Source organism: Ascidia mentula, chromosome 5, assembly GCF_947561715.1.
Source record: "Ascidia mentula chromosome 5, kaAscMent1.1, whole genome shotgun sequence".
Taxonomy (NCBI): domain Eukaryota; kingdom Metazoa; phylum Chordata; class Ascidiacea; order Phlebobranchia; family Ascidiidae; genus Ascidia; species Ascidia mentula.
In genome coordinates this window covers 11451137-11595315 of record NC_138570.1, presented here as the reverse complement: position 1 = coordinate 11595315, position 144179 = coordinate 11451137, and the positions used below count along the sequence as shown (strand labels likewise).

Here is a 144179-nt window from a genome sequence, read left to right as displayed (position 1 = left end):
GTTACATACGTTGTGCAACCGCAAAAGCAATACAGGAGTACCAGCGTTTTCCACTGTATTATAAAGCTTGTACTGAAAAAAAAAATTTTTAATCGAAAAGTCATATACTGCAAAATGGACAAGTGCTGGAATCGCATAGTTACATACGTTGTGCAACCGCAAAAGCAATACTGGAGTACCACCGTTTTCCACTGTATCATAAAGCTTGTGCTGAAAAAAAATATTTTTTGACGAAAAGTCTTACACTGCAAAATGAAGAAGTGCTGTAATCGCATAGTTACATACGTTGTGCAACCGCAAAAGCAATACTGGAGTATCAGCGTTTTCCACTGCGTAATAAACCTTGTACTGAAAAAAAATATTTTTTATCGAAAAGTCATATACTGCAAAATGGACAAGTGCTGAAATCGCACAGTTACATGCGTTGTGCAACCGCAAAAGCAATGCTGGAGTACCAGCGTTTTCCACTGTATCATAAAGCTTGTACTGAAAAAAAATATTTTTTGACGAAAAGTCTTACACTGCAAAATGAAGAAGTGCTGTAATCGCATAGTTACATACGTTGTGCAACCGCAAAAGCAATACTGGAGTATCAGCGTTTTCCACTGCGTAATAAAGCTTGTACTGAAAAAAAATATTTTTTATCGAAAAGTCATATACTGCAAAATGGACAAGTGCTGTAATCGCACAGTTACATGCGTTGTGCAACCGCAAAAGCAATGCTGGAGTACCAGCGTTTTCCACTGTATAATAAAGCTTGTACTGAAAAAAAATATTTTTTATCGAAAAGTCATCTACTGCAAAATGGACAAGTGCTGGAATCGCACAGTTACATACGTTGTGCAACCGCAAAAGCAATGCTGGAGTACCAGCGTTTTCCACTGTATAATAAAGCTTGTGCTGAAAAGAAATATTTTTTAACGAAAAGTCATATATTGCAAAATGGACAAGTGCTGAAATCGCTTAGTTACAAACGTTGTGCAACCGCAAAAGCAATACAGGATTACCAGCTTTTTCCACTGTATTATAAAGCTTGCACTGAAAAAAAATATTTTTTATCGAAAAGTCATCTACTGCAAAATGGACAAGTGCTGGAATCGCATAGTTACATACGTTGTGCAACCGCAAAAGCAAAACTGGAGTGCCAGCGTTTTCCACTGTATTATAAAGCTTGTACTGAAAAAAAATATTTTTTATCGAAAAGTCAAACACTGCAAAATGGACAAGTGCTGAAATCGTTTAGTAACATACGTTGTGCAACCGCAAAAGCAATACAGGAGTACCAGCGTTTTCCACTGTATTATAAAGCTTGTACTGAAAAAAAAAATTTTTAATCGAAAAGTCATATACTGCAAAATGGACAAGTGCTGGAATCGCATAGTTACATACGTTGTGCAACCGCAAAAGCAATACTGGAGTACCACCGTTTTCCACTGTATCATAAACCTTGTGCTGAAAAAAAATATTTTTTCACGAAAAGTCTTACACTGCAAAATGAAGAAGTGCTGTAATCGCATAGTTACATACCTTGTTCAACCGCAAAAGCAATACTGGAGTATCAGCGTTTTCCACTGCGTAATAAAGCTTGTACTGAAAAAAAATATTTTTTATCGAAAAGTCATATACTGCAAAATGGACAAGTGCTGAAATCGCACAGTTACATGCGTTGTGCAACCGCAAAAGCAATGCTGGAGTACCAGCGTTTTCCACTGTATAATAAAGCTTGTACTGAAAAAAAATATTTTTTATCGAAAAGTCATCTACTGCAAAATGGACAAGTGCTGGAATCGCACAGTTACATACGTTGTGCAACCGCAAAAGCAATGCTGGAGTACCAGCGTTTTCCACTGTATAATAAAGCTTGTGCTGAAAAGAAATATTTTTTAACGAAAAGTCATATATTTCAAAATGGACAAGTGCTGAAATCGCTTAGTTACAAACGTTGTGCAACCGCAAAAGCAATACAGGATTACCAGCTTTTTCCACTGTATTATAAAGCTTGCACTGAAAAAAAATATTTTTTATCGAAAAGTCATCTACTGCAAAATGGACAAGTGCTGGAATCGCATAGTTACATACGTTGTGCAACCGCAAAAGCAAAACTGGAGTGCCAGCGTTTTCCACTGTATTATAAAGCTTGCACTGAAAAAAAATATTTTTTATCGAAAAGTCAAACACTGCAAAATGGACAAGTGCTGAAATCGTTTAGTAACATACGTTGTGCAACCGCAAAAGCAATACAGGAGTACCAGCGTTTTCCACTGTATTATAAAGCTTGTACTGAAAAAAAAAATTTTTAATCGAAAAGTCATATACTGCAAAATGGACAAGTGCTGGAATCGCATAGTTACATACGTTGTGCAACCGCAAAAGCAATACTGGAGTACCACCGTTTTCCACTGTATCATAAACCTTGTGCTGAAAAAAAATATTTTTTCACGAAAAGTCTTACACTGCAAAATGGAGAAGTGCTGTAATCGCATAGTTACATACGTTGTGCAACCGCAAAAGCAATACTGGAGTACCAGCGTTTTCCACTGCGTAATAAAGCTTGTACTGAAAAAACAATATTTTTTATCTAAAAGTCATATACTGCAAAATGGACAAGTGCTGAAATCGCACAGTTACATGCGTTGTGCAACCGCAAAAGCAATGCTGGAGTACCAGCGTTTTCCACTGTATAATAAAGCTTGTACTGAAAAAAAATATTTTTTATCGAAAAGTCATCTACTGCAAAATGGACAAGTGCTGGAATCGCATAGTTTCATACGTTGTGCAACCGCAAAAGCAATACTGGAGTACCAGCGTTTTTCACTGTATAATAAAGCTTACATGAAAAAAAATATTTTTTATCGAAAAGTTATATACTGCAAAATGGACAAGTGCTGAAATTGCAGAGTTACATACGTTATGCAACCTCAAAAGCAATACTGGAGTACCAGCGTTTTCCTCTGTATTATAAAGCTTGTACTGAAAAAAAATATTTTTTATCGAAAAGTCATATACTGCAAAATGGACAAGTGCTGGTATCGCATAGTTACATACGTTGTGCAACCGCAAAAGCAATACTGGAGTACCAGCGTTTTCCACTGTATAATAAAGCTTGTACTGAAAAGAAATATTTTTTATCGAAAAGTCGTATACTGCAAAATGGACAAGTGCTGAAATTACATAGTTACATACGTTGTGCAACCGCAAAACCAATACTGGAGTACCAGCGTTTTCCACTGTATAATAAAGCTTGTACTGAAAAAAAATATTTTTTCACAAAAAGTCATATACTCCAAAATGGAAAAGTGCTGAAATCGCACAGCTACATACGTTGTGCAACCGCAAAAGCAATACTGGAGTACCAGCGTTTTCCACTGTATTATAAAGCTTGTACTGAAAAAAAATATTTTTTCACGAAAAGTCTTACACTGCAAAATGAAGAAGTGCTGGAATCGCATAGTTACATACGTTGTGCAACCGCAAAAGCAATACTGGAGTACCAGCGTTTTCCACCGCGTAACAAAGCTTGTACTGAAAAAAAATATTTTTTATCGAAAAGTCATATACTGCAAAATGGACAAGTGCTGAAATCGCACAGTTACATGCGTTGTGCAACCGCAAAAGCAATACTGGAGTATCAGCGTTTTCCATTGTATAATAAAGCTTGTACTGTAAAAAATTTTTTTTATCGAAAAGTCATATACTGCAAAATGGACAAGTGCTGAAATCGCACAGTTACATACGTTGTGCAACCGCAAAAGCAATGCTGGAGTACCAGCGTTTTCCACTGTATTATAAAGCTTGTACTGAAAAAAAAAATTTTTAATCGAAAAGTCATATACTGCAAAATGGACAAGTGCTGGAATCGCATAGTTACATACGTTGTGCAACCGCAAAAGCAATACTGGAGTACCACCGTTTTCCACTGTATCATAAACCTTGTGCTGAAAAAAAATATTTTTTCACGAAAAGTCTTACACTGCAAAATGAAGAAGTGCTGTAATCGCATAGTTACATACGTTGTGCAACCGCAAAAGCAATACTGGAGTACCAGCGTTTTCCACTGCGTAATAAAGCTTGTACTGAAAAAACAATATTTTTTATCTAAAAGTCATATACTGCAAAATGGACAAGTGCTGAAATCGCACAGTTACATGCGTTGTGCAACCGCAAAAGCAATGCTGGAGTACCAGTGTTTTCCACTGTATAATAAAGCTTGTACTGAAAAAAAATATTTTTTATCGAAAAGTCATCTACTGCAAAATGGACAAGTGCTGGAATCGCACAGTTACATACGTTGTGCAACCGGAAAAGCAATGCTGGAGTACCAGCGTTTTCCACTGTATAATAAAGCTTGTGCTGAAAAGAGATATTTTTTAACGAAAAGTCATATACTGCAAAATGGACAAGTGCTGAAATCGCTTAGTTACAAACGTTGTGCAACCGCAAAAGCAATACAGGATTACCAGCTTTTTCCACTGTATTATAAAGCTTGCACTGAAAAAAAATATTTTTTATCGAAAAGTCATCTACTGCAAAATGGACAAGTGCTGGAATCGCATAGTTTCATACGTTGTGCAACCGCAAAAGCAATACTGGAGTACCAGCGTTTTCCACTGTATAATAAAGCTTATACTGAAAAAAAATATTTTTTATCGAAAAGTTATATACTGCAAAATGGACAAGTGCTGAAATTGCAGAGTTACATACGTTATGCAACCTCAAAAGCAATACTGGAGTACCAGCGTTTTCCTCTGTATTATAAAGCTTGTACTGAAAAAAAATATTTTTTATCGAAAAGTCATATACTGCAAAATGGACAAGTGCTGGTATCGCATAGTTACATACGTTGTGCAACCGCAAAAGCAATACTGGAGTACCAGCGTTTTCCACTGTATAATAAAGCTTGTACTGAAAAGAAATATTTTTTATCGAAAAGTCGTATACTGCAAAATGGACAAGTGCTGAAATTACATAGTTACATACGTTGTGCAACCGCAAAACCAATACTGGAGTACCAGCGTTTTCCACTGTATAATAAAGCTTGTACTGAAAAAAAATATTTTTTCACAAAAAGTCATATACTCCAAAATGGAAAAGTGCTGAAATCGCACAGCTACATACGTTGTGCAACCGCAAAAGCAATACTGGAGTACCAGCGTTTTCCACTGTATTATAAAGCTTGTGCTGAAAAAAAATATTTTTTCACGAAAAGTCTTACACTGCAAAATGAAGAAGTGCTGGAATCGCATAGTTACATACGTTGTGCAACCGCAAAAGCAATACTGGAGTACCAGCGTTTTCCACCGCGTAACAAAGCTTGTACTGAAAAAAAATATTTTTTATCGAAAAGTCATATACTGCAAAATGGACAAGTGCTGAAATCGCACAGTTACATGCGTTGTGCAACCGCAAAAGCAATACTGGAGTATCAGCGTTTTCCATTGTATAACAAAGCTTGTACTGTAAAAAAAATTTTTTATCGAAAAGTCATATACTGCAAAATGGACAAGTGCTGAAATCGCACAGTTACATACGTTGTGCAACCGCAAAAGCAATGCTGGAGTACCAGCGTTTTCCACTGTATAATAAAGCTTGTACTGAAAAAAAATATTTTTTCACGAAAAGTCATATACTGCAAAATGGACAAGTGCTGAAATCGCACAGTTACATACGTTGTGCAACCGCAAAAGCAATGCTGGAGTACCAGCGTTTTCCACTGTATTATAAAGCTTGTACTGAAAAAAAATATTTTTTCACGAAAAGTCATATACTGCAAAATGGACAAGTGCTGAAATCGCTTAGTTACATACGTTGTGCAACCGCAAAAGCAATGCAGGAGTACCAGCGTTTTCCACTGTATGATAAAGCTTGTACTGAAAAAAAATATTTTTTATCGAAAAGTCATCTACTGCAAAATGGACAAGTGCTGGAATCGCATAGTTACATACGTTGTGCAACCGCAAAAGCAAAACTGGAGTGACAGCGTTTTCCACTGTATTATAAAGCTTGTACTGAAAAAAAATATTTTTTATCGAAAAGTCAAACACTGCAAAATGGACAAGTGCTGAAATCGCTTAGTTACATACGTTGTGCAACCGCAAAAGCAATACTGGAGTACCACCGTTTTCCACTGTATCATAAAGCTTGTGCTGAAAAAAAATATTTTTTGACGAAAAGTCTTACACTGCAAAATTAAGAAGTGCTGTAATCGCATAGTTACATACGTTGTGCAACCGCAAAAGCAATACTGGAGTATCAGCGTTTTCCACGGCGTAATAAAGCTTGTACTGAAAAAAAATATTTTTCATCGAAAAGTCATATACTGCAAAATGGACAAGTGCTGAAATCGCACAGTTACATGCGTTGTGCAACCGCAAAAGCAATGCTGGAGTACCAGCGTTTTCCACTGTATAATAAAGCTTGTACTGAAAAAAAATATTTTTTATCGAAAAGTCATCTACTGCAAAATGGACAAGTGCTGGAATCGCACAGTTACATACGTTGTGCAACCGCAAAAGCAATGCTGGAGTACCAGTGTTTTCCACTGTATTATAAAGCTTGTACTGAAAAGAAATATTTTTTATCGAAAAGTCATCCAATGCAAAATGTACAAGTGCTGGAATCGCATAGTTACATACGTTGTGCAACCACAAAAGCAATACTGGAGTACCAGCGTTTTCCACTGTATGATAAAGCTTGTACTGAAAAAAAATATTTTTTATCGAAGAGTCATATACTGCAAAATGGACAAGTGCTGAAATCGCTTAGTTACATACGTTGTGCAACCGCAAAAGCAATACAGGAGCACCAGCGTTTTCCACTGTATTATAAAGCTTGTACTGAAAAAAAATAATTTTTATCGAAAAGTCATATACTGCAAAATGGACAAGTGCTGAAATCGCTTAGTTACCTACGTTGTGCAACCGCAAAAGCAATACAGGAGTACCAGCGTTTTCCACTGTATTATAAAGCTTGTACTGAAAAAAATAATTTTAATTCGAAAATTCATATACTGCAAAATGGACAAGAGCTGGAATCGCATAGTTACATACGTTGTGCAACCGCAAAAGCAATACTGGAGTACCAGCGTTTTCCACTGCGTAATAAAGCTTGTACTGAAAAAAATATTTTTTATCGAAAAGTCATATACTGCAAAATGGACAAGTGCTGAAATCGAACAGTTACAAGCGTTGTGCAACCGCAAAAGCAATGCTGGAGTACCAGCGTTTTCCACTGTATAATAAAGCTTGTACTGAAAAAAAATATTTTTTATCGAAAAGTCATCTACTGCAAAATGGACAAGTGCTGGAATCGCACAGTTACATACGTTGTGCAACCGCAAAAGCAATGCTGGAGTACCAGCGTTTTCCACTGTATAATAAAGCTTGTACTGAAAAAAAATATTTTTTCACGAAAAGTCATATACTGCAAAATGGACAAGTGCTGAAATCGCTTAGTTACATACATTGTGCAACCGCAAAAGCAATGCAGGAGTACCAGCGTTTTCCACTGTATTATAAAGCTTGTACTGAAAAAAAATATTTTTTCACGAAAAGTCATATACTGCAAAATGGACAAGTGCTGAAATCGCTTAGTTACATACGTTGTGCAACCGCAAAAGCAATGCAGGAGTACCAGCGTTTTCCACTGTATAATAAAGCTTGTACTGAAAAAAAATATTTTTTCACGAAAAGTCATCTACTGCAAAATGTACAAGTGCTGGAATCGCATAGTTATATACGTTGTGCAACCGCAAAAGCAATACTGGAGTGCCAGCGTTTTCCACTGTATTATAAAGCTTGTACTGAAAAAAAATATTTTTTATCGAAAAGTCATACACTGCAAAATGGACAAGTGCTGAAATCGCTTAGTTACATACATTGTGCAACCGCAAAAGCAATACAGGAGTACCAGCGTTTTCCACTGTATTATAAAGCTTGTACTGAAAAAAAAAATTTTAAATCGAAAAGTCATATACTGCAAAATGGACAAGTGCTGAAATCGCACAGTTACATGCGTTGTGCAACCGCAAAGGCAATGCTGGAGTACCAGCGTTTTCCACTGTATTATAAAGCTTGTGCTGAAAAAAAATATTTTTTCACGAAAAGTCATATACTGCAAAATGGACAAGTGCTGAAATCGCAGTTACATACGTTGTGCAACCGCAAAAGCAATGCAGGAGTACCAGCGTTTTCCACTGTATTATAAAGCTTGTACTGAAAAAAAATATTTTTTATCGAAAAGTCATCTACTGCAAAATGTACAAGTGCTGGAATCGCATAGTTACATACGTTGTGCAACCGCAAAAGCAATACTGGAGTACCAGCGTTTTCCACTGTATTATAAAGCTTGTACTGACAAAAAATATTTTTTCACAAAAAGTCATATACTGCAAAATGGACAAGTGCTGAAATCGCTTAGTTACATACGTTGTGCAACCGCAAAAGCAATACAGGAGAACCAGCGTTTTCCACTGTATTATAAAGCTTGTACTGAAAAAAAATATTTTTTATCGAAAAGTCATCTACTGCAAAATGGACAAGTGCTGGAATCGCATAGTTACATACGTTGTGCAACCGCAAAAGCAATACTGGAGTGCCAGCGTTTTCCACTGTATTATAAAGCTTGTACTGAAAAAAAATATTTTTTATCGAAAAGTCATACACTGCAAAATGGACAAGTGCTGAAATCGCTTAGTTACATACGTTGTGCAACCGCAAAAGCAATACAGGAGTACCAGCGTTTTCCACTGTATTATAAAGCTTGTACTGACAAAAAATATTTTTTCACAAAAAGTCATATACTCCAAAATGGACAAGTGCTGGAATCGCATAGTTACATACGTTGTGCAACCGCAAAAGCAATACTGGAGTACCAGCGTTTTCCACTGTATTATAAAGCTTGCACTGAAAAAAAATATTTTTTATCGAAAAGTCATCTACTGCAAAATGTACAAGTGCTGGAATCGCATAGTTACATACGTTGTGCAACCGCAAAAGCAATACTGGAGTACCAGCGTTTTCCACTGTATTATAAAGCTTGTACTGACAAAAAATATTTTTTCACAAAAAGTCATATACTGCAAAATGGACAAGTGCTGAAATCGCTTAGTTACATACGTTGTGCAACCGCAAAAGCAATACAGGAGTACCAGCGTTTTCCACTGTATTATAAAGCTTGTACTGAAAAAAAATATTTTTTATCGAAAAGTCATCTACTGCAAAATGGACAAGTGCTGGAATCGCATAGTTACATACGTTGTGCAACCGCAAAAGCAATACTGGAGTGCCAGCGTTTTCCACTGTATTATAAAGCTTGTACTGAAAAAAAATATTTTTTATCGAAAAGTCATACACTGCAAAATGGACAAGTGCTGAAATCGCTTAGTTACATACGTTGTGCAACCGCAAAAGCAATACAGGAGTACCAGCGTTTTCCACTGTATTATAAAGCTTGTACTGAAAAAAAATATTTTTTATCGAAAAGTCATACACTGCAAAATGGACAAGTGCTGAAATCGCTTAGTTACATACGTTGTGCAACCGCAAACTCAGTACTGGAGTATCAGCGTTTTCCACTGTATAATAAAGCTTGTACTGAAAAAAAATATTTTTTATCGAAAAGTCATATACTGCAAAATGGACAAGTGCTGAAATCGCATAGTTACATACGTTGTGCAACCGCAAACTCAGTACTGGAGTATCAGCGTTTTCCACTGTATAATAAAGCTTGTACTGAAAAAAAATATTTTTTATCGAAAAGTCATATACTGCAAAATGGACAAGTACTGAAATCGCATAGTTACATGCGTTGTGCAACCGCAAACTTAGTACTGGAGTATCAGCGTTTTCCACTGTATAATAAAGCTTGTACTGAAAAAAAATATTTTTTATCGAAAAGTCATATACTGCAAAATGGACAAGTGCTGAAATCGCATAGTTACATGCGTTGTGCAACCGCAAACTCAGTACTGGAGTATCAGCGTTTTCCACTGTATAATAAAGCTTGTAAAGAAAAAAAAATTTTTTTATCGAAAAGTCATATACTGCAAAATGGACAAGTGCTGAAATCGCAGAGTTACATACGTTGTGCAACTGCAAACTCGGTACTGGAGTATCAGCGTTTTCCACTGTATAATAAAGCTTGTAATGAAAAAAAATATTTTTCATCGAAAAGACACATACTGCAAAATGGACAAGTGCTGAAATCGCATAGTTACATACGTTGTGCAACCGCAAACTCAGTACTGGAGTATCAGCGTTTTCCACTGTATAATAAAGCTTGTACTGAAAAAACATATTTTTTATCGAAAAGTCATATACTGCAAAATGGACAAGTGCTGAAATCGCATAGTTACATACGTTGTGCAACCGCAAACTCAGTACTGGAGTATCAGCGTTTTCCACTGTATAATAAAGCTTGTACTGAAAAAAAATATTTTTTATCGAAAAGTCATATACTGCAAAATGGACAAGTGCTGAAATCGCATAGTTACCTGCGTTGTGCAACCGCAAACTCAGTACTGGAGTATCAGCGTTTTCCACTGTATAATAAAGCTTGTACTGAAAAAAAATATTTTTTATCGAAAAGTCATATACTGCAAAATGGACAAGTGCTGAAATCGCATAGTTACATACGTTGTGCAACCGCAAACTTAGTACTGGAGTATCAGCGTTTTCCACTGTATAATAAAGCTTGTACTGAAAAAACATATTTTTTATCGAAAAGTCATATACTGCAAAATGGACAAGTGCTGAAATCGCATAGTTACATACGTTGTGCAACCGCAAACTCAGTACTGGAGTATCAGCGTTTTCCACTGTATAATAAAGCTTGTACTGAAAAAAAATATTTTTTATCGAAAAGTCATATACTGCAAAATGGACAAGTGCTGAAAGCGCATAGTTACATACGTTGTGCAACCGCAAACGCAATACTGGAGTATCAGCGTTTTCCACTGTATAATAAAGCTTGCAATGAAAAAAAATATTTTTTATCGAAAAGTCATATACTGCAAAATGGACAAGTGCTGAAATCGCATAGTTACATACGTTGTGCAACCGCAAACTCAGTACTGGAGTATCAGCGTTTTCCACTGTATAATAAAGCTTGTACTGAAAAAAAATATTTTTTATCGAAAAGTCATATACTGCAAAATGGACAAGTGCTGAAAGCGCAGAGTTACATACGTTGTGCAACCGCAAACTCAGTACTGGAGTATCAGCGTTTTCCACTGTATAATAAAGCTTGTAATGAAAAAAAATATTTTTCATCGAAAATTCATATACTGCAAAATGGACAAGTGCTGAAATCGCATAGTCACATACGTTGTGCAACCGCAAACTCAGTACTGGAGTATCAGCGTTTTCCACTGTATAATAAAGCTTGTACTGAAAAAACATATTTTTTATCGAAAAGTCATATACTGCAAAATGGACAAGTGCTGAAATCGCATAGTTACATACGTTGTGCAACCGCAAACTCAGTACTGGAGTATCAGCGTTTTCCACTGTATAATATACTGCAAAATGGACAAGTGCTGAAATCGTACAGTTACATGCGTTGTGCAACCGCAAAAGCAATACTGGAGTACCAGTGTTTTCCACTGTATAATAAAGCTTGAGCTGAAAAGAAATATTTTTTAACGAAAAGTCATATACTGCAAAATGGACAAGTGCTGAAATCGCTTAGTTACAAACGTTGTGCAACCGCAAAAGCAATACTGGAGTACCAGCGTTTTCCACTGTATAATAAAGCTTGTACTGAAAAAAAATATTTTTTCACGAAAAGTCATATACTGCAAAATGGACAAGTGCTGAAATCGCACAGTTACATACGTTGTGCAACCGCAAACTCAGTACTGGAGTATCAGCGTTTTCCACTGTATAATAAAGCTTGTACTGAAAAAAAATATTTTTTATCGAAAAGTCATATACTGCAAAATGGACAAGTGCTGAAATCGCATAGTTACATGCGTTGTGCAACCGCAAACTCAGTACTGGAGTATCAGCGTTTTCCACTGTATAATAAAGCTTGTACTGAAAAAAAATATTTTTTATCGAAAAGTCATATACTGCAAAATGGACAAGTGTTGAAAGCGCATAGTTACATACGTTGTGCAACCGCAAACGCAATACTGGAGTATCAGCGTTTTCCACTGTATAATAAAGCTTGCAATGAAAAAAAATATTTTTTATCGAAAAGTCATATACTGCAAAATGGACAAGTGCTGAAATCGCATAGTTACATACGTTGTGCAACCGTAAACTCAGTACTGGAGTATCAGCGTTTTCCACTGTATAATAAAGCTTGTACTGAAAAAACATATTTTTTATCGAAAAGTCATATACTGCAAAATGGACAAGTGCTGAAATCGCATAGTTACATGCGTTGTGCAACCGCAAACTCAGTACTGGAGTATCAGCGTTTTCCACTGTATAATAAAGCTTGTACTGAAAAAAAATATTTTTTATCGAAAAGTCATATACTGCAAAATGGACAAGTGCTGAAATCGCATAGTTACATGCGTTGTGCAACCGCAAACTCAGTACTGGAGTATCAGCGTTTTCCACTGTATAATAAAGCTTGTACTGAAAAAAAATATTTTTTATCGAAAAGTCATATACTGCAAAATGGACAAATGCTGAAAGCGCAGAGTTACATACGTTGTGCAACCGCAAACTCAGTACTGGAGTATCAGCGTTTTCCACTGTATAATAAAGCTTGTAATGAAAAAAAATATTTTTCATCGAAAAGTCATATACTGCAAAATGGACAAGTGCTGAAATCGCATAGTTACATACGTTGTGCAACCGCAAACTCAGTACTGGAGTATCAGCGTTTTCCACTGTATAATAAAGCTTGTACTGAAAAAACATATTTTTTATCGAAAAGTCATATACTGCAAAATGGACAAATGCTGAAATCGCATAGTTACATACGTTGTGCAACCGCAAACTCAGTACTGGAGTATCAGCGTTTTCCACTGTATAATAAAGCTTGTACTGAAAAAAAATATTTTTTATCGAAAAGTCATATACTGCAAAATGGACAAATGCTGAAAGCGCAGAGTTACATACGTTGTGCAACCGCAAACTCAGTACTGGAGTATCAGCGTTTTCCACTGTATAATAAAGCTTATAATGAAAAAAAATATTTTTCATCGAAAAGTCATATACTGCAAAATGGACAAGTGCTGAAATCGCATAGTTACATACGTTGTGCAACCGCAAACTCAGTACTGGAGTATCAGCGTTTTCCACTGTATAATAAAGCTTGCACTGAAAAAAAATATTTTTTTTCGAAAAGTCATATACTGCAAAATGGACAAGTGCTGAAATCGCATAGTTACATACGTTGTGCAACCGCAAACTCAGTACTGGAGTATCAGCGTTTTCCACTGTATAATAAAGCTTGTACTGAAAAAACATATTTTTTATCGAAAAGTCATATACTGCAAAATGGACAAATGCTGAAATCGCATAGTTACATACGTTGTGCAACCGCAAACTCAGTACTGGAGTATCAGCGTTTTCCACTGTATAATAAAGCTTGTACTGAAAAAAAATATTTTTTATCGAAAAGTCATATACTGCAAAATGGACAAATGCTGAAAGCGCAGAGTTACATACGTTGTGCAACCGCAAACTCAGTACTGGAGTATCAGCGTTTTCCACTGTATAATAAAGCTTATAATGAAAAAAAATATTTTTCATCGAAAAGTCATATACTGCAAAATGGACAAGTGCTGAAATCGCATAGTTACATACGTTGTGCAACCGCAAACTCAGTACTGGAGTATCAGCGTTTTCCACTGTATAATAAAGCTTGTACTGAAAAAAAATATTTTTTTTCGAAAAGTCATATACTGCAAAATGGACAAGTACTGAAATCGCATAGTTACATGCGTTGTGCAACCGCAAACTCAGTTCTGGAGTATCAGCGTTTTCCACTGTATAATAAAGCTTGTACTGAAAAAACATATTTTTCATCGAAAAGTCATATACTGCAAAATGGACAAGTGCTGAAATCGCATAGTTACATACGTTGTGCAACCGCAAACTCAGTACTGGAGTATCAGCGTTTTCCACTGTATAATAAAGCTTGTACTGAAAAAACATATTTTTTATCGAAAAGTCATATACTGCAAAATGGACAAGTGCTGAAATCGCATAGTTACATACGTTGTGCAACCGCAAACTCAGTACTGGAGTATCAGCGTTTTCCACTGTATAAGAAAGCTTGTACTGAAAAAAAATATTTTTTATCGAAAAGTCATATACTGCAAAATGGACAAGTGCTGAAATCGCATAGTTACCTGCGTTGTGCAACCGCAAACTCAGTACTGGAGTATCAGCGTTTTCCACTGTATAATAAAGCTTGTACTGAAAAAAAATATTTTTTATCGAAAAGTCATATACTGCAAAATGGACAAGTGCTGAAATCGCATACTTACATACGTTGTGCAACCGCAAACTTAGTACTGGAGTATCAGCGTTTTCCACTGTATAATAAAGCTTGTACTGAAAAAAAATATTTTTTATCGAAAAGTCATATACTGCAAAATGGACAAGTGCTGAAATCGCATAGTTACATGCGTTGTGCAACCGCAAACTCAGTACTGGAGTATCAGCGTTTTCCACTGTATAATAAAGCTTGTACTGAAAAAAAATATTTTTTATCGAAAAGTCATATACTGCAAAATGGACAAATGCTGAAATCGCATAGTTACATGCGTTGTGCAACCGCAAACTCAGTACTGGAGTATCAGCGTTTTCCACTGTATAATAAAGCTTGTACTGAAAAAAAATATTTTTTATCGAAAAGTCATATACTGCAAAATGGACAAGTGCTGAAATCGCATAGTTACCTGCGTTGTGCAACCGCAAACTCAGTACTGGAGTATCAGCGTTTTCCACTGTATAATAAAGCTTGTACTGAAAAAACATATTTTTTATCGAAAAGTCATATACTGCAAAATGGACAAGTGCTGAAATCGCATAGTTACATACGTTGTGCAACCGCAAACTCAGTACTGGAGTATCAGCGTTTTCCACTGTATAATAAAGCTTGTACTGAAAAAAAATATTTTTTATCGAAAAGTCATATACTGCAAAATGGACAAGTGCTGAAATCGCATAGTTACATGCGTTGTGCAACCGCAAACTCAGTACTGGAGTATCAGCGTTTTCCACTGTATAATAAAGCTTGCAATGAAAAAAAATATTTTTTATCGAAAAGTCATATACTGCAAAATGGACAAGTGCTGAAATCGCACAGTTACATGCGTTGTGCAACCGCAAACTCAGTACTGGAGTATCAGCGTTTTCCACTGTATAATAAAGCTTGTACTGAAAAAAAATATTTTTTATCGAAAAGTCATATACTGCAAAATGGACAAGTGCTGAAATCGCATAGTTACCTGCGTTGTGCAACCGCAAACTCAGTACTGGAGTATCAGCGTTTTCCACTGTATAATAAAGCTTGTACTGAAAAAAAATATTTTTTATCGAAAAGTCATATACTGCAAAATGGACAAGTGCTGAAATCGCATAGTTACATACGTTGTGCAACCGCAAACTCAGTACTGGAGTATCAGCGTTTTCCACTGTATAATAAAGCTTGTACTGAAAAAACATATTTTTTATCGAAAAGTCATATACTGCAAAATGGACAAGTGCTGAAATCGCATAGTTACATGCGTTGTGCAACCGCAAACTCAGTACTGGAGTATCAGCGTTTTCCACTGTATAATAAAGCTTGTACTGAAAAAAAATATTTTTTTTCGAAAAGTCATATACTGCAAAATGGACAAGTACTGAAATCGCATAGTTACATGCGTTGTGCAACCGCAAACTCAGTACTGGAGTATCAGCGTTTTCCACTGTATAATAAAGCTTGTACTGAAAAAAAATATTTTTTATCGAAAAGTCATATACTGCAAAATGGACAAATGCTGAAATCGCATAGTTACATGCGTTGTGCAACCGCAAACTCAGTACTGGAGTATCAGCGTTTTCCACTGTATAATAAAGCTTGTACTGAAAAAAAATATTTTTTATCGAAAAGTCATATACTGCAAAATGGACAAGTGCTGAAATCGCATAGTTACCTGCGTTGTGCAACCGCAAACTCAGTACTGGAGTATCAGCGTTTTCCACTGTATAATAAAGCTTGTACTGAAAAAACATATTTTTTATCGAAAAGTCATATACTGCAAAATGGACAAGTACTGAAATCGCATAGTTACATGCGTTGTGCAACCGCAAACTCAGTACTGGAGTATCAGCGTTTTCCACTGTATAATAAAGCTTGTACTGAAAAAACATATTTTTTATCGAAAAGTCATATACTGCAAAATGGACAAGTGCTGAAATCGCATAGTTACATTCGTTGTGCAACCGCAAACTCAGTACTGGAGTATCAGCGTTTTCCACTGTATAATAAAGCTTGTACTGAAAAAAAATATTTTTTTTCGAAAAGTCATATACTGCAAAATGGACAAGTACTGAAATCGCATAGTTACATGCGTTGTGCAACCGCAAACTCAGTACTGGAGTATCAGCGTTTTCCACTGTATAATAAAGCTTGTACTGAAAAAAAATATTTTTTATCGAAAAGTCATATACTGCAAAATGGACAAATGCTGAAATCGCATAGTTACATGCGTTGTGCAACCGCAAACTCAGTACTGGAGTATCAGCGTTTTCCACTGTATAATAAAGCTTGTACTGAAAAAAAATATTTTTTATCGAAAAGTCATATACTGCAAAATGGACAAGTGCTGAAATCGCATAGTTACCTGCGTTGTGCAACCGCAAACTCAGTACTGGAGTATCAGCGTTTTCCACTGTATAATAAAGCTTGTACTGAAAAAACATATTTTTTATCGAAAAGTCATATACTGCAAAATGGACAAGTGCTGAAATCGCATAGTTACATACGTTGTGCAACCGCAAACTCAGTACTGGAGTATCAGCGTTTTCCACTGTATAATAAAGCTTGTACTGAAAAAAAATATTTTTTATCGAAAAGTCATATACTGCAAAATGGACAAGTGCTGAAATCGCATAGTTACATGCGTTGTGCAACCGCAAACTCAGTACTGGAGTATCAGCGTTTTCCACTGTATAATAAAGCTTGCAATGAAAAAAAATATTTTTTTTCGAAAAGTCATATACTGCAAAATGGACAAGTACTGAAATCGCATAGTTACATGCGTTGTGCAACCGCAAACTCAGTACTGGAGTATCAGCGTTTTCCACTGTATAATAAAGCTTGTACTGAAAAAAAATATTTTTTTTCGAAAAGTCATATACTGCAAAATGGACAAGTACTGAAATCGCATAGTTACATGCGTTGTGCAACCGCAAACTCAGTTCTGGAGTATCAGCGTTTTCCACTGTATAATAAAGCTTGTACTGAAAAAACATATTTTTCATCGAAAAGTCATATACTGCAAAATGGACAAGTGCTGAAATCGCATAGTTACATACGTTGTGCAACCGCAAACTCAGTACTGGAGTATCAGCGTTTTCCACTGTATAATAAAGCTTGTACTGAAAAAACATATTTTTTATCGAAAAGTCATATACTGCAAAATGGACAAGTGCTGAAATCGCATAGTTACATACGTTGTGCAACCGCAAACTCAGTACTGGAGTATCAGCGTTTTCCACTGTATAAGAAAGCTTGTACTGAAAAAAAATATTTTTTATCGAAAAGTCATATACTGCAAAATGGACAAGTGCTGAAATCGCATAGTTACCTGCGTTGTGCAACCGCAAACTCAGTACTGGAGTATCAGCGTTTTCCACTGTATAATAAAGCTTGTACTGAAAAAAAATATTTTTTATCGAAAAGTCATATACTGCAAAATGGACAAGTGCTGAAATCGCATAGTTACATACGTTGTGCAACCGCAAACTTAGTACTGGAGTATCAGCGTTTTCCACTGTATAATAAAGCTTGTACTGAAAAAACATATTTTTTATCGAAAAGTCATATACTGCAAAATGGACAAGTGCTGAAATCGCATAGTTACATACGTTGTGCAACCGCAAACTCAGTACTGGAGTATCAGCGTTTTCCACTGTATAATAAAGCTTGTACTGAAAAAAAATATTTTTTATCGAAAAGTCATATACTGCAAAATGGACAAGTGCTGAAATCGCATAGTTACATGCGTTGTGCAACCGCAAACTCAGTACTGGAGTATCAGCGTTTTCCACTGTATAATAAAGCTTGTACTGAAAAAACATATTTTTTATCGAAAAGTCATATACTGCAAAATGGACAAGTGCTGAAATCGCATAGTTACATGCGTTGTGCAACCGCAAACTCAGTACTGGAGTATCAGCGTTTTCCACTGTATAATAAAGCTTGTACTGAAAAAAAATATTTTTTTTCGAAAAGTCATATACTGCAAAATGGACAAGTACTGAAATCGCATAGTTACATGCGTTGTGCAACCGCAAACTCAGTACTGGAGTATCAGCGTTTTCCACTGTATAATAAAGCTTGTACTGAAAAAAAATATTTTTTATCGAAAAGTCATATACTGCAAAATGGACAAGTGCTGAAATCGCATAGTTACATGCGTTGTGCAACCGCAAACTCAGTACTGGAGTATCAGCGTTTTCCACTGTATAATAAAGCTTGTACTGAAAAAAAATATTTTTTATCGAAAAGTCATATACTGCAAAATGGACAAATGCTGAAAGCGCAGAGTTACATACGTTGTGCAACCGCAAACTCAGTACTGGAGTATCAGCGTTTTCCACTGTATAATAAAGCTTGTAATGAAAAAAAATATTTTTCATCGAAAAGTCATATACTGCAAAATGGACAAGTGCTGAAATCGCATAGTTACATACGTTGTGCAACCGCAAACTCAGTACTGGAGTATCAGCGTTTTCCACTGTATAATAAAGCTTGTACTGAAAAAAAATATTTTTTATCGAAAAGTCATATACTGCAAAATGGACAAGTGCTGAAATCGCATAGTTACATGCGTTGTGCAACCGCAAACTCAGTACTGGAGTATCAGCGTTTTCCACTGTATAATAAAGCTTGCAATGAAAAAAAATATTTTTTATCGAAAAGTCATATACTGCAAAATGGACAAGTGCTGAAATCGCACAGTTACATGCGTTGTGCAACCGCAAACTCAGTACTGGAGTATCAGCGTTTTCCACTGTATAATAAAGCTTGTACTGAAAAAAAATATTTTTTATCGAAAAGTCATATACTGCAAAATGGACAAGTGCTGAAATCGCATAGTTACCTGCGTTGTGCAACCGCAAACTCAGTACTGGAGTATCAGCGTTTTCCACTGTATAATAAAGCTTGTACTGAAAAAAAATATTTTTTATCGAAAAGTCATATACTGCAAAATGGACAAGTGCTGAAATCGCATAGTTACATGCGTTGTGCAACCGCAAACTCAGTACTGGAGTATCAGCGTTTTCCACTGTATAATAAAGCTTGTACTGAAAAAACATATTTTTTATCGAAAAGTCATATACTGCAAAATGGACAAGTGCTGAAATCGCATAGTTACATGCGTTGTGCAACCGCAAACTCAGTACTGGAGTATCAGCGTTTTCCACTGTATAATAAAGCTTGTACTGAAAAAAAATATTTTTTTTCGAAAAGTCATATACTGCAAAATGGACAAGTACTGAAATCGCATAGTTACATGCGTTGTGCAACCGCAAACTCAGTACTGGAGTATCAGCGTTTTCCACTGTATAATAAAGCTTGTACTGAAAAAAAATATTTTTTATCGAAAAGTCATATACTGCAAAATGGACAAATGCTGAAATCGCATAGTTACATGCGTTGTGCAACCGCAAACTCAGTACTGGAGTATCAGCGTTTTCCACTGTATAATAAAGCTTGTACTGAAAAAAAATATTTTTTATCGAAAAGTCATATACTGCAAAATGGACAAGTGCTGAAATCGCATAGTTACCTGCGTTGTGCAACCGCAAACTCAGTACTGGAGTATCAGCGTTTTCCACTGTATAATAAAGCTTGTACTGAAAAAACATATTTTTTATCGAAAAGTCATATACTGCAAAATGGACAAGTGCTGAAATCGCATAGTTACATACGTTGTGCAACCGCAAACTCAGTACTGGAGTATCAGCGTTTTCCACTGTATAATAAAGCTTGTACTGAAAAAAAATATTTTTTATCGAAAAGTCATATACTGCAAAATGGACAAGTGCTGAAATCGCATAGTTACATACGTTGTGCAACCGCAAACTCAGTACTGGAGTATCAGCGTTTTCCACTGTATAATATACTGCAAAATGGACAAGTGCTGAAATCGTACAGTTACATGCGTTGTGCAACCGCAAAAGCAATACTGGAGTACCAGTGTTTTCCACTGTATAATAAAGCTTGAGCTGAAAAGAAATATTTTTTAACGAAAAGTCATATACTGCAAAATGGACAAGTGCTGAAATCGCTTAGTTACAAACGTTGTGCAACCGCAAAAGCAATACTGGAGTACCAGCGTTTTCCACTGTATAATAAAGCTTGTACTGAAAAAAAATATTTTTTCACAAAAAGTCATATACTGCAAAATGGACAAGTGCTGAAATTGCATATTTACATACGTTGTGCAACCGCAAAACCAATACTGGAGTACCAGCGTTTTCCACTGTATAATAAACCTTGTACTGAAAAAAAATATTTTTTCACAAAAAGTCATATACTGCAAAATGGACAAGTGCTGTAATCGCCCAGCTACATACGTTGTGCAACCGCAAAAGCAATACTGGAGTACCAGCGTTTTCCACTGTATAATAAAGCTTGTTCTGAAAAAACATATTTTTTATCGAAAAGTCATATACTGCAAAATGGACAAGTGCTGAAATCGCATAGTTACATACGTTGTGCAACCGCAAAAGCAATACTGGAGTATCAGCCTTTTCCATTGTGTAATAAAGCTTGTACTGAAAAAAATTATTTTTTATCGAAAAGTCATATACTGCAAAATGGACAAGTGCTGAAATCGCACAGCTACATACGTTGTGCAACCGCAAAAGCAATACTGGAGTATCAGCGTTTCCCATTGTATAATAAAGCTTGTACCGTAAAAAAATATTTTTTATCGAAAATTCATATACTGCAAAATGGACAAGTGCTGAAATCGCACAGCTACATACGTTGTGCAACCGCAATAGCAAAACTGGAGTATCAGCGTTTTCCATTGTATAATAAAGCTTGTACCGTAAAAAAATATTTTTTATCGAAAAGTCATATACTGCAAAATGGACAAGTGCTGAAATCGTACAGTTACATGCGTTGTGCAACCGCAAAAGCAATACTGGAGTACCAGTGTTTTCCACTGTATAATAAAGCTTGAGCTGAAAAGAAATATTTTTTAACGAAAAGTCATATACTGCAAAATGGACAAGTGCTGAAATCGCTTAGTTACAAACGTTGTGCAACTGCAAAAGCAATACTGGAGTACCAGCGTTTTCCACTGTATAATAAAGCTTGTACTGAAAAAAAATATTTTTTCACGAAAAGTCATATACTGCAAAATGGACAAGTGCTGAAATCGCACAGTTACATACGTTGTGCAACCGCAAAAGCAATACTGGAGTACCAGCGTTTTCCACTGTATAATAAAGCTTGTACTGAAAAAAAATATTTTTTCACGAAAAGTCATATACTGCAAAATGGACAAGTGCTGGAATCGCATAGTTACATACGTTGTGCAACCGCAAAAGCAATACTGGAGTACCAGCGTTTTCCACTGTATAATAAAGCTTGTACTGAAAAAAAATATTTTTTCACGAGAAGTCATATACTGCAAAATGGACAAGTGCTGAAATCGCACAGTTACATACGTTGTGCAACCGCAAAACCAATACTGGAGTACCAGCGTTTTCCACTGTATAATAAAGCTTGTACTGAAAAAAAATATTTTTTCACGAAAAGTCATATAATGCAAAATGGACAAGTGCTGGAATCGCATAGTTACATACGTTGTGCAACCGCAAAAGCAATACTGGAGTACCAGCGTTTTCCACTGTATAATAAAGCTTGTACTGAAAAAAAATATTTTTTCACGAAAAGTCATATACTGCAAAATGGACAAGTGCTGAAATCGCACAGTTACATACGTTGTGCAACCGCAAAAGCAATACTGGAGTACCAGCGTTTTCCACTGTATAATAAAGCTTGTACTGAAAAAAAATATTTTTTCACGAAAAGTCTTACACTGCAAAATGAAGAAGTGCTGGAATCGCATAGTTACATACGTTGTGCAACCGCAAAAGCAATACTGGAGTACCAGCGTTTTCCAATGCGTAACAAAGCTTGTACTGAAAAAAAATATTTTTTATCGAAAAGTCATCTACTTCAAAATGGACAAGTGCTGAAATCGCACAGTTACATGCGTTGTGCAACCGCAAAAGCAATACTGGAGTATCAGCGTTTTCCATTGTATAATAAAGCTTGTCCTGTAAAAACATTTTTTTTATCGAAAAGTCATATACTGCAAAATGGACAAGTACTGAAATCGCACAGTTACATACGTTGTGCAACCGCAAAAGCAATGCTGGAGTACCAGCGTTTTCCACTGTATAATAAAGCTTGTACTGAAAAAAAATATTTTTTCACGAAAGGTCATATACTGCAAAATGGACAAGTGCTGAAATCGCTTAGTTACATACGTTGTGCAACCGCAAAAGCAATGCAGGAGTACCAGCGTTTTCCACTGTATTATAAAGCGTGTACTGAAAAAAAATATTTTTTATCGAAAAGTCATCTACTGCAAAATGTACAAGTGCTGGAATCGCATAGTTACATACGTTGTGCAACCGCAAAAGCAATACTGGAGTACCAGCGTTTTCCACTGTATGATAAAGCTTGTACTGAAAAAAAATATTTTTTATCGAAAAGTCATATACTGCAAAATGGACAAGTGCTGAAATCGCTTAGTTACATACGTTGTGCAACCGCAAAAGCAATACAGGAGTACCAGCGTTTTCCACTGTATTATAAAGCTTGCACTGAAAAAAAATATTTTTTATCGAAAAGTCATATACTGCAAAATGGACAAGTGCTGGAATCGCATAGTTACATACGTTGTGCAACCGCAAAAGCAATACTGGAGTGCCAGCGTTTTCCACTGTATTATAAGGCTTGTACTGAAAAAAAATATTTTTTATCGAAAAGTCATACACTGCAAAATGGAAAAGTGCTGAAATCTCTTAGTTACATACGTTGTGCACCCGCAAAAGCAATACAGGAGTACCAGCGTTTTCCACTGTTTCATAAAGCTTGTACTGAAAAAAAAAATTTTATATCGAAAAGTCATATACTGCAAAATGGACAAGTGCTGGAATCGCATAGTTACATACGTTGTGCAACCGCAAAAGCAATACTGGAGTACCACCGTTTTCCACTGCATCATAAAGCTTGTGCTGAAAAAAAATATTTTTTGACGAAAAGTCTTACACTGCAAAATGAAGAAGTGCTGTAATCGCATAGTTACATACGTTGTGCAACCGCAAAAGCAATACTGGAGTACCAGCGTTTTCCACTGCGTAATAAAGCTTGTACTGAAAAAAAATATTTTTTATCGAAAAGTCATATACTGCAAAATGGACAAGTGCTGAAATCGCACAGTTACATGCATTGTGCAACCGCAAAAGCAATGCTGGAGTACCAGCGTTTTCCACTGTATAATAAAGCTTGTACTGAAAAAAAATATTTTTTATCGAAAAGTCATCTACTGCAAAATGGACAAATGCTGGAATCGCACAGTTACATACGTTGTGCAACCGCAAAAGCAATGCTGGAGTACCAGCGTTTTCCACTGTATAATAAAGCTTGTGCTGAAAAGAAATATTTTTTAACGAAAAGTCATATACTTCAAAATGGACAAGTGCTGAAATCGTACAGCTACATACGTTGTGCAACCGCAAAAGCAATACTGGAGTACCAGCGTTTTCCACTGTATAATAAAGCTTGTACTGAAAAAAAATATTTTTTATCGAAAAGTCATATACTGCAAAATGGACAAGTGCTGAAATCGCAAAGTTACATACGTTGTGCAACCGCAAAAGCAATACTGGAGTATCAGCCTTTTCCATTGTGTAATAAAGCTTGTACTGAGAAAAATTATTTTTTATCGAAAAGTCATATACTGCAAAATGGACAAGTGCTGAAATCGCACAGCTACATACGTTGTGCAACCGCAAAAGCAATACTGGAGTATCAGCGTTTTCCATTTTATAATAAAGCTTGTACCGTAAAAAAATATTTTTTATCGAAAAGTCATATACTGCAAAATGGACAAGTGCTGCAATCGCACAGTTACATGCGTTGTGCAACCGCAAAAGCAATACTGGAGTACCAGTGTTTTCCACTGTATAATAAAGCTTGTGCTGAAAAGAAATATTTTTTAACGAAAAGTCATATACTGCAAAATGGACAAGTGTTGAAATCGCTTAGTGACAAACGTTGTGCAACCGCAAAAGCAATACAGGATTACCAGCTTTTTCCTCTGTATTATAAAGCTTGTACTGAAAAAAAACTATTTTTTATCGAAAAGTCATCTACTGCAAAATGGACAAGTGCTGGAATCGCATAGTTACATACGTTGTGCAACCGCAAAAGCAATACTGGAGTACCAGCGTTTTCCAATGTATAATAAAGCTTATACTGAAAAAAAATATTTTTTATCGAAAAGTTATATACTGCAAAATGGACAAGTGCTGAAATCGCAGAGTTACATACGTTATGCAACCTGAAAAGCAATACTGGAGTACCAGCGTTTTCCTCTGGATTATAAAGCTTGTACTGAAAAAAAATATTTTTTATCGAAAAGTCATATACTGCAAAATGGACAAGTGCTGGAATCGCATAGTTACATACGTTGTGCAACCGCAAAAGCAATACTGGAGTACCAGCGTTTTCCACTGTATAATAAAGCTTGTACTGAAAAAAAATATTTTTTATCGAAAAGTCGTATACTGCAAAATGGACAAGTGCTGAAATGGCATAGTTACATACGTTGTGCAACCGCAAAAACCAATACTGGAGTACCAGCGTTTTCCACTGTATAATAAAGCTTGTACTGAAAAAAAATCTTTTTTCACAAAAAGTCATATACTCCAAAATGGACAAGTGCTGAAATCGCACAGCTACATACGTTGTGCAACCGCAAAAGCAATACTGGAGTACCAGCGTTTTCCACTGTATTATAAAGCTTATACTGAAAAAAAATATTTTTTATCGAAAAGTTATATACTGCAAAATGGACAAGTGCTGAAATCGCAGAGTTATATACGTTATGCAACCTCAAAAGCAATACTGGAGTACCAGCGTTTTCCTCTGTATTATAAAGCTTGTACGGAAAAAAAATATTTTTTATCGAAAAGTCATATACTGCAAAATGGACAAGTGCTGGAATCGCATAGTTACATACGTTGTGCAACCGCAAAAGCAATACTGGAGTACCAGCGTTTTCCACTGTATAATAAAGCTTGTACTGAAAAAAAATATTTTTTCACGAAAAGTCTTACACTGCAAAATGAAGAAGTGCTGGAATCGCATAGTTACATACGTTGTGCAACCGCAAAAGCAATACTGGAGTACCAGCGTTTTCCAATGCGTAACAAAGCTTGTACTGAAAAAAAATATTTTTTACCGAAAAGTCATCTACTTCAAAATGGACAAGTGCTGAAATCGCACAGTTACATGCGTTGTGCAACCGCAAAAGCAATACTGGAGTATCAGCGTTTTCCATTGTATAATAAAGCTTGTCCTGTAAAAACATTTTTTTTATCGAAAAGTCATATACTGCAAAATGGACAAGTACTGAAATCGCACAGTTACATACGTTGTGCAACCGCAAAAGCAATGCTGGAGTACCAGCGTTTTCCACTGTATAATAAAGCTTGTACTGAAAAAAAATATTTTTTATCGAAAAGTCATATACTGCAAAATGGACAAGTGCTGAAATCGCTTAGTTACATACGTTGTGCAACCGCAAAAGCAATACAGGAGTACCAGCGTTTTCCACTGTATTATAAAGCTTGCACTGAAAAAAAATATTTTTTATCGAAAAGTCATCTACTGCAAAATGGACAAGTGCTGGAATCGCATAGTTACATACGTTGTGCAACCGCAAAAGCAATACTGGAGTGCCAGCGTTTTCCACTGTATTATAAAGCTTGTACTGAAAAAAAATATTTTTTATCGAAAAGTCATACACTGCAAAATGGACAAGTGCTGAAATCGCTTAGTTACATACGTTGTGCAACCGCAAAAGCAATACAGGAGTACCAGCGTTTTCCACTGTATTATAAAGCTTGTACTGAAAAAAAAAATTTTAAATCGAAAAGTCATATACTGCAAAATGGACAAGTGCTGGAATCGCATAGTTACATACGTTGTGCAACCGCAAAAGCAATACTGGAGTAACAGCGTTTTCCACTGCGTAATAAAGCTTGTACCGAAAAAAAATATTTTTTATCGAAAAGTCATATACTGCAAAATGGACAAGTGCTGAAATCGCACAGTTACATGCATTGTGCAACCGCAAAAGCAATGCTGGAGTACCAGCGTTTTCCACTGTATAATAAAGCTTGTACTGAAAAAAAATATTTTTTATCGAAAAGTCATCTACTGCAAAATGGACAAATGCTGGAATCGCACAGTTACATACGTTGTGCAACCGCAAAAGCAATGCTGGAGTACCAGCGTTTTCCACTGTATAATAAAGCTTGTACTGAAAAAAAATATTTTTTATCGAAAAGTCATATACTGCAAAATGGACAAGTGCTGAAATCGCTTAGTTACATACGTTGTGCAACCGCAAAAGCAATACAGGAGTACCAGCGTTTTCCACTGTATTATAAAGCTTGCACTGAAAAAAAATATTTTTTATCGAAAAGTCATCTACTGCAAAATGGACAAGTGCTGGAATCGCATAGTTACATACGTTGTGCAACCGCAAAAGCAATACTGGAGTGCCAGCGTTTTCCACTGTATTATAAAGCTTGTACTGAAAAAAAATATTTTTTATCGAAAAGTCATACACTGCAAAATGGACAAGTGCTGAAATCGCTTAGTTACATACGTTGTGCAACCGCAAAAGCAATACAGGAGTACCAGCGTTTTCCACTGTATTATAAAGCTTGTACTGAAAAAAAAAATTTTAAATCGAAAAGTCATATACTGCAAAATGGACAAGTGCTGGAATCGCATAGTTACATACGTTGTGCAACCGCAAAAGCAATACTGGAGTACCACCGTTTTCCACTGCATCATAAAGCTTGTGCTGAAAAAAAATATTTTTTGACGAAAAGTCTTACACTGCAAAATGAAGAAGTGCTGTAATCGCATAGTTACATACGTTGTGCAACCGCAAAAGCAATACTGTAGTACCAGCGTTTTCCACTGCGTAATAAAGCTTGTACTGAAAAAAAATATTTTTTATCGAAAAGTCATCTAATGCAAAATGGACAAATGCTGGAATCGCACAGTTACATACGTTGTGCAACCGCAAAAGCAATGCTGGAGTACCAGCGTTTTCCACTGTATAATAAAGCTTGTGCTGAAAAGAAATATTTTTTATCGAAAAGTCATATACTGCAAAATGGACAAGTGCTGAAATCGTACAGCTACATACGTTGTGCAACCGCAAAAGCAATACTGGAGTACCAGCGTTTTCCACTGTATAATAAAGCTTGTACTGAAAAAAAATATTTTTTATCGAAAAGTCATATACTGCAAAATGGACAAGTGCAGAAATCGCAAAGTTACATACGTTGTGCAACCGCAAAAGCAATACTGGAGTATCAGCCTTTTCCATTGTGTAATAAAGCTTGTACTGAGAAAAATTATTTTTTATCGAAAAGTCATATACTGCAAAATGGACAAGTGCTGAAATCGCACAGCTACATACGTTGTGCAACCGCAAAAGCAATACTGGAGTATCAGCGTTTTCCATTGTATAATAAAGCTTGTACCGTAAAAAAATATTTTTTATCGAAAAGTCATATACTGCAAAATGGACAAGTGCTGCAATCGCACAGTTACATGCGTTGTGCAACCGCAAAAGCAATACTGGAGTACCAGTGTTTTCCACTGTATAATAAAGCTTGTGCTGAAAAGAAATATTTTTTAACGAAAAGTCATATACTGCAAAATGGACAAGTGTTGAAATCGCTTAGTGACAAACGTTGTGCAACCGCAAAAGCAATACAGGATTACCAGCTTTTTCCACTGTATTATAAAGCTTGTACTGAAAAAAAATATTTTTTATCGAAAAGTCATCTACTGCAAAATGGACAAGTGCTGGAATCGCATAGTTTCATACGTTGTGCAACCGCAAAAGCAATACTGGAGTACCAGCGTTTTCCACTGTATAATAAAGCTTATACTGAAAAAAAATATTTTTTATCGAAAAGTTATATACTGCAAAATGGACAAGTGCTGAAATCGCAGGGTTACATACGTTATGCAACTTCAAAAGCAAAACTGGAGTACCAGCGTTTTCCTCTGTATTATAAAGCTTGTACTGAAAAAAAATATTTTTTATCGAAAAGTCATATACTGCAAAATGGACAAGTGCTGGAATCGCATAGTTACATACGTTGTGCAACCGCAAAAGCAATACTGGAGTACCAGCGTTTTCCACTGTATAATAAAGCTTGTACTGAAAAAAAATATTTTTTATCGAAAAGTCGTATACTGCAAAATGGACAAGTGCTGAAATGGCATAGTTACATACGTTGTGCAACCGCAAAACCAATACTGGAGTACCAGCGTTTTCCACTGTATAATAAAGCTTGTACTGAAAAAAAATATTTTTTATCGAAAAGTCATATACTGCAAAATGGACAAGTGCTGAAATCGCACAGTTACATGCGTTGTGCAACCGCAAAAGCAATACTGGAGTATCAGCGTTTTCCATTGTATAATAAAGCTTGTACTGTAAAAAATTTTTTTTATCGAAAAGTCATATACTCCAAAATGGACAAGTGCTGAAATCGCACAGTTACATACGTTGTGCAACCGCAAAAGCAATGCTGGAGTACCAGCGTTTTCCACTGTATAATAAAGCTTGTACTGAAAAAAAATATTTTTTATCGAAAAGTCATATACTGCAAAATGGACAAGTGCTGAAATCGCTTAGTTACATACGTTGTGCAACCGCAAAAGCAATGCAGGAGTACCAGCGTTTTCCACTGTATTATAAAGCTTGTACTGAAAAAAAATATTTTTTATCGAAAAGTCATCTACTGCAAAATGTACAAGTGCTGGAATCGCATAGTTACATACGTTGTGCAACCGCAAAAGCAATACTGGAGTACCAGCGTTTTCCACTGTATGATAAAGCTTGTACTGAAAAAAAATATTTTTTATCGAAAAGTCATCTACTGCAAAATGGACAAGTGCTGGAATCGCATAGTTACATACGTTGTGCAACCGCAAAAGCAATACTGGAGTACCAGCGTTTTCCAATGCGTAACAAAGCTTGTACTGAAAAAAAATATTTTTTACCGAAAAGTCATCTACTTCAAAATGGACAAGTGCTGAAATCGCACAGTTACATGCGTTGTGCAACCGCAAAAGCAATACTGGAGTATCAGCGTTTTCCATTGTATAATAAAGCTTGTCCTGTAAAAACATTTTTTTTATCGAAAAGTCATATACTGCAAAATGGACAAGTACTGAAATCGCACAGTTACATACGTTGTGCAACCGCAAAAGCAATGCTGGAGTACCAGCGTTTTCCACTGTATAATAAAGCTTGTACTGAAAAAAAATATTTTTTATCGAAAAGTCATATACTGCAAAATGGACAAGTGCTGAAATCGCTTAGTTACATACGTTGTGCAACCGCAAAAGCAATACAGGAGTACCAGCGTTTTCCACTGTATTATAAAGCTTGCACTGAAAAAAAATATTTTTTATCGAAAAGTCATCTACTGCAAAATGGACAAGTGCTGGAATCGCATAGTTACATACGTTGTGCAACCGCAAAAGCAATACTGGAGTGCCAGCGTTTTCCACTGTATTATAAAGCTTGTACTGAAAAAAAATATTTTTTATCGAAAAGTCATACACTGCAAAATGGACAAGTGCTGAAATCGCTTAGTTACATACGTTGTGCAACCGCAAAAGCAATACAGGAGTACCAGCGTTTTCCACTGTATTATAAAGCTTGTACTGAAAAAAAAAATTTTAAATCGAAAAGTCATATACTGCAAAATGGACAAGTGCTGGAATCGCATAGTTACATACGTTGTGCAACCGCAAAAGCAATACTGGAGTACCACCGTTTTCCACTGCATCATAAAGCTTGTGCTGAAAAAAAATATTTTTTGACGAAAAGTCTTACACTGCAAAATGAAGAAGTGCTGTAATCGCATAGTTACATACGTTGTGCAACCGCAAAAGCAATACTGGAGTAACAGCGTTTTCCACTGCGTAATAAAGCTTGTACCGAAAAAAAATATTTTTTATCGAAAAGTCATATACTGCAAAATGGACAAGTGCTGAAATCGCACAGTTACATGCATTGTGCAACCGCAAAAGCAATGCTGGAGTACCAGCGTTTTCCACTGTATAATAAAGCTTGTACTGAAAAAAAATATTTTTTATCGAAAAGTCATCTACTGCAAAATGGACAAATGCTGGAATCGCACAGTTACATACGTTGTGCAACCGCAAAAGCAATGCTGGAGTACCAGCGTTTTCCACTGTATAATAAAGCTTGTACTGAAAAAAAATATTTTTTATCGAAAAGTCATATACTGCAAAATGGACAAGTGCTGAAATCGCTTAGTTACATACGTTGTGCAACCGCAAAAGCAATACAGGAGTACCAGCGTTTTCCACTGTATTATAAAGCTTGCACTGAAAAAAAATATTTTTTATCGAAAAGTCATCTACTGCAAAATGGACAAGTGCTGGAATCGCATAGTTACATACGTTGTGCAACCGCAAAAGCAATACTGGAGTGCCAGCGTTTTCCACTGTATTATAAAGCTTGTACTGAAAAAAAATATTTTTTATCGAAAAGTCATACACTGCAAAATGGACAAGTGCTGAAATCGCTTAGTTACATACGTTGTGCAACCGCAAAAGCAATACAGGAGTACCAGCGTTTTCCACTGTATTATAAAGCTTGTACTGAAAAAAAAAATTTTAAATCGAAAAGTCATATACTGCAAAATGGACAAGTGCTGGAATCGCATAGTTACATACGTTGTGCAACCGCAAAAGCAATACTGGAGTACCACCGTTTTCCACTGCATCATAAAGCTTGTGCTGAAAAAAAATATTTTTTGACGAAAAGTCTTACACTGCAAAATGAAGAAGTGCTGTAATCGCATAGTTACATACGTTGTGCAACCGCAAAAGCAATACTGTAGTACCAGCGTTTTCCACTGCGTAATAAAGCTTGTACTGAAAAAAAATATTTTTTATCGAAAAGTCATATACTGCAAAATGGACAAGTGCTGAAATCGCACAGTTACATGCATTGTGCAACCGCAAAAGCAATGCTGGAGTACCAGCGTTTTCCACTGTATAATAAAGCTTGTACTGAAAAAAAATATTTTTTATCGAAAAGTCATCTAATGCAAAATGGACAAATGCTGGAATCGCACAGTTACATACGTTGTGCAACCGCAAAAGCAATGCTGGAGTACCAGCGTTTTCCACTGTATAATAAAGCTTGTGCTGAAAAGAAATATTTTTTATCGAAAAGTCATATACTGCAAAATGGACAAGTGCTGAAATCGTACAGCTACATACGTTGTGCAACCGCAAAAGCAATACTGGAGTACCAGCGTTTTCCACTGTATAATAAAGCTTGTACTGAAAAAAAATATTTTTTATCGAAAAGTCATATACTGCAAAATGGACAAGTGCAGAAATCGCAAAGTTACATACGTTGTGCAACCGCAAAAGCAATACTGGAGTATCAGCCTTTTCCATTGTGTAATAAAGCTTGTACTGAGAAAAATTATTTTTTATCGAAAAGTCATATACTGCAAAATGGACAAGTGCTGAAATCGCACAGCTACATACGTTGTGCAACCGCAAAAGCAATACTGGAGTATCAGCGTTTTCCATTGTATAATAAAGCTTGTACCGTAAAAAAATATTTTTTATCGAAAAGTCATATACTGCAAAATGGACAAGTGCTGCAATCGCACAGTTACATGCGTTGTGCAACCGCAAAAGCAATACTGGAGTACCAGTGTTTTCCACTGTATAATAAAGCTTGTGCTGAAAAGAAATATTTTTTAACGAAAAGTCATATACTGCAAAATGGACAAGTGTTGAAATCGCTTAGTGACAAACGTTGTGCAACCGCAAAAGCAATACAGGATTACCAGCTTTTTCCACTGTATTATAAAGCTTGTACTGAAAAAAAATATTTTTTATCGAAAAGTCATCTACTGCAAAATGGACAAGTGCTGGAATCGCATAGTTACATACGTTGTGCAACCGCAAAAGCAATACTGGAGTACCAGCGTTTTCCACTGTATAATAAAGCTTATACTGAAAAAAAATATTTTTTATCGAAAAGTTATATACTGCAAAATGGACAAGTGCTGAAATCGCAGAGTTACATACGTTATGCAACTTCAAAAGCAAAACTGGAGTACCAGCGTTTTCCTCTGTATTATAAAGCTTGTACTGAAAAAAAATATTTTTTATCGAAAAGTCATATACTGCAAAATGGACAAGTGCTGGAATCGCATAGTTACATACGTTGTGCAACCGCAAAAGCAATACTGGAGTACCAGCGTTTTCCACTGTATAATAAAGCTTGTACTGAAAAAAAATATTTTTTATCGAAAAGTCGTATACTGCAAAATGGACAAGTGCTGAAATGGCATAGTTACATACGTTGTGCAACCGCAAAACCAATACTGGAGTACCAGCGTTTTCCACTGTATAATAAAGCTTGTACTGAAAAAAAATATTTTTTATCGAAAAGTCATATACTGCAAAATGGACAAGTGCTGAAATCGCACAGTTACATGCGTTGTGCAACCGCAAAAGCAATACTGGAGTATCAGCGTTTTCCATTGTATAATAAAGCTTGTACTGTAAAAAATTTTTTTTATCGAAAAGTCATATACTGCAAAATGGACAAGTGCTGAAATCGCACAGTTACATACGTTGTGCAACCGCAAAAGCAATGCTGGAGTACCAGCGTTTTCCACTGTATAATAAAGCTTGTACTGAAAAAAAATATTTTTTATCGAAAAGTCATATACTGCAAAATGGACAAGTGCTGAAATCGCTTAGTTACATACGTTGTGCAACCGCAAAAGCAATGCAGGAGTACCAGCGTTTTCCACTGTATTATAAAGCTTGTACTGAAAAAAAATATTTTTTATCGAAAAGTCATCTACTGCAAAATGTACAAGTGCTGGAATCGCATAGTTACATACGTTGTGCAACCGCAAAAGCAATACTGGAGTACCAGCGTTTTCCACTGTATGATAAAGCTTGTACTGAAAAAAAATATTTTTTATCGAAAAGTCATCTACTGCAAAATGGACAAGTGCTGGAATCGCATAGTTACATACGTTGTGCAACCGCAAAAGCAAAACTGGAGTGCCAGCGTTTTCCACTGTATTATAAAGCTTGTACTGAAAAAAAATATTTTTTATCGAAAAGTCAAACACTGCAAAATGGACAAGTGCTGAAATCGCTTAGTAACATACGTTGTGCAACCGCAAAAGCAATACAGGAGTACCAGCGTTTTCCACTGTATTATAAAGCTTGTACTGAAAAAAAAAATTTTTAATCGAAAAGTCATATACTGCAAAATGGACAAGTGCTGTAATCGCATAGTTACATACGTTGTGCAACCGCAAAAACAATACTGGAGTACCAGCGTTTTCCACTGCGTAATAAAGCTTGTACTGAAAAAACAATATTTTTTATCGAAAAGTCATATACTGCAAAATGGACAAGTGCTGAAATCGCACAGTTACATGCGTTGTGCAACCGCAAAAGCAATGCTGGAGTACCAGCGTTTTCCACTGTATAATAAAGCTTGTACTGAAAAAAAATATTTTTTATCGAAAAGTCATCTACTGCAAAATGGACAAGTGCTGGAATCGCACAGTTACATACGTTGTGCAACCGCAAAAGCAATGCTGGAGTACCAGCGTTTTCCACTGTATAATAAAGCTTGTGCTGAAAAGAAATATTTTTTAACGAAAAGTCATATACTGCAAAATGGACAAGTGCTGGAATCGCACAGCTACATACGTTGTGCAACCGCAAAAGCAATACTGGAGTGCCAGCGTTTTCCACTGTATTATAAAGCTTGTACTGAAAAAAAATATTTTTTATCGAAAAGTCAAACACTGCAAAATGGACAAGTGCTGAAATCGTTTAGTAACATACGTTGTGCAACCGCAAAAGCAATACAGGAGTACCAGCGTTTTCCACTGTATTATAAAGCTTGTACTGAAAAAAAAAATTTTTGATCGAAAAGTCATATACTGCAAAATGGACAAGTGCTGGAATCGCATAGTTACATACGTTGTGCAACCGCAAAAGCAATACTGGAATACCAGCGTTTTCCACTGTATAATAAAGCTTATACTGAAAAAAAATATTTTTTATCGAAAAGTTATATACTGCAAAATGGACAAGTGCTGAAATTGCAGAGTTACATACGTTATGCAACCTCAAAAGCAATACTGGAGTACCAGCGTTTTCCTCTGTATTATAAAGCTTGTACTGAAAAAAAATATTTTTTATCGAAAAGTCATATACTCCAAAATGGACAAGTGCTGGTATCGCATAGTTACATACGTTGTGCAACCGCAAAAGCAATACTGGAGTACCAGCGTTTTCCACTGTATAATAAAGCTTGTACTGAAAAAAAATATTTTTTATCGAAAAGTCGTATACTGCAAAATGGACAAGTGCTGAAATTGCATAGTTACATACGTTGTGCAACCGCAAAACCAATACTGGAGTACCAGCGTTTTCCACTGTATAATAAAGCTTGTACTGAAAAAAAAAAATTTTTTCACAAAAAGTCATATACTCCAAAATGGACAAGTGCTGAAATCGCACAGCTACATACGTTGTGCAACCGCAAAAGCAATACTGGAGTACCAGCGTTTTCCACTGTATTATAAAGCTTGTGCTGAAAAAAAATATTTTTTCACGAAAAGTCTTACACTGCAAAATGAAGAAGTGCTGGAATCGCATAGTTACATACGTTGTGCAACCGCAAAAGCAATACTGGAGTACCAGCGTTTTCCACCGCGTAACAAAGCTTGTACTGAAAAAAAATATTTTTTATCGAAAAGTCATATACTGCAAAATGGACAAGTGCTGAAATCGCACAGTTACATGCGTTGTGCAACCGCAAAAGCAATACTGGAGTATCAGCGTTTTCCATTGTATAATAAAGCTTGTACTGTAAAAAAATTTTTTTATCGAAAAGTCATATACTGCAAAATGGACAAGTGCTGAAATCGCACAGTTACATACGTTGTGCAACCGCAAAAGCAATGCTGGAGTACCAGCGTTTTCCACTGTATAATAAAGCTTGTACTGAAAAAAAAAATTTTTTCACGAAGAGTCATATACTGCAAAATGGACAAGTGCTGAAATCACTTAGTTACATACGTTGTGCAACCGCAAAGCAATGCAGGAGTACCAGCGTTTTCCACTGTATTATAAAGCTTGTACTGAAAAAAAATATTTTTTCACGAAAAGTCATATACTGCAAAATGGACAAGTGCTGAAATCGCTTAGTTACATACGTTGTGCAACCGCAAAAGCAATGCAGGAGTACCAGCGTTTTCCACTGTATGATAAAGCTTGTACTGAAAAAAAATATTTTTTATCGAAAAGTCATCTACTGCAAAATGGACAAGTGCTGGAATCGCATAGTTACATACGTTGTGCAACCGCAAAAGCAAAACTGGAGTGCCAGCGTTTTCCACTGTATTATAAAGCTTGTACTGAAAAAAAATATTTTTTATTGAAAAGTCAAACACTGCAAAATGGACAAGTGCTGAAATCGCTTAGTTACATACGTTGTGCAACCGCAAAAGCAATACAGGAGTACCAGCGTTTTCCACTGTATAATAAAGCTTGTACTGAAAAGAAATATTTTTTAACGAAAAGTCATATACTGCAAAATGGACAAGTGCTGGAATCGCACAGTTACATACGTTGTGCAACCGCAAAAGCAATACTGGAGTGCCAGCGTTTTCCACTGTATTATAAAGCTTGTACTGAAAAAAAATATTTTTTATCGAAAAGTCAAACACTGCAAAATGGACAAGTGCTGAAATCGTTTAGTAACATACGTTGTGCAACCGCAAAAGCAATACAGGAGTACCAGCGTTTTCCACTGTATTATAAAGCTTGTACTGAAAAAAAAAATTTTTAATCGAAAAGTCATATACTGCAAAATGGACAAGTGCTGGAATCGCATAGTTACATACGTTGTGCAACCGCAAAAGCAATACTGGAGTACCAGCGTTTTCCACTGTATAATAAAGCTTATACTGAAAAAAAATATTTTTTATCGAAAAGTTATATACTGCAAAATGGACAAGTGCTGAAATTGCAGAGTTACATACGTTATGCAACCTCAAAAGCAATACTGGAGTACCAGCGTTTTCCTCTGTATTATAAAGCTTGTACTGAAAAAAAATATTTTTTATCGAAAAGTCATATACTGCAAAATGGACAAGTGCTGAAATCGCTTAGTTACATACGTTGTGCAACCGCAAAAGCAATGCAGGAGTACCAGCGTTTTCCACTGTATGATAAAGCTTGTACTGAAAAAAAATATTTTTTATCGAAAAGTCGTATACTGCAAAATGGACAAGTGCTGAAATTGCATAGTTACATACGTTGTGCAACCGCAAAAGCAAAACTGGAGTGCCAGCGTTTTCCACTGTATAATAAAGCTTTTACTGAAAAAAAAAATTTTTTTCACAAAAAGTCATATACTCCAAAATGGACAAGTGCTGAAATCGCACAGCTACATACGTTGTGCAACCGCAAAAGCAATACTGGAGTACCAGCGTTTTCCACTGTATTATAAAGCTTGTGCTGAAAAAAAATATTTTTTCACGAAAAGTCTTACACTGTAAAATGAAGAAGTGCTGGAATCGCATAGTTACATACGTTGTGCAACCGCAAAAGCAATACTGGAGTACCAGCGTTTTCCACCGCGTAACAAAGCTTGTACTGAAAAAAAATATTTTTTATCGAAAAGTCATATACTGCAAAATGGACAAGTGCTGAAATCGCACAGTTACATGCGTTGTGCAACCGCAAAAGCAATACTGGAGTATCAGCGTTTTCCATTGTATAATAAAGCTTGTACTGTAAAAAAATTTTTTTATCGAAAAGTCATATACTGCAAAATGGACAAGTGCTGAAATCGCACAGTTACATACGTTGTGCAACCGCAAATGCAATGCTGGAGTACCAGCGTTTTCCACTGTATAATAAAGCTTGTACTGAAAAAAAATATTTTTTCACGAAAAGTCATATACTGCAAAATGGACAAGTGCTGAAATCGCTTAGTTACATACGTTGTGCAACCGCAAAAGCAATGCAGGAGTACCAGCGTTTTCCACTGTATTATAAAGCTTGTACTGAAAAAAAATATTTTTTCACGAAAAGTCATATACTGCAAAATGGACAAGTGCTGAAATCGCTTAGTTACATACGTTGTGCAACCGCAAAAGCAATGCAGGAGTACCAGCGTTTTCCACTGTATGATAAAGCTTGTACTGAAAAAATATATTTTTTATCGAAAAGTCATCTACTGCAAAATGGACAAGTGCTGGAATCGCATAGTTACATACGTTGTGCAACCGCAAAAGCAAAACTGGAGTGCCAGCGTTTTCCACTGTATTATAAAGCTTGTACTGAAAAAAAATATTTTTTATCGAAAAGTCAAACACTGCAAAATGGACAAGTGCTGAAATCGCTTAGTTACATACGTTGTGCAACCGCAAAAGCAATACAGGAGTACCAGCGTTTTCCACTGTATTATAAAGCTTGTACTGAAAAAAAAAATTTTTAATCGAAAAGTCATATACTGCAAAATGGACAAGTGCTGGAATCGCATAGTTACATACGTTGTGCAACCGCAAAAGCAATACTGGAGTACCACCGTTTTCCACTGTATCATAAAGCTTGTGCTGAAAAAAAATATTTTTTGACGAAAAGTCTTACACTGCAAAATGAAGAAGTGCTGTAATCGCATAGTTACATACGTTGTGCAACCGCAAAAGCAATACTGGAGTATCAGCGTTTTCCACTGCGTAATAAAGCTTGTACTGAAAAAAAATATTTTTTATCGAAAAGTCATATACTGCAAAATGGACAAGTGCTGAAATCGCACAGTTACATGCGTTGTGCAACCGCAAAAGCAATGCTGGAGTACCAGCGTTTTCCACTGTATCATAAAGCTTGTACTGAAAAAAAATATTTTTTGACGAAAAGTCTTACACTGCAAAATGAAGAAGTGCTGTAATCGCATAGTTACATACGTTGTGCAACCGCAAAAGCAATACTGGAGTATCAGCGTTTTCCACTGCGTAATAAAGCTTGTACTGAAAAAAAATATTTTTTATCGAAAAGTCATATACTGCAAAATGGACAAGTGCTGAAATCGCACAGTTACATGCGTTGTGCAACCGCAAAAGCAATGCTGGAGTACCAGCGTTTTCCACTGTATAATAAAGCTTGTACTGAAAAAAAATATTTTTTATCGAAAAGTCATCTACTGCAAAATGGACAAGTGCTGGAATCGCACAGTTACATACGTTGTGCAACCGCAAAAGCAATGCTGGAGTACCAGCGTTTTCCACTGTATAATAAAGCTTGTGCTGAAAAGAAATATTTTTTAACGAAAAGTCATATATTGCAAAATGGACAAGTGCTGAAATCGCTTAGTTACAAACGTTGTGCAACCGCAAAAGCAATACAGGATTACCAGCTTTTTCCACTGTATTATAAAGCTTGCACTGAAAAAAAATATTTTTTATCGAAAAGTCATCTACTGCAAAATGGACAAGTGCTGGAATCGCATAGTTACATACGTTGTGCAACCGCAAAAGCAAAACTGGAGTGCCAGCGTTTTCCACTGTATTATAAAGCTTGTACTGAAAAAAAATATTTTTTATCGAAAAGTCAAACACTGCAAAATGGACAAGTGCTGAAATCGTTTAGTAACATACGTTGTGCAACCGCAAAAGCAATACAGGAGTACCAGCGTTTTCCACTGTATTATAAAGCTTGTACTGAAAAAAAAAATTTTTAATCGAAAAGTCATATACTGCAAAATGGACAAGTGCTGGAATCGCATAGTTACATACGTTGTGCAACCGCAAAAGCAATACTGGAGTACCACCGTTTTCCACTGTATCATAAACCTTGTGCTGAAAAAAAATATTTTTTCACGAAAAGTCTTACACTGCAAAATGAAGAAGTGCTGTAATCGCATAGTTACATACCTTGTTCAACCGCAAAAGCAATACTGGAGTATCAGCGTTTTCCACTGCGTAATAAAGCTTGTACTGAAAAAAAATATTTTTTATCGAAAAGTCATATACTGCAAAATGGACAAGTGCTGAAATCGCACAGTTACATGCGTTGTGCAACCGCAAAAGCAATGCTGGAGTACCAGCGTTTTCCACTGTATAATAAAGCTTGTACTGAAAAAAAATATTTTTTATCGAAAAGTCATCTACTGCAAAATGGACAAGTGCTGGAATCGCACAGTTACATACGTTGTGCAACCGCAAAAGCAATGCTGGAGTACCAGCGTTTTCCACTGTATAATAAAGCTTGTGCTGAAAAGAAATATTTTTTAACGAAAAGTCATATATTGCAAAATGGACAAGTGCTGAAATCGCTTAGTTACAAACGTTGTGCAACCGCAAAAGCAATACAGGATTACCAGCTTTTTCCACTGTATTATAAAGCTTGCACTGAAAAAAAATATTTTTTATCGAAAAGTCATCTACTGCAAAATGGACAAGTGCTGGAATCGCATAGTTACATACGTTGTGCAACCGCAAAAGCAAAACTGGAGTGCCAGCGTTTTCCACTGTATTATAAAGCTTGCACTGAAAAAAAATATTTTTTATCGAAAAGTCAAACACTGCAAAATGGACAAGTGCTGAAATCGTTTAGTAACATACGTTGTGCAACCGCAAAAGCAATACAGGAGTACCAGCGTTTTCCACTGTATTATAAAGCTTGTACTGAAAAAAAAAATTTTTAATCGAAAAGTCATATACTGCAAAATGGACAAGTGCTGGAATCGCATAGTTACATACGTTGTGCAACCGCAAAAGCAATACTGGAGTACCACCGTTTTCCACTGTATCATAAACCTTGTGCTGAAAAAAAATATTTTTTCACGAAAAGTCTTACACTGCAAAATGGAGAAGTGCTGTAATCGCATAGTTACATACGTTGTGCAACCGCAAAAGCAATACTGGAGTACCAGCGTTTTCCACTGCGTAATAAAGCTTGTACTGAAAAAACAATGTTTTTTATCTAAAAGTCATATACTGCAAAATGGACAAGTGCTGAAATCGCACAGTTACATGCGTTGTGCAACCGCAAAAGCAATGCTGGAGTACCAGCGTTTTCCACTGTATAATAAAGCTTGTACTGAAAAAAAATATTTTTTATCGAAAAGTCATCTACTGCAAAATGGACAAGTGCTGGAATCGCACAGTTACATACGTTGTGCAACCGGAAAAGCAATGCTGGAGTACCAGCGTTTTCCACTGTATAATAAAGCTTGTGCTGAAAAGAAATATTTTTTAACGAAAAGTCATATACTGCAAAATGGACAAGTGCTGAAATCGCTTAGTTACAAACGTTGTGCAACCGCAAAAGCAATACAGGATTACCAGCTTTTTCCACTGTATTATAAAGCTTGCACTGAAAAAAAATATTTTTTATCGAAAAGTCATCTACTGCAAAATGGACAAGTGCTGGAATCGCATAGTTTCATACGTTGTGCAACCGCAAAAGCAATACTGGAGTACAAGCGTTTTCCACTGTATAATAAAGCTTATACTGAAAAAAAATATTTTTTATCGAAAAGTTATATACTGCAAAATGGACAAGTGCTGAAATTGCAGAGTTACATACGTTATGCAACCTCAAAAGCAATACTGGAGTACCAGCGTTTTCCTCTGTATTATAAAGCTTGTACTGAAAAAAAATATTTTTTATCGAAAAGTCATATACTGCAAAATGGACAAGTGCTGGTATCGCATAGTTACATACGTTGTGCAACCGCAAAAGCAATACTGGAGTACCAGCGTTTTCCACTGTATAATAAAGCTTGTACTGAAAAGAAATATTTTTTATCGAAAAGTCGTATACTGCAAAATGGACAAGTGCTGAAATTACATAGTTACATACGTTGTGCAACCGCAAAACCAATACTGGAGTACCAGCGTTTTCCACTGTATAATAAAGCTTGTACTGAAAAAAAATATTTTTTCACAAAAAGTCATATACTCCAAAATGGAAAAGTGCTGAAATCGCACAGCTACATACGTTGTGCAACCGCAAAAGCAATACTGGAGTACCAGCGTTTTCCACTGTATTATAAAGCTTGTGCTGAAAAAAAATATTTTTTCACGAAAAGTCTTACACTGCAAAATGAAGAAGTGCTGGAATCGCATAGTTACATACGTTGTGCAACCGCAAAAGCAATACTGGAGTACCAGCGTTTTCCACCGCGTAACAAAGCTTGTACTGAAAAAAAATATTTTTTATCGAAAAGTCATATACTGCAAAATGGACAAGTGCTGAAATCGCACAGTTACATGCGTTGTGCAACCGCAAAAGCAATACTGGAGTATCAGCGTTTTCCATTGTATAATAAAGCTTGTACTGCAAAAAATTTTTTTTATCGAAAAGTCATATACTGCAAAATGGACAAGTGCTGAAATCGCACAGTTACATACGTTGTGCAACCGCAAAAGCAATGCTGGAGTACCAGCGTTTTCCACTGTATAATAAAGCTTGTACTGAAAAAAAATATTTTTTCACGAAAAGTCATATACTGCAAAATGGACAAGTGCTGAAATCGCACAGTTACATACGTTGTGCAACCGCAAAAGCAATGCTGGAGTACCAGCGTTTTCCACTGTATTATAAAGCTTGTACTGAAAAAAAATATTTTTTCACGAAAAGTCATATACTGCAAAATGGACAAGTGCTGAAATCGCTTAGTTACATACGTTGTGCAACCGCAAAAGCAATGCAGGAGTACCAGCGTTTTCCACTGTATGATCAAGCTTGTACTGAAAAAAAATATTTTTTATCGAAAAGTCATCTACTGCAAAATGGACAAGTGCTGGAATCGCATAGTTACATACGTTGTGCAACCGCAAAAGCAAAACTGGAGTGACAGCGTTTTCCACTGTATTATAAAGCTTGTACTGAAAAAAAATATTTTTTATCGAAAAGTCAAACACTGCAAAATGGACAAGTGCTGAAATCGCTTAGTTACATACGTTGTGCAACCGCAAAAGCAATACAGGAGTACCAGCGTTTTCCACTGTATTATAAAGCTTGTACTGAAAAAAAAAATTTTTAATCGTGAAGTCATATACTGCAAAATGGACAAGTGCTGGAATCGCATAGTTACATACGTTGTGCAACCGCAAAAGCAATACTGGAGTACCACCGTTTTCCACTGTATCATAAACCTTGTGCTGAAAAAAAATATTTTTTCACGAAAAGTCTTACACTGCAAAATAAAGAAGTGCTGTAATCGCATAGTTACATACGTTGTGCAACCGCAAAAGCAATACTGGAGTACCAGCGTTTTCCACTGCGTAATAAAGCTTGTACTGAAAAAACAATATTTTTTATCTAAAAGTCATATACTGCAAAATGGACAAGTGCTGAAATCGCACAGTTACATGCGTTGTGCAACCGCAAAAGCAATGCTGGAGTACCAGCGTTTTCCACTGTATAATAAAGCTTGTACTGAAAAAAAATATTTTTTATCGAAAAGTCATCTACTGCAAAATGGACAAGTGCTGGAATCGCACAGTTACATACGTTGTGCAACCGGAAAAGCAATGCTGGAGTACCAGCGTTTTCCACTGTATAATAAAGCTTGTGCTGAAAAGAAATATTTTTTAACGAAAAGTCATATACTGCAAAATGGACAAGTGCTGAAATCGCTTAGTTACAAACGTTGTGCAACCGCAAAAGCAATACAGGATTACCAGCTTTTTCCACTGTATTATAAAGCTTGCACTGAAAAAAAATATTTTTTATCGAAAAGTCATCTACTGCAAAATGGACAAGTGCTGGAATCGCATAGTTTCATACGTTGTGCAACCGCAAAAGCAATACTGGAGTACCAGCGTTTTCCACTGTATAATAAAGCTTATACTGAAAAAAAATATTTTTTATCGAAAAGTTATATACTGCAAAATGGACAAGTGCTGAAATTGCAGAGTTACATACGTTATGCAACCTCAAAAGCAATACTGGAGTACCAGCGTTTTCCTCTGTATTATAAAGCTTGTACTGAAAAAAAATATTTTTTATCGAAAAGTCATATACTGCAAAATGGACAAGTGCTGGTATCGCATAGTTACATACGTTGTGCAACCGCAAAAGCAATACTGGAGTACCAGCGTTTTCCACTGTATAATAAAGCTTGTACTGAAAAGAAATATTTTTTATCGAAAAGTCGTATACTGCAAAATGGACAAGTGCTGAAATTACATAGTTACATACGTTGTGCAACCGCAAAACCAATACTGGAGTACCAGCGTTTTCCACTGTATAATAAAGCTTGTACTGAAAAAAAATATTTTTTCACAAAAAGTCATATACTCCAAAATGGAAAAGTGCTGAAATCGCACAGCTACATACGTTGTGCAACCGCAAAAGCAATACTGGAGTACCAGCGTTTTCCACTGTATTATAAAGCTTGTGCTGAAAAAAAATATTTTTTCACGAAAAGTCTTACACTGCAAAATGAAGAAGTGCTGGAATCGCATAGTTACATACGTTGTGCAACCGCAAAAGCAATACTGGAGTACCAGCGTTTTCCACCGCGTAACAAAGCTTGTACTGAAAAAAAATATTTTTTATCGAAAAGTCATATACTGCAAAATGGACAAGTGCTGAAATCGCACAGTTACATGCGTTGTGCAACCGCAAAAGCAATACTGGAGTATCAGCGTTTTCCATTGTATAATAAAGCTTGTACTGTAAAAAAAATTTTTTATCGAAAAGTCATATACTGCAAAATGGACAAGTGCTGAAATCGCACAGTTACATACGTTGTGCAACCGCAAAAGCAATGCTGGAGTACCAGCGTTTTCCACTGTATAATAAAGCTTGTACCGAAAAAAAATATTTTTTCACGAAAAGTCATATACTGCAAAATGGACAAGTGCTGAAATCGCACAGTTACATACGTTGTGCAACCGCAAAAGCAATGCTGGAGTACCAGCGTTTTCCACTGTATTATAAAGCTTGTACTGAAAAAAAATATTTTTTCACGAAAAGTCATATACTGCAAAATGGACAAGTGCTGAAATCGCTTAGTTACATACGTTGTGCAACCGCAAAAGCAATGCAGGAGTACCAGCGTTTTCCACTGTATGATAAAGCTTGTGCTGAAAAAAAATATTTTTTATCGAAAAGTCATCTACTGCAAAATGGACAAGTGCTGGAATCGCATAGTTACATACGTTGTGCAACCGCAAAAGCAAAACTGGAGTGACAGCGTTTTCCACTGTATTATAAAGCTTGTACTGAAAAAAAATATTTTTTATCGAAAAGTCAAACACTGCAAAATGGACAAGTGCTGAAATCGCTTAGTTACATACGTTGTGCAACCGCAAAAGCAATACTGGAGTACCACCGTTTTCCACTGTATCATAAAGCTTGTGCTGAAAAAAAATATTTTTTGACGAAAAGTCTTACACTGCAAAATTAAGAAGTGCTGTAATCGCATAGTTACATACGTTGTGCAACCGCAAAAGCAATACTGGAGTATCAGCGTTTTCCACGGCGTAATAAAGCTTGTACTGAAAAAAAATATTTTTCATCGAAAAGTCATATACTGCAAAATGGACAAGTGCTGAAATCGCACAGTTACATGCGTTGTGCAACCGCAAAAGCAATGCTGGAGTACCAGCGTTTTCCACTGTATAATAAAGCTTGTACTGAAAAAAAATATTTTTTATCGAAAAGTCATCTACTGCAAAATGGACAAGTGCTGGAATCGCACAGTTACATACGTTGTGCAACCGCAAAAGCAATGCTGGAGTACCAGCGTTTTCCACTGTATTATAAAGCTTGTACTGAAAAGAAATATTTTTTATCGAAAAGTCATCCAATGCAAAATGTACAAGTGCTGGAATCGCATAGTTACATACGTTGTGCAACCACAAAAGCAATACTGGAGTACCAGCGTTTTCCACTGTATGATAAAGCTTGTACTGAAAAAAAATATTTTTTATCGAAAAGTCATATACTGCAAAATGGACAAGTGCTGAAATCGCTTAGTTACATACGTTGTGCAACCGCAAAAGCAATACAGGAGCACCAGCGTTTTCCACTGTATTATAAAGCTTGTACTGAAAAAAAATAATTTTTATCGAAAAGTCATATACTGCAAAATGGACAAGTGCTGAAATCGCTTAGTTACCTACGTTGTGCAACCGCAAAAGCAATACAGGAGTACCAGCGTTTTCCACTGTATTATAAAGCTTGTACTGAAAAAAATAATTTTAATTCGAAAATTCGTATACTGCAAAATGGACAAGAGCTGGAATCGCATAGTTACATACGTTGTGCAACCGCAAAAGCAATACTGGAGTACCAGCGTTTTCCACTGCGTAATAAAGCTTGTACTGAAAAAAATATTTTTTATCGAAAAGTCATATACTGCAAAATGGACAAGTGCTGAAATCGAACAGTTACAAGCGTTGTGCAACCGCAAAAGCAATGCTGGAGTACCAGCGTTTTCCACTGTATAATAAAGCTTGTACTGAAAAAAAATATTTTTTATCGAAAAGTCATCTACTGCAAAATGGACAAGTGCTGGAATCGCACAGTTACATACGTTGTGCAACCGCAAAAGCAATGCTGGAGTACCAGCGTTTTCCACTGTATAATAAAGCTTGTACTGAAAAAAAATATTTTTTCACGAAAAGTCATATACTGCAAAATGGACAAGTGCTGAAATCGCTTAGTTACATACGTTGTGCAACCGCAAAAGCAATGCAGGAGTACCAGCGTTTTCCACTGTATTATAAAGCTTGTACTGAAAAAAAATATTTTTTCACGAAAAGTCATATACTGCAAAATGGACAAGTGCTGAAATCGCTTAGTTACATACGTTGTGCAACCGCAAAAGCAATGCAGGAGTACCAGCGTTTTCCACTGTATAATAAAGCTTGTACTGAAAAAAAATATTTTTTCACGAAAAGTCATCTACTGCAAAATGTACAAGTGCTGGAATCGCATAGTTACATACGTTGTGCAACCGCAAAAGCAATACTGGAGTGCCAGCGTTTTCCACTGTATTATAAAGCTTGTACTGAAAAAAAATATTTTTTATCGAAAAGTCATACACTGCAAAATGGACAAGTGCTGAAATCGCTTAGTTACATACATTGTGCAACCGCAAAAGCAATACAGGAGTACCAGCGTTTTCCACTGTATTATAAAGCTTGTACTGAAAAAAAAAATTTTAAATCGAAAAGTCATATACTGCAAAATGGACAAGTGCTGAAATCGCACAGTTACATGCGTTGTGCAACCGCAAAGGCAATGCTGGAGTACCAGCGTTTTCCACTGTATTATAAAGCTTGTACTGAAAAAAAATATTTTTTATCGAAAAGTCATATACTGCAAAATGGACAAGTGCTGAAATCGCTTAGTTACATACGTTGTGCAACCGCAAAAGCAATACAGGAGCACCAGCGTTTTCCACTGTATTATAAAGCTTGTACTGAAAAAAAATAATTTTTATCGAAAAGTCATATACTGCAAAATGGACAAGTGCTGAAATCGCTTAGTTACCTACGTTGTGCAACCGCAAAAGCAATACAGGAGTACCAGCGTTTTCCACTGTATTATAAAGCTTGTACTGAAAAAAATAATTTTAATTCGAAAATTCGTATACTGCAAAATGGACAAGAGCTGGAATCGCATAGTTACATACGTTGTGCAACCGCAAAAGCAATACTGGAGTACCAGCGTTTTCCACTGCGTAATAAAGCTTGTACTGAAAAAAATATTTTTTATCGAAAAGTCATATACTGCAAAATGGACAAGTGCTGAAATCGAACAGTTACAAGCGTTGTGCAACCGCAAAAGCAATGCTGGAGTACCAGCGTTTTCCACTGTATAATAAAGCTTGTACTGAAAAAAAATATTTTTTATCGAAAAGTCATCTACTGCAAAATGGACAAGTGCTGGAATCGCACAGTTACATACGTTGTGCAACCGCAAAAGCAATGCTGGAGTACCAGCGTTTTCCACTGTATAATAAAGCTTGTACTGAAAAAAAATATTTTTTCACGAAAAGTCATATACTGCAAAATGGACAAGTGCTGAAATCGCTTAGTTACATACGTTGTGCAACCGCAAAAGCAATGCAGGAGTACCAGCGTTTTCCACTGTATTATAAAGCTTGTACTGAAAAAAAATATTTTTTCACGAAAAGTCATATACTGCAAAATGGACAAGTGCTGAAATCGCTTAGTTACATACGTTGTGCAACCGCAAAAGCAATGCAGGAGTACCAGCGTTTTCCACTGTATAATAAAGCTTGTACTGAAAAAAAATATTTTTTCACGAAAAGTCATCTACTGCAAAATGTACAAGTGCTGGAATCGCATAGTTACATACGTTGTGCAACCGCAAAAGCAATACTGGAGTGCCAGCGTTTTCCACTGTATTATAAAGCTTGTACTGAAAAAAAATATTTTTTATCGAAAAGTCATACACTGCAAAATGGACAAGTGCTGAAATCGCTTAGTTACATACATTGTGCAACCGCAAAAGCAATACAGGAGTACCAGCGTTTTCCACTGTATTATAAAGCTTGTACTGAAAAAAAAAATTTTAAATCGAAAAGTCATATACTGCAAAATGGACAAGTGCTGAAATCGCACAGTTACATGCGTTGTGCAACCGCAAAGGCAATGCTGGAGTACCAGCGTTTTCCACTGTATTATAAAGCTTGTGCTGAAAAAAAATATTTTTTCACGAAAAGTCATATACTGCAAAATGGACAAGTGCTGAAATCGCAGTTACATACGTTGTGCAACCGCAAAAGCAATGCAGGAGTACCAGCGTTTTCCACTGTATTATAAAGCTTGTACTGAAAAAAAATATTTTTTATCGAAAAGTCATCTACTGCAAAATGTACAAGTGCTGGAATCGCATAGTTACATACGTTGTGCAACCGCAAAAGCAATACTGGAGTACCAGCGTTTTCCACTGTATTATAAAGCTTGTACTGACAAAAAATATTTTTTCACAAAAAGTCATATACTGCAAAATGGACAAGTGCTGAAATCGCTTAGTTACATACGTTGTGCAACCGCAAAAGCAATACAGGAGTACCAGCGTTTTCCACTGTATTATAAAGCTTGTACTGAAAAAAAATATTTTTTATCGAAAAGTCATCTACTGCAAAATGGACAAGTGCTGGAATCGCATAGTTACATACGTTGTGCAACCGCAAAAGCAATACTGGAGTGCCAGCGTTTTCCACTGTATTATAAAGCTTGTACTGAAAAAAAATATTTTTTATCGAAAAGTCATACACTGCAAAATGGACAAGTGCTGAAATCGCTTAGTTACATACGTTGTGCAACCGCAAAAGCAATACAGGAGTACCAGCGTTTTCCACTGTATTATAAAGCTTGTACTGACAAAAAATATTTTTTCACAAAAAGTCATATACTCCAAAATGGACAAGTGCTGGAATCGCATAGTTACATACGTTGTGCAACCGCAAAAGCAATACTGGAGTACCAGCGTTTTCCACTGTATTATAAAGCTTGTACTGAAAAAAAATATTTTTTATCGAAAAGTCATCTACTGCAAAATGTACAAGTGCTGGAATCGCATAGTTACATACGTTGTGCAACCGCAAAAGCAATACTGGAGTACCAGCGTTTTCCACTGTATTATAAAGCTTGTACTGACAAAAAATATTTTTTCACAAAAAGTCATATACTGCAAAATGGACAAGTGCTGAAATCGCTTAGTTACATACGTTGTGCAACCGCAAAAGCAATACAGGAGTACCAGCGTTTTCCACTGTATTATAAAGCTTGTACTGAAAAAAAATATTTTTTATCGAAAAGTCATCTACTGCAAAATGGACAAGTGCTGGAATCGCATAGTTACATACGTTGTGCAACCGCAAAAGCAATACTGGAGTGCCAGCGTTTTCCACTGTATTATAAAGCTTGTACTGAAAAAAAATATTTTTTATCGAAAAGTCATACACTGCAAAATGGACAAGTGCTGAAATCGCTTAGTTACATACGTTGTGCAACCGCAAAAGCAATACAGGAGTACCAGCGTTTTCCACTGTATTATAAAGCTTGTACTGAAAAAAAATATTTTTTATCGAAAAGTCATACACTGCAAAATGGACAAGTGCTGAAATCGCTTAGTTACATACGTTGTGCAACCGCAAAAGCAATACTGGAGTGCCAGCGTTTTCCACTGTATTATAAAGCTTGTACTGAAAAAAAATATTTTTTATCGAAAAGTCATCTACTGCAAAATGTACAAGTGCTGGAATCGCATAGTTACATACGTTGTGCAACCGCAAAAGCAATACTGGAGTACCAGCGTTTTCCACTGTATTATAAAGCTTGTACTGACAAAAAATATTTTTTCACAAAAAGTCATATACTGCAAAATGGACAAGTGCTGAAATCGCTTAGTTACATACGTTGTGCAACCGCAAAAGCAATACAGGAGTACCAGCGTTTTCCACTGTATTATAAAGCTTGTACTGAAAAAAAATATTTTTTATCGAAAAGTCATCTACTGCAAAATGGACAAGTGCTGGAATCGCATAGTTACATACGTTGTGCAACCGCAAAAGCAATACTGGAGTGCCAGCGTTTTCCACTGTATTATAAAGCTTGTACTGAAAAAAAATATTTTTTATCGAAAAGTCGTACACTGCAAAATGGACAAGTGCTGAAATCGCTTAGTTACATACGTTGTGCAACCGCAAAAGCAATACAGGAGTACCAGCGTTTTCCACTCTATTATAAAGCTTGTACTGAAAAAAAATATTTTTTCACAAAAAGTCATATACTCCAAAATGGACAAGTGCTGGAATCGCATAGTTACATACGTTGTGCAACCGCAAAAGCAATACTGGAGTACCAGCGTTTTCCACTGTATTATAAAGCTTGTACTGAAAAAAAATATTTTTTATCGAAAAGTCATCTACTGCAAAATGTACAAGTGCTGGAATCGCATAGTTACATACGTTGTGCAACCGCAAAAGCAATACTGGAGTACCAGCGTTTTCCACTGTATTATAAAGCTTGTACTGACAAAAAATATTTTTTCACAAAAAGTCATATACTGCAAAATGGACAAGTGCTGAAATCGCTTAGTTACATACGTTGTGCAACCGCAAAAGCAATACAGGAGTACCAGCGTTTTCCACTGTATTATAAAGCTTGTACTGAAAAAAAATATTTTTTATCGAAAAGTCATCTACTGCAAAATGGACAAGTGCTGGAATCGCATAGTTACATACGTTGTGCAACCGCAAAAGCAATACTGGAGTGCCAGCGTTTTCCACTGTATTATAAAGCTTGTACTGAAAAAAAATATTTTTTATCGAAAAGTCATACACTGCAAAATGGACAAGTGCTGAAATCGCTTAGTTACATACGTTGTGCAACCGCAAAAGCAATACAGGAGTACCAGCGTTTTCCACTGTATTATAAAGCTTGTACTGAAAAAAAATATTTTTTCACAAAAAGTCATATACTCCAAAATGGACAAGTGCTGGAATCGCATAGTTACATACGTTGTGCAACCGCAAAAGCAATACTGGAGTACCAGCGTTTTCCACTGTATCATAAAGCTTGTGCTGAAAAAAAATATTTTTTCACGAAAAGTCTTACACTGCAAAATGAAGAAGTGCTGGAATCGCATAGTTACATACGTTGTGCATGTAACGCCTACTTCAGTGCTCCTGGTGGGCACAGACGTCCACTCTGGTGCTTCTACGTAGATTCAAAAACGCGCCTGCCAGGTCCCAACTACAGGCTTCTTCCCACTAACACTCCAACAAAATTCCAACACTTTATTGTATTAACAAAGCCCTTGTTGGCTTCAATTAGCGGGATGTAGTACTTCACGGGATTAGGCGGACGGTTTTCTAAATGAAATATTAGGCCATAAGCACAATAGAAAAATACCGGTTTCAACGATAAAACATTCTTACCGAAACGTTTTGACCAGGACTTTAAAACAGTTATTTGTTGACGAGCATTCAAGTCAAACTGCAAGTAACAAACAAAGTACACTTTAAACCAGACATATTGTCAAAACAAAAGGTTTAACAATTCAAGACAATGGTTATTGACATAAACACACATGCAAATAAAACAACACTTACCGAAACAACTGGGTCACTAATTACTGTGAGACTTCATGTTCACAGCAATAAAGAACAGGTTACTTAACTTGTTAAGAATAATTAACTTAATTTTTCTGCAAAACAAACGACACAAGATTCGTAGACCCACGAAACTAACTACAGCCGTTGTCAGCAAACTTGCCGAACACGAGGCGCGAAATTTTCCACGTGAAGGCGCTGTTTATACAGAAATTTACCATTTAGGGAGACAGTAGATAAAAACAGTAATTTACGATGTAACATCCTCCCCCACAAATGTACGGCTCAGAAGAGTACATTTCCAATTCACAAACAAAAAATAACATCGTAAATCACACAAGTTACGGAGACGAAAAATTTGCCAATTTCAATTGGCTAGTTGCAGCAAAGTCTGTATGAATAAACATGCGTGGGTGTTAGCTCAACAGCATAGCGTTCATTTCTTCATGTCTTCCTTCAATTTAGAGCACCACGCTCAACACTAGTAGTCGCCGACTAGTTGTCGGAGCCTGTCGAATGCACTTGGGAACCGCTAGCCTCGAAAACAAGGCACAACTTTGCAATTGGCCTTTTGATTATGTTTGATTTCGTTTTGACGTCGACTTGTCTGACAATTCCATGTTTGTCCGGATAGGTATTTATTACTCGACCAAGGTCCCAGCCTCGACGGGGTATAGATTCGTTAACAACGAGAACAATATCGCCGACTTCGATATTTTTTCTTCTGTCTGGCCACTTTTGCCGCAAAGCGATGGTTGGCAAGTACTCATTGGTCCATCGTCTCCAAAATTCGTCAGCTAAGAACTGCACTTGGCGCCAGCGACGGCGGGTGTAGTTGTCCTTTTCGTCAAATTGCCCAGGTGCCATAATAGGGCTTGGCTTCTATAACAGAATGTGATTAGGTGTCAAAGGAACGTCGTTGCTTGGACTAAACGTGACGGGCGTCAACGGTCTGGAGTTGAGTATATTTTCAACTTCCACCATCAACGTACGTAGGGTATCTTCACTAATAATCGGGGACTTGTGTAGCATCGAGTTCAGGATTTTTCGTATGGAACGGATTAATCTCTCCCATATGCCGCCCATGTGACTTGCTGCTGGGGGATTAAACGCCCATTTTATTCCTTTCTGTTGAAGATAAGCTTCCAGCTTCTCCTTGTTCAGTTCCTCCAGGGCTTCGCGTAAAACACGCTCTGCTCCCACAAAATTCGTTCCATTGTCGCTATAAATTTCAACTGGCTTTCCTCTTCGGGCAATAAATCTTCTCAAGGCGTTTATGAACGAGTCGGTTGACAAATCTTCGGCAACTTCAATATGCACGGCACGCATCGTCATGCAGGTAAAAATGCAGCCATATCTCTTTACTTCGCTACGGCCGCGCTTCACTAAAAACGGACCGAAAAAATCGATTCCGGTGTACGAGAATGGTGGCTCGTTCGGCTTCAAGCGTGCTGGTGGTAGATCTGCCATCAGTTGCTGACTGCGAGGCACGTTGCGTTTGCGGCAAGGTATACAGTGAACGAGAGCACGACGGACAGCTGCACCACCCTTGACAATCCATTACTTCTGGCGGATCGCCGTCCATGTATGTGCAGTCCCTGAATGATCGCCTTGCTCGTGGTAATGCGTAATAATTAGCTTTGTCAAATGGTGATTACTTGGTAAGATGATGGGATGTCTGGATTCAAAAGGAATGGGTGCGTTTTCCAATCTTCCTCCAAGTCGAAGGACACCGCTTATCAGTTGCGGGTTTAACTTGTTTAAGCACTTCGTTTGGTTAGACTTCTTCAACCAGCGACGACCCTTTTGATCTGTGCCTAAATTCGACAGAGCTTCAAATGCAATTGGAAACGCTGACCTTTGGACATACTTCACCAATTCCAGCTCTGCCTGTAAAATCTCTTCAACAGTCAGTTTTCCCTTCTGAACAGTTTTCTTCGAATGCAGGTAGAGTTTGTACCGCAATATCCAGGCTACTGCCTTCTTCAACTTAAACAATGACGAAAACCTGTTTATTAAAGTGTCAACAGGATTGATTGTAGAACAGCAAGTTGCCATTGACTTTTTTACTTCAATTGGCTTAAATTCGTCTGGTACACATTCCTTAAGGGCAGGGTTACATGGCCAAGAACTTTCATGCTTCTGTAAAAATCTCGGACCCTTGAGCCATAAACTTGATCCAAGCAGCTTCTTCACTGAAATTCCTCGTGATGCTTCATCAGCCGGATTCTGCTTGGTTCCTACATGCCTCCATTGGGATGTGGTAGTTTGCTGATGTATTTTTGATAAACGATTTGCCACAAATGTGGAAAAACGCTTTCTCTCATTTGAAATGCTAAAAAGAACAGCACTTGAGTCAGTCCAAAATGTAGATTTACAATCAGGATAGTCCAAGTGTTCATGTAACCACTTGTCAGCTTTAACAGCAAGAACAGCTGCAACAAGTCTTCTTCTGGTAAGTCTTTGTTCGGTAATATAGCTTCTTGTTCGAAACCCAAACTTGTCCTCAAATACATTCCAATACACGCCCAGCACTCTTTCCTTGACACTTTCTTTCGGGCTGATATCTTTCATTGATTTTGCTATTTCAGTTTCAGGGATCCGGTCCAAAACTGCTTGGCTGTTTGAAATCCACTTTGTGAGACGAAAACCTCCCCTTTGTAGCAATTTACAAAGTTGGAAAACAGTCTTAATTGCTTCCTCTTCAGTAGGTGCAGATGCTAAACAATCATCTACATAAAAATTGTGCTTCACTATTTCAGACACATGTTTGTCAAACTCATGTCCAAATTCCTCAGTGGTGTGCTTCAAACAGAATGTAGCCATACATGGGGATGAGGTGGCTCCAAATATGTGGACTAACATTCGGTGAACTGTTGGCTTCTTTGTGAGATCACCTTCAGGCCACCATAAAAACCTCAGTAAATTGGAATCACTCTTCTTTACTCTAACTTGGTGGAACATAGCTTCCACATCACCAACAATTGCAATTTGATTCTTTCGGAAGCGGGTTAGCACACTGACCAGACTGTTAACAAGGTCAGGACCCTGCATGAGACTATCGTTTAAGGACACACCTTTTTGTGTTGCAGCGCAATCAAAGACGACTCTGACTTTGTCGGGTTTATGTGGGTGATAAACTGGATGGTGAGGAAGGTACCACGTGGGGTCACTTGTTTGTAGTTCTTCAGTTGGCACCTGTTCAGCATATCCTTTGTCTATGTACTCTTGAATTCTTTCCACATATCCTTTGCAAAGTAAGTCATCCTTTTGCAAGCGCCTTTGCAAATACAGCAATCTTTTTTGCGCTGAAACTAAATTGTCTCCAGGTAATTTTACGCTATTCCTCTTGGGTAAAGGTAGGACAAAATGTCCATCCACATGTTTAACTTCTTCCTTCATAAACTTTAAAACCTTTCTGTCTTCCTTAGATGTGGGGAATTGCAAATCTCCAGGTTCTTCACAAAAATCTTGGTACCATGACCTTTGTATTCTTTGATCCAGTTCCAATGTTCTGATTCGATTGGCTTGCACATACCCTTTATCTGGTGATGGACCAATCAACGACCACCCCAGTGGAGTTCTCGCAGCAAATGGCTCCTTTTTCCCTCCAGTTCGAATCTCCAAGGTGCGATGAGCATACGGTGTATCGGTACCAATTAACAGCATAATTTCCTCACTGTCAACCTTTGGCATCTCAAGACCTTTTAGATGAGGCAAGCTCTGTAGATCCTCGTCAGCTGGGTAGGAGTATGGACTTACTGGAATATGATCCACGGACATGGCTTCTTCAATGTTGATGACTTCATTGCCATCCATGGATAACACTTGTAAATCAACACCAATTCCTTCTAGCATCTTTGGCCTCCGCCCAAGTGTATCCATTTGAATGCGTTTAAACTTTCCCTTTAAACCAAGTTTTTCGATTAGCTTTGTGTGACAAAACGTAGCATCGGACCCAATGTCAAGAAAGGCATAGGACTCAAATTCTCTGCCATTGGCAACAAAATTTACAGGTAGGACACTCATATATGCACTCCTTCCATTCTTTGATGTGTTGCAACAAACCTTCCCTGTACAAGGCACATCACTTACAGATGAACTTTCATTTCTTGCATCAGGATTTCTTATAGCTGATGCACTTCTTGTGGGCAAATGCAATAATGCATGGTGCTTTCTTCCACAACCTTCTACAGAACAAGTAACAGCTTCTTTGCACTGCTTTGCAATGTGACCAGGATTTAGGCAATTGAAACATAAATACTTCTCACGAAACCAGTTGGCTCTTTCTGAAACAGATTTTTTCTTCAAACTAGGGCAGTCAACAAAGGAGTGACTTTGGCTGCAGAACAAGCACTTCGAAACTGATTTTGTAAACCTGGTCTGTGTGGGCGCTCTATTCGCCTTGGTTACAACTGTGTGAACAGAACTCTTCTTGGGTGGCTTGTCCTGGGGCTTCCTTTCTTCTATTTTGCGAGGTACCAGCAGTTTTGCAAAAACAGTGTTGGCAACCTCTGCTTCTTCTTCAATAAACTCCACTAAATGCTGGAAATTTGCTTCTTCGCCCTTTTCTCGGAGGATAGTAGCCGCACGACGTTTCCACAAATTCTGTGAGTTGTATGGTAACTTCAATACCAACTCAACCAACCTGTCAGTGGTGTTCAGATCACTAAAATTTCCCAAGCCTTTCAAAATCAAAAGACATTTGCGCAGTGAAGTAGCAAACTGCTGCAAACCATCAGAATCATATGGTTTGAGATTTGGACCACTTGTAAGTTGGCGAACAAAGGCTCTTGACACTATGTATGGTTTTCCGAAATTGTCATATAGAATGCTTTGAGCTTGAACATATCCCAATTCAGGTGGCATAACTGTACAATGCTCAATTAATGAGTAAGCTTTTCCTTTGCAATAATTCATTAGATAGTTCATCTTTACTCGATCAGAAGGTGCCTTCTTTTCAATAGTGGCTTCGAAACTTCTGATAAATGGCCAATAATCCATTGGTTCTCCATGAAATTTCAGGGAATCTGTTTTTGGTGTAGACATTGCATCACCAACTGCAGCCATTATTCCACGCACAACAGCACTTTCAGGTTGTACAGTTTCTGCTTTAGATGGGTTTGCTGTGTCAGCTTTGTCCAGCGGAGAGGTGTACTTGGACTTGCAGGGCTTCAACAATAGAACTTCATTTTCTTCAGCAAGACCATTATGAAAAGGTTTTGGAATATCGGTTTCACTTGATCTCATTTTCCCATCATCTGGAGACACATTAGAAGCTGCCTCCCAAATTTTAACTTCTGCTTCAGCTTCTTCAATTTCACACTGTGCTGCTAGTGTTTGCCTTTGAGCTTCAAGTTTTTGTTTTTCATGTTCAAGTTGTTGTTTTTCATGTTCAATTTGTTGTGTTTTCTCAACATGCCGTGATCTCACTTGAGCCTTTTCAAGACGAACCTTTGCTTCCAACCGCTTTACACTGGATGATGTACTTCCCTGTGTCTTTGTAGAGCTTCTTGAAAAATGGGTAGACTTGGAAGAGCTCGTCCTCGCACTTCGGGCCTGTTGCACAGCCGGAAAAGTACGAACAGCAAATGGAGATGTAACGAATGACGAAGAACTAACATCAATGTTCTCTCCAACCTGAATTTTGAAATTCGTTTGAAACTGACCAATTCTTGCTTCCATTTCCTTCTTACATTGAATGACTTCCTGTAACTGTAGTTGAAAGTCATCATGCCTTTCACCTGATGGTACCCACTCTAAAAGCTTAGAGTATGTGTTTATCAAGCGAGTTGAAACTTCTTCAATACGTTTTGAAACAGAATTAACCAATGAAATATCTTTGTACATGATTGCATTTTCAGCAGTCTTATACCAGTCATTCAGTAATTCTTTGTCATGCTTCAGTTGGATCATTGATGGTGCTGCATGTTTTTTCAGCACTACTTGGTGCCTAGATATTGGTGATGAAAAGGATTGACCTCCTTCACTTCCAGGCATAGCTTCACTTTAAATCAAAAACGTTTGTTTTGCAAACGTTTCGAAAACTTCGAATGTAACGCCTACTTCAGTGCTCCTGGTGGGCACAGACGTCCACTCTGGTGCTTCTACGTAGATTCAAAAACGCGCCTGCCAGGTCCCAACTACAGGCTTCTTCCCACTAACACTCCAACAAAATTCCAACACTTTATTGTATTAACAAAGCCCTTGTTGGCTTCAATTAGCGGGATGTAGTACTTCACGGGATTAGGCGGACGGTTTTCTAAATGAAATATTAGGCCATAAGCACAATAGAAAAATGCCGGTTTCAACGATAAAACATTCTTACCGAAACGTTTTGACCAGGACTTTAAAACAGTTATTTGTTGACGAGCATTCAAGTCAAACTGCAAGTAACAAACAAAGTACACTTTAAACCAGACATATTGTCAAAACAAAAGGTTTAACAATTCAAGACAATGGTTATTGACATAAACACACATGCAAATAAAACAACACTTACCGAAACAACTGGGTCACTAATTACTGTGAGACTTCATGTTCACAGCAATAAAGAACAGGTTACTTAACTTGTTAAGAATAATTAACTTAATTTTTCTGCAAAACAAACGACACAAGATTCGTAGACCCACGAAACTAACTACAGCCGTTGTCAGCAAACTTGCCGAACACGAGGCGCGAAATTTTCCACGTGAAGGCGCTGTTTATACAGAAATTTACCATTTGGGGAGACAGTAGATAAAAACAGTAATTTACGATGTAACAGTGCAACCGCAAAAGCAATACTGGAGTACCAGCGTTTTCCACTGCGTAATAAAGCTTGTACTGAAAAAAAATATTTTTTATCGGAAAGTCATATACTGCAAAATGGACAAGTGCTGAAATCGCACAGTTACATGCGTTGTGCAACCGCAAAAGCAATACTGGAGTATCAGCGTTTTGAATTGTATAATAAAGCTTGTACTGAAAAAAAATATTTTTTCACGAAAAGTCATATACTGCAAAATGGACAAGTGCTGAAATCGCTTAGTTACATACGTTGTGCAACCGCAAAAGCAATGCAGGAGTACCAGCGTTTTCCACTGTATTATAAAGCTTGTACTGAAAAAAAATATTTTTTATCGAAAAGTCATATACTGCAAAATGGACAAGTGCTGAAATCGCACAGTTACATGCGTTGTGCAACCGCAAAAGCAATACTGGAGTACCAGCGTTTTCCACTGTATAATAAAGCTTGTACTGAAAAAAAATATTTTTTCACGAAAAGTCATATACTGCAAAATGGACAAGTGCTGAAATCGCTTAGTTACATACGTTGTGCAACCGCAAAAGCAATGCAGGAGTACCAGCGTTTTCCACTGTATTATAAAGCTTGTACTGAAAAAAAATATTTTGTATCGAAAAGTCATATACTGCAAAATGTACAAGTGCTGGAATCGCATAGTTACATACGTTGTGCAACCGCAAAAGCAATACTGGAGTGCCAGCGTTTTCCACTGCGTAATAAAGCTTGTACTGAAAAAAAATATTTTTTATCGAAAAGTCATATACTGCAAAATGGACAAGTGCTGAAATCGCACAGTTACATGCGTTGTGCAACCGCAAAAGCAATACTGGAGTACCAGCGTTTTCCACTGTATAATAAAGCTTGTACTGAAAAAAAATATTTTTTCACGAAAAGTCATATACTGCAAAATGGACAAGTGCTGAAATCGCTTAGTTACATACGTTGTGCAACCGCAAAAGCAATGCAGGAGTACCAGCGTTTTCCACTGTATTATAAAGCTTGTACTGAAAAAAAATATTTTGTATCGAAAAGTCATATACTGCAAAATGTACAAGTGCTGGAATCGCATAGTTACATACGTTGTGCAACCGCAAAAGCAATACTGGAGTGCCAGCGTTTTCCACTGCGTAATAAAGCTTGTACTGAAAAAAAATATTTTTTATCGAAAAGTCATATACTGCAAAATGGACAAGTGCTGAAATCGCTTAGTTACATACGTTGTGCAACCGCAAAAGCAATACAGGAGTACCAGCGTTTTCCACTGTATTATGAAGCTTGTACTGAAAAAAAAAATTTTAAATCGAAAAGTCATATACTGCAAAATGGACAAGTGCTGGAATCGCATAGTTACATACGTTGTGCAACCGCAAAAGCAATACTGGAGTACCAGCGTTTTCCACTGTATTATAAAGCTTGTACTGAAAAAAAATATTTTTTATCGAAAAGTCATATAGTGCAAAATGGACAAGTGCTGAAGTCGCTTAGTTACATACGTTGTGCAACCGCAAAAGCAATACAGGAGTACCAGCGTTTTCCACTGTATTATAAAGCTTGTACTGAAAAAAAATATTTTTTATCGAAAAGTCATATACTGCAAAATGGACAAGTGCTGGAATCGCACAGTTACATACGTTGTGCAACCGCAAAAGCAACACTGGAGTACTGGTGTTTTCCACTGCATAATAAAACTTGTTCAGAAAAAAAATCATTATTTATCGAAAAGTCATATACTGCAAAATGGACAAGTGCTGAAATCGCACAGTTACATAAGTTGTGCAACCGAAAAAGCAATACTGGAGTACCGGTGTTTTCCAATGTATAATAAAACTTGTACTGAAAAAAGAAATTAATTATACAGACGAACAATTGAAATACCTTCCATCCGAGCGAACTCTTCCTGGCAGACAAACTCGGTGGAACCATTTTCTGCATGGGATGCAGAAAACCTGTGTGGATTTGGTTTGTTGCCTGAGCATGATTTGAACAAGTTAATACGGCATAATAAACAAACAAAGAATCATTTCCCGTCTTCCCGGCTTTCTGTATTTCGACAAAAACGACGAAAAGCGCTATAATGTCGCCTTGGCATAATTTGAACAAGTTATTACGGCATAATAAACAAATAAAGAAACATTTCCCGTCTTTCCCGGTTTTCTGTATTTCAACAGAAACGATAAAAAGCTCAATGAGGTCGCCTTGGCGTGATTTGTAGAAGCTAAAACGGCATATTAAACACACACAAAGAAACATTTCCCATTTTTTCTGCTTTTCTGTGTTTCGACATCTCAATACTCAGACAGGTTGGAAAATTTCACGCTTTTCCCGTTTTTCTTGAAATCTGTATTTTCCCTCTTTTAGAAATGCGAAAATTTTCCCTTTTTCCGCTTTTCCTGTTTTTCCTGCTTTTAGTGTTGATTTCCTGCTTTTCCCGGTTTTCCGTTTTTCTGCTTTTAGTGTTACCCAATTGTAATTTGTGGTGAATCGGCAAAACGGTTTTCACTATACTCAAACCGTCCAGCAAGGTGTTTCCTGTCCGTGATACGATATAACGCCACTGCTATACAATTTTACCACCGTGAGAGCGACTGGTACAACATATTTTGAGAGCCCGAGGAACCCGGCTCAGATCCCATTTTTTCCGGATTCGACGATCTCATTCACACAACACACGGTAGAGGAGTTTCTACGATTTCTTCCGCATCAACTGTCAACGCGCGGAGAGCATTTCATCATTGGAGAACGACTACTGCACCTTCAACGGACATCTGCAACGAAATTTTCGGAGAACTTTCTTCAAAAGGTACTGTCCTCACACTTTCAACGAAGACCGTCGACGCAACTTGTAATTAACGCGCCGAAATTGTAATGTTATATGTCTGTTTTTATGCTTCTGACTTGTAAATCCCTACGTTTAAAGGCCTAATATAGATAGGTTCGCTAGGTTTTGTTAAACCTATATTACCTAAGTCGACACTTCGCAACTGCAATACTAGAATACCAGGGTTTTCCACTGTATAATAAAACTTACACTGAAAAAAAATATTTTTTTTCGAAAAGTCATATACTGCAACATCGGGAAGTGTTGAAATCGCACAGTTACATACGTTCAACAACCACAGCCATAGTGGAGTATAAGTGTTAAATTCCCAATTTCGTATGATTTTAGTATATTTCGCTATAAAGCAACTATAAAGCAGAGTTGTCGTATGTAAAAAGACTAAAACTCATCTCTGTCTGTCATTGACACTCTGTGTTTGGACACGTACAGTATTAGAATAAGAACACGCCGGTAAAAGTTAAGATATCAAGAAAACTTTTTTTCCATAATGTCTTCATAAGCAAAGGGTGGAAATCGTTGCAACTATATGGTGAGTGATTTCCGGAATCGGTGATCAGGAATCAACACCCATATGTCTTTAACCCTTTAGAGCCCCAGGGGTCACCGGTGACCCCATGACTTTAAACACCGGAAGGAAACGTAAAAGTGCTTGATAAGCTACATCTAAATATGTAAAAAATACCATTCATTTAGTGAACAATTTGCAAATAAAATTGGTAATCCTTTAGCTAAGGCCTTGTATAGTATCTATAAAAAAGTTAGGTATTCGTAGCACGTATTTTTAAGAAACGGCACACCTTATAATTTCATGGGGTCGTGTATGGGACATAGGGCATTGGTGACAAGTACGATGAAATTTTGTGAATCATGTTTTTAAGCTTTTCAATGAATATTATTGCATAACAGCATCACATGATACTAGAAATAATACGTGCATCATCTATTGTCTCGATTTCGGGTCAGGTTTTTATTTTATGCACGGTAATATAGCTATTTGCGTAGGTTTTTTCCAATTTTATCAGTGTAAATAATCATTGACCAGCAAAAGTTGTCAAATACTGAAAAACAAAGTTTTCTGCCCAAATGAACCTGCGAAACACGAAAATCACACGTAGTGGGGGTCTAAAAATTAGTTGTTCGACCAAACGTAGTAAAATATTACATCGATTTCATTCAGAACGTTATTTGCACTACTAAAGAAATGCATTGCTTCTGTAGTTTCAAAAAAATCAAAAAGTTAATTTTTTTTATTGAGAATCCTCCAGAGCCCAATGGGTCACAGGTGACCCCACCAGAAAATGGGGGGTGGCGGTCAAACATCTCAAATTTTTTTCATGAAATGTGTTATTGGACCAATCAACGCAACAAAACGCTGTACATTAATTTTTTTCTGTTGCTCAGTATACCCTTGGGCTCTAAAGGGTTAATTTGTCGTAACCATCAACGTCAGCTAAAGGCACGAATATTTTGGACCAGGACCGAGCACAAAGTAATTCCTGCGCTTAAAGCGTTTCGATCTTCTTGTGGCAGTCCCTTAGGAAACTTTGCCACGCAAATACTTCTGGACACATTGGCGTGGTAACATGACCTTATCTAAGCGTAATAAACGCCACAACCCTCTGTATCCTATTAGACAACCTGAACTATTTATCTTCCTTTTGACAAGATCCTCAATTGCGTTAAGGTTCGGCAGTGTACGCCCCTTCTCTGAGTCCCAGATCAGCAAGTCGAGTTTTAAGTTTTCCTAAATTCCATAATAGACAAAACGTTTTTTCTGCGCTTGAAGCGAGGGAATATTGAAACTCCGATCGGTGAATATTGAGAGTCCGATCGGCGAATATTGAAACTCCGATCGGTGAATATTGAAACTCCAATCGGTGAATATTGAGAGTCCGATCGATAAATATTGAAACTCTGATCGGGGAACATTGTAAGTCGGATCGTTGAATAGTGAGAGTCCGATCGGGGATGATTGAGAGTCCAATCGGCGAATGTTGAAGTCCGAAGCTACCTTTCGTAGACACAGTGCAAGGTATAGCAAACCTAGTCAAAGAATGTTTTACAGCAATAAACAAAAAACTGTTCCAAAGCACCAGGTTTTCATTAGTTTTAGGCATGACCAGATACGATACTGTCGGTGTACGCCCCGCTGCGTGACCGTGGGGTACGACTGCGTCTCGGCCTCCCACCCCAAGGGATCCGACTTAGTCTCGATGGCAACTCGGCCTCGTAGGCAGCTTGCCTTCTCTATCTCAAGGTTACTGTTGGAGAACTCCTTTACACAAGTCTGTCGTCTTCTAAATAGTCTAACTCCCGATAAAACACGTACATCCACCAAGCTTCAAACCAATCAAAAGTTGTTCATAAATCTTTTTATTGTCGATAATCCAGTAATATAATACAGCACAGGACAGAAGTTTCTTCAAAACATGGACAGTACTGAAGCAGAACCAACAGCTAGACCTTACACAGCAACAGTTAAAACACATTGATTTGGCAGGCGCTAGCCGCTCTGCTTATATAGTCTGCGGTTGGCCACACGTATTGATACCTTATTTGGAGCGCAACTTAAAAGTTGGGCGATTTGGTCGATTACGTCAGTTATTTATATAGCTTGATTGTTTACCGAATAACTAAAAGTAGTTATGTTTATTTTAGCTTTATTTATCATTTGCGAAAGAAGTACTTGTGTTTAAATTAACCTTATTTATTATTTGCTAAAGAAATGCCTATAATTATTTTAACTTGGTTTACGCAGTTAGTTTTGTTGCCTAAGTTACTTTTATGGCTTCATTGCCCAAATTACATGGTTTATAACACAACTATAATGTGGCTGCTTATACCGGCTACAATTTTTTCACCTGCCACCAGCTCGGCAAGTTTTTCCTATTAAATTGTCCGATCAGGAATTGACCTTAACCGGAAATTAGTTCTTCTTTTTTTCCATGTCGTTTTATTAGACATCACAACTTGAACATGCGTTGAACGCGTGATTACAATGACTTTGGTTTTAACTCTCGGTCATAACATAGCTATACGTTTTGGGCCTTTTTTTGTATATACATGTGTTGTGCGGCGACAACACCACCATTTAACAATTTTACATACTAGTGCAGACAACTAGACCAATTAACCACTAAATGTCTCAATCATATGTGCTGTAAACAGAATAGATCACAAGATGAAAGCACAAATGTAATATGCAATCACCTTTTGCTTGCAGTTTTAGACACTTCCAAAAATAAAAACATAAAAACCATTGTGTTCCTATAAAAACAAGCCTTTCAAGCACAATTTATGTCACCATATACAAAATGACAATTTTTTTTTGCTGTAGTTCTCACTACTTTAAAGTCGCCGTTAAAATTTTTTTGAGGAGTTATGGGAGGGTTGTTGATGTTTACCATTATTTGAAACAACAGTCTGATTATATAAGGTACAGTTTTTATCACGACCAATTCTTCTATGGTGAACAGCAGATGGTGGAGGATATGGCGGTTGGCTTCTATACACAGGCACACTGGTTGTTGCTTTTGACTTCAGTCCACGTGCTGCTGCATATTCACTGAAAGCAACAGTTAACTTTTCACTTCGATATTTTTTTACACGAACAGTCCTCAAAAACTCGGAGGTAACTTCAGCCTGATATCCACCCTTTCGAAGTAAATTTTCAATTGTTTGCCTTTGATTCCATCCTAAAAAACAAAAGCCTATCAGAAAAAGCAAACAAACATAGTTTACTGTAGAAGGGACAAGCAACAAGAAAATATGTTTGTAGTGGTTAACATGGGAAGTATTTCCAGGCATCAAATACATGATTTTTTCGACATGTTTTGACAATCCTGTTTGAGGCAATGAACTGTTTAAAAAGGAAAATTTAAACATGGGCAGTTAAACTTTCACTGCTGAAATCAGCGGAATTACCTTTGGTGTCGGGCATTTTCAGGTTTCAAAATATATTTTGTTGGTCACACAGAACAAAATAGCTGTCACTATATATTTTTAGAGAACTTGCTAAAAAGATTATTTTTTACCTGAACCTTTGGCCACAATATACTAATTTCATTTACCTTGTTCCTTGCTCACTTCTGGAAGGTATGTTGCTGTTTTGTAATGACCTCTTTCATTTTTGAATTCAATGCGAATTCCATTGACACCAATCTTTTGAAATCAGACATATTTAATTGGTGCATCTTATGAAATATCTGTAGTTTTTATGATTTTACTATTCCAACAAAAGGAATCACAAAAAGTTTCATTGGTTTTATTGTATAAAAAAAAGAATTATGTAAACGGTTGGTGGCAACCTGTTTCAAACAGATGTTATTTAGTATGTATCAAAAATATTTATAATTACAGTTGTTACCTGCCAGTCAAAGCAATCTTTACAATCTTCGAAGTTCAACAAAAGTGAAACGGAACAATGTAACTTTCCCAACTCTTCCAACCTCATTGGAGAAAACCGACTGTCTTTCAAAGCACTACAAAAAAAATAGTTTCTAATGCATACAAACCGGTGCTAGAAAACCCATAGATTTTTTGCTAAAGATAACAAGCTGTTTATGGTAGTAGTATGCATGTGGGTTGTACAAACTTAAACACAAGAATAACCCCCCTATTATAATGAAACAATACAAACTGCAGAGTTGTATACAGTTGTTAATCTGTAGGCATTAAAAATATTAGGTAAAAATTCACATATTGTTGGTAAGCCTTGAAAACAATTTCTGTGAAGCGTGATAAAGTCATACCAAGCAAAATGAAGTGTACTTGTCTGGCACATGATAGGACACATTTCAGACTTGCCATCAGCCCCTAGCTTTTTTTTAGGACATTCTGTGTCCTACTACATAATTAAATCTATTTCTTTTAAATTACACACAAGAACCAGGTTGGTAGACTTGCATGCAAAATGCAATACACAAAAAAAAATTTCACCTTATAATTGAATATTCCCTAAGACCAGTGTGCAGCGGCATTGCTGTGAACGTACCAATACATCCTCGCAACCTCATGTCTTTTCCAATTTTCCAAGTTACAAACAAGGGACTAAAGATGTAAAAAAAAACTCTGTTGGTCACACTAATAGGAAATACATTTTGGGATAAAAATACATAGGATAGGCCTATTGTACAATTGAATGTAAATATGTTATGATGGTGAGGAAACCCCAAAATTACATCACCACAAAGGTCGGGAAAAGCTGTGACATTACACAAAAACTTATGTCACTGTGACATCATGGACTGCCTCTGATTTCGGCAAAACATACAACAGCTGCAAAATTATTCTGTACTTTAACTATGCAACTTATTTCAGGGTTGGAGTTGAAAATATTGAAAACTAAACCATAACCCTAAAACTGTTTAGTTTCTGCTCAATTTTAAAAAAAACTATGACTGCAAAAGTGTGAAAATATATAGAGCTGTTATTTCAACAATTGCTCTTATTCGAGAACCACTACCGTATTTTACGGACCATAAAGCGCATCCGACTATAAGGCGCACTGTCAATAAATTGCTTTGATTAGTTTTTTGTTCATACAGAAGGCGCACTGGGCTATAGAACACAACGTATTTTAAGGAGTATGGGTTACCGTATAAAGCTGTATATATAAGCAGTATTCGCATTATACAATTTTGAGGAGCAAGAGAAATAAAAGTTTACTTGTTACGTAATAAATGTAAGCAAGTCACAATAGTACAATGAGCAAAAGAAAAAATGAGCCTAGTGAATATCACAGTTGCTAGTTGCTTTTACCGTAGTTTATTGTGTAAGATGGTGGTTTATTTATATAATAATAGTATCGGTACTGGTTTTGAGTATAGGCAATAAAGCACTACTTGGTCCATGGCTTATAAGGCGCACGATCAATTTATGAGGAAAAAAAGGATTTAAATTGCGCCTTTTGGTCCGTAAAATACGGTACTAGGATTAAACTACTTTTACCATTCAGCTTTTGACCATTTATGACAAATTTTGATTTAATATAACTATTTTGACATAACCTTTAAATTTTGACACGTCAAAAAATAATGGAGCTAAGGATGGCACATCACTAAGGATGTCACATAGAAGTAATTTTTAGTTTGATGTCATTCAACATTTTTCAAATGAGGCAATAAATGTGTTTCATACGTATCAATTACCCATAAAGCCTGCCCATGATTTGAACTTTCAGTTCGTGCAAGTGATTGTGGAGAAAGAGAAGGCGTGACAAAAGTGGCCACAAAACGGATGAAAACCATGAAGTTTTCGGAACAAGTATTGCAGTCTATTAAAGGTAATATGATTTCTGAAATTTGTATCTTTTTTATATTTTTTGTTGAATGAACTTATCGAATTGGAAACTTAATCATTATTGATTTTACTTAAAGATTACTTACAGTACTTGACAGACAATAAAAGCAGTGCGCTAAGATAGCAACAGCAATCAAGTATTTGTCATGTAATGCAAAATCGATATGTTTGAAGCAAAAAGAAAACATCCAAAGACATCTTAATTGCAAGGATGTGTTATTGTGTTGAACTCTGGTAAATAATAGAAAACAGTTCTCATTATTTTTTGTTATAACTGTGCGTTGCACCTGTGACTCTTTTGGATTCAGGGTTTGTGTAAAATTACACTTCAATTGAAAAAACTGGCTTAAACATTGTTTTGCAATATTCAAATCATTTATTTGCCTAATTAGTTTCTTCTGATTATGTAAGCTATTTAACGGGTATGGCCCTATTTTACAGTTTGGCTCGCAAAAAGTTATCCATAACTACTGCATGTTATGGCTCAATTTAGGCCATTATGAAGTGGCTCATCTTGAGTTAACATTAAAATTGGCTCATCCTGGGGACAAAAGTAAAAGAATGAGCCATTATTTTTTGCAGTGTTACTGAGTCACATTGAAGTAATTTTTAATGTGATGTCATAATATGACCCCACCACTGTGTTGACTTAATTTGTCAGTTACATACCAGATTGGAAAGTTTGTTATTTGCGCAGATTATTTTTTTGGTGATCGTTAATTGAACGGTCGATTTCAACGTTTTTCATATGTTAATGCATTAGCTAATTTATATTACACAGGTTATCGGTCAATTTCACAAAAGTGTGCTAAGGATCAGGGTGTTGATTTTTTATAAATTTTCAATACTACATAACTGTTCAGTTAAATGCTGTTGTTTAATAGTGACTCGAAATACAAATTTCTCCCCAAATAATTGTTTGCGGTTTGCAAATAAATGACTTATACTGGCACCAATGTCTTCGAAATACTTTTGCCACCAGCATGTACGGCAAAAAATTGACAACTACATGTCAATAGGAAAATCGTTGGCATCCAATCTTCAAACAAAGAAAACTAGTAAGATTGATGTGAATGTTGCAAGATTGGCATGACCGATACGTTAGGCTTAGTCAAGTTATGAAAGTAATTCAATTTATGGACTTTGGTAGATAACCATAGCGTTAGTCTGTTCGTGGTACTATATGCCGGTAACATAACATTGTTTCACGCCGCCCGTGTCAGACACTTAGAATGGTGAAAATGGCAGAAATCGGCATCCTGCCAAGGATAAGTCCTATTCCATAATCTGGGTTACATATCAGTTCTAGAATATGGTTACATTCAATTGTACATTAGACCAAAATGCATGAAATGAATACTTGCATGCCATAATTGTAATGGTAAGAGCTGATTGAATAGCAGTAAAGTATAATCCAGATTGTAAAGTTTGTTTTTTGCGCGGAGGATTTTGTTTTGGCGATCGTTAATTGCGCGGACGATCGCAACGTTTTTTCGTATGTCAATGCACCAGATTGGAAAGTTTGTTTTTTGCGCGGAGGATTTCGTTTCGGCGATCGTTAATTGCGCGGACGATCGCAACGTTTTTCGTATGCTAATGCATTAGGTCATTAATATTGCGCGGATTATCGGCAAATTTTCGCAAAAGTGCGCGGAGGATATATCCGACATTTTTTCCAGTCAGGAGTATAATCTCAATTTTGAACAAAATCGTCATTTGATGGTGATGCACATTATGTACGCTAAAATTTACTTACCATGACAGGTTTGTAAACATTGGATCCTTTGGAGGTTCTGAGTTTTGCAAGTGACATAACAGGACATCAAAACAAAAAAAACACATCTCAGCACTAACAACATTCTTGGGTATGTTTTGTAAACCATTTACATGGAAGCGTTTTGTGCAACTTTGATTTGCATTACATTCACCAGAACCTTGTTTATTAGTATTAGCACTGTTCACACCGTTTTTTTTGCCGCAGCAACTTGACGCCATAATAAAATTCTCCAAGGATCAGCTCAAAAAAAAAACAGAGGGCAAATTTCACAATAGTTTTATCGGATGAGACCAACGAATTATTTCTTTTTGTTTGGGGACAAATATTAAAAATTAAATTAATTAAAGCTTGAAAATTGTTCTACTTGGTATATATGTTAAAAAGCACTATTCTTTTTACACATGAGTTTATTCGAAATATATGCCAAAAGCCAATCGTGGCGTGTTTTTATGTTAGAAGGGTTCTGTCTGTTTCTACGCAAAACCTGGCATATTTGACGTTTTGTACGTCTGTGAATTCTTTTCATCCTAAATAATCTGTGGAATTTCGCTACCAAAAACGTTCGGGTAACACTGCGTTGAAAGGCAGCATGGATGGACCACGTGGAGGGTAAGTCTGTAGAGGCGGGCTCAAAAATTGTTTTCGCACATTATGCGCAAAAATGTGCTCGTGAAACAATCGCACAATGTGTACGTCGGTTTCGAACAAATGGACAATGTGCGCAGTGAAATTGCACAATGTGCTCGGCGGCTATACACAATGTGCCTAGCGTCGCCGGACACATGTGAACGGAAAGTTAGCATTTAAATGGAATTTAGTGACGTGGTACTAAAATGGTTGTAAAATTTTCTGAGTTAATTCATGTTGATTTGTTGGCTGAGATTACAAACAGATCATAAGCACAATACCAAAAGTGACAGTGCAGTAAAATGATATATAAGACGTTACTTTACATATAATTGTTGAACTGTGTTATTTCAGGACTATGCATGTAGGCACCCCTATTTTTGTATTGTAGGGACGTTAATTAAAACGTCTACACAAATATAACACTGCCGTAAATCTGACTCCTGACAAAAAGCCTACTATCAAAGACAAGACTGTTCCCTTAGTTTTTCTTTTTTGCTTTTATTGTAGTGTAGTGCATAGTGAAGGCAGCAGTACAGGATTTCTTGCTTTTTAACTTTAGTAGTTTTATTTTATTTTATTTTTATTTAAATTCATGTTATTTATTTTATTTCATTCTTGGATTTGTTTTACCGTATAACTTTCTGTGTTTAATTGCAAATTCGAATTTGCAAAAACTGAGGAATTTGAAACTTCTGATAGTTTCACTTAATACTTAATACTAACAAAGACAATCTTTCCGTTTAATACATAATTAACAATCGCGCGACGAGTTGAAAACCTCACAAAGTATAAAAAAATAACCCATTATCACAACAATCTATTTTGAGTTGAACTCCAAAAACCGCTTTCTTTTAACTCTATTGGCTTTCTAGAGCGAAATTACTAAGCATTTCTCAATGTGTCAGTATAGCTATCAGAGCGCCGGTCGCGCTTTGATAATGGCTGGCCCATTGAACTGCTAAACCGTTTCGCTCTTAAAGCCATTCCAATTAAAAGATAGCGGTTTTTACAGTTCAACTCAAAATAGAGTGTTCTAATAAAGTGTAAAATTTGATTTCGATTGAAGTTGAAACAAACTAATGAGAGACTGACAACTTGTTTGAAGACAAGACACGACCGGCGCGCTCGGCTCTTGACTGCGCACGTAGCAATACTTAGTCGTTTCGATCTTAAAAGCCATTTAAAAGTAAACGGTTTTTGTAATTCAACTCAAAACAGAGTGTTGTAATACTGTGCATAATTTTGCATCGCAGGATAATATATTACAAAACAAAAGCCAGTTGGACAAATTCTATATTCCTTGCGACACCACACAGTGTGATTAATTGGGGCTGTCCACCGACCTCGCTCGTCCCTTATGTATTTGCCACAGTGTGTGGTCACAGTTCGGCAAGTCAACGCACCGCATACTTTACATATTCGCAAAAGAAAATTTGGCGCTATCTGGCCTTGCCGCGGCTTGTGAGAGAGAAGCCGATTGGCGGGAAAGTTTTTCAAAGTACCGTTGGATTCCCCTCGGGAGGGATATTATTGATATTGGCTGCGAGTCAAACTTATGGGTATCCTCCAGTCTTTTGCCATGTCAGAAATAGCATCGGATGATATTATAGTATTATACTATGATAGCATACCCTTACAACATATATTTAGTTTAGTGCTACTTAGCAAATGTTGTCTTTGTTGATGACCTTTGATTTACTTAAATTGTTTTGCAGCTTAATCGTTTGTAAATGGCTTTAGTGTGAAATTATTTGTTGGTAAAGTTCAATGGCAAAACGATTCTGAAAAGCAGGACAAGGAACCTACAGAAAGTAACGGTAATTTAACTTCAATATTGTATATATTGCCATTTTTCATATTTCATGTACAGTTACGTTAGTTCCAAAATTATCAAAGACATGTTTTTTAAATCTTACACCAAAACCTGATTTTTAGATATCGTATTCTGTCAGCGGTACTTATGAGGATGTGGAAAAAAAACGCCCACAGGACAAATGAATAAGTAGGTGCAGTTTTGTCTGGATACGATAATAATGAACTTGTAGCGGATTGTTTTAATCAACTATAAGGTGTTAAATTGTAATTATAGAGTATAAAATTTTTTCGCCCTTGATTCACATCAAGGAAGGGTCCGAAGTAGTCGACACCCTCCACTGAAAATGGTGGCTTGTTGGCCTGCAGCCTCGCAGCACCAGTGCGGATGGTCCCACAGGTTGAAAAGCACTGCACTACATGATTGTAAAATTTCTAGTCACTGCTTTGGTTCTAGGCTTATACACTGTAGGCTGTACAGTTTACTAAAGTTCAAAACAAGGGATTAGCTTACAATTTGGAAACAATGTCCATTATTGTTTTGCCTGTACTTGTTTAGGTTGATCGCAGCTGCATGTCACATGGCCCCCTGTCGGATTGAAAGTTATTTTGTTGGCATAAAAAAGGGAATAGATTTCAGGTTTCTTTCGTATACGAGCCACGATGCAAAAAAAGGCAGCGGTATGTTGTTCGATATGCTCTTGGCTACATTTGAGGCGAGTGAAAAAAAATTCCTTGGTTCGGAACATTTTCAAATACGTCGTCAAAGTTGTCGCATTGAATGCTCACTTGTTCGCGTTAATTGCAGCAGCATGTCACATTGCTGGCCCGCTGTCGGACTGAAAGTTATTTCGTTGGCATGCGAGCTACCGGTGCAAGAAATAAGCAAAACATGTTGTTCCATATGCTCTTGGCTACATTTGAGGAGAGTTAAAAAAATTCCTTTGTTCGGAACATTTTCAAATATGTCGTCAAAGTTGTCGCATTGAATGCGTACTTGTTAAGGTTGATCGCAGCTACATGTCACATGGCCCCTGTCGGACTGAAAGTTATTTCGTTGGCATGCGAGCTACCGGTGTAAAAAATAAGCACTTGTAGGTTGTTCTATGTGCTATTGGCTACATTTGAGGCGAGTTGAAAAAAATTCCTCGGTTCGGAACATTTTCAAATTTGTTGTCAAACTTGTCACAGTATTTGTGCTATACTTCACAGTTTATAGGTGTTCAAAAATTGAAATTATATAGGTATAGATATTGTTTTAAAAATATTGCTGACTTTGTTGATTGAAATGTTTGTTTTTGTAACTCAGTTTTTGTTTTTGTCACGAATTAATGCAGAATTTGTGTGAACGCAATCGTCTAAAGTCGTGTTCACTGATGCGTGAAATAATTTCGGTTTTAGCCAATTTCCATTTAACCGAAATGACGGAGGCCCTATACTAGGGATGCACCGAAAGTTCGGTTTGCCGAATTTATTCGACCGAAACTAAGGTTTTTATAATTATTAAATTTTTACTGCATCCAACGCTGATACGAAAAGTTTAGTGTAGGTTAGAATCATTGTTTAAACTGCACGAATGTGTTCGTTTTATTTGTTTATAGTCCCCGAAATAATTAAAATCAACTTTAAGCATTTGGTGCAGCAGTCGAGATTACTCTTTCAGTGCCAATAAAAGGCTGTATGATAGGATCAGTTCCAACCCAGCACATGTTTTGTTTAAATTTATTGCGTTTGAAGAGATGGATACCAAAATTTTGATGTGGTTCCTGCTGTCGGTGGTGCTGGAAATGACTTGAAAGTAAGAATTGCTAAATTTGTTTGTTGCCTCGCGGGTAATAAGGTAGAAAACTCCTTGTATTTGCAGTTGGTTAAAGATGTTTGTGCGCTACATTGGTTGGACGTTAGGCCAGCAACAGGATCCCAACGAGTTTTTAATTATCGACTTTACGTCAATTTAAAAAACTTGTAAGTTAAATTTTTTAACCCTTTAGAGCCCCAGGGGGTCACCGGTGCACCCATGACTTTAAAGACCCATACAAGAAAGGTTTCTGCTTTTTCAATTTTTTTTTACCTTTAAAGCCCAGAGTCCCCCCTTGCCCTGATCTACATAAAATTTTAAAGCCGGTAGATGTCGCTATAGCAATTTTTTGATTGACACAGCAAGCACACCGGAAGGAAACTGCTTCTTATGTGTGAATTGTGGTAGCGTGTAAAAGAAAAAAAAAAAAGAAAAAAAAAAGAAAAACGCTGGAAGGAAACGTAAAAGTGCTTGATAAGCTACATCTAAATATGTAAAAAATACCATTCATTTGGTGAACAATTTGCAAATAAAAATATAGTATCTATAAAAAAGTTATATTCGTAGCACGTATTTTTAAGAAACGGCACACCTTATCATTTCCTGGGGTCGTGTATGGGACATAGGGCATTGGTGACAAGTACGATGAAATTTTGTGAATCATGTTTTTAAGCTTTTCAATGAATATTATTACATAACAGCATCACATGATACTAGAAATAATACGTGCATCATCTATTGTCTCGATTTCGGGTCAGGTTTTTATTTTATGCACGGTAATATAGCTATTTGCGTAGGTTTTTTCCAATTTTATCAGTGTAAATAATCATTGACCAGCAAAAGTTGTCAAATATTGCTGTTACAACTTGTGCAGCATCAACACGGATGTAAATAAGGCGTTGTTTAGCTTTAAATACTGAGAAACAAAGTTTTCTGCCCATATGAACCTGCGAAACACGAAAATCACACGTAGTGGGGGTCTAAAAATTAGTTGTTCGACCAAACGTAGTAAAATATTACATCGATTTCATTCAGGATGTTACTTGCACTACTAAAGAAATGCATAGCTTCACTAGTTTCAACAAAATTAGAAACTTAATTTTTTTCATTGAGAATCCTCCAGAGCCCAATGGGTCACAGGTGACCCCACCAGAAAATGGGGGGTGGCGGTCAAACATCTCAAATTTTTTTCATGAAATGTGTTATTGGACCCATCAACGCAACAAAACGCTTTTTTTTTAATTTTTTTCTGTTGCTCAGTATACCCTTGGGCTCTAAAGGGTTAATTACAAGTCTTGTGGCAACGAGGAGAAACCTGAAAATCAACAACCTGTATTGAGTTTGCCTCTGTTCGATGATATCCCCGACAAAAGCAATCTCAGTGCTTATTGTGATGCTCAATTTCGCAGCGTTGCTCGGGACCGTTGTGCGCATTGCAATTTAGAAACAAAAAGCTGTATTCACTGAGCTTACTGAAACGGCGGACATACTTTGCATTGGATTGTACAGAAATTTATACAGGATTAAAAACACAAAACGAGTAGTTCCTGATAAAATATGGTCTTTTTCGCAAGGAGTTTCATTTAGGCTCGTGTTTGTTGTCATACATGTTGTCACTGGGGTCAATTTCGGTCACTACGTAGCTTACAAGTTTTCGGAATATGGAGTAACGGAGTTTAATGATAACATTGTAAGACATATAACTTTGAAAAGCGCGGAGGAAAAAAATATTGACCGGAAGTTGTATTTTTTTAAAAATAAAATAAAAACCTGTAAACCGACCCACTGCCTCAACCAGTTACCGTTATTCGCAGAAAGCGACGCCGTTTTATTGAATCAGCAGCAAAGTCAAGTGATCGCATCATTTATAAAAACATATCTTTTGGTTGACGGCAGTGATGAGTTTGTTTCAGATTTTAATTTATTGGCATTGCCTATGCAAGAGATGTATGAGTTTGTTTTAAGGCAACTTACAGCGTCCCTGTCCAAATCGTTTCACATAAGGATAGAACCGACTGTTTCCGCATTTTTCTTGTACTACCGCCAAAACAAAAATCGCTTGCAAAACTTTAACAGAAATTTCGTTTCGGAAAAGTTGTCACAAAATGTGATTGAAAACCTATTGCGATTGGTACATCATTTTTTCGGTCAAAATCGCGTACGACAACGGCTCAAATTGGATGTCAAGTCTTTAGGGAATCATATAGCGGAATGGAGTTGATGAACAGGATACAGTTGTCCAAGAGAGCATGGTTGCCGATATGCTAAATAAAAAGGAATTGGATGGTAATTAGTTTTCAAAAGAAGTGTTACACTTTGAAGCTATCACATATTACGTTGTAAAGGTGTTTAATGTGACTTATGCTAAGGCTTCGAATAACGTTGGTTTCAAGTCAACGTCTTACATGCAATAATGAACAACATTGTGTTGTTTTTCAGAGAGATGACTTCATTGCTTACATCAGTTCTTTTCTTCATTTGGACGGTTTGTGTCTGAATGTTGTTTTATCTGTAAAACAAAACCACTACGAAAGGCGGAACCTTGACGTGGTGTGGTGGCTTTAGGACCTATATGGGTATTAAATTGGAGAAATCCTGTTTTCAAGGCTGTAATGCATCTAGCGACTGTTCCGCTTGTTTCCCAATGACCGTTGATGGGTCTTGTGATTTACATAGGGACCTAAAATTCTACAAAGATTAAAAAAAAAATTTTGCTCCTGGATGAGACTGTACAGAGCAAGGACTTGTTGGGCCTCTTGGAAGATCATATGACCAACAGGGGGTATACCCAGCCCTTGGCAACTAAATTTGATGCCATCGCATAGAGAAGAGTTGGAACTTACAAAAAAATGCAAATGAGTGGGTAGTTGAACGATTCATTTTTCTGCAAAATCCAGTTCCATTTTTTGTTGCTCTTTTAACCAAAATACTGAGTAACCAGGAGGGCAAATGGCCCTAGGGGGGTGGCTAAACCATTTTTTCGGAGACCAATTTCGATCAAAATTTGTAGATATGAAATGGATCTTTCATTAAATCACAAATGATTGGACACTTAAACGATTTATTTTTCCACAAATACAGCCTGATTTTTTTGCTCCATTTTTAACATAATTTTCAGCAGCACCCACCAGCAAGTTACTACCTATTTGGAATAGCCCAAAACCCCACTAAAACTGCCCCAAACACCCTAAAATTCGCCACGACAACAGCATGCACATGTGCGCTCATTCAACCGTAAATTTAACTTAATTGCGTCACTGCTTTGCTTGGTGATGCATGAACTTCCATTGTGACACAGGTCTACGCGGTGGGCATTTCCCAGCACCAAAACTAATTTTCATAGAAATACCAATATGCGTCCTTCATACCAATACCGGTATAGTTATCGATGCTAAATAAAAAGCTTACAAACTACTTGAACTATACACTACATCAGTGCTTTTCAACCTTTTTAAAGACTATCCGCACTTTTCTATGGTACGAAAGTTTTATCCGCACATGCGGCCAAACGCATAAAATGTAACCATGGCGTCGATTGTTTATTGCGTGTCGAACATCATGAGAAAAATTGTCGTGCTTGTCGCAAAAATGTCGTATCTGGTAACTAACGCATGAGAAAGACCAGGTTTATTTCGATTACAGGATTGTTGTGCTTACATAAGTTTAGAATACAAGCTGAAATAACGACAAAACAATTAAAAACCTTGCATGTGGTTGGCTGCTATAATATCTCTTTTAACGTCCGATTGAACGAAAAATGGTACTTGTTTCGTAACAATGACACGTGTTCGGTAACAATGCTCCATGTTTGGAAACAATGGTAAGTTTAACGCGATTATTCACCGAACGTTAAAGCAAGTGTTGGGTGGTTTTTGGATGGATTTTGTCCTATAATTTATTGTAGTTGCGTTTATTCAGTTGTTTAAACAGACAAATTTATTTGGGGTGGGGATCCCGAACGATGATGCCATTAAGTTTTTAACACTACGTAACGTTTCCAGTTAAATACTGTTGTTTGATAAAGACTCGAAATAAAAATTTCACTCCAAATAATTGTTTGCGGTTTGAAATTAAACGACTTATACTGGCACCAACGTCTTTGAACCACTTTTGCCACCAGCATGTACGGCAAAAAAAATTGACAACTACATGTGAATAGGAAAATCGTCCAATCTTCTAAAAAAGAAAACTAATAAGATCGATGTGAATGTTGCAATATTGGCGTGACCGATACATTAGGCTTAATTAAGTTATCATAGTAGTTCAATTTATGGACTTTTGCAGATAACAATAGCGTTGGTCTGTTCTTGGTACTGCATACCAGTAACTCAACATTTATTCACGCCGCCCGTGTGAACACTTAGAATGGTGAAAAAGGCATAAATCGACATCCTGCATGCAACTAATACTAACCTCCAGGCGGCATGATAAGTTGCCGTATCTTGAACGTTTCTGTTCTATAATTATATCATTTTGTGTCCTACAGTTGACCTAACAAAGGGCGTTTTAGATTCACCGTGTAATCAACATGTGTTGCAATGTGACTTGCGCCTGTGGAATTACTGCGCGCCTCAGTAAGAGTTAATTGCGTTCCTGGCGTTATTTGCCTGTTTGCTTTGGCTATAAAACCTGCGCACCGTTTTGTACGAATACATTCCAACTGTTTTTTTGACTCAAGAATACAACAGTTTCGAAATTTAAACGAATGGAAACCTATCGACGATTCAAGGGTAAGGATTAGCGTTGCTTCTTGAAGCGAGTGTACGTAATCCAATATTGTCATCCGCACTCATCCGCACCACAAATTTTCATATCCGCACCAGTGCGGATGGTCCCACAGGTTGAAAAGCACTGCACTACATGATTGTAAAATTTCTAGTCACTGCTTTGGTTCTAGGCTTATACACTGTAGGCTGTACAGTTTACTAAAGTTCAAAACAAGGGATTAGCTTACAATTTGGAAACAATGTCCATTATTGTTTTGCCTGTACTTGTTTAGGTTGATCGCAGCTGCATGTTACATGGCCCCCTGTCGGACTGAAAGTTATTTTGTTGGCATAAAAAGGGGAATAGATTTCAGGTTTCTTTCGTATACGAGCCACAATGCAAAAAAAGGCAGCGGTATGTTGTTCAATATGCTCTTGGCTACATTTGAGGCGAGTTAAAAAAAATTCCTTGGTTCGGAACATGTAACATCGAAAATCACTCATGCACAACCCCTGCGTCACACAGTAAACATATAATTGAATTTCAACACAATATCAATTTTGCCTTGTATGTGACATCTTAATGCAAGAGAACTTTTTCCTTCTGCCATGCTTGGTAAAACTGAGTTGTTAGGTACCACGTGTAGCGTGCTGAATTTAATGTCAAATTTATTCTATTTGAACAAGCTAGAGTTGCCATAATTCTATTTGAATAAGTTGCTGTAAGAAATATTAATCGGATTGGTTTGTTGATGTTTCGTGTGATCTGGCTCAAAACTCCGGTAAGGGTAATTTTATTAACATTGCTCAACTGGAATCATAGTGTACGTTTTCTTCACAGAAAACCGTGTTCTTGCTCGTGTCCGTGTCTGTGCTCGTGTTCCTATTCTTGTACGTGTACCTCGTACGTGTTGTCAAGTGCCTGTGCCTGTGCCTGTGCCCGTGTGGCAAATACACGCGTTTTCGGGAATTGACATTCCTTGGTGTGACGACGGCGCGCTGCCAGACGCGTAAATTCTGCCGTTACATTAAAGTTTTCGGAGTCTTTCTGAAACAAAGTTTCCAAGAAGTTCTACTTTTTGACGATCTGTGAAGAAATGGATGAGACTATATCTCCGCTTAAATCGCCGGAGCCTACACGGTTGAGACCCCCCGCCGCTCAAGTCGTACTGTCCCATGACGAGATACACCGCCATGTCGACAAGCTCAACAGTTGGTATGCAGTGGCTGAGACAGGCATTTTAAATAAGGACCACTCCCTACTGCAAGTAGCTAAGTTCCAAATTAACGAATGCTACTCACAATTGCAAAATATGTACGGAATGTATATTGCCTCTTGCGAAGACTCAGAGAACCGCGTTGTATGCGAGGACGAATTGAAGTCCGTCGAACAATGTAAGAAGGAGTTCGAAACCAGAATTGCGGAGTTAACGCCATTCGAACTACCAAATGCATTGCCCGAACTTGTGCTACGCCCACAGCATAGGGCACCAACTGTGGCTTCAAGCCACAGATCCTCACGGTCCAGCCGCTCACGTTCGTCTGTGGAGAGCTCATCTGCGACAGAAAGAAGTCGTCTAGAGGCAAAGGTGGAGCGAGAGTTGGCATTGATTCGTCTAAAACAGGTCGAGGAAGAAAACGATCTAGTTCAAGGGCAACGAAAGGCGGAACTTGAAAAAGCAGCTCTGGGACGAAAGGCCGAACTTGAAAGGGTGGCTCTGCAACAGAAGGCAGATTTGGAAAAGGTTGCCGGTGTCGAAGAAGTTTCGACGACGTCTTCTGCTACCAGAGATTGTGCGTCCCTTGTCCTAAATGGGGAAGTTCCACGTGACAACGTTAGTCCTCTTGTACGTGCTCCTGTATTGAATACACATCCGGACTTGGAAATGAAAGAGAGCCCAGCTGTATTACCGTGCATCGTAAAGGCAGTTGGAGAAGGCATGAGTATGCCGAAGCCCGACCACAGGACGTTCTCGGGAAAACCTACGGATTATTGGATGTTTGTACGTTACTTTGAATCGAATCTCGAATGCAAGACTCGAAGTGACGATATGCGCCTGACATTGCTTGTCAATCAATGCAAAGGAAAGGCGAGGTCTCTGATTGAACACTGTTCTGTCCTGGAGACAAAGGAAGGCTATCCAGAGGCAAGAAACATTCTCTACGAGAACTTCGGTAAGCCTTATATAGTCGCTAGAGCCTTCGTAGAGGAGTTGACTAATGGCCCTAACTTGAAAGTTTCAAGCCAAATCACGTAAAAGTTTGATGATTTCTACAGAAACGACTATATAGCCGGAAATAAATTCGTAAATTGTATGTTTAAAACACTGTTATCTATATGCTTATCAGTGGTTTCAAAACCGGTTATGTTGCTAAAACATTACGATTGCAGCATAATTCTTTACCAACTCAGTCAAGATTAGTTTATGACGTAACAATTTTTCGGAGACATATTTATGACAACACAATCGTCCATAAATCTATTGAAACCTGAAACCAGCAATGCCTTTTGTGGATTTACATAGTACCAAGTGAAATTCGGCCAAATTCGGCCAAATATCTGCCTTACGGCCAAACGATTTTTTCGCGGCCAGGCCGATTTTCAAACGGCCAAATTTCTGGAATTTGGCCGTGAAGACGGCCAAATGGCAACCCTACTTGAAACCTGATGATGCAGCCGGTATACGCGCCTATGCACAGACTATGAAAAAATGCTTGTTGGTACTCCGCCAACTTGGAAATTTTGCTGACTTAAACACTATAGATCGTTTGGTGGCTTTGGCGAACAAGCTGCCATATGAATCGCAAAGGCTTTGGCGCCGCCGAGTTGCGCAGATTGTAAGAAAAACTGGCAGGGAGGCAGATTTCGCAGATCTTGTTGAATTTGTCGAAGAAGAATCTGCCGTAGTGAACACTTTACCTGGCCAGTTGTGTGTGTCCCGGAAAATTGAAGAAACGTGCTGGTAAACCCAGTGGAAGAAATGTTACCTGCGCCACTGTGACAACAAATCCAAGTTCGTCGCCTGCCCCAATATTGAGCTGTCCATGCTGCAAACGTAATCACGTATTGGAAAGATGTGAGGCGTTCAAAAATCCAAGTTTCAAAGAAGAGAGTTCCTAAGGGATAAATTTATGTGCTATAACTGTTTTGGTTATCGACACACGTCGAAGTTTTGCACAAGGCCAAGTGCATGTGCTGTTCGGGGCTGCACCCTCGCGCACCACACATTGCTGCACGAAGATATGCCAAATCCTGTACGTTCGAGGACATACGTGCCTGCGTCGGAAAATTATAATAGAATTCCGCGCAGCGAACCCCCCAGGAGCCAGACTAACAATTCTACAGCCAGGTGCAATGCGATAAAGAACGGCCATTCAGCGTACTTTTCGGTTATTCCGGTGAAAATTCGAGCCAATGGTCGAGAGGTCAAGACGTACGCGTTCCTCGACCAGGGATCCGATACAAGTTTTTACGACAAAAGGTTAGCAGATCTACTTTCGATAGACGGAAGTCCGAGACAAGTTACCATGTCCAGCGTCGGGAGAAGGCCCGCAAATTACAGCGGATTCAGCGCAAATTTTCGCGTTTTGTCGTTAAGTGAAGATGAAGAAATCAGTGTAGACAATGCCTTGTCTATTGACTCTATTCCAGTCGAGCCTAATCCAACCCCGAGAAATACGGAACTGAATGGTCTTCCACATCTTCAGGGATTGGAATTTCCTCAGTTGTGTAATGGTGAGGTGCTGCTACTTATTGGCACTGACGTTCCGTATGTCCATAGAGTATTGGAGATGAGAACAGGAGACCGCAAACAACCATTTGCTGCGAGAACACCGCTGGGGTGGTCTCTCGTCGGCCCGTCAATCTGTCATCCTGCCGTTGATAATATTTCAGTTAACTTCCTTAAATGTGAATCATGGAGAGAGGAATTCCAGCAAGAGCCTGATGACATTCCATTCCCAACGTCAGTTGAGGATAGGAAAGTGCTCAACATGATGAAGGACTCGGTTAAACATACCGATGGACATTTGTATTTGCCGCTTCCATGGCGAAGTGAAGTTAGTCTGCCACAGGACAGCCGTTCTATGGCTGAGCGACGGCTTTGGTCGCTGAAGAAACGCTTGTCGTGCGACCTCGTGTTAAAAGACAAGTACGTAGAGAATATTCAATGTTACATCGACAAGGGCTACGCAGAGGAGCTCAAAGAAGAAGGACGTTCCCCTGGCAATGTGCATTGGTACTTGCCGCACCACCCGGTTCGGCATCCACGAAAGCCTGAAAAGGTACGCATCGTTTTTGATTGCGCAGCGCAGCATAAGGGACTGTCGCTTAACGACGCGTTGCTGCAAGGGCCCGACTTTCCGTATGAACAGTATCGCTTTAGTGGCGGACGTGGAAGCAATGTTCCACCAGGTCCGCGTTCAAAAACAGGACATTGATGCCTTGAGATTTTTGTGGTGGCCGTGGGGAGACTTATCTAAAACTCCTACGGTTCATCGAATGCTGGTGCACATTTTTGGCGCCACGTCGTCGCCTAGCTGTGCCACATTTTGCTTGCGGGAGACGGCCGAAAAATTCGGTAGCAGATTTGACAGAGACGTTGGGGACATCGTTCGCAACGATTTTTATGTTGACGACTGTTTGACTTCAACCGATACAGTCGAACACGCTGTTGGAATTGTAGCGCAGCTATGTGACTTGCTAAAAATGGGAGGATTCCGCCTCACTAAGTGGATGTCTAACAGTCAAAACGTCTTGGATCAAATTCCCGAGACAGAAAGTACCTGATGTAAATTCGGTAACTGATGTAAATTTGGACGCCTCCGTGAAAGAGCGTGTGCTTGGCGTCTACTGGCGTGTAAAGAATGATGAATTTTCGCAATATTTTATCTGCTGTTAATACGCTGTATGACCCGTTGGGTTTTGCGGCACCCGTTACTTTGATTGCTAAGGTGTTGCAGCAGGAAATAATTCGACAGAAATTGGGATGGGATGATGAGCTGCCAGAAGATGATGTTGAGGAATGGAGACGCTGACTTTCCCAGCTGTCGGAGCTCGAAAAGCTAACACTTCCCCGCTGTTTCAAGCCGGCGACATTCGGCTCAGTGGCGAAGTCCGAGATGCATCACTTTTCGGATGCGTCTACTCAAGGATACGGAACCGTATCATACCTCCGGTTGGTAAACGTTAATGGTAAAGTACATTGCTCGTTTTTATTTGGCAAGGCAAAGGTAACACCACCTAAAACCGAGAGCATTCCCAGGCTTGAACTGATGGCCGCTGCTGTTCTAGCGGTGAAGGCCGACAAGTGGCTTCGACGCCAATTGAAGTTGAATAACTGTACGTCCGTTTTTTGGACGGACTCGTGCGCCGTCCGGCAGAGCATATACAACCAGAGTAAACGTTTTGGTACTTTTGTTGCAAACAGGTTGGCTAAAATTCATCGACAGACAAACCCTGAACAATGGAGACACGTTGGGTCACAGCAGAATCCCGCGGACGATGCTTCGCGTGGTTTGTCGGTACGTAAGCTTATCAGCTCTCGATGGCTGACAGGTCCGAAGTTTCTCTGGCAGAAAGAAGATCAATGGCCCACCCCACCAGAAATGAAAACACAGCTGCCACAGGAGTTCAAGCCAGCTGAGAGGAAAAGAATTGTCGTCAACGTTTGCACACAGTCGGAGTCAACCGATCGACTGATGAATCACTATTCATCTCTTCATAAATTAAAGACATCGGTCGCGTGGCTGTTACGATTCAAGTCATTCCTGCTTTCAAAGGTTTCAGCGAACACTGGCAAATTGACAGTGGATGAGTTAAAGAAAGCGGAATTGGAAATAAAGTACGTACAGTATGGGCGGCCAGAAGGGTCATAATTCGTCTGAATCAACACGTCGCTTATTTAACCAACATGTTACTTATTTAACCAACATGTTGCTTATTAAGCAACTTGTTACTTGGCGCCACAAGGGGTCAAATTCACTTAAATAAGCAACGTGTTAAAAGAGACGTCGCTAGAAGGCGACCGTGGTCGGCCAAAAGGGTCAAAAGTCTGCCTAAACAACACGTTGCTTAAATAACGAACATGTTGCTTATTTAACAAACGTGTTTATTCTGACCCTTCTGGCGCGCTTTGTCACGTTGGTAACCTTTAACCCTGGCGGGAAATTGAACATTATTCAGCAGACTTAGAAGACCACGCGCGACTGAAGCAACATGTTGGTTAAATAAGCAACGTGTTGATTCAGGTGAATTATGACCCTTCACGCCGCCCATAGTACAACGTCAGTGCTTCGCTCCCGTCATTGACATTTTGTCACAGGTCGGAAGGTCTGAAAGGGAGTTGCAGAAGAAACTGAAGAAGTCGAAATATGCCAGTTCGTTGGCAAAGCTTAACCCCCAGTTATTTGATGAAGTTTTGCGGATTGGGGGGAGGTTGGAGAAGGCGCCGATTGCCTTCGAGGCGAAACACCCGATCATACTGCCGTATGATCACCACTTGACAGCACTTATTATCTTGCGCCACCATCACAAGGTTGGCCACTGCGGGACTGGCCACACATGGACTTCGCTGCGTCAGCGCTTTTGGATCATAAAGGGTGGCGCCGCAGTGAGGAAGGAACTCAGCAAATGTATGCTGTGTCGCAAATAGAATGTTCGACGTGGACAACAACAAATGGCTGACTTGCCATTTGCCCGACTGAAGCCCGACGAGCCGCCGTTTACTTACGTCGGCATCGACTACTTTGGTCCATTCATGGTGAAACGAGGAAGAAGTGAGACAAAGAGCTACGGGTGCATTTTCACCTGCTTGACTATGCGAGCCGTACACATTGAGGTGTCGCCCGACTTGTCTACGGACGCGTTTATTAACGCATTGCGTCGATTTATTGCAAGAAGAGGCCGACCAACAGAAATATACAGCGATAATGGAACCAACTTTGTAGATGCCGAAAGGGTCCTACGTGAAGGACTGCAAGGACTCCAGCAATCCCGCCTAGAGTCATACTTCAAACGACAAGAAATTAAGTGGAACTTTAATTGTCCTGCTGCTTCGCATATGGGAGGTTCGTGGGAGACAATGATCAGATCGATTCGTCGCATTTTAAACACGATGCTTACAAGGAACCCAACGATTGGCGGGGACATGCTGCAAACCTTGATGATCGAAGTGGAAGGCATTTTAAATTCGAGGCCGCTAACGCCGATCAGTTTCACCTGTACAGAAGATGAGCCACTTACGCCCAATCATCTGTTGTTGGGTCGTGCTTGCGACAGCATTCCAGTCGGGCTTATCAATCCCAAAGATTGCTACAGTCGAAGGCGGTGGAAACACATTCAATACCTCGCCGACGAATTTTGGAGAAGATGGTCACGAGAATATTTGCCCACAATTGCCTTGCGTCAGAAGTGGCCCGACCGACAACGCAATTTTCAACCCGGAGTTGTGGTGATGATCGTAGATGAGACACAACCCCGACGTCGTTGGGAGATGGGACGGGTTCTGCGTGCGTTCCCAGACGGTCACGGTGTTGTCCGTCAGGTCGAAGTGAAAACGCAATCCGGCTCCACGTATAAACGGCCGATTGCAAAATTGTGCTTGCTCTGTGAGGCGAGCACGACAAACGAATAAGTGCATCCGACGCATTCAGGCCACGCAGACGTCGAACTGATCCTGAATTGCGGTGCACAGGATCCAACACGGATGAAGATAGTCATGGACGCTATGTCGATCTTGTTTGCCGCTTTATAAATGCGGAATATAGCAAATACCAGGCTGGAGCTTGCTCGCCGGCGGCACGCATGTTGCTTTCTTTACTTCGTTGTTTCGTGATTTCAATGTTTTCTTGGTTTATTTGTAAATGTGTTTGCAGTGAACCACACATTTAAGGGGGAGAATGTAACATCGAAAATCACTCATGCACAACCCCTGCGTCACACAGTAAACATATAATTGAATTTCAACACAATATCAATTTTGCCTTGTATGTGACATCTTAATGCAAGAGAACTTTTTCCTTCTGCCATGCTTGGTAAAACTGAGTTGTTAGGTACCACGTGTAGCGTGCTGAATTTAATGTCAAATTTATTCTATTTGAATAAGCTAGAGTTGCCTTTATTCTATTTGAATAAGTTTTATACAGCTAGTTCGCCGAAACCGCTTACGAACTAGCTTGGGCTGTGATGCGTAACGCTTTTTCTGATAATGGCGGGAAACGGGTAAGAAGCCAGCCGCGAAACCGCTTTAGGACCTATATGGGTATTAAATTGGAGAAATCCCGTTTTCAAGGCCCTCCGCTGTAATGCATCTAGCGACTGTTTCGCTTGTTTCCCAATGGCCGTTGATGGGTCTTGTGACTTACATGGGGCCCTAAAATTCTTCAAAGTTAAAAAAAAAATTGCTCCTGGATGAGACTGTACAGAGCAAGGACATGTTGGGCCTCCTTGAAGCTTTGACACTTTTTCAGCAACTAAATTTAATGCAATATTGCATAGAGAAGAGTTAGAACTTACAAAAAATGCAAATGAGTGAGTAGTTAAACGATTCATTTTTCTGCAAAATCCAGTTCCATTTTTGTTGCTCTTTTAACCAAAATACTGAGTAACCAGGGGGGCAAATGGCCCTAGGGGAGTGGCTAAACCATTTTTTCGGAGACTAACTTTGATCAAAATTTGTAGATATGAAATGGATCTTTCATAAAATCACAAATGATTGGACACTTAAACGATTCATTTTTCCAAAAATACAGCCTAGTTTTTTTGCTCCATTTTCAACATAATTTTATTTTTTTCAGCAGCACCCACCAGCAAGTAACTACCTAATTGAAATAGCCCAAAACCCCACTAAAACTGCCCCAAACACCCTAAAATTTGTCGGATTTATGTTATGTTTACTCAGAGATAACACAAAACCTAACCATAACTCCAAAAAGACTCCAACACTGTGCAATTAGTAATTACTGGGTTGTATTAAAATTAGTTAAGCATTCGAGTACTCACAATAAAAGATGCAATTTCAATGATGCAGTTCGAGTAAATCCAATGGTGGCGTTGAGACAGTACAAATGTTCAATGTTACGTTTCTGAAATTGTCTGGCTTTACAGCCCAAGCGGTCAATTATATCAACTAACTTTCAGGCGTGTTGACCGGGTAAAAATGTCAAAAAACAAACGTAGATTATAAAAAAAATCATAGGGCTTTGGTCAGCGGAAAATTCCGGTGTTACGAAGCTGATCATGATGAATTTCTCTCACGTGCGAGAGCGGGCTATCAGATTCATAACGCACGAGTATCGTGACGAATTAAAGAGTGAAGTGCGTTAATGAACGAATGTGATTAAACAATTAAAAGCGATAAAATAAAATTTTCATTATCCTCTACAAATTCGCCATGACAACAGCACGCACATGAGCGCTCATTCAACCGTAAATTTAACTTAAAATTTTTTCGCAAAACCAACTTACATTTTTTTTGCAGCCCATTTCGCTAAAATAATGACCGATCGGGGGCCAAAATGACCCCTAGATGGTGCTTTAAGCAACTATCTTGCAACCAATTTTCACCTTACTGCGTAGCCAAGAGGCGGGCCTAACATAAAATCACAAATTAAGGTATACTTCTGTGATTCAATTTTGAGCTACATCCCCTTGAACAGTTTAATGGTTTTTCAACTAAACTTTTCACAGCACCCTGCACCAAACGTCTGACTGACTGAGAAGAGCAAAAAATGCACTAAAACTGCACCAAACACGCTGAAAATCGCCCTGGCTACACCACGTGACTTCTTGCTCATTCAACCAGAAAATTGACCCCAATGCATCACCGGTTGCCTTGTGACGAAACTGAGACTCTCTATGATAGGGGAGTACAAGACGGGCATTCCCCGCGGCAAAACTATTTTAATGGAATTACTGATATGCGGTCTTCAGACGTCCATGTAAACAGGGCTGGAGATATTTTAGATTTGATCAAACAAACGTCAATTTTAATTTTTCCGTCATAAACATTAGTATGTTGACGAATAAAACTGGGTTATTATATCGTTATCTGTTAGATTTATTAGGTTGTTCGTGAACACGCTGATCGCAGCACAAATTTTGCTTTTTGATAAATAATCCATGAAGCGTGAATATGTATTTCGTTGATTTCTTCGTTGCTGTTGTATTTAGTATACAATGGCGACGTTTTCCCCATGGAAGATTTGTTGCTATTGCTGGACATTATTTTGCTACACAATGGAATGCTGGCGGTTTCTTGTTTTACAATATTGCAAAATATATTTTGCAGTTGACATTAGAGGACTAAACAACACCTTCCTTGACAAAGTTTAAAAACTAATAGTTTGAAAAACAACTTCTCATTTACAGTATTTGCACAACCATCACTTCGATTTTAGTTTTGTTCTGCCATATTTTTTCTTTCCAGTTTGTTTGTGTTTGACACACAGTGGACAGAACCATTGTTCACTTTCTGGTGGTTCCTTGGATATTCCAACACAAGGCCTGAAAATAACAGCAACTATAAAAGAACGTAAACAAGGATTTTTAAGCACCATTACCAGTGATACCAGCCATCACATTTATCACATCCAATCATAGGGCTTCCATCATCAGGTTTATTACAGGCAGGACAAATCCAAACTTGATTTCCTTGAGCATCAATTACAACGCCAACACCAGCAGATGCAACACTGATTGTTTTGGTTACAACTGCAAATACACAATTCATTCAGGTGCATTTAAAGAAATTTATAAAAGTAAGGAACTGATGCCTAATGTAAAAATACTATGCTGATGTAATTCTGTGTTAAGGCAAGTGTGCACACATAGAAAGTTGTATTAGGCTTTTCAGCACCATTTTTGCACAAGGAACAAGAGCCAATCAAATCAAACAAAGAAAACTAAGTGTTCATGTTTTCACCCACAAAGGATCAAAATTTAGTGTGTTTGACAAACTTGTTTTATAATAAACCAATGCATTAATTAGCAATTCAGTCTTTTTTTAAAGTAATATAGGTATACAAATGCAATAATGTTTCATTTCCAAAATAACCATCACATGAACATATACTATATTTACCTTTCCTTTCAGGAGCCATTTTAATGTCCATTTTTTTAGCTGGTACTGCTACATCAACATCAAGAGTTTGCCTTTTTGTTTTGGAAGGTTGTATTATGCTCCTTTACATGCCAAATTATAAAAACCTTCTTAAAACAACATAAATATACAACCACATGTACTTACACATGCTGAGCACTTGGGTTAACTTTGAACGTAAGTTTGGGGATTGGGGTTTCATCTTTGCTCTGGAAAACATTAAAAGCACAATCAATTAAAACATTTACTAGTTTACAGTATGTCAAAAAAACAAGGCCCGACTGATTTGGTCAGTCAAGTTGACCAATTTTTGAGATGTTACACTTTGGCATCCATCTAATACTACAGATCTGCTTGGCGTGCTAAGTCTGTTAGGTCCACCATGAATGTTTCTGATAGTTATGGTAAAAATAGGACACCAAGGTTTGGTAAAAACTAGGTGCATCATGACTAATTGATCTGCTAGGCTTTTCTTTGGATGTGCTTCAGAAGTTTTTAGTTTCTATTTTGATTCCTGGGCTTAAAAATAGAACACTTTTTGTAGTAACCGACTACACATAACCTGATACACATATCTTCTACTAGTACGTCTCAATGATTAGAAGGTACTTGTCACTCATAACAGATAAAATTAAATCATTATATTTTGTATTCAATTCTATGTAAATAAACATGAAATATCATCACATATTAAAGGCATGTTGATGTCTTTGCCAATAGCACAAATGCATCATGACACCCCATTTGGAAACTACTGTGTCATCACCCATCACTACAATACTCAGACATTACAGCAATTTTAAACTTGACATTCTGATGCAGATTTGAACATTAAAATATGTAGCCTAAAGGAGAATTAGAGTGTATTTTTGTGGTAACTGCTTTACATAGTCCCAAACTGCTATGTCATGTGTCAAGAAGAATTAAAAATCAAACATAATAATTTAAGCCTGCTTGTGCGAAAATAAAATATAAAAAGAAGGAAACTGAAAAAATGTGGAATGCACTGCTTGCAACACAAGCAGCATTTTTAGCTAACCAATTTAACGGACACCATTTTGGCTAAAAATGCTGCTGGATTGTAGAAGAAAATTTATTCACAAAATTGAACACTTGTTTGCAATTTTATTTCAGCCTCATCAATCCTTTGCCCAATAACAGTTCCATGTTAGCCCATTGGATCTTTACCTAATCCACAATATCAAGCATATCTTCAAACTAAAATGCACTATACCTTACCTTGGTGATTTTATTATCCCTGTTTTTCTGTTTCTTTTTTTTCTTGTCCTTTTTCTCTTTTTTTTTTTCTTTTGGCAATGTTGGTACAGCTATTGATGCAGACAGTTTAGGAACAGGCATTTTGTCTCGTTCATGGAAAACTACATCTTTGGTTTTGGCAACCTAAAAAATTGTAAGTATTGGCTAGTAAATTTTATTATATCAACGTTTCGGCCACCGTGCAGCAGTCTTCATCAGGATGTAGAAAAATGTAAATAATACAACTAAGAAGTGCAGATCAAATATAATTTTATTGAGTAAACTGAGTTGTAACTGGGTTTTTCTCAATTATTAAGTATTTGTTTGAAATCGGTGTCAATGTATAATACCACACAATTGATAAAGAATGACCAGAAATGAACCTCCACATAGGCGCCGAACACGGGTATGCCGGGTATGCCGGGTATGCCTCGCATACCCGGACGAAAATCTCGGGTATGCCGCATACCCGAAAATCTGACCAACGTTCGTCATGCTGCTGTTTTGGAGTTTCTCTTTGTCATTTGAAAAAGGCTCTTTGTTTAATATTCAATGCGGTCTTACCGCACATAAACATGCGTTCATTTGGAAAAGTACTTTGCGTTGCGTGAAGTTCGTAAACTACAAGCCTTATCACGCCCAACCCTTTCTAGCGCCAAGAAAGATATTTTGCATTTTATGACGTCATAAAATGACGCAATATAATTTGGCATACCCGACAAAATTTTAAAGTCGGCGCCTATGCACCTCCATATAATGGTATTTTTCATTAGAAATTTTATTAACATGGTGTTGTGAGGTTCTGTCTTGCTAAATGTGTGGTGACAATGTCACACGTTTGGTAACAATGCTATGTATTTCAAAGCATGCAAGTTTAAGCATAATGCTTCTGTTAGGTGAGTGTTCACGTAAATTTCCAGTTTTCACAGCAAGTTTTGAAAAAAAACTACATTTGTGTTTATAGCTACAAAAAACACTAAGGCAGTACTTTTTAACTTTTTTAAAGACTGTCCGCACTCTTTTTGGCACTAAAGTTTTGTCTGTTGCAAAAAGCCAGTCTTTTACAACTCTTAAAAGCACTGTAGTGCCCAAAATCCAACCACACAAAAATGCATCATGTTTTATCAAATAAACAGGGTATGCCCAGGGATTCTATATCGTGCTCAATTGTAAGATTTGTGCTTATTTTCACAAGCAGTGTCTTAAAAAATGTCAATGTGCTTATATCTAACAATGGAGTGCTTAGTTTTCGTATTTCGATATACCTCAGGCTCAGGGGTGCCCAAGTGCACCTCGTAGTAAGATTTTCTGCGCCCTGCCATATAAATGCAGCAAAAATTGTGGGCTTTATTTTAGTCATCTTTACTGGTTTGATTAGAGCAACACTTCAATGTGCGCTGATTAGACACAAAAGCTTGTTACATCATAATATTCGAAGATCGCAAATAATGATTAACTATATGCACCAACCACCAAGCATATGTTTGTTATCAATGTAAGGTCATATGAGGCCTCAATGGATCACCTCCCCAAGAATACAACTGGATGTCCAACTACAACATGCCTAAATAAACAGAAAAAGCAACCATCCAACTACAAGATGTGCCCCAAAATTAAAACTTTTTAAATAACCATACATATTTGGCATATTTGCACCACTTTACAGAAAATCCTTAATATAATCCTTAAATACTATATCCATTTTTGGAGTTTTTGATAGCTATGTATGAAGTGGATTGGGACATTTGCACTTGGTGCAAATGAGTACCTTTTCAGGAGTCAGATAAGGTCTGCATCACAGGGTTTGGTAAGGCATTGAAATATACATAAAAAATTGTGTTCTTTACCTGATCAAAACAAATTTAATTTTTCTTTTTAAAAATTCTAGGTAGCCCCTATTATATTATCAAATTATAAATATGAAAAAATTGCATGATACAAAAAGTACAAATTGTAGGCACAAACCTTTAATATTTTGGCATCACCAGAATACGTTTTCAGAATAAGCTTTTGCACTTTTGACTTTTGATCATAGAATTTTTCCTTATGTGATACTCCAATTTCTGCAAGAGAAAATTTTTTATTTGCTTTTAGAAAACAATACATTTACTTGTACAACATTACTCACTGTTTTTAAGTCTTTTTTTGGTCTTCCTTGAGGATTTTGATTTCGTTTCATTCTTTTCACAGATTTCTGCAAAACAAAATATGCACAAAGTATGTTACACAAGGGATGTCTGATAATAACCGATCATTGCCTTTACCCGATATGGTAATATTGGATCGAAACCATATATTACACACCAAATGAATATTTACATCATAAAATTTGGTGTTTAATAAGAAAAATTATTTTTACTTTTGACAATCAGTTAAGAATAGCGGTTTGATTGCGTACATGTACTCAATGACCATTCTTTGTTATGATGAAGATCATGAAACATTGCTGTGTTGTCATTCTTTACTAATAATACATTCCCATAATAACGTTTTGTTTGAAACAGTGAAAATTCTTCATAACATGTAGAAAGAAATTTAAACAGAAAAAAGATTTAAATACCAGTCAAACTAGAAGGTGGATGATCATTGGAAATTGAAATTTGTTGTGAACACAAATTCCATTTTGTTTCTTCCTCACTAAAATATTTTTAAAAAGATTATTTTTTATTGTGCTTCAACAGTACCATTATTTTGCAAGGTGCAAAGCAGCTACAAAACACAGCTAACACACCACTATGAAGTTTAACCTAGAGGTTCCAAAACAGAGCGTTACAACACACTACTATCAGTTTATATTCAGAGATAAAAGTAGAATATTAATGATAACTAAACAATTACTGGATTTGTTCAGCAGCAACCATAAAGTTATAATTCGCTTTAATATCACCTATTACTGTGAATGTATGACTTATATTCTAAATCTTAAATGCTTTTCACAACAAAATTTTTAAATGTTTTGATCTGACAGTTCAACAATTTTTGAATCATGACATGCTAAATAACAAATAATGTGCCATAAGAACAAGTGAAAAAATATACAATATGTTCAAAGACATACCATTCAGTGTCATCAGATGTGTAAATTGATAATGGATCTTCTTTGACTTGTATTCTCTCTTAAAACAAGTTTTCTATTGTTAAATTTTATACAACAGCTATTAAAAAGAATGGCAACTAGTTAGTCATAAATACAGCAGGCTATAGCAAATCTAGAAAAATATGTGGGGAGTGTCTGGTGTGTACACAGTTTGTTGTGAATAGGCATGGAAGCCTAATATTATTCCTGCAGGGAGATGACACATATTTATTTGATTGAAGAGCATTTCCAGAAATTAAAACAAACATCAGCATGACAAAAACAAAATGTTTTATCAAAACTGTATTACAATAAACCATAGTTACTATAGATTTGATTTACCACCTGTAATGGACTGAGTGGCACTGTCAAACAGTAAACCGCAAGGGTTTGCTTAAACAGATAATACAAATTCCGAAGCAACTGAAAAGGCGGAAGAACACATTTCATTTTGTTTAATGCCAGAGCACAAAATTGTTATGATGAGATTTCAGGCTTTTATTTGGTAATTGGAGGCATATGCCAATGAATGAAGACATCATTAAGGAATGGGAAATTTATTTTATATTTATGAGTGTAATCAGGTACTTAACATACAGTAACCAGTTTGTCTCGTATTCAAGCACCACAAGTGAAATCCCTTGTTGGTGAACAAGTTATCGTTTATGTGGAGAAAATTGACTACCAGAGTTTGTCAGCGTTTTGAGCTGTAACGTCGGCCGAAAAAACTCATAATGTTGTAAGGCGTTATATCCTGTGCATTATGGCATGTAAACGACCTTTTGAAGTTAGTATTTTACACAACGTATCCCTATGTACAAAACTTTACTTCTATGATCAATCTGAGTCATTGCATATGTCACCATCTTGCGCAACCCGTCTTTAAACAAAATGGAACAAGTGCTTTTCAAAACTGTACCTTTCAACGCAGTAATATTTCATGCAAACATGTTTGGCAGGATCGCCACACAACACAGGATCTTTCCATTAGTAACGTATTTTTTCGGCGATGTAAAACATATCAGTATTGGTTTCAAACCAATTAATTAACAATAAAACCTGGAGGTTTATTCTTTATATTTATTTCTTGGTCAATGATTAGGGAATTGGTGGACAGAGCAGGTGATGGAGTCAATGGGGGCCTGTTTGGAGATTCATCTTCATGGTGTTTGTACAAGCCTCTTTTTTCAAGCTGCAACATCTGCTCTGTTTTGTAAAACACAGCTTCTTCCTCGTCTGAAGAACTGGAATCCTAAATTACAGACAATAAATATAATGCAATTAGAAACCTGCCATGTAGTTAACCTCTATTAGATGTGAGAACTTCATTAGTTCTGCTTCTTCGACTTCTTTGGAAACTCTACTCACAACAGAACTGATTGCTTCATCTATGGATTTTGGTGATGCAAATGATGGTACCTGTAGCTAACAAATTAATAAACCCAATATTTGGCACAATATAGCTCACATTTGTTCAAGAATCATACAAACACAGTAATATATTGAATGTGGGCAGTCTGGATCAAAGCTACTTACTCCTCAGAAAAAAAAATACGTCTTACACAGGGTTTGAACTTAATACCCTTGACATACATGACTCACTGCTCTACCAACTAAGCTATCATGGCTTGCTGGTTAGAACGGGCATATTCTGGTGAAGTTTACATGCATTCTTTCAGTGCTGCACATTACCAATAGTAGTTCAGATAAATTAAAAAAATATTAACAATGCTTGTATGTCAAAAGAACCCAACAATCGATACAATGCTCACCGGGTGTTTTGTATTTGTAGATTCACCATCTGCACATATGTTTTTGGGACATGTCTTGTTTATCTCAGTTGTTTCTTGTCTGTCTGAAAATACACTTACTTTTGGTTTTCAAATAACAACCAGTGTCTCTCTTCAACTTACAAGGAAGTTTAAGCATTTTTGTTCCCTGTAATGGCGTTTTTTTGACAATGGGATCTTTCAATAGTCTATCAACTTCTTCTATTCGTGAGGAAATCGAAATTTTGTGTTCATTTAGCTTTGCACAAGTTTTTGTCAAATCGTCAGTGTTTTCCAATTTTTTGATGATGGTAGTTTTTTTTGATGCATCTTTGCTAAAACCATCCGCTGTAACTGGAGATGTGACCATCTTCCGGGAAAATATAGGAGAATCCCACAGACTGTGACTATGTGAGGTAATTTTTGAATGACTATTGGGACTGTCAGTTTTTTTTTTTTTATCATTTAATCCAATCAATACTGCTGTTTGAGATATTTTCGATGTTTCCTTTTCCAATTTAGCAGCATGTTGTTGCACCCAGATTGGCTCTTGATTTCTATCAGTTGATCCTATGGTATATTAAGGTATTATACTATTGACAATAGCCAAACAATTTTCTGGTAACATGTTTTTGTTTTCATAATCACCACAAACGCAAATCAACTAGACAGCAAGCCAAAACTACTTCTTTAACTGACAAATGGCGAATCTTTATCTTTTATTGTAATGTTTTGGTATACAGAAATACTAAACATCGATAGATCACTGATAAGCAGGTTTCTAAAAACTTTTGCACACCTCCTTGGCATCCTTCCATGTCCCCCTGGTTTAAGAAACCCTGATCTAGATAGTGTAAGCTAATTAAATACCCTTTGGTATTTAGTTAAACCCACATGATACCCTGGTATTCCTTTATATTATGCCTATAGCACTTAATTCCAATGCCCAATAAAGAACAATTTCATTTCATAAACATTATGAATTTCTGTTTGCAGTTTCACAAATTCACAAAGAGTTTCACAAATTGTGCACCTGGTGATGTCAGTAATTGTTGGTCAACATGCATTCTCATTTGAGATGTTGGGATTCTATTAGTATTTTGGAAACCATCCCAGGATTGTGAAGATACACTCGCAAAACTGCTTGCAGCTATCCCCGACACAATGGGTATGTCTTCTGGTTTTGTTAGACATCTTGCTATAACAAAAATAACAGGATTTAAACAAAAACTATACGAACTAGGTTGGTACATCACTATTTTCATGTTGGTTTGGTTGAGTATTGGCAAAAATATAAGTAGTAAAAGTGATTAAAAATGATAATAAACACATCTTTAAACTAATTTTATCGAGTTTTAAGTAAATTTATTTTTGAATATGTAAGATGCAGGTACTTGGCTTCACAAAAAACTACAAACGTCACTAAAAACAGTTGGCAATAGAGAGACATATGGGCTTGTTTTTGACTTACTACCCATTTTTTACTTCAGCAACCTAATGAATTTAAAAAAGAAATAAGCTTAATGTAAATCCGCATTCCGAACAAATGCAACAGAGAAGGTAAAGTGCTCATTGCAACACTCGCATTGCTATAATAACAAATACTGTAGCCAATTTGGCAAAAGCGACAATCGGTTTTCAGTGCAGTAAACATTACAGGTTAATTATAACATAATAAGATATTACAAACGGTCAGAAGTGGGTTTCTTTATGTGATCAAGAGCACCAAAGCTTACAACAAGCTGTGAATTTTTACCTATGCCTTAAACTTACCATGCAACCACTGCATAGTAATAATGCAAAGCGATATGCATTACACAACGCAACATGACCTAGGATGTCAACTAGGATTTATAGACATTTGACAAATGGATACAGTCTGACATTAAGAAGTTGGCAACAAACCTTATTATGGATTTTAACTCAGTCTGAAGGTGTGTTTATTATTAATTGTCATTCCTTTTACAATAAATCAGCGAACTTTAATCTAAGGCTTGAAGCCTTACTAAAAATATAATCCAAAACTAAACAATTTTGTTTTAAAAACATAGTACCAGACTCTACTGAAATGTCAGAGGTATAACTTCCAACTTCATCATCTGATAAATCCTGCTTTCCAGCAATGGTAAATAAAGGGCTCCTGCTTTGCTGCCTTTTGTCATGTTCCTTACAAGGTTTTGTGCCTTCGACTAAAATTAAAGTTTCAATATGAAATAATTGGTATATTAGACGAGTCTTACTTTCTGTCGCATGCAAGATGGAGGGAGAGTGGCTGAATACATGTTTTAATTCATGTGAATAGCCCAAGTTTGGAAATTGAAAATTTGAGTTTTTATGCATAGGAAACTGATACATTTCATCCAGTAATGTTATATCATCCATTTGCTGCAAGTAATCATTAAGTCCAAAAATGGATATATGGTTGTGATCAAAGCTTCTGAATACATCCCTGAGACTTGGGTATGTGTGGGAGCCTGTAAAGTATAATCACCCTTATGTAATCAAATGTATCAACAACTATAAGAATAACATTCAAATAGTAAAACTTTTTTTCTCACTTCAGGATTAGGCCTATATGTTGTGAAAAGTCATTTTCAGTGTTTAAAGCAGCTCAAATTTGTAGTTACAATGAGTCATAAAGTGTGTAGTCCCTAAAGTTCAAGGTATACTAGTCATGTCATCTCAGAGCCATTATACTTTGAAGATGTTTGTTTAATCAAAGATTGGTTTCTAAGTAATTCTGCAGTGCATTCACCAGGCTTGTAAATGTAGGAAAGTAATCGACACATAAGAATTTTCATACAAATGAAAGTTGCTGAAAGAGCAAGATGTATTTATGTTAAAGGAGTCTAAAACGTCACTTCGACATTGTTTGTTTCCTTACAGGTTACATGTTTCCACAGAAACTCTTTACAAACACAAAAAAAACTTACATTCCTCCATGATGTCATGTACACTCCTTCCAAGCTGGCACAAAAATTGTTCCAACACATCTGATAGAACAGTAAGTGGAATAGTGTGTGAAGAATCAAATCCAATAGCTTGACTGTACTGTGCCAGGACAACCTTCAAAACACTTCGTCCAAACGTATCAGCCATTTCACTAAAAATAACAGTTATGAAAGCAAACTACGGTTTGACCAAAACCTTGGGAAAATACTGAAAAACACCGGGACTCGAAAGTCTATGTACTATGTAGTCTTGTAGACATCTGTGACTGGGCGAATGTTAGACTGTGTAAGACTTTCATTATATATTTGAATTGTAATACTATTCTAAATTATGGTGTTGGTTTTCGCACGGATTTATATGTTACATAGGCCTATGTGGATCAAGTTTAGTGAAAGCCTCGCATCCCGGATTAAAGGCCCGTTCAGTGAACGAAACGGGTCTGGTGTACTTTTAGCACCACACCTAATATCTCAGCTATCCCTAGCACTACAAACCTGAAACTTCACACGAATGTTAAATGACACCTTACGAGTTACCATGCCAAAAATGACGTCATCACCTATGACGTAACGAAATTTACAACACTTCGAAGTTTTCCTCTCTATACGCACTACGCCCGTCAACGAACTGCAATAGCATACTCCGTAAGGTACAACACCCACAAAACAAAAATGTTGTTTGACGAAAATTCAAAACTCTCACAAGTAAACTGCTTGCGTTGTGTGACTATTACTGATTTGTTAAATGCCTTCTTAAGCAAACACGCCAAAGTAGACCGTGGTTATTACGAAAAAACACAACAAACAACATGTACTATTTTTACCACGACAAATTGTCAGGCTCATAGAGCAAAAACCACTGGTCCAATAGTATCCATTGTGGCATCATCAGAAAGGTCTAATCCTATACTTTACACCAAAGATAAGTTTAAAGATATATTTCGATTGTGCGACACATAGTGTCGTTTAGAACAAGGACGATTTACGAAACATTGTGACGTCACAAACAAACTACTTATCGAATCGAAATTGGCAGCGATCGAAAGACATGTCCTTTGTGACAAAGCGTACCAAATTTCAGCTTGCAGCAGCCTTTACTTTTGAGTTGGGAGCCCATCAAAGACCCCCAGCTAATTCGCTCGTATACACGCAAAAAGGCCGAAACCGACCATGTGTACTTTTAGCACCACATATTCGATGGGTCGTAGCGTGAAAAGTAGAGACCCCATAGGGTCGGTTGATGCATCGTGTGGAAGGTCTGGTCGGTTTCGGCCTTTTTGCGTGTATACGAGCGAATTAGCTGGGGGTCTTTGATGGGCTCCCAACTCAAAAGTAAAGGCTGCTGCAAGCTGAAATTTGGTACGCTTTGTCACAAAGGACATGTCTTTCGATCGCTGCCAATTTCGATTCGATAAGTAGTTTGCTTGTGACGTCACAATGTTTCGTAAATCGTCCTTGTTCTAAACGACACTAGGTGTCGCACAATCGAAATATATCTTTAAACCTAACTTTGGTGTAAAGTATAGGATTAGACCTTTCTGATGATGCCACAATGGACACTATTGGACCAGTGGTTTTTGCTCTATGAGCCTGACAATTTGTCGTGGTAAAAATAGTACATGTTGTTTGTTGTGTTTTTTCGTAATAACCACGGTCTGCTTTGGCGTGTTTGCTTAAGAAGGCATTTAACAAATCAGTAATAGTCACACAACGCAAGCAGGTTACTTGTGAGAGTTTTAAATTTTCATCAAACAACATTTTTGTTTTGTGGGTGTTGTACCTTACGGAGTATGCTATTGCAGTTCGTTGACGGGCGTAGCGCGTATAGAGAGGAAAACTTCGAAGTGTTGTAAATTTCGTTACGTCATAGGTGGTGACGTCATTTTTGGCATGGTGACTCGTAAGGTGTCATTTAACATTCGTGTGAAGTTTCAGGTTTGTAGTGCTAGGGATAGCTGAGATATTAGGTGTGGTGCTAAAAGTACACCAGACCCGCAGACCCAAAGAAACACCAAAGAGACGCTAGTCGACATTTTTTTCCATTCGACAAAACTTCAAACGCACATACCTTCGCCGTTCTCAATGGAATACGATGATCTTTACACAATTTGCATAGAATAACAGGCACTTTCAAAAAATAAAAAAAAAATAAAAATCACTGACCATATTCGAGTCGGATATAAGTATGCAATGCCATGAATCGATCATAACTTCGTCTACAAATACGCGGCCTCAACTAAATTAACTCTACTACCAGAAAAGCTTGTTAAAATACCTTTCAAATCACATGTATTTTTTTTGACGTTTATGATTAATTCTTGGTCGCTAGAGAGATACATATGCAGCGTACAAATAGGATTCCCAGTCGCTGCTTTGCTAAAGCTAAAGTCTGTTTGCGTGTTCTTGCTGATATAGACTACTGAATTAAAAGCTCCGTGAACAGACTTCTTTATTAATGGAAACACACGATTGCAATTACCAGGTGGCTTAAGTTTAACTAGTTTCAAGCGCGTTTAACACGTGACTGAATTGCAGCGAATTTAACTATTAAAAGAACATGCGAACGTTTACAGCGCGATGGCAAGAATAACGACAGGGCCGAGAGAATACGAGCGACTGAGAGAGTAGACTAGACTAACCTCGACTAGACTGTCGAAGGATTACGAAATAGGCGTTTTATAACAAAGTGTGAGAAAAAATGTGTTGTTCAGCAGGATGCCAGAAAGCCAGTGGGTGCTCCGACAGGAAAGCTTAACACCGTCTGCAGTCTTCGGTCCGTATGTGTTCCAAATGTGTAAAGAATTAAGTAGGGAAACATGCGTGTTGCTACACATGTCCCTTCCTTGTGAAGATTGATAGTTTCTATCCGAAATCCAATATCGTCTTGACCTTTGGCTGTTGCGAAGTGGGTTGCATTGAATTCGGTGATTTGTGGTGGTTATCGGCCGCATTATCGTCTTGGTTTTGCTGTCACGGTGATTCTTTTTTTTTTTTTTTTTTTCTGTGTACAAAAGAAAATCAGCAGTAAAATGCTCAAACAATTCAAAATATCAAGCGTTTATGGAATTTGCGTGCTGCATGACAAATTAAAAAAGTTATTAAAACTAAAATGAACCACAAATTCCATCGCATTGTAGCGCGCGCAACCAATGCTTACATTTTCTCTTGGGCCGTCAAAAAGCATAGGCAACGACCCGCATGCGACTTAATATGCGCGTACAAAAAATAAAAGGGCTCAGCTGGATGGCCGTCAAAAAGTAAATTGGCTCATCTCGTGTAAAGAAATCATCTGTACTCATTCAGGTACATGTGTGAATAAAGAGCTGGCCTCGCAATAGCAATATGCAACCAATAGTTGTATAGGTATAACCAATTATCCTCAATGCCAATTTTTGGAATAATGTCAAGTTTTAAGACACGTCACACTTAATACTTCCAAACTGGAGGTGATCTTCCTAAAAATAATGGACTTACAAGAGTTAGGCGTCCTCTCGTCAAATTAACGCTACAAGAAAATGTCAAAAGTAGACGAGGACTAAGTTTGTGGCACTAATAGTAGTAAAAAAAAATATGTTTTAGGATATGACAGCAACAAAGACCATACGTTAAAAGTGGTAGTTTAGTCTAGGAAAAATTCATGTCACAAAAATATGGGCCAAAACTTAAAATAATACGTGAGTTAGGTTAATCAGCAGTTTCATGCTTCAACCAGCCATAACAACCCTAGCTAAAATAGTGCAAGGATTTCTCCTAAAGGAACGTCAGTCGTGCTTGACTAAATGCCATTGACATAGAAGTCATGTCGTCAAGACCAGGGAAGGTCTAAGGTATTCCGACATAATGACTGAAAATTGTATCTGTGTGACCTTGCTACACAAAAGACGTCAGGTCCCTTTAACTGCGCCGCGCCTCTGCTGTTGTGCATATGGAGGACTTTCTAAGCAGACAAAATGTTTAGGCTAGGGTCCACAATTCACCATTAAGTAACGTCAAACACGTATGCCAATAAAACTAACGTTTTAGTTACATGAGTTACTTCAACTAAAGAACCCCTTTGCTTGAAACAAAAAGAATATAATACACACACACCTACATACATACTGACATAACCATAAAGGATAGGCGTTTTACTTGCATAGTATAGTTTCACAGACAAAACATGCTTTAAGAGCAGTTTGGCTTTAAACGTAGTGACTTATTAATATTGCGTTAAGGCTTATTAAATTACAATTACAGTACCGGGTTATAAATGGTGTTCGATCATTACGTCCAGCTCTTTTCTCGCGTCCATCGTGGTTATAGAGCGAGAAGCACTATCTGCCATTCGCCACGAAATTCACTCCTAAACAAGCAAAATTTCGTGAGAATCACAAAGTGCAATGCAATAGAATATTACCAAAAATAAACGGAACAAACCAACCTGGTAAGAGCAATTGTGATCACGTCGGGCAAGTTCACCAGTGCAGCGTACAAATAGGATTCCCAGTCGCTGCTTTGCTAAAGCTAAAGTCTGTTTGCGTGTTCTTGCTGATATAGACTACTGAATTAAAAGCTCCGTGAACAGACTTCTTTATTAATGGAAACACACGATTGCAATTACCAGGTGGCTTAAGTTTAACTAGTTTCAAGCGCGTTTAACACGTGACTGAATTGCAGCGAATTTAACTATTAAAAGAACATGCGAACGTTTACAGCGCGATGGCAAGAATAACGACAGGGCCGAGAGAATACGAGCGACTGAGAGAGTAGACTAGACTAACCTCGACTAGACTGTCGAAGGATTACGAAATAGGCGTTTTATAACAAAGTGTGAGAAAAAATGTGTTGTTCAGCAGGATGCCAGAAAGCCAGTGGGTGCTCCGACAGGAAAGCTTAACACCGTCTGCAGTCTTCGGTCCGTATGTGTTCCAAATGTGTAAAGAATTAAGTAGGGAAACATGCGTGCTGCTACACATACCCCTCGTCAATTTAAACAAGCTTGGTATGGTTTGATAGGTAATTTGACAAGCTTTCTGATGGTATGTGTGTAGACATTCGTGATTATGTGTTACCATTGCCTGACGACTTTCGTGATTATACGTTGGAATGTTGCCATTAGACAACGACAAAATCCAATTCCATCTGTTTGACGTGGGAGTTAAATGTACCAAATAACATTTACCACTTACTAGCCCACACAACCACTTATCGTGCAGCAACACGCATGTTTCCCTACTTAATTCTTTACACATTTGGAACACATACGGACCGAAGACTGCAGACGGTGTTAAAGCTTTCCTGCTGGAGCTCCCACAGGCTTTCTGGCATCCTGCTGGACAACACACTTTTTCTGACACTTTGTTATAAAACGCCCATTTTCGTAATCCTTCGACAGTCTAGTCTCGTCTACGCTCTTAGTCGCTCAACCTCTCTCGGCCCTGTTGTTATTCTCGCCATCGCGCTGTAAACGTTCGCACGTTCTTTTAATAGTTGATTCGCTGCAATTCAGTCACGTGTTAAACGCGCTTGAAACAAATTAAACTTAAGCCACCTGGTTTGCAATCGTGTCTTTCAAGTAATAAACAAGTCTGCCACGGAGTTTCAAATCCAGTAGTCTTCAGCAAGAACACGCAAGCAGACTTAGCCTCAGCAAAGCAGCGACTGGGAATCCTATCGGTACGCTGCAATCGCTATTGTTAATGCAAATAATTAATGCAATGCACAGCTGTCAGGTGGCCAAAGTAAGTTTATTTGCACAAACACAAAAATTCTCAACAAACAGAAAACAATAATGACAGAAAAGAAGACTGAAGCCATATTAAACAGGGCACTATATTTTGTGCGCACAATCACGAAAGTAAGGAAATCTAACGCACAATTACTGTTACGACCGCTTGTGCGCAGCCTGGTTCTGTGCCGTTCGTCCCACTAGGCAAAACCGCGCCGACCCAACTTTCAAGACAATCCACTCCTGGTCTGAATGGTCGTCTTGTTTATTCTAGCGGTTTTTCAACTGTGGGTATAGCCTACAGGTCCTTTACTAGCCTGCGGCTGGTAGCTCCAACAATGTTCCAAAATTCATATGCATTAACATGTCTAACAGTAATATATGTCTTATTCAACTTATTCAAAAAGAAACAGGATAAATTAGTTGTCTCTTAACATAACAAGTTTAACAGCAGTAGGCCTACAACTTTATCTTCACACCCTACAACAATGTCGTCCTAAAGAGGCATGCGCGGATGATTACAAACACTTTACTGGTTAAGGGAGAAATCAGCCATGCGTTAATAACAATCACGCAAGCCAGGAAATTCCAATATAGTCCTACTTGGGTACGATTGAAAATTTGTTCGGGTGAGGCATAAATTAATTTATTCGGGTGAGGCTCCAAGACTTGTATCGCCACAACCCATGGCCGGGGCTTAACAAAGTAAACATAGCTGCAACAAAATAATCCTACACTATAGCCTACAATAGCTTAGGTATTAATTTCAAAAAATTTTTGTTATGCTAAGCACAATGGTTGTAGTAGGTATTTGGTTCTTGTTAGGCCTGCAATATTAGAAGAGAACAGTAAGACTCGAAAGGTTTTAAAACATTTGAAAACCGCTACTCTATGCAAGTGTATTCCTTTTTGGACGAAACAGAATTCCACTCTCCCAGTACCTACACACATACAACATATTATGATGTAGTTATAAATATTATCTCAAATTTCGGGGCGCTACAATTGTGGCAATATTAAGCAATCTTTTTTATCATTATTATTAGCACAACGACAAAAAAGAGAAACAAATTAGTCTGTACAATTTTTGTTTTTTGTTTCGTATGAATGGATCTGTAGATTCCCAAACCAAAATTTATTAGTTCTTTTCGTTATTGTTGTGATTTCTATGTTTGGCGCAACACTCCGAACAAAGGCTGCGCAAGAGCTGTGCGCGTGCAGACCGCGTGGTGATGTTGTTTAGCACACTTACGTAGACAAGTCGGGTCACGAGAGACTTGATGTTTTGAAAAGGAAGAAAGCAAACCCCTTCTACTTCTTCTCTCTCTCTCTCACACACACGGCCGATCTTTCTTGGCGGTAACTTAACGAATCAACAGTTCGTCTGCCCTACACTCGGGGATTCCATCCAGGATGTGAGGCATCAAGCAGAAGTAAGAGTTTTTCATAATTATTTTCTTGTAGAATTAATATGGTGCGGCGTATGTACACTAACCGTAAATCCATCTTACTCATCTCATCCTAACAAAAATTAACCAAATACCCAAACTAATGTAATAACCTAAATCAATTATCTAAACGCCTATATTTATACAAAACTTTAAAAAAGTACAACGGTAACGATACCAGGCCAGACAACGCGCCAAGAAAGAAAGCTCAACAGCATCAAAGTGTGAGAGAGACAGAAGATTTGCCTTCTTCCATTTCAAAACATCAATTCTCTCGTGAACCGACTTGTCTACGTAAGTGTGCTAAACGGTGATGTTTGCTTGTTCTTGTGTTGCCAGTTTTTTGTCATGTATTTTAACAATAAGGATTCTATTTAAAAAAATGATTCTACTTGAATAAGGCGTGGTTAGTGTTTACGTCTGATAACTGTGTGACATTTGGAAGTTTTGCCGGCATCTGATGGTGCAGCTTGTGAATGTGATTTCGCAACGGGCAGCCTATGCCTGCTTATCGATCGGTCGCAAAACAGTTTGGTGACTGTACTAGAATGTCTGCAAACCGTAGGCTATATACAATTGTGTTTCTTTTTTGTTTATAGAAACCGTTCCTGTTCTGGCGCGTTGATGTTGTGTTGGGTCATTTTCGTTGTATTGAATACAAGTGTCTGTTGTGTTCTGCGGGCTTGGCCACTACCTAGGAGAATTTGGGACGCGTTTTTAACACATTTGGGCTAAAGAACAAACTGCTGTGTGGCGTGTAATGCCGCCGGTCCGTTGAAAAAGCACGTTACATACAAGTTTCAAATTGTTACTGTGACGTCACAACATGCCTGTCCTGACAAAGAAGAAGAGAAAACGGCTTGGCTGTGCATTAAAACAGTTACAAGATGATTAACTCGATGCTGAGAGGGTCATGCTCAACCGCAAAAAGGAAAAACTGCAAGAAGCGTTGCTTGCCGTAGAAGCAAGCTACACCAAGGTTATGAACCTGTGTGAAGATATGTCCGATGAGGCCACGATGCCGGAAAGTGTGTCTCGAAAAAGGGATTGTGTTCGAGGCAGGAACGAGTTTGATATTCGCGTCAGGCAGTGGCTACGAGACATTTCAACACCGGTGTCTGTCTCGGAAGCTGGTCGCCGTTCACCGCCCGCAAGTGTCTCGGAAGCTGGTCGAAACGATGTGAATCCACTATTCTCGCTGGGAGCGTAAGATCTTCTAGGAGCTCGACATGCAGAATTAAATTAAAGGAAAGTCGCGTGAAGCTAAGTCTTGCTAGATTAACACGCAAGCAAAATGAAGAACGAAAAGAAGAAGAAAAACAAGCCGAGTTCACTCTTCAACGAGAACTAGATCAACGAAAATTGGAAGCTGAAATCGCAGATCGAGAATCTCAACGGAAGTTAGAATTAGCACAAGCCGAAGTTGCTATTGTGTGTTCGTTAAAATACGAACCCCGAAAATACACAGTGTGTCCCAAGAATCCCGAAGAATTAGTGATCGAAGATCCTAAACCAAATGAAATAAATTTCAAGGAATTCGAACGTCCTCGTCGCCAAAAGGTACCACGTGATAACATTTACTCGCCACATAACGGGCATACCTCTCCGACACAGTTTAGACCTCATTATACGGAAGTTGGTGAACGTTTTCTGCCAAAACCACAAATAGCAAAGTTTGATGGCGACCCTATGGACTATTGGTCATTTGCAAATCGATACAAAATTCATATTGCTAGCAGATTAGACTGTGATGATTTAAGACTTACATACTTGTTGCAACATTGTACGCCGAGTGCCAATGAAAAGCTGAGGCACCATACGTCATCCTCAAACCCTGCAATCAGCTACGACGGTCGGAAGTGGTACCTTCCTCACCACCCTGTGGTCAACCCAAAGAAGCCGGATAAGCTTCGAATCGTTTTTGACTGAGCCGCAAAGTGCGACAGTAACTCTATTAAAGATCACTTGATGAAAGGACCAGACTTGATGAACTCGTTGGTTGGAGTGCTTCTGAGATTCCGCAAAGAAGCCGTGGCTTTGGTTGCGGACATAGAAGCCATGTTCCATCAAGTACGCGTCACGCAGCAGAATCGTGACGCCTTCAGATTCCTGTGGTGGCCAGGAAGCGACACACTGAAGGACCCTGTGCCGCACCGAATGAGTGTTCATTTTTTTGGCGAGAAGTCGTCCCCAAGCTACGCCACATTCTGCCTACGTGAAACTGCACGTGAATTTTGGAAGTTTTTTGATCCTCGTGTCGCCGAGGTTGTGAGAAAAAAACTTTTATGTGGACGATTGTTTATTATCAATCCCCACAGAAGCAATGGGAATTAAAATGGTGGAAAATTTAAGAAGTTTATTGTCCATGGGAGGTTTCAGGCTGACAAAATGGTTGTCATCGAGTGACGCTGTGATGACCTCTGTTCCTAACGGAATAAGGTCCAAATCAATCCAGAACATTCCGCTTGGCGGAGAGGTACAGGAACGTGTTCTGGGAATCTGCTGGAGGACGAGTTTGGATTTAATGTCGTCCTGCCGGACAGACCGATTACGCAACTCTGTGACAAACTCCTTGTTTGACCCCCTTGGACTCGTTGCACCCGTGGTCTTAGAAGCCAGATTGATCTACAGGGACGTGTGTCAACAGAAGATTGCATGGGACGATGTTGTGCTGACCACGGATCAAGCCAGGTGGCGAAAATGGCGAGAAAGCCTTTGTGAGGTAAGAATACCTCGTTTTTATCGAATGACCAACAATGCGTCCAAAGTACAGTTACATGTTTTTGCTGACGCTTCGTGAGAAGCACGAGGTTGTACTTGTTACCTAAAGTCAGTAGATTACCGCTCGAACGTTACGTGCTCGCTGGTGATGGGCAAATCACTGCTTTTCGGTTCAGGAAGGCAAACCATACCACGACTGGAACTGGAGGCTGCTTTGGATGCAGTGAAAATGTCTCGAACAGTGAAGGAGGAAATTGATTTAGAAGACTGTCCTTGTCTGTTTTGGACAGACTCATCCATCGTGCAGCAGAGTTTACACGCCGACAGCAAGAACTTTTCTATATTTTCGCGAAATCGAATTACACAGATTTTTAATCGCTCATGTGTCCATGATTGGATGCACGTACCAACCGACGAGAACCGGGCTGATGCAGCGTCTCGAGGTGTTACTGCCAATGCACTGTGCAGTGGAATGTGGTTAACCGGACCTGAGTTCCTACGAAAGACACCCGACTAGTGGCCAAATCGTTTCACCAAGAAACCAACTACAGCTGAGACATACAAAAGCCTTGCCTTGGAAAGAATCAAGGCGGATGTTTTCCTCACAACGCTTGAAGAAAAAGGTACTGATCGTTTGATTGGCTATTTTTAGTCACTGTATCGTTTGAAGTTGGCAACTGCATGGTTGCTCAGGTTTAAACGCTACTTGTCCTGTAAAGCGAAAAAGAAAGAGGTGACCGTGTCACACTCGTATATCCGTCGATGAATTAAAAATTGATGAGACAGAATTCGTCAAGTTTGTGCAGCGTCAGCACTTCGCTGATTGGCTTGCATCTCTACCCACGGGTAAACCGCTGCCAAAATCTGCGCTCTACAGGCTCGACCCTATATTGAAGGACGACATACTTCGTGTTGGCGGCAGACTCGACAACGCGAGGTTGGGCTACGAAACAAGGCTTCCGGCGATTCTGCCCAATGGTTGTCGCCTAACGGAATTAATTGCCCAAGAACTTCACGCCCAAGGTGCGGGACATGCTAGTATCAACTACACATTGAGTCAGCATAGCTGATGGCTGACCTGCCTCTGTCCAGATTGCAGGTTGACGAACCACCATTCTCACACGTCGATGTGGACTACTTCGAACCTTTGCTGGTCAGACAACGCAGATGCGACATAAAAAGGTATGGATGTATGTTTACGTGTATGACGACACGTGCTCTTCATCTAGAAGTTGCTGGCGACCTAACTACAGACGCCTTTTTGAACGTCGTGAGGCGATTTCATGCTCGACGTGGTCCATTTACTCGGATAACAGAACCAATTTCGTCGGTGCTAACCGCGTTATGAAGGAAGACGTGGAAAAATTGAACCAAAATTAGATCTGCGACTACTTGCACCAGCGGAAGGTGAAGTGGTCGTTCAACCCACCAGGAGCAAGTCACACGGGTCGAGTGTGCGAACGGATTATTGGAACCGTCCGAAGAATTATGATGGCGATTTATCCTGAGGCAAAACTAGACGATGACGCCCTACACACGTTGCTGTCGGAAGTGGAGAACATCATAAATTCACAACCTCTAACTGAAGTCTCCCTGGAAGTTGGTGAAGACATGCCCTTGACGCCAAACCACCTATTAAGAATTAACCCATCGGTGGGATTGCCGCCGACGATGACCTACCCGAGCGATTGCTACGCCAGACGCCGATACCGCCTGGTTCAACATGTTGCCGATGAGTTTTGGCAACGATGGCAGAGGGAGTACCCCCGGACAATCATCTCCAGACAAAAATGACACACCCGGAGAAGTAATTTTTCCAAATGTGATGTTGTGCTACACGTCGATGATTCTGCTCCACGATGTCGATGGCCTCTCGGAAGAGTTACCGAACTATTCCATGATAAACACCATCAGGTGGTGAGGAGCGTTGAACTAAAGACAGCCGGCGGTTCCCTTAGGAGACCCATCACTAAACTCTGCGTCGTGATCCCCACCGCGCAGGAGGATGAGACTAAGTTGTGAATCTTTGTTCGCTGTAAAATTGGTTTCCCAATTTTTGGGATTCCCAAACCAAAATTTATTAGTTCTTTTCGTTATTGTTGTGATTTTTTATGTTTGGCGCAACACTCGTAACAAAGGCTGCGTGGTAGCTGTGCGCGTGCAGACCGCGTGGTTATGTTTGCTTGTTCTTGTGTCGCCAGTTCTTTGTCGTGCATTTTAACAATAAGGATTCTATTTGAATTAGGCGTGGCTAGTGTTTACGTCTGATAACTGTGTGACATTTGGAAGTTTTGCCGGCATTTGATTGATGCAGCTTGTGAATGTGATTTCGCAACGGGCAGCCTATGCCTGCTTATAGATCGGTCGCAAAACAGTTTGGTGAGTGTATACTAAAATGTCTGCAAACCGTACACACAATTGTGTTTCTTTTTTGTTCATAGAAACCGTTCCTGTTCTGGCGCGTTGGTGTTGTGTCGGTCATTTCCGTTGTATTGAATATCAAGTGTCTGTGTTCTGCGGGCTTGGCCACTACCTAGGAGAATTTGGGACACGTTTTTAACACATTTGGGCTAAAGACCAAAACTGCTGTGTATCGTGTAACACCGCCGATCCGTTGAAAAAGTACGTTACAGCATCAAAGGCTCATGGTTTTCCTTTTATCTTTACTTATTGTCTATTGCACCATGATAAATTGTTATAAACCGATTTGGTACCTTCCACCGAATCTAAACAAAAAACCACCCAGTATGTAGTAAAAGGAGATGCTGCTTTAATAATTTTATTGCTTTTATTATTTAAAAAATGTCATGCTATAACAACTTTCAGCAACATGTATGGTATCCGGCCATATTTGTTTTGTGTTTTCATGCAAAAAGACGTTTTTATTTCAACGGGGCAGCTGTTTTTCGAAACCTTTACCCCTCTCTGCACCTCAAAAGCGTGGGGCATGTGATTATTAATCAAGACCAAACATGTTGCATCAGCGCAAAACATTTTTACCCAAATCCAAACTTTTTAAAGGCCAATGTGATCACAGAATGAAAAAAAACTGGATCAATCGCACCGTATCGATATGTACGGGTACAGCGTTGTCGCAACATGTAGCGAATACAGCACATAATGTAAATTTTGGACCCTTTTTCACCCTGTCCACCAGCAACTAGTCAGCACCGAGATAATGGCAAACCATCAGTAGCTCTTACGTGAAACTGGAGATGTGTGGTTGTACGGTGATTCGCATTTTTACGACTAACGCACACCTTTCCTTCGTTTTATCTTTTTTTCGCCCTCTATTTTTGTTTTTTAGCCCTTTCTTGAATTTACCGTTGTCCCGATGAAGGTCGATGGCGACCGAAACGTCGATCAAATATATAGTTTCTTTGGCCAGAAGAGCTTTAGAATTGACATAACGTTCTTTGTGACTATTCACTTTTCTGTAAAATCCAATCATATGGTGTTGTTTTTTCATCAAATAATGTCCAAACAAATGCCCCCATAGGGACCAAAAAGCACTTGTATAGACCAGAGGGATGTTAGTTGACAAAAAAAAAATCTCCAGTTAACAAAAGTTTGAACGCGCGTTGTATAGCAACAATTTTGACCACAATGTGTAGAGAGGAGATGGATCTTTCCTAAAACTTCAAATTATTTTGCGCAGTTTAACGTTACAATTTTCTGTAAATGTAGTCTAAATTTCATGCTGCATTTTGACGTACTTTTCAAGGACACGCAGCACCAAGTAACCATTTGATTAACATCTCACCATAGCAACGGCACATGTACATATGCCCATTTAACCGTAAAAATGACCCCCATGGGTTACTGATTGCTTTGTTATGACATAGTCTTTAGTTTTTAACTTACGGCCCACATACTTCATATTTAATTTGTTTGCTTCTTCATCCCATTGAATATCATAATAACCACACAATGTTTGTATGAAAAGGTGGACGTTTTCTGTAAGTGCAATATTTTCGCTCATGAAGTATAACGAATGTGCGGAAAAGGCTTAAAAACAAGTCCTATGCGTTTTTTCAAAAAACTAAAATGTCAAATCAAACTGCTTTATATTGTATGAAGATGGAAAAAAAAGAAACAGAAGTCGCAGCGGTAGCGGTCATTGAAAGTGGTGTACAAGTCACATGGTCTCCCAAAAGTATTGGCTAATGACAAACATTGTATAATTCATAGCAATCGAATGAAAGTTTTCAGGGCTGTTTCCACACCCATCATGTGTGAGTAACATTGTTACTACTTTAGTCAGTCCGAATGTAAGCCTACACAAACTTTGAAAAATAGAAATAAACAAGTTTTAGTTCTACAGTACCTGGCCAATCTGCCAAGAGTGTTACCGATGGCCACGATACTCTACATAAACACATGATTTTTTCATTCTTATGAGAAATTTACATGTACGTAGTCAATGGGTGAATGCAATTGTGATTGTCAAAAAGTTACATGAGAAAATCAATAATAAAACATCTTTGCTATCACATGTTAGTTAAAATCAGTTTTTTAGGTCTAAAATTGTAAAAGTTCATATATACATCATATCAAGTATGCAGCTTTGTTGCATGATGTGACATGTGTTTTCAAATTTATTTTTAGGCACCAGATATTTTAACTTCTTTCCGAGCAAAGTTATCTGCAATTATTATTGTCCTGACATACCCAGTCCTCCACTACCTGGAGTGCATTGCAAAAGGCGAACAATTGAAGGATCATTTTTTGCACCTTCTACAAATTCATCCAAAGAAATGTGACCTAAAATTTGCATTTACACGTATATTAATTTATTGTAACTCAAAAAATATGTTACCATCAAGATTTTTGTCCATCTGTCGAAAAATTTTGTCTGTTCGTTTTTCTGGGGTAGATTCATCTTCTGGCATTTTCATGACTGCCCCGACCATTTTGTAGATGGCCTACACATATGTGGAAGTTGGAATAAAACAATAAAATCATGTAAAATAAATGGTTAAATAATGTCTTTGGTTGTTGGTGTGAGCAGTATTTAAGATGAGAGCCTTGGTCAAGGTACCCACTTTGCCCAATCAGAATTTTTGTTTCTATTTGTAGGTTTTAGGAAAACTAAAACCTACAACTCGATTCACTATGATGAAACTATGCTTTTTGCACTGACATTCACTTTTACTCCAGAAAAATATAGGTGTTCGGTGCAGATTGCTTGAAACTAAAATGTGTTGTGAAATAGTTGGAAAGATATTGTCTAGTTACAACAACAAATTGATCATTTTGCCTGGTCTTAATTAACACTTTGTGTGCCAAATTATGTATGTATACACAAAGACTAAGATAACAGTTGAGTGCCAACATACGATTTTAACAGTCACCACAAAGTGTAAGTCTTGCACTTTCAAGGCTCTGTAAGTTTTATACACCATTTTAATAGATCGGTTTTTATGTTTGACACACCTCTTTGTATTTTTACCATTCAGTTTTAATACATTGTCAAGTCGTTCAAAACACAATGTAGAAAATGGAAGCATTGCCAAAAGAAGGTGGGTAATATACAGAACTTATAAAGAATAAACAAATTCTTTGGCCTAATAGTTCTGCAAACATTAGTTTATCTAGTGTGGATTGAGTTAAATATACACTATGATGACGCATATTCCAAAAGCAAAAGTGCTGCCAAGCTCCTTGTCATAAACTTACTTGGTTATTTGACTGGCAAGACCACCAAATAGGCATTGTTAGATGTGATTCTATTTGCACAAAATTTGAGGTGTTGGATTAAACCTAGGTACTAATTCTTTTTTCTGCTGCAACTGCGATAAAGCCATCTTTACAATTTGACAGAAGTGTCTAAATTTCTCATTTTTTATGCATCAATTTCATCTGTTCATCACTAGCCGCCTATTAGGCTATAGAATGATTTAACCTGCCATATCCATTCAGTGAATGATTTTGAACTTACCAATGTGACATCATAATTTTTCATTTTGAGGCACAATATAGCCACACATTCCTGCAACTATAAAACCTATGAATTATGAATCTGACGCTCTTCTGGTGGAGAACAACAAACTTAATCCCTTGTCTTGATTGTAACACAGACTAAGCGCAATTTAACGTCCCGTATTAAAGAACACAAGGCAGCCATACGCAATATGGAACCCAATAAATCTGCCCTATGTGCCCACATGCTTAACACCGACCACCGTATCAATTGGAAGGGAGCAAAAGTATTAAAACAAGAAACAATTTTGGCAAAACGGTTGGTTGTGGAAAATTATTATATTAATTCGCTACCGAATGTTTTAAATCGGATTGATGGAAAAGTACTTTCGCCCGTAACAATTCGTGACTTTTGTTTCCCATGTTTGGCCGTTTGACCCATGATCGATGTTGTCCATTGAATTATGTCCCGCTGTGTTTTAGCTGTTACGCCCTTTTGTTTTTCGTCGCTCAATTTCTTTGCCCTGTGGGTTCGCTTCGCTACTGTGTTTGTTTTATTCTCTGAAGAAGCCTAGTCGTACAGGCGAAACGTCAGAAAATACAATCTTTTTTAAACAAAAGGTGTATATTTGTTGTTCTCCACCAGAAGAGCGTCAGATTCATAATTCATTATGATACCTGGTGGTCAAAGCCTATTTTCAGTTTTCAGTATAAAACCTATGCTGATGCTTTTTTGTTTTCGTGGGCCTTACAGTTTTTGTTTTGTGGGTCTTACAAATTTTTTTGACTTGAACTAGTTTTGCAATTCTGAGTATGTTTTGGGTTACTGCAAAAACCTCTTTATATGCGAAAGGTTGCCGGACTCTGGGCCAAATAAAAAGGATATCAGAAAAAAATTGAAAAAACATTTGAACTTTATTGGAGCACATACCCTTACAATTTCAAGCATTTCATCCCTTGATATTGTTCCATTGCCATCACAGTCATACATTGAAAAAGCCCATTTCAGTTTATCTTCTAAATTGCCACGTGATGTAACACTGAGAGCAACTATAAATTCCCGAAAGTCTATGGTATCTGGAATGCAAATGTTTTTTCGTATTAAAAAACTGAACATCAAAACTCAAGAGGAATTTTTAAAACAATGGAAGTACAAAATCACTTGGAAACAAAGGGATATTTTTAGAAAACCTACCATCCCCATTAGCATCAAATGTTCTAAATACATGTGCAGCAAATTTTGAAGCATCTCCTTGTGGGAAGAAGTTTGCATAAATCTTTTGGAACTCCCCCATTGTAAGGTTTCCAGATGGGCAGTCCTAAAATTACACAAAAAGACTGCCAAAAAAATAAACAATATAGTAATAGTAGTTAAATTTGTGACAGCTAAATTATTAGATATTTTTTTTGTTATTTTAGTGACATTTCTGCACCTCGAGGATGGTAAACTTTAGGTGCATGAAACAATTTATTTGGGAATGGTTTCATTGAATTATTAATGCAAAATAAAAATTTTGATTTCACTTCGCAGTTGCAACATTTTCTTTGCATTAAAAAAAAAACTATTCATTCGTTTGTTTCACATAATGTTAAAGTAAGTAAGTAAACAAACTGTTTTAAGAACAAGCCACTTTCATGGTAATGCATTTTATAGATTATTTATTTATTTTAATCATCGTTTTGCCTACTAAATTTTAATAATTTCATGAAATATACTTTAAAACTTAGAGCCAATACAATTTATGACCATTAGATACCCATTTTTGTTTCATTTCTCATTAATTGACTGAAAAAATGTCAGAAAAGAGTGTCTGCAAAGAATGTGGCTTGGAGATTACAGAAATACTTTTTGATGCCCAGATAGCTAATGATACCCAATGGAATCTGAATTATTGCCTAATGCCCATTAACATACAGAGACTCTTGCATTGTTTTGCAACATTGGGGCTTGTTTTTTCAACTTAAATGTATATGTTATACATAAACAGCTCAAAATCTTGTCTTTTGTGAACAAAAGTTAATTGTTATATATATTACATAACTCACTGCTTTGAATAATGGTGGTTGAAGAACAGCCTAAAATAAACTAATAGCTCTACTTCACAGCAAAAACACACAACCAAAAAATTGAACGGGGTATAAGTTTTTGTTTTTTCGCAATTTGGCTTTAGATGTCGCTTATTTTGGTCATGTACGCTTGGTTTTGGGCTCACAATTTAGCCAATCCAATTCCAATATGTGTCCTCTCTTGGAAGAATTTGATGGATCATGGGCAAACACAAAAATGTTCTTGGTTGTGAATGTATTCACGCCACCCAAGTAAGAAATAACTGTGAATCCTGTTAAAGCAATTGTTCCATCCAGTGGGCCAAAGACCCACAAACAATTGGCCATAATTTGAGGATGTTTTAAATACAAACAGATACAAATATAAGTTGCACGTATATTCAGCTGCCAGTAACTGTTGCATGGTATTGTCCTTGCAAAGACTCCAACTGGTTCAGCTTATGTACGACTTACACATTATATATTTGTTCATGCTGTATTTATCTGCTACACTTTGACACTTGCTGGATCAGTGGAAAAAGCATTAGTGTGTTATTGGCTTCATCTAGCATACTGTGCCACACTGAAGGATGATGTGGAAGTCTATCCCATGATCTGCAACTGTTGGCACAATAGTATTTGCCTGGCTGTCATTTGCATAATGCGTATGTGTTTGTATACTAAACAGGAATCCACGACAAAATGCCGATACAGCATTGAAGTGTTGGTTTCAAAGTGTTGTTTTTTTGGGGGGTGAATGAGGCATTGTTACTAATAGTAAAAACGACATGTGAATATTCCATAGGCGCCTAGTCCAGGCGGGCTGTCGATCGATTACCGTATGTATAGTTTCAGATAAGTTCATGCTTAAGTAGTTTAATTTGTTTTGTTGCAACATCAGCTTCACAATATGATATGCCAACTGGTCCGCAATGTACCAGTTTGGATCTTGTGTGTTCATCGTTAAAGTCATGCATTGAAATTCAGAGACAGTTTTGCGATGACATTATAATACAGCCGACCCCTGAAAATATGAAAACTAGTCTTTTCAAAATTAAGGATCAGTTTAATGCAAGTAATATTTTCACGGAGTGGTCTTTAAAGGTATGACAGATAAACACAACACAAATAAATAACCAATACAGTTCTTCTTAGCGTAGCATACAAGACATTACAAAGTCAATGCCACCCAACAATTGTTTTTGCTTGGATTAAGATTGCAACCTGATTTTATAGCTATGAACATAAAGTATGTGCCATCTTCAAAATATTGTCAATAATGTAGTTGTTTTGGTACCATTACAGTCAATACATAAATTTTTGATTTGGTTTACCTGAAAAACATTTTTCTCCCAGTATAGGTAAGTATAATACAATGATATATTAAACTAGTAACAGCCTTGCAATGACAAAACTTATTGCCTGACTGCCTAAACACACATACAGTATACCAATCTTGTCCTGCAACACATATCAAGCTTATTATTTGTATACAATTATTTTTTCCAATATAGCAGCAAGTACTAACATAAAATTATGACAGATAAATTTAACTGTCCTTTGTTCCACATGCTTTTATTTCCTCACGATCCAGACTGGAAAAAATGTCGTGCGTGGAAGATATACTTTTGCGAAAATTTGCCTACAATCCGCGCAATATTAATGAGCTAATGCATTAACATACGAAAAAACGTTGCGATCGTCCGTGCAATTAACGATCGCCGAAACAAAATCCTCCGCGCAAAAAACAAACTTTCCAATCTGGCTCACGATCAACATGCAAAAGCACACACAACAGTCAAGTATATACTATCTGTAGCTCTATTTAAAATATAACCCATAACACTTATTAAATCCAATCATTTTTATTTTCTACACATAATTACTATGCACTTCAACAATAATCATGAAACATAAAATGGTATGGGTGCTGATAAAACCACAAGGATTAGGAGTCAGGTGCCCATATTCTTTGCCTAAACAAAGCTTTGTTTTTGGCACTTCGAACATTTATTTTTACTTCAGCAAAACATAACATTTCGTCTGCAGCATTGACATCAGAGGTTATTCATAATACAAGGTTGGAACTATGAATTGAATTCATATTTTCCTTTGTATAGTTAAAAAAAAGAATATACAGCCTAAAAACACAGTCGAAAAACGCTAATGAGGTCATGTGTAACCAGCGCATTCAATAAATTAGATTGTAGCCTACATGTTATCAAAATGAAAAGAAAATTAAAAACACATTCTTACTTTTATAAAGCCTTTGTACCATTCTTGAAGTTCATGCTCATTAAACTCTGTAGCCGCTCTTAAATCCCTAATATCCTCTGGTTTAAGTTTACTATTTTGCTTACCCATTATTTCAAAAAAGAGCTTTTAAGCCTAAAAATAGCAACAAAATAGCGTTGTGCAAGGGTAACACTAAAAGCAGAAAAACGGAAAAGTGGGAAAAGCAGGAAATCAACACTAAAAGCAGGAAAAGCGGGAAAAGGGAATTTTTGTGCATTTCTGGTGGAAAATGCAGAATTCAAAGAAAAACGGGAAAAGCGTGAAATTTTTCAACCTGTCTTAATATTGAGATGTCGAAATACAGAAAAATAGGAAAGACGGGAAATGTTTCTTTGTTTGTGTATTATGCCGTTTTACCTTGTACAATCATGCTAAGGCGACCTTTATTGCGCTTTTCATCGTTTTTGTCGAAATACAGAAAAACAGGAAAGACGGGAAATGTTTCTTTGTTTGTGTTTTATGCCGTTTTAACTTGTACAAATCATGCCAAGGCAATAAAGGTCGCCTTGGCATGATTTGTACAAGTTACAACGGTATAAAACACAAGCAAACAAACATTTCCCGTCTTTCTGTATTTCGACATTTCAATATTTAGACAGGTTGGAAAATTTCACGCTTTTCCCGTTTTTTTTTAATTCTGCATTTTCCTCTTTTGGAAATGCACAAAATTTCCCTTTTCCCGCTTTTCAAGTTTTAGTGTTGATTTCCTGCTTTTCCCGCTTTTCCGTTTTTCTGCTTTTAGTGTCACCCTTTGTGCAACACTTTGTGTCAACAAACTTTACACCACCGTCATTTCGGCGAAATGTAAATTGGCTAAAACTGAAATTATTTCACGCATCAGTGAACACGACTTCAGACGATTGCGTTCACACAATTCAAGCATCAATTCGTGACAAAAACAAAAAATGAGAAATAAAAAACAAACATTTCAATCAACAAAGTCAGCAATATTTTTAAAAAACACCTATATTTCTATAATTTCAATTTTTGAACACCTATGAACTGTGAAGAATAGCACAAATATAGTGACAAGTTTGACAACAAATTTGAAAATGTTCCGAACCGAGGAATGTTTTTTAAACTCCCCTCAAATGTAGCCAAGAGCACATGGAACAACATGTTAGTGCTTAATTTTACACTGGTAGCTCGTATGCCAACGAAATAACTTTCAGTCCGACAAGGCGCCATGTGATATGCAGCGTACGATCAACCTAAACAAGTGCGCATTCAATGTGACAACTTTGACAACATATTTGAAAATGTCCCGAAACGTGGAATTTTTTTAAACTCCTCTCAAATGTAGCCAAGAGCATATGGAACAACACACAAGTGCTTAATTTTTACACCGGTAGCTCGTATGCCAACGAAATACCTTTCAGTCCGTCAATACTCACATCCTCGTTATGTGCAAAATGTTCCTGGGTCTTAACATCTATTCCAATTTCATTAACCATGGAATCATGTATTTCGCATATGGGGTCAGGTTTAACACAAACTTTGGCAAAAGTGGTTTGTATCATTGTTACCAACAGGCAACTTGCCATATACAAGAGTCGAAATTTCGTCGAACGAATCATTTAAATTCACGTCTTTACTCCAGTCTACCAATTTACTTTATGATTAATCAAGTTGTAACGTTTCGGACCCTGCGGGAAGTAAAATAAATTTTGCCACTTCGTAGGGTACAATTGTTCAATCGGTTTCTTGTTCCATTGTTTCAATTTACGACCCTTTAAGTTTTATCATGTCTGCTGTCTGGACTGCAATTTACTTTATGATCAGTCAAGTTACAGGTTATTCGATAAAAGTCTGCGGAAAGAAAAATAATCCTTGCCATATCGAAGGTAGCAATTGTTCAATCGATTCATCGCTTCCATTGTTTTTGTTGAAGGGTCTCAAATTTGATTTCCATCTAGTCGTCTGTCTGACAATATAGAAGACATCGCAAAGTTCAAGTTTCTCAGCAAAAGTTCAGAAAAACTTATCTAGGACAAGTTCAATTCGTTGCGATATACTTTATAATTGTTCAAAAAACGCTATGTGATCTACATGTTCCAAGCCTAATCTACATGAATTTTTAAAAAATTCTATGGCCCGAACATTATCAAATTGGCACTTGTATTCAGCGCCATAAATACGCAAATGCTCGCTGTCTATACCCTTTGACGAACAATGCGCATGCATGCTGGGATTCACACAGTGTGACCGCAGTCAAACCCATTTCGTTGTTATATACTTCATAGGTGTTCAAAAAACGCTATGGTAATGTGATCTACATGTTCTAAGACTATTCTACACCAATTTTTACAAAATTGTATGGCCCGGAACCTTATTAAATTGGCACTTGTATGCAGCGCCATAAATACGCGAATGCTGGGATTCACAAAGCGTGACCGCAGTCAAACCCATTTCGTTGCGATATGCTTTATAGGTGTTCAAAAAACGCTATGGTAATGTGAACTACATGTTCCAAGTCTATTCTACACCAATTTTTAAAAAAATTCTACGGCCCGGAACATTATTATATTGGCACTTGTATTCAGCGCCATAAATACGCAAATGCGCGCTGTCTATACGCTTTGACGAATAATGCGCATTGATGCTGGGATTCACACAGCGTGACCGCAGTCAAACCCATTTCGTTGCGATACACTTTATAGGTGTTCAAAAAGCGCTATGGTTATGTGATCTACATGTTCTAAGCCTATTCTACACCATTTTTTAGAAAATTCTATGGCCCGGAACATTATTAAATTGGCACTTGTATTCAGCGCCATAAATACACAAATGTTTACTGTCAATATGCTTTGACGAACAATGCGCATGCATCTGGGATTCACACAGCGTGACCGCAGTCAAACCCATTTCGTTGCGATATGCTTTATAGGTGTTCAAAAAGTGTATGGTTATGTGATCTACATGTTCTTAGCCTATTCTACACCAATTTTTAAAAAATCTATGGCCCGGAACATTATTAAATTGGCACTTGTATGCAGCGCCATAAATACGCGAAAGCTAGGATTCACACAGCGTGACCGCAGTCAAACCCATTTTGTTGCGATATGCTTTATAGGTGTTCAAAAAACGCTATGGTTATGTGATCTACATGTTCTAAGCCTATTCTACACCAATTTTTAAAAAATTCTATGGCCTGGAACACTATTAAATTGGCACTTGTATGCTGCGCCGCAAATGCTCACTGCCTACTCTTTGAGTCAAAGCCTTTGACGAACAATGCGCATGCTGGGATTCACAACGCGTGACCGCGGTCAAACCCATTTCTTTGTGATATACTTTATAGGTGTTCAAGAATTGCAATTATAAAGTATAGATGTTGTTTTGCAGATATTGGAAACTTTGCTGATTGAAATGTTTGTTATTACAACTCATTTTGGGGTTTTGTCGTGAGTTAATGCTTATTATGTGTGAACACAATTGTTTGAAGCCGTGTTTACTCATGCATGAAACAATTTAGGTGTTAACCAATTTCCATTTCGCCGAAATGACGGTGGTAATATGAGGTCAAATTTCAAGAGACTAATGTTTTGTAGTTTTCAGCAATGCTGTGATGGGCTTATGAGTTGCCTGATTGGAAAAGTCTTGCAAATTTGTAAAATTTTACCAGTAATCTTTCCAAAATATTCAATAATGCTAACAAAAAAGTGACATCCTCTGCAGTCTGCACTAATTATGAACTTAGCAATATGGATTATAGCTGCATTTGGTTTAATATAGAAGTGAATGCATTTACTTACCATGGATGAAAAATATTTAATTATAACATGTCAAAAGTTGGGTAATTCTGTCATAATTTTCAAATACAACAGAACAGTAGGTTGCTTTATCTTGCCAGATTGAGTTTTATGAGATATATATATAATTATATTCAAGATCTGAGGCTAATAATAAAGCAAATTGGATATCAGTTTATAGGCTATAATGCTGTGTTGTCATTTTTGAGGCATTTTGTAATGTGAGAAAATTGACATAAATCCAGCAGGATTGTTCCTCATTAGATATAATAATGCTAAAACATGTTACAAGTAATAGGTCATTGGACTAATAATGCTTTTTGTGGATTTGGTTTTGAAAATGTATTTTCCTGTTTGTGGAAGTGTTCATATACATAATGATTGTAGAATATACTGTGATGGTTCAAGAATAAGTAGTATGCCAGATTGAAAAGTTCATTATTTAAGCGGAAGATTATTCTTTTGGCTAATTGTGATTGCTTGGACAAACAACATTAGGCAATTTCAATGTGCAGGTTCCAAGTATATGTGTGGAGCATAAATTTCTCTGCACATGTCATTTTCTTACAATCATTCAGTATTTTTTTAAACACACTCAACTCTTAATTAACTAGGCAGCCTAGGCCTAGAATTTTAGTTTAAACAGACAATCATAGGAATGCCAAAAAACAACCAACGTTTCAAACTATTTACTTTAGTGAAACCAATCTCTGACACTGACTAACATAACCCTGATTGATTTGCAGGATCTGTGTTTCTAATATATATATACATATACATAGTGAAAACAAGTGAAACAAACACCAATTGGAAAATATGCCTAGAAAGCCTCCTCCGTTGGTTATCAATCCGACAGCTGTTTCTTCCCAGTCATTAAAAATAAACCCTGTGGAAGAAGTAGATTGTGACCCCAAAACACAGCCAGTTGATGATGCTCAAAGAAGAAGACTTAATGATTTTATCATGCAAAAGCAAAAAGTTGGATTGTTAGAAAATGCTCAAAAAACAGATTTTACCAAAAAGGGTGAACTGGGAGCTGGAAATGGTGGAGTCGTTCATCTTGTTAAGCATAAACCATCAGGTTGTGAGATGGCAAGGAAATTGATTCATCTTGAAGTAAAGCCAGCTATTCAAATTCAGATAATGCGTGAGCTGAAAGTTTTGCACGACTGCAGTAGTCCATACATTGTGGGTTTTTATGGCGTATTCTGCAGTGATGGTGAGATAAACATATGCATGGAAAACATGGATGCTGGTTCACTTGATCTTGTTTTAAAGAAAGCAAGAAGAATACCTGAACAAATCCTAGGAAGAGTGAGTAAAGCAGTGATTTTAGGCCTTCAGTATTTACGAGAAAAGCACAAAATTATTCACAGAGATGTGAAACCATCTAATATTCTTGTTAATTCAAGAGGTGAAATCAAGTTGTGTGATTTTGGAGTAAGTGGTCAATTGATTGACTCCATGGCAAATTCATTTGTTGGAACCCGGTCCTATATGGCCCCGGAGCGTCTACAAGGTTCTCGGTATACTGTGTTGTCAGACATATGGTCACTTGGTTTATCACTAATTGAAATGGCCATTGGAAGATATCCTATTCCTCAGTTAACACCAAATCAGATTCAAGTTTTATTTGGAAAAGATGGTTCAGACAGAGATAAATCATTGAACCATCCAGATGCAGGCCCACGTCCAATGGCAATTTTTGAGCTTCTGGATTATATTGTGAATGAAGTAAGTGAAGACTTGGTGCTTTTTGTAATGAACATAGGCTTATTTGCACATCGCCAAGTATACGGTATGCTAATTTCAGAAGTGCGTTAGCACGCCAATATACAGGTTATAAGCACTTTCCATATGACATCACAAATGTTTTTGGCATGTGATGCAGCTTTAAACCCCAAGAAAGCAAATCATCATAAGTTAATAAATAAACCAAAGATCAAATGTTTTTTATTTAAAATTGAGGGAATGAGGACTTGAGAGGGCAATGCCAATCATAACCACTCGCTTGCATTGTCACACAATTTTTGGTTAGTAGCATAAAAAGCAGATCTAAGTTATAGTCATACAGAAAAATTTTGTACATAATAATGAACTTGATTTGTGATTAAAGTAGATGCCAATGGTTAATGGCAAATGTATTTGCAGCCACCACCAAAACTTCCAAGAGGTGTTATGTTTACTGATGCATTCTGTGATTTTGTGGAAAGTTGTTTGATGAAGGATCCCAAAGATCGCGCTGATTTATATACATTAGAAGACAAGGCATTCATTCAAATGTCAAATCTAACCCAGTTTGAGTTTGCGGAGTGGATATGTAATACTATGAACCTAACATATGACATGTCCGACATATCTGCGATTCCAAGTCAGTTAAATGGGTAATAGAACAGTGGGCAAAGATTTATGTAGCCAAATTTGTCAGTTGATATTTTGTATCCTCTTTGCACAAGAAAAAAATATTAATCATCTTAAAATAATTTGACAATAAAATTTTATGTACATACTAGTAATGATAAAAACATTTATTGTTTGATTAATATGTAAATTTACCACATTTTCATTAACGTGTGTACAAATCAACAAATAAATTTTCGAGTGTGTTTGTCTTTGGTTTTGTAGCGTTTACATAAGGGTAAAATTGTTGATTAGGTATGTTTAATCCAGAATGCTTGTAGTGCAATTTTGTGTATTGGATATTGTAGTTGATCATTTTAGTCATGCTATAAAACTGTTCATGCTAGATTTTTGATAGCAAGTCGGTGAAGAGCCTAATGTTTGTAAACGGATTGTTATAAACTCTGTTCATACTGACATTTGTGTGGCACGTGGCACCACCAAGCGATGCTCTATTCTATCACAAGAATCAGGTAGGCGATTGACCCGCAAGTCGTTGGCCAAATTTCTAGGCGATCTACAATCATCATGAGGATTATTCCAAAACGTATCAATAGAAGAGTTTTCGAATGATCTTTACGACAAATATTCGCACAAATTTCTGTATCATACAGACTTCTATGTAAAAGTTTACCGAAAGCTCGGTGTCCCGGTGCAGTGGCAAGGATCCGTTTAAATTATTTGGGGGGACAATCATGAAATTAAAAAAACAAATATGGTCGTTATCCGAAGATTTTTTTTTATTTCTCAAGTCTATCGAATTATTCTCCGCATAATTCGATATAGGTTCCAAGCATGGCGGCGCGAACAAGGGCAAAACATGGAAGTAACAACGGACTATGCTAATGTTATAATGGACCGCTGTGAGGTCATACTAGGACAGAAATGGCGGCAGACTGCACAGCGCCTCCCGCCTGCATGGTCACTTACACTTACAGAGAGGCAAACGATGAGCTACATAGACACGTACGTTTCTTTCAAATAAATCATTGGATCGGTCCGACTTTTTGTGTATGGGCGAGTTTAAACACCAATTATCAAAAATTGGGGGTACAAATCATACTATGTCCCTACTGTAGTAACACGCATGTTTCCCTACTTAATTCTTGGACCGAAGGCTGCGGACGGAGTTAGGCTTTCCTGCAGAACTCGCACAGTCTTCTGGAATACGGCTCCATGGCTTCTAGGGTAGAGTCTTCAGCTTCACGTTTCTGTGCTCGTCAGAGCATGTGTCCCGTTCAATGTTTGGCAAGTACACCACTGTTCTGGCCAGTTGTTTCATGCTCTGCATGCCGAATAGGCCCAAGTGCGGTAGCTGCAAAACTTTGCAGCGTAGTGTTGTTGGAATGGCAATTCTGGAGCCATACAAACGATATCTGGTCATCGGCGCTTTCCTCTCCGTCAAAAGTTGCGCCATCACCTTGTGGAAGTCCGCCTAAAACATTAGCATTGTTGTGTTCTCTGGTTCTTCTGTACATTATAGTGTTCTGAAATTTGTTCATAAAAAGTGCCCATCACGCTAATCTGTTGGCTGCTAACGCTGGTGTAGTAAGCTTTTGCGGTCCAAATAAATACATCAGCGTTTTGTGATCCGTATCAATAAATATTCTTCCAAAAAGATACAGAAAAAACGTTGTAACATTTCAAAATCACTCGTACATAGCCCTGCGTCACACAGTATAAGTAGTTGAATTTGAACACATTGTCAATTTCGCTTTTTAAGTGACGTAACAATGCAAAAGAACTCTTCCTTCAGCAATGCTTGGTCACACCAGAGACTACTAAGTAGAGACTGAACACTGCGTTTTTTTTCAGATTGGTTCCGCTTAAAGGTGTAGGGAATTCGGGTTGTCATGATTCGAAACACTTTAATATTTTGTTTTAATTTGGTCTTCTGAAACTGCTTTCTACTCTTTTACATTTACACACGTCTTTCTGACGCCATCGCTGGTTATCTCGCTTGCGTTACTTCTTTCAACTTGCGCTACTTCTTCTAAGTCCCCTTTGTCGCGTAATTGCAGCAATTATCTCCTTGTTTCTCTCTCGTCTTTGATGTATCCCTATATATTTGCGACTGTTTCCACAAATAAACATATTTTGGCTATCGGTCCAACAGATCATAATGTGATCTCATAGATCACGGTGTTCGGTCCCAGATCTCAGATTTGGTCTCAGACCGAACTTCGTTCCAAGTACAGACCATCGGTGTCGGGACCTGCTGCCAACATGGTGTCGGAAGCTTGATGTCGGGTCTTCGCCCATGCGACCCTTCATTTCTGGTGCTGCCCTCTGTGATCTCGAACACAACGCCTTCTGATGCTGAAGTCGGATCAAATCAAGCGCGATGCCTTCTGATCCCGGAGTTAATTCAAGTGCAACGCCAAACTGCTGTGAAGTTTGTTTTGTAATGTTAAACCACTATTTTTTTTTCTTCTTTTCGTCACAAAATGTGTTTCTTAACTTTATTATTACCCTTCCAGGTAATTTTAAGGTATAGGTTTGTTAACGCATGTCGCCGAAACAGTAGTTTTTGATTTTCTTTACTGCGTGTTATATTTCCTCAAATAATTTTATGCCAGGTAAGTCTACATGCCTTAACCAAGCGGACCAAAGTGCCGCGATGGGAACGTTTTAGAAAGCCTTCCGAACGCGAGAAGCACGACATTAGAGGCCTGTCGTTACACGGTGATTGCGGCAAGGCCACCTCCTCACTGCCAGTATTTTTTACTTTTTTGCCTCTAGGGATCAAGTCCTTGCTCCATTTTTAGTTAGGGATTGACCAGTTGGCACAGCCAATGTCAACGGGCTGAAGACGGCAAAAGTTGTGCTGTTGATATAGTCAATGTATGGTTTTTAATGATTTGGCAACTTTGTTTACCGACATGCGTATAGCAAACCTAGTCTAAAATTACCACCTTTCCTTTTTTGTAATCCTAATGCACGGTTTACTCTTTCGTGAAATTTTGCCTTCTCCAGTTATACTTCAACCGTTTCAAAGCAGTATTACGACCATTCACTACGCCTATTCCACTCAAGTTTTCCCCGAAACCGCGGCGCAAAATCGACGCATCCACGTCCAAGCAACAAAGATGAAGTCCTTGGCAATGCTCGTCAATTCCCACTTCACGTGCTTCGTGAAGAAAATCGTCATTACGATGAAGTCATCTATACTTACGACGCACTTCACGAGATGCAGAGAGCATGCCATGTCGGACAAATTTATATGTGGAGGACTTGGATAACTGCAAGCGCATGAACTATAGTTTTCGGAAAACACTTGTCCGGTGGGGAAGCTATATGTAGGGAATTCGGCTTGTCATGATTCGAAACACTTTAATATTTTGTTTTAGCTTGGTCTTCTGAAACTGCTTTCTACTCTTTTACATTTACACCCGTCCTTCTGACGCCATCGCTGGTTATCTCGCTTGCGTTACGTCTTTCAACTTGCGCTACTTCTTCTAAGTCCCCTTTGTCGCGTAATCGCAGCAATTATCTCTTTGTTTCTCTCTCGTCTTTGATGTATCCCTATATATTTGCGACTGTTTCCACAAATATACAGATCTTGGCTATCGGTCCAACAGATCATAATGTGATCTCATAGATCACGGTGTTCGGTCCCAGATCTCAGATTTGGTCTCAGACCGAACTTCGTTCCAAGTACAGACCATCGGTGTCGGGACCTGCTGCCAACATGGTGTCGGAAGCTTGATGTCGGGTCTTCGCCCATGCGACCCTTCAAAGGAATGCACCTGGTAACTTCGTGGTAGTTTTAATGAAAATGCATTGGAGAAAGTGGGGAACTCGCATGTTTTTTCGCATTTGCGTGATTTGTAGGCCCTTTGATTTCGTTTTGGGCTCTGGTGCAACTACTAGAATACTTCTGCTAACATATTAAGACAAAACATCAGTCGTCAGGCAGATATACAGGGCAGAGGTAGCGATTGCATGCGACACTTTTAGCGCAAAACTTACTGATGCCCAAATCAAGTTTTATGCCAAAAATATATATACCAGTATACATATTATTACAGTTTACTGCACAGGGACGACCCAGGCAAACGGTATATACTTTTTTACTGCAGTGACTGGTAAGCATAAAAGCCTGCTTAGTGATTCAATATAATGTTTTTTGGCATTGTTATTGTTTAAAAAAATGTTTTTACCTTTTAGTTTTTACTGGAACTGAAGTAACCTTATATACATAATGAGCCACTGTTGTATGCCTACGTTTACAACAAGAAAAATCCCTGTTCAATATTTAAAATTAAACGCCCAGAATTTTCGAAAACATGTGATAAGAAGCTCCACAGAACAAAGTTGACAAAGTTTGTCCTCTCATTGCGTGACAGCACACAAGGTGACAGAATTAAAGAACTGCTACACAAGGAAACGTAAGATATTGTATGGAATTTATAGAAGTGCTGAATTGTTTTTTACAAAAGGGCATGTATTTGTGAGAAACACTTTGCTCCAGAGGATATTGTTAAATATGAAAAATCGAAGCGATTAAAGCTTGAAGCAATGCCAATATTTTTCTTCCTAGCAAGTGTCCTATTTCCAAGGTAGATAAGAACTTTGTAGTTTAAATTGTTTGTGTCAAGTTCTTGCTATTTTTTTCTGAATTTCAATCAATGTGTCATGGACTTTAATTAATAGCATTGCTGCTTGGCTTTGGGGCATGTCAAAAATGTTTAAGGTATTTTTGCATGTTTTAGAATACATCATGTAAAACAAATTTGGATCAGACTTTTCTTGATATGAAAGAAACAATTTTTGATGTGCTCTTTAGCTTGTGGTGAAGGTATAGTGGATTCCAGTTTTGAGTGCTTTTCAGTCAATTTTACTGCATTGTTATATATAATATTTATTTCGTCTGTGGGTGGTGGAATACATTTTTGTCTCGAATGAGTTTGTCTGAAGTGTATTTTCATTGCCTTGTGAGAGGCAAACAAGACTTGGCAACCTGCAACACTGCACACTATATTTTGTTGCTCCACTAGAGTGAACGCTTCTTCAATTTCCTCCTCAGTTAGGTCAATTAAACATAAAACAATTCTGAACAACTGTTGATTTTGTAGGCAAATTGCGCCTAAAACTGGCAAATAATGCTTACACAAAAGAAACAACAAAAGACATTATTATGACTGGTATGAAGTTTCGGCACACCAGTATTTGTCATGATGAAAAAGTGTCGCATGCAATCGCTACCTCAGCCCTGTATATCTGACTGACAACATATATTTTGTCCCAATATGTTGCAGAAGTATTCTAGTAGTTGCACCAAAGCCCAGAACTAAATCAAAATGCCTACAAATCACGCAAATGCGGAAAAACATGCGAGTACCCAACTTTCTTCATGTATTTTCATTAAAACTGCCGCGTTTTAATTAAAACTAACTAAAAAGTTACCAGGTGCATTCAAGCGGAACCTATCTGAATGTTTTCGCAAAACACCTTTATCATTTAAAAAAGAATAAGATTGATTTTATATCTGAATTTAACAAAAATCAAGTTTATTATGTTTAACATTTTTGTAAAGTTTTAACTTCATACGTTGTGTATTGACAGAGCAATAAGATTATTTGTGTCGTTGGTACGTGCGCAGTTTTTAGTCTCTTTTTGTAGTCTCTGGTCAAACTGAGTTGTTAAGGTGCCACGTGTAGCGTGCTGTATTTAATGTCAAGTTTATAGTACTGAAACTAAAGTTGCAGTTATTCTATTTGAATAAATTAAGTTTGTATAGCAATATCAATCTGATTTGTTTGCTGAGATTATTTGTGATCTGGCTCAAAACTCCGGTAAGCAAACTTTTATTAACATTGATTAACTGGGATGGACAAGACTATATCTCCGCTTGAATCGCCGGAGCCTACACGGTTGAGACCTCTCGCCGCTCTAGTCGTGCTGTCCCATGACGAGATACACCGTCATGTCGACAAGCTCAATAGTTGGTATCTAGTGGCCGAGACAGGAATTTTAAATATGGACCACTCTTTACTACAAGTAGCTAAGTTCCAAATTAACGAATGCTACTCACAATTGCAAAGTATGTACGGCATGTATATTGACTCTTGCGTAGACTCAGAGAACCGGGCTGTATGCGAGGACGAGCTAAAGTCCTTCGAGCAATGTAAGACCAGAATTGCGGAGTTAACGCCATTTGAACTACCAAATGCATTGCCCGAACTTGTGCTAAGCCCACAGCACAGGGCACCAACTGTGGCTTCTAGCCACAGATCCTCACGGTCCAGCCGCTCACGTTCGTCTGTAGAGAGCTCATCTGCCACAGAAAGAAGTCGTCTAGAGGCAAAAGTGGAGCGAGAGTTGGCATTGATTCGTCTAAAACAGGTCGAGGAAGAACGATAGACAGATTTGGAAAAGGTTGCTTTAGAACCAAAAAGGCGGAAGTTAAAGGCAAAATACGATTTCCAGGCTGCCGATGCAAGGGGTAGAATATTGAATGAAGAACCCAATGATCTGACGTCATCGGACAAGGTGTCCAACCATAGCCAAGAGCCCAGAAGTAGAATAGACTTCCTCGGTCCTGGCTGCCGAAGAAGTTCCGGCGACGTCTTCTGCTACCCGAGATTGTGCGTCCCATATCAAAAATGGATAAGTACCACGTGACAACGTTAATCCTCTGGTACAGTGCTTCCCAACCAGTGGGTCGCGACACATTGCTGGGTCGCGAAGCATTTCTAAATGTTACAGTTGGGAAGTACTGCTCTAGTACGTGCTCCTGTATTGAATACACACCCGGACTTGGAAATGAAAGAGAGCCCAGCTGTATTACCGTTCATCGTAAAGGCAGTTGGAGAAGGTATGAGTATGCCGAAGCCCGACCACATGACGTTCTCGGGAAAACCTACGGATTATTGGATGTTTGTACGTTACTTTGAATTGAATCTCGAATGCAAGACTCGAAGTGACGATATGCGCCTGACATTGCTTGTCAATCAATGCAAAGGAAAGGCGAGGTCCCTGATTGAACACTGTTCTGTCCTGAAGACGAAGGAAGGCTATCCAGAGGCAAGAAACATTCTCTACGAGAACTTCGGTAAGCCTTATATAGTCGCTAGAGCCTTCGTAGAGGAGTTGACCAATGGTCGTAACTTGAAACCTGATGATGCAGCCGGTATACGCACCTATGCACAAGACTATGAGAAAATGCTTGTTGGTACTTCGCCACATTTTGCTGACTTAAACACTGTAGATCGTTTGCTGGCATTGGTGAACAAGCTGCCGTCTGAGTCGCAAAGGCCTTGGCGCCGCCGAGTTGCGCAGATTGCGAAGAAAACTGGCAGGGAGGCAGATTTCGCAGATCTTGTTGAATTTGTCGAAGAAGAATCTGCCGTAATAAACACTTTACCCGGCCAGTTGTGTGTGTCCCGGAAAATTGAAGAAAAGAAACGTGCTGGTAAACTTGGTGGAAAGAATGTTACCTGCGCCACTGTGACAACAAAACCAAGTTTGTCGCCTGTCCCAATATTGAGTTGTCCATGCTGCAAACGTAATCACGTATTGGAAAGATGTGATGCTTTTGGTAAAAAATCCAAGGTTCAAAGAAGAGAGTTTCTAAGGGATAAATTTATGTGTTCTAACTGTTTTGGTTACCGACACACGTCGAGGTTTTGCACCAGGCCAAGTGCATGTGCTGTTAGGGGCTGCACCCTTGCGCACCACACATTGCTGCACGAAGGTCAAAGAAGAAGAAGGAGGTGCCCATGGCAAGGTGCATTGGTACTTACCGCACCACCCGATTCGACATCCACGAAAGCCTGACAAGGTACGCATCGTTTTTGATTGCGCTGCGCAGCAAAAGGGGCTGTCGCTTAACAACGCGTTGCTGCAAGGGCCCGATTTAGCAAACAGTTTAATCGGCGTTCTGGAAAGATTCCGTATAAACAGTATTACTTTAGTGGCGGACGTCGAAGCAATGTTCCACCAGGTCCGCGTTCAAAAACAGGACATTTATGCCTTGAGGATTTTGTGGTGGCCGGGGGGAGACTTATCTAAAACTCCTACGGTTCATCGAATGCTGGTGCACATTTTTGGCGCCACGTCGTCGCCTAGCTGTGCCACATTTTGCTTGCGGGAGACGGCCGAAAAATTCGGTGGAAGATTTGACAGGAACGTTGGGGACATCGTTTGCAACGATTTTTATGTTGACGACCGTTTGACTTCAACCGATACAGTCGAACACGCTGTTGGTATTGTAGCGCAGCTATGTGACTTGCTAAAAATGGGAGGATTTCGCCTCACTAAGTGTATGTCTAACAGTCAAAACGTCTTGGATCAAATTCCCGAGACAGAAAGGGCTAAATCGGTAACTGATGTAAATTTGGACGCCTCCGTGAAGGGGCGTGTGCTTGGCGTGTAAAGAATAATGAATTTGGGTTCAGCATAGCTGATACAATGCAAGGCAAGAAATTTACCCGTCGCAATATTTTATCTGCTGTTAATATATGCTGTACGACCCAGTGGGTTTTGCGGCATCCGTTACTTTGAAGGTGCTGCAGCAGGAAATAATCCGACAGAAATTGGGATGGGATGACGAGCTGCAGGAAGATGACGTTGAGGAATAGAAATGCTGGCTTTCCCAGCTGCCGGAGATCGAAAAGCTAACACTTCCCCGCTGTTTCAAGTCGGCAACATTCGGCCCAGTGGCGAAGTTCGAGATGCACCACTTTTCGGATGCGTCTACTCAAGGATACGGAACCGTGTCATACCTGCGACTGGTAAATGTTAATGGTAAAGTGCATTGCTCGTTTTTATTTGGCAAGGCAAAGATAACACCACCTAAAACCGAGAGCATTTCCAGGCTCAAACTGATGGCCGCTGCTGTTCTAGCGGTGAAAGCTGACAAATGGCTTCGACGCCAATTGAAGTTCGATAACTGTACGTCCGTTTTTGGACGGATTGGTGCACCGACCGGCAGAGCATATACAACTAAAGTAAACGTTTTAGTACATTTGTTGCTAACAGGTTGACCAAAATTCATCGACAGACAAACCCTGAACAATGGAGGCACGTTGGTCCACAGCAGAATCCCGCGGACGATGCTTCGCGTGGTTTGTCGGTACGTAAGCTTATCAGCTCTCGATGGCTGACAGGTCCGAAGTTTCTCTGGCAGAAAGAAGATTTATGGCCCATCCCACCAGAAATGAAAACACAGCTGCCCTTGGAGTTCCAGCCAGCCGAGAGAAAAAGAATTGTCGTCAACGTTTAGACACAGTCAGAGTCAACCGATCGACTGATGAATCACTATTCATCTTTCATAAATTAAAGACATCGGTCGCGTGGCTGCTACGATTCAAGTCATTCCTGCGTTCAAAGGTTTCTACGAACACTGGCAAATTGAGAGTGGATGAGTTAAAGAATGCGGAATTGGAAATAATCAAGTACGTACAACGTCAGTGCTTCGCTCCCGTCATTGACATTTTGTCACAGGTCGGAAAATCTGAAAGGGACTTGCAGAAAAACTGAAGAAGTCGAAATATGCCAGTTCGTTGGCGAAGCTTAACCCTCAGCAGTTTGATGAAATTCTGCGGATTGGGGGGAGGTTGGAGAAGGCGCCGATTGCCTTCGACGCAAAACACCCGATCATACTGCCGTGTGATCACCACTTGACAACACTTGTTATTTTGCGCCACCATCACGAGGTTGGCCACTGCGGAACTGGCCACACATGGACTTCGCTGCGTCAGCGCTTTTGGATCATAAAGAGTGGTGCCGCAGTTAGGAAGGAACTCAGCAAATGTATGCTGTGTCGTATATGGAATGTTCGACATGGACAACAACAAATGGCTGACTTGCCATTTGCCCGATTGAAGCCCGACAAGCCGCCGTTTTCCTACGTTGGCATCGACTACTTTGGTCCATTCATGGTGAAACGAGGAAGAAGTGAGACAAAGAGCTACGGGTGCATTTTCACCTGCTTCACCATGCGAGCTGTACATATTGAGGTGTCGCCCGGCTTATCTACGGACGCGTTTATTAACGCATTGCGTCGATATATTGCAAGAAGAGACCAACCAAAAGAAATATACAGCGATAATGGAACTAACTTTGTAGGTGCCGAAAGTGTCCTACGTGAAGGACTACAAGGACTCCGGCAATCCCACCTAGAGTCGTACTTCAAACGACAAGAAATTAAATGGAACTTCAATTGTCCTGCTGCTTCACATATGGGAGGTTCGTGGGAGAGAATGATCAGATTGATTCGTCGCATTTTAAACACGATGCTTACAAGGAACCCAACGATTGGCGGGGACATGCTGCAAACCTTGATGATCGAAGTGGAAGGCATTTTAAATTCGAGGCCGTTAACGCCGATCATTTTCACCTGTACAGAAGATGAGCCACTTACGCCCAATCATCTGTTGTTGGGTCGTGCTTGCGACAGCATTCCAGTTGGGCTTATTAATCCCAAAGATTGCTACAGTCGAAGGCGGTGGAAACACATTCAATACCTCGCCGACGAATTTTGGAGAAGATGGTCACGAGAATATTTGCCCACGATTGCCTTGCGTCAGAAGTGGCCCGAGCGACAACGCAATTTTCAAACCGGAGATGTGGTGATGATCGTAGATGAGACACAACCCCGACGTCGTTGGGAGATGGGACGGGTTCTGCGTGCGTTTCCGGACGGTCACGGTGTTGTGTGCAGGTCGAAGTGAAAACGCAATCTGGCTCCACATATAAACGGCCGATTGCAAAATTGTGCTTGCTCTGCGAGGCGAGCACGACAAACCAATAAGTGCATCCGACGCATTCAGGCCACGAAGTCGTCGAACTGACCATGAATTGCGGTGCACAGGATCCTAAACTGACGAAGATAGATCATAGACACTATATGTTGATCTTGTTTGCCGCTTGACAAATGCGGCACATTTCATATGCCAGGCTGGAGCTTGCTCGCCGGCGGCATGCATGTTTTGCTTTCTTCAATTCGGTCTTTCGTGATTTCAATGTTTTCTTGGTTTATTTGTAAATGTGTTTGAAGTGTAAGCACACATTTAAGGGGGAGAATGTAACATTTCAAAATCACTCGTGCTTAACCCTGCGTCACACAGTATAAGTGATTGAATTTGAACACATTTTCAATTTAGCCTTTTAAGTGACGTAACAATGCAAAAGAACTTTTTTCCTTCAGCAATGCTTGGTCAAACTGAGTTGTTAATGAGCCACGTGTAGCGTGCTGTATTTAATGTCAAGTTTATAATACTGAAGCTAAAGTTGCATTTATTCTATTTGAATAAATTAAGTTTGTATAGCAATATCAATCTGATTTGTTTGCTGAGATTATTTGTGATCTGGCTCAAAACTCCGGTAAGCAAACTTTTATTAACATTGATTAACTGGGATCATAGTGTAAGTTTTCTTCACAGAAAACCGTGTTCGGGTTCTTGTTTGTGTTTCAGTACGTGAACGTGTCTGTTTCCGTGTGCCAATATACACGCGTTTTCGGGAATTAAGATTCCTTCTTGGTGTGACGACGGCGCGATGCCAGACGCGCAAATTCTGCGTTACAAACGTCTTCAATGCAAAAGCTTTTGTTGAATTTGTCTATAATTCCTCTAGCTTTGTGTCAAAGTTTTCGATACATTGGCTCACTGACGTCAGGACAACGGTGAAACAACGTAGCACCAAAGCCCATGCTTGATGTGTCACAGGCAATTCCAACAGAAATGGCTGGATTGAATGAACCAACACCTGCAGGTCTCTAGATAGCAATTCCTTTAGCTGATTGAAAGAACATTCTTCTTTTTGACCCCACTTCCAAGGAATTCCTTTTTTTTATGAGACGATAAAGTAGTCCTGCTATACAGTTGAAATTTCTGCGGACAAAAATTTTGCATAAAACTGCACAGATCCAAGAAAAGACCGCAACGTCGGTACATCGTGCGGTGCAGGCATCCATTGTATAGCGTCGACTTTGAAACCCTTGTTTATGCCCTTGTTGGAGAGAATATGGCCAAGGTACCCAGCCTGCTGTTGAGCAAATTTACATTTTTTCCTTCCTGCAACGTAAGCCTTTGTCTTGGAGCTGTTGCAACAAACGTTTGAGATTGCGAAACAGACGCAGAACTGATACCAAAAGGCAATACCTTCTGTAATAAAACACCTCGAGCAAGCTTCTTTCGAACTTCTGGCTTCAACTTGATTTGATTAAACGCATCCGCCAAATCTATCTTCGTGAAACCACAACCTAATTTTTGCATTAAATCCTCTGATAATGGCAATGGGTGACGATAAACTGTATTAGTCACAGAACAATCGCCACAAATCCTCAAAGCGCAGGCTTTTGCGAAAAAGTAATTGGTTTGCGGACCGGAACTATTGGCTTCCCCAATCGTTGAACTTCACTGGAGTACAAATCCCTCTGCTTATCCCGGAATCCAAAACCTGGGACAAATCGCTTTGCATTACGAACGGAACTGAGTAAACTGCTTTTGCGTCATCCTTAAATTTTACTTCCAGTTCATTATCCCGTATAGACAGCCTAAATTGGACTTAAACAGTTCTGCAAATTCACTGCACAACTTGACACACTCTTCGTATAGCTATATATACTGTGGTTCTTGAACAGTTACGACTTGTAGTACCTTTGCAGCTTATAGGTTTGACTTGCCGTACAAACCTTGTCTAACGAAATACCCATTTTCTGTATTCCGTTCCGCCCCACTAAATTTAAAGTGGAATGTCGCGGACGTTAAAGTCAAGGCAAACTACTTTTCCTTTTCTGGTAGCAGAAATGAATGTACCCATCACTAGTAAGTTATGGCTGCTTGCAACATTGCTTTGTGCAGCTTTGGAGAACCGATTTTCCTCCATGATTACTTTGACAGAAAGGCATTTCAGTTTCTCAATACTTTTAGCACCACGCGTTCTACCAATTCCTGCATTAGGACGGACAAGGTATAGACAACGATTTCTTCAGTAGAAAACTGCAATGGACTTGTCCAGCTTTACTCGCAATGCGCACGCAAGAAACTGCGCCGTACGTATCCGCAGACGCATTGACAAAGTGATGTTCTTGCTTGGAGACCACCTTTCTGAATTCGGAGCTCAAGACAACGAAATTTTCGAACAACTTTCAACCACGAAGCTATTTGGTCAATGAAATCAATTTGTTCGATTCTTCTTGGGATACCTACTTATCCCAAAGGACCTGTCACATTGTCTCGTGAGTTTTCCTTGTTCAAAACAGGGTGCAAATCCGAGGTAATCGTAAACGGAACTTACGACAAATAAAATCCCGCGATGGCGTCGCAGGTATAATATGCAACGTTTATTCATCAGTGGGAATCTCCCTAATTTTTTGCATTTGGTTTAGTTCCGAGGGCGTCAACTCATGGTTTCGCAGTGACATATGGCTCCCTTACCCTCCGTCGTGGATCCATTTATGGATCTCGATACCGACGGTAAGCATACTTATTCAAAAACTATAACGTAGCTTGTGTGCAGTAATACGATTGTTTTGGTTCTTGTGCGTTAAAAGGTCACAATAATCCCGCTTAAGTTCTGTGGCTTCCAGTTTGCTGCAAGAAGTGTGTAACTGGCTACAAAGGATGAAAAGCTTGCCGACCACTGGCTTAGTTGGTATCTGATAGTGTAAAGTTGTTACGCATATCAATCCGATTAAAGCGGAGATAATAATTTCGCCACCAGGCTGGTCCGTCCTAAAACGTAATATCACTTATAACTCGTATTTAAATGAACAAATAAGCACGTTTAAATGAGAAAACTAAGCAAGCAATTTCAAAATAAGCACTGCAGAAAGTTAGTATAGCACCCCTTCCAGAGGAGTGGGCTTAAAATAACTAACTGCTGTACTTAACCAATTCGGTGGGAATGTTGCAAAGCAAAATAATTTAAAGAATTCAAATACGAATAATTGCACTGAGATTTTTGTAAATTCGAATATTTGTGACGTCACAACCGCAACCATATTACTCAAGATAAGAAGTATAGGAAACCCTTGTTCAATTTTTGATGTGCGGTAAAACGGGCCGAATTAGGAAGCATATTTTATACTTTTTAACTAAATTTAAGCAGCACTGCAAACGTTTCAAACACTCCACTGTGTTTATAGTCAGTAATGATGATTTGGATTTACGTGATGAACTCGCACTGATGAAAAAAACCTGCAACCAACTCAAATTTACCGAACTACAGGCAACCCATTTTGTCGCAACCCATCACCTCCCAGTGCGACTGGCTGCGATCCTACGACAGACGATGATTCCCGTGAGGAAATCCCCTTCACATGGGCGCCTGACTCGATAACCTTTATGGTTTTATCGGTGCCCATGCCAACTCATTTCCTTGTATATTGTTCTTTGCGTAGTTGCTTTTTTCGCAAAATAAACATGATTTTTATTTATAGGGAAATGAAGGCCACTGAGCACAAAACCAAAATAAAATATCGTTGCAGAAATTCCTTTTGTATTTTGACCAATGCTCCATATAAACTGCAATCATCCCCAGTACACCCTGATAACCTCATCAACCAATAGGTTCCAACCCATCTCCATGTAAATAACCGTGTCTGTGTGTGCTTCGTGCTATATTGTGTGCAAGTCTATTCTACCTTGTACGACTTGCATTAACTGACTCGTGATTGCGATGCCACCATTCTGTGATATGTTACAAGCTAAGCCGAGTCAATAGATCAGTTTAATACATAAATAACAATCGCACGAGGACTTACAAAAAAAAAAACGTTATGATCCACGCGTACAAATGTCACAATTTTGTCAAGTCTTTTTTTCTCTTTTATGTCTGTTTTTTTTAAATCTCTCCTGTATCTGATTTTATGCAAAAGGTACGTGGCTTATATAGAAACATGATACGAAGTCAATCGAGTTCATTTGAAAAGGTAGCTTATTGCTGGAAGTGTCATAAAATAGGTCGACCAATTGTCTTCCGTGCATGAGCGAATAGCGCCTTTGTCGTTAATGAGTTGATCTGGGTTTACAGCGTAATTATCATCCGATGTAAACAAAAAACTGGGTGATTCCAGAAAGTCAATGAGGTGATACCAGCAGGTCGAAATGGTATGTAACAATACAAATAAATCGGAATTTTGACGCAATACAGAACTAGTCCCATACTTCCGCAAATCGACAGAAGTGCATGGGTGTATATTTTAAATTAAAAGAATTGTTATTTTCTCGAATGTTTTTACCACCTGGCCTTATTACCTTCAGGTATCTAAGTATTTCACGTTCATGAGTATCGAAACCGCCGCTAGGTGTAGGTGCGCAAACGACCTCCAAAACTAAACTTTCCTTTTGAAATAAAACAAAAAAGAAAACGGGAGACTGTATTTGCACAAAAAAGGTTTTACAACCAATGCAAAAAAACGTAACAAATGAGTTCTTAAGGTTGTAAAATATATGTTGACAATTTACTTGTAGAGGCTTGTACCAAGTACAAACTTCAAGGATCGCCGAGACAACTATCGCTTGTATAAAAAACAAAATGAAAAAACTGCAAACTGAAGTAGTCGCCAGCTGCATGTTGCTTTCCTTTGAGATTTTTGTGTTTTTCATTTCGCCAATGATCGTTTTTTTCAACAAAAAACAAGAAAAAAAAATACTCTTCACCTCAATAATTTTTGGATTCAATTTTTTACATGGTTTTCTTAAGACTGGCACAGATAAATTGCCCTTCCAATTTGGATTAGAAGCTTCAAGAGTTTACTGCACTACAACAGCATCTGCTAGTGGATTTGCATGTACAGACACTGACTGTATTTTTACTTCGGATATCGGTCGATACGACTTTTCATTGACGGGCATTTTCTCCAATTCGTCCAGTACATCAAATCCATCAATGACTCTAAAAAAAATATGTAAAGCTAATAGGTGTAACTGTAAACTCTATTTAAATTGGGCGTGTACAATCAAAAATCACTAATGCATAGGCCTAATACTGCGTCACACCATACGTAATTAAATTTTAACACAATGCCAATTTGGCCATGTGACGTTATAATGTTAGAGCACTGCATTTTATTCAAGGGTTGCCAAATATCGCTAATCTGGCCTTTTTTAATTTGTTATTTTTCTGGCCTTTTTTAAATATTATATATAAAGGCATATTCGGTGAACTGTAATTAAAAATTCTTTCCTGTCATCAGTTAAAACTCTTTATTTTCTGGATTTAAAAAGATGGTCGAAACAGCGAAACACACTGTGTATATTGGGACATGTAGGAATAATGACATGGGCGCAAAATTCTTCTGTTACAGAGCGCTTTCGGAAAGGCTAATTGCATTTAGATTCTTGTTGTCAGGTTGTTACAATGGATGCGGTTTCCTCAAGAGTAAAAACAAATAGTTACATTCACTTGGGTCATGCATGCAAAAAAGCTTTTCGTTTGTAGGTTTTCTTGATTACGTTAACGCGCATTTACTCCTTTTTTGTTTCCCAATGTTTCAAGGACTTTTTTGGAAATAAACGAAGCGACGGCACAGACACCAGCGCAAAATCCCACATTTAAGTTTTTCATAATGCTACGCATTTGCGCAAGTCGCCCTTTACGTGCCGATTAGCACAAACACGGGCGTTTTTATCCTCTGAAGCTCCAATAAAAGTAAAAAAGGGGGAAAACGGGTAATTCCCCAAAACATTTTCGACTAAGGATAAAGGTTAAGAACTACGGATATAGAACCACACACTTTTACCCATGAATAATGCTTTCACCCAGTTCAACACCAATTGAAGCAAGTGAATTCATCTGATAGCATAAAACACTTGATTTTCTGTTTAAAGCGCTTGCAATAAATTTTGTGGCATGGCTAACAAGGACCATGACAGAGCCGGACTGCATTTAAAAAACTATACATACCTTCCAAATATAGTATAGTTCATATCAAGATGGGTCTGCTTCCCATAAGTTATAAAGAACTGTGATGCATTGGTGTTTGGTCCACTGTTTGCCATTGAAACCACACCTCTTGCATTGTGCTATTGAATTGATAAATACAACAAAATCAAAAATAATCATACAATTATTTCAGTATATATTTATAATTGTACAGTAAAAATTATGAATATTTCAGTGGATACACATTTCAGTAGATCTTTCAACACAGTCATATTTCACAACCTTAATGGAAACAATAACACATATTTTACAGCAATTTTGCCTTAATTGCAAGGTCATGTTTGGTAAAATTACACCACACAGGTTTCGCCTGTTGATTGGATTACTGTGATGGTTCTTTTCATGTTAATCATGCCAAACTGATGAACAAGGATCTTTGCATTATGTTATTTTCTTTCAATAAAACACATCACCAAATATTTGCACTAATAGAGTTTTATGCATTTTGTTACACAAACATTTGAACAAAAACTTTGACATAAATTAACAACTAAAAAGCAGTTTGGCAAAAAAACTTATATACAGTAAGTATCAACTGATAAGATGGTGAAAACTGGATTGTTCAGAATGTTTAAACTAAATTACAGGAAAATTTCAACCTTTAGAGAGTCAATAATTTCATCATCGAAGTATTTCCCCCATATACTTGTGCCTTGTTTTCCAGTGCCTGATGGGTCGCCAGTTTGAACCATAAAACCTTTGATGTTTCTGTGAAGAAAATGACAGTTTTACAAGACATCCTGTTTTTAGTCAATACCATAACCAACAACCTTTCAGTTAAGGATGCTTTTTTACAAACTAAACTTTTAGCCTACTCACCTAGAGTTCAATTTCTTGCTGGCAACATTGAAGTGACAAAGTCACACAATAATACAGAAATTTACAATACTATAACCTGCATTAATTGTAAATGTCTGATACAGGCATAACAGGTGTTGTCAGAAATATGGGATTAGAAAAGTTAGTGGATAGTGATATGTTGCCTAAACTGAGGGTTTAACATAGTACAGTAAAACTTGGTTATGTTGGACTCAGTTAATGAACAAATCTGGGACAAAATTCGAGGTATATACAAATGATTTGCAGTTTTGTTTCCATAAGAAAATATCCTATTGTGGACAATTTACAGGACTTTCAAATCCGGAAAGTGTTCTACTGTATGTGTAATAAGAATTGTAATAAGCAGTTCAACTGTAAAAAACATGTGTACCTGTGAAACACATTGTTGTTAAAATATCCACTAGCACACAGTGCCATGAAGTTTTCACAAGTTTTGGGGGTCAACTCACAATGTAGTTCCAGTTTTATATCTCCTAAATCGGTGTGCAATGTCACTGCCTGAAACATAAAGAGTGTATAACTTACTCGGTTAAATAGTAAACAAAATGAAGTTTTACAACATATCAATTATTAGGCCAGTAATTTGCATCTTTGCAGTTCATCAGGGTGTATCCTTTGTTGCTATATTGTGTAAATATCGTAATGCAAATGAAAAATGGTGTGTCTAAAACATGCTGCATAAGTGTAAAACTATAGGGTTATTATTTTGATGCTGTTGTGCCGTATGGCATTAAATGCTCTTACACGAGAACCGCTAATACAAGGGGGTGCCAATTCCTTTGCAAACTTTTTTTTTAAATTTGATACAATTTCGTTTAGGTATGTATTTCAAAACCTCTCCGCGCTTTTGCAACTATAAATAACAACTATATAGGTTATTTGAAAAAACAAGGTGGAAACCTATGCGCTATGCAGCGCTTATAGGACAGTGTAGGTTCGTTTTTTCGACAGCGAATATCTTGGAGTGACGTCATCTTTGTTGTGCCTTAACTTGGGGTTTCCCTGATATCGGCAACATGAGTTTGTAAACTAGGGATACAGCCATTCTGGCAATCTCGCTTGGAAGTACTTTGTTGCATAATAAACATTCAAAATAATTAATCACAAACTTACCATGCGAATGTTCCAAGCAGTCCGAAGGTTTTCCACCTTTGACACCAACAGGGGTTGTACCGGTAACCAAAAAAATGTCACAGGCCATGTGGCACCAACATGTCACCAGAGTTAGGCCACGTGGCACCAACATGGCACGGGTGGCACTAGCATGGCTTTGTGGTGTGTTTTGTTTACTGTATTCCCAATCGGTAATATACTCAGCAGTTGTCATTTGCACCAAATGTGAGGGCCTTTAATCAGTGTGGTAAACTTTACTTCAACAAAAACAAGATGTAACAACAACAACAACTTTAAGCTGGGTTTGCAACGGGCGTTTGTTTGATAGTTTCAAAATTGAATGTCCCAAAAAGTCTAAATGGGTTTGAATATAGTTATTAATGAAATGTTGTGTTTTGCTACATGCCCAGTTGTGCACACAGATGCAAACTTTAATAACCTCTGTTACAAATTACAGGTAGCTTATTCAGCTTAAAATTTTACAACATGTGGTCATTCCTGTGAAGTGTCGCAGTTCATGAGTCGA

The 144179-nt window shown here is 38.0% G+C and overlaps 10 protein-coding genes and 1 pseudogene across 15 annotated transcripts; 6 read left to right on the top strand and 5 right to left on the bottom strand.

The window, feature by feature from the left end:
• Positions 1 to 52204: 52204 nt before the first annotated feature.
• On the bottom strand, positions 52205 to 57709 carry LOC145902920 (uncharacterized; annotated as a pseudogene).
• Positions 57710 to 64512: 6803 nt separating this feature from the next.
• Positions 64513 to 69637, bottom strand: LOC145902055 (uncharacterized protein CG5902-like). Its single transcript, XM_082989903.1, has 5 exons — positions 69392 to 69637; positions 66274 to 66384; positions 65702 to 65816; positions 65406 to 65496; positions 64513 to 65030 (listed from the first exon to the last, which is right to left on the bottom strand). The coding sequence occupies exons 1-5, from the start codon at positions 69628 to 69630 to the stop codon at positions 64696 to 64698; spliced, it is 891 nt and encodes a 296-aa protein (XP_082846029.1). The 5' UTR covers positions 69631 to 69637; the 3' UTR covers positions 64513 to 64695.
• Positions 69638 to 81601: 11964 nt separating this feature from the next.
• LOC145902919 (uncharacterized) lies at positions 81602 to 82798 on the top strand. Its single transcript, XM_082991009.1, has one exon. It carries the CDS (start codon positions 81602 to 81604, stop codon positions 82796 to 82798), a length of 1197 nt encoding a protein of 398 aa, XP_082847135.1.
• A 584-nt stretch (positions 82799 to 83382) lies between these two features.
• Positions 83383 to 85011, top strand: LOC145902918 (uncharacterized). Its single transcript, XM_082991007.1, has 4 exons — positions 83383 to 83535; positions 83585 to 84201; positions 84306 to 84402; positions 84682 to 85011. The coding sequence occupies exons 1-4, from the start codon at positions 83383 to 83385 to the stop codon at positions 85009 to 85011; spliced, it is 1197 nt and encodes a 398-aa protein (XP_082847133.1).
• Positions 85012 to 85035: 24 nt separating this feature from the next.
• On the top strand, positions 85036 to 85992 carry LOC145902917 (uncharacterized). The gene has a single exon (XM_082991006.1). The coding sequence runs from the start codon at positions 85036 to 85038 to the stop codon at positions 85990 to 85992; it is 957 nt and encodes a 318-aa protein (XP_082847132.1).
• Positions 85993 to 88356: 2364 nt separating this feature from the next.
• LOC145901563 (uncharacterized) lies at positions 88357 to 103886 on the bottom strand. 6 transcript variants are annotated; one of them, XM_082989290.1, is made up of 18 exons: positions 100579 to 103886; positions 98493 to 98662; positions 97800 to 98033; positions 97614 to 97748; positions 96593 to 96757; positions 95704 to 96129; positions 95563 to 95660; positions 95096 to 95215; positions 94850 to 95042; positions 93773 to 93830; positions 93275 to 93351; positions 92843 to 92908; positions 92680 to 92777; positions 90697 to 90858; positions 89605 to 89666; positions 89440 to 89540; positions 88919 to 89069; positions 88357 to 88862 (listed from the first exon to the last, which is right to left on the bottom strand). In XM_082989290.1, the coding sequence occupies exons 2-18, from the start codon at positions 98656 to 98658 to the stop codon at positions 88742 to 88744; spliced, it is 2433 nt and encodes an 810-aa protein (XP_082845416.1). In that variant the 5' UTR covers positions 98659 to 98662; positions 100579 to 103886; the 3' UTR covers positions 88357 to 88741. The 6 variants fall into 6 exon arrangements, with proteins under 6 accessions (XP_082845416.1, XP_082845417.1, XP_082845415.1 ...); XM_082989291.1 differs by lacking the exon at positions 100579 to 103886 and adding an exon at positions 99006 to 99030; XM_082989289.1 differs by lacking the exon at positions 100579 to 103886 and having other exon boundaries at positions 98493 to 99126.
• A 4102-nt stretch (positions 103887 to 107988) lies between these two features.
• Positions 107989 to 108903, top strand: LOC145902916 (uncharacterized). Its single transcript, XM_082991005.1, has 2 exons — positions 107989 to 108387; positions 108496 to 108903. Exons 1-2 carry the CDS (start codon positions 107989 to 107991, stop codon positions 108901 to 108903), a joined length of 807 nt encoding a protein of 268 aa, XP_082847131.1.
• Positions 108904 to 112436: 3533 nt separating this feature from the next.
• Positions 112437 to 118778, bottom strand: LOC145903991 (neurocalcin-delta-like). Its single transcript, XM_082992192.1, has 5 exons — positions 118611 to 118778; positions 115504 to 115627; positions 115240 to 115385; positions 113206 to 113311; positions 112437 to 113150 (listed from the first exon to the last, which is right to left on the bottom strand). The coding sequence occupies exons 1-5, from the start codon at positions 118716 to 118718 to the stop codon at positions 113041 to 113043; spliced, it is 594 nt and encodes a 197-aa protein (XP_082848318.1). The 5' UTR covers positions 118719 to 118778; the 3' UTR covers positions 112437 to 113040.
• Positions 118779 to 123151: 4373 nt separating this feature from the next.
• LOC145902079 (dual specificity mitogen-activated protein kinase kinase 1-like) lies at positions 123152 to 125013 on the top strand. Its single transcript, XM_082989934.1, has 2 exons — positions 123152 to 124135; positions 124553 to 125013. The coding sequence occupies exons 1-2, from the start codon at positions 123218 to 123220 to the stop codon at positions 124787 to 124789; spliced, it is 1155 nt and encodes a 384-aa protein (XP_082846060.1). The 5' UTR covers positions 123152 to 123217; the 3' UTR covers positions 124790 to 125013.
• An 8466-nt stretch (positions 125014 to 133479) lies between these two features.
• Positions 133480 to 135480, top strand: LOC145902915 (uncharacterized). The gene is made up of 4 exons (XM_082991004.1): positions 133480 to 133755; positions 133809 to 134024; positions 134090 to 134251; positions 134320 to 135480. Exons 1-4 carry the CDS (start codon positions 133480 to 133482, stop codon positions 135478 to 135480), a joined length of 1815 nt encoding a protein of 604 aa, XP_082847130.1.
• Positions 135481 to 140118: 4638 nt separating this feature from the next.
• Positions 140119 to 143712, bottom strand: LOC145902223 (peptidyl-prolyl cis-trans isomerase-like 3). The gene is made up of 5 exons (XM_082990103.1): positions 143654 to 143712; positions 142911 to 143038; positions 142300 to 142408; positions 141662 to 141780; positions 140119 to 140650 (listed from the first exon to the last, which is right to left on the bottom strand). Exons 1-5 carry the CDS (start codon positions 143654 to 143656, stop codon positions 140509 to 140511), a joined length of 501 nt encoding a protein of 166 aa, XP_082846229.1. The 5' UTR covers positions 143657 to 143712; the 3' UTR covers positions 140119 to 140508.
• Between the last annotated feature and the right edge of the window lie 467 nt (positions 143713 to 144179).

Excerpts from the sequence above, each read along its gene's own strand:
- LOC145901563 (XM_082989290.1), bottom strand. The coding sequence starts at position 98,658 with ATGGCTGATACGTTTGGACGAAGTGTTTTGAAGGTTGTCCTGGCACAG. Across the intron at positions 92,778-92,842 it reads CAAAAAAAGACTTAAAAACA|AAATTGGAGTATCACATAAG; the intron begins GTGAGTAATGTT and ends TTTCTCTTGCAG. Across the intron at positions 89,667-90,696 it reads GGGATAATAAAATCACCAAG|AGCAAAGATGAAACCCCAAT; the intron begins GTAAGGTATAGT and ends AATGTTTTCCAG.
- LOC145902079 (XM_082989934.1), top strand. The coding sequence starts at position 123,218 with ATGCCTAGAAAGCCTCCTCCGTTGGTTATCAATCCGACAGCTGTTTCT. Across the intron at positions 124,136-124,552 it reads TGGATTATATTGTGAATGAA|CCACCACCAAAACTTCCAAG; the intron begins GTAAGTGAAGAC and ends ATGTATTTGCAG.
- LOC145902919 (XM_082991009.1), top strand. The coding sequence starts at position 81,602 with ATGCCAAATCCTGTACGTTCGAGGACATACGTGCCTGCGTCGGAAAAT.
- LOC145902223 (XM_082990103.1), bottom strand. Across the intron at positions 141,781-142,299 it reads AAATTATTGACTCTCTAAAG|CACAATGCAAGAGGTGTGGT; the intron begins GTTGAAATTTTC and ends TCAATTCAATAG. Across the intron at positions 140,651-141,661 it reads AACTATACTATATTTGGAAG|AGTCATTGATGGATTTGATG; the intron begins GTATGTATAGTT and ends TATTTTTTTTAG.
- LOC145902918 (XM_082991007.1), top strand. The coding sequence starts at position 83,383 with ATGGAGACGCTGACTTTCCCAGCTGTCGGAGCTCGAAAAGCTAACACT. Across the intron at positions 83,536-83,584 it reads GGAACCGTATCATACCTCCG|GCAAAGGTAACACCACCTAA; the intron begins GTTGGTAAACGT and ends TTATTTGGCAAG. Across the intron at positions 84,202-84,305 it reads AAAGCGGAATTGGAAATAAA|CAACTTGTTACTTGGCGCCA; the intron begins GTACGTACAGTA and ends TTGCTTATTAAG.
- LOC145903991 (XM_082992192.1), bottom strand. The coding sequence starts at position 118,718 with ATGGGTAAGCAAAATAGTAAACTTAAACCAGAGGATATTAGGGATTTA. Across the intron at positions 115,628-118,610 it reads GGTACAAAGGCTTTATAAAA|GACTGCCCATCTGGAAACCT; the intron begins GTAAGAATGTGT and ends GTGTAATTTTAG. Across the intron at positions 113,151-113,205 it reads GATGGACAAAAATCTTGATG|GTCACATTTCTTTGGATGAA; the intron begins GTAACATATTTT and ends TGCAAATTTTAG.
- LOC145902055 (XM_082989903.1), bottom strand. The coding sequence starts at position 69,630 with ATGGCGTCAAGTTGCTGCGGCAAAAAAAACGGTGTGAACAGTGCTAAT. Across the intron at positions 66,385-69,391 it reads ATGTTTACAAACCTGTCATG|TCCCTTGTTTGTAACTTGGA; the intron begins GTAAGTAAATTT and ends TTACATCTTTAG. Across the intron at positions 65,497-65,701 it reads AAGATTGCTTTGACTGGCAG|ATTGGTGTCAATGGAATTCG; the intron begins GTAACAACTGTA and ends TGATTTCAAAAG.
- LOC145902917 (XM_082991006.1), top strand. The coding sequence starts at position 85,036 with ATGGCTGACTTGCCATTTGCCCGACTGAAGCCCGACGAGCCGCCGTTT.
- LOC145902916 (XM_082991005.1), top strand. The coding sequence starts at position 107,989 with ATGGGAATTAAAATGGTGGAAAATTTAAGAAGTTTATTGTCCATGGGA. Across the intron at positions 108,388-108,495 it reads GGCGAGAAAGCCTTTGTGAG|TCAGTAGATTACCGCTCGAA; the intron begins GTAAGAATACCT and ends TGTTACCTAAAG.
- LOC145902915 (XM_082991004.1), top strand. The coding sequence starts at position 133,480 with ATGCACCACTTTTCGGATGCGTCTACTCAAGGATACGGAACCGTGTCA. Across the intron at positions 133,756-133,808 it reads GCAGAGCATATACAACTAAA|ACAAACCCTGAACAATGGAG; the intron begins GTAAACGTTTTA and ends ATTCATCGACAG. Across the intron at positions 134,025-134,089 it reads GAAAAAGAATTGTCGTCAAC|ACATCGGTCGCGTGGCTGCT; the intron begins GTTTAGACACAG and ends CATAAATTAAAG.